This window comes from Tachyglossus aculeatus, chromosome 25 (genome assembly GCF_015852505.1).
Source record: "Tachyglossus aculeatus isolate mTacAcu1 chromosome 25, mTacAcu1.pri, whole genome shotgun sequence".
In the NCBI taxonomy this organism is placed as follows: Eukaryota; Metazoa; Chordata; class Mammalia; order Monotremata; family Tachyglossidae; genus Tachyglossus; species Tachyglossus aculeatus.
The window spans coordinates 24,458,887-24,603,065 of NC_052090.1; the positions used below are offsets into that span (position 1 = coordinate 24,458,887).

At 47.7% G+C, this 144,179-nt stretch overlaps 1 protein-coding gene across 3 annotated transcripts; it reads right to left on the minus strand.

Annotated features, from left to right (window-relative positions):
• Positions 1–3,932: 3,932 nt before the first annotated feature.
• On the minus strand, positions 3,933–76,591 carry EYA1 (EYA transcriptional coactivator and phosphatase 1). 3 transcript variants are annotated; one of them, XM_038766639.1, is made up of 16 exons: positions 76,468–76,591; positions 56,556–56,633; positions 55,084–55,153; positions 54,610–54,752; positions 50,336–50,458; positions 41,876–41,958; positions 40,492–40,684; positions 30,799–30,941; positions 28,285–28,368; positions 24,999–25,088; positions 9,978–10,036; positions 9,684–9,844; positions 8,485–8,599; positions 7,126–7,247; positions 6,224–6,324; positions 3,933–4,013 (listed from the first exon to the last, which is right to left on the minus strand). In XM_038766639.1, the coding sequence occupies exons 1-16, from the start codon at positions 76,589–76,591 to the stop codon at positions 3,933–3,935; spliced, it is 1,770 nt and encodes a 589-aa protein (XP_038622567.1). The 3 variants fall into 3 exon arrangements, with proteins under 3 accessions (XP_038622567.1, XP_038622566.1, XP_038622565.1); XM_038766638.1 differs by having other exon boundaries at positions 54,610–54,755; XM_038766637.1 differs by having other exon boundaries at positions 50,336–50,473; positions 54,610–54,755.
• Positions 76,592–144,179: the final 67,588 nt, after the last annotated feature.

A 144,179-nucleotide genomic window follows, 5' to 3' on the forward strand; every position in this document is an offset into this window, starting at 1 on the left:
GACCTGGTGTCCATCGGAGTTGGGGTCTGGGGGTGGACAGGCCATAGGGCAGAACCAGCAGTGGCCTCCCTGATGGCCCGGTGGTGTTTCACGATCACCTTGTGTCTGGTTTTGGGCTACGGAGGGACGGCTCGTAGCCTATCCCTGCCGACCACCTGCAGTCACCGTTTCCAACTCATGTCGGGAACAGAACTGTGCAGCCCCCCCAGCCCCTGCCCCCCATCTCCCCTTAAAACCACCTTCAGTGGTTGGTGGACAAATTAAAAGCAGGTGCAGGGGAATGGGAACCTAACACGTGCCTTTGATCCCCAATTGCCATAAATTAAGGTGGCCCATTTTCCTGGGTCTGACTTCAATTTTTTCATCATTTAATCGCTCCGCAATTCAGGTTAATAAAGCAAGTCTCGAAAAACCACAAGTTTTAGGGTTGTGGTGAGCATGGAAATTATTCACTCTGGGCATCCACTGTGCCCTGCTGATCAAGGCCACATGGTCTTAAAAGACTCACAGAGCAACTTGCATTCCCGCCCCAAATTCTCACCTTCCGGAGTCCTGTTCTTCCCACCTCCATCTTCACCTCCAGGCCGCTCTACCGGACACTCTCCTCTGTACTCTCCACTCGTGGTGGTTAGTGGAAAGAGTCCGGGCCTGAGAGACAGAGGACCTGGGTTCTAATCCCGGCTCTGCCATGTGTCAACTGTGTGACCTTGGGAAAGTCACTTCACTTCCTCTGGGCTTCAGTTCTCTCAGGGACTGAGTCCAACCCAATTTGCTTGTGTCCACCCTGGCGCTTAGTACAGTGCCTGGCACAAAGTGCTTAACAAGTACCACAATTATTATTATTATTCTCTGTGCCTCAGTTACCTCATCTGAAGCAGTGTGGCTTAGTGGAAAGAGCTAATGGGCTGTAATCTCAGTTCCACCATTTGCCTGCTGGGTGACCTTCAGGAGGTCACTTCACTTCTCTGGGCCTGTTTCCCTGACTAAGAATCCTTCTTCCTCCCACATAGACATACAGGAGCCTTCCCAGATTGAGCCCCCTCCTTCCTCTCCCCCTCCTTACCTCCTTCCCCTCCCCACAGCACCTGTATATATGTATATATGTTTGTACATATTTATTACTCTATTTTATTTGCACATATTTATTCTATTTATTTTATTTTGTTAATATGTTTTGTTTTGTTGTCTGTCTCTCCCTTCTAGACTGTGAGCCCACTGTTGGGTAGAGACCATCTCTATATGTTGCCAACTTGTACTTCCCAAGCACTTAGTACAATGCTCTGCACACAGTAAGCGCTCAATAAATACGATTGAGTGAATGAATGAATGGTATCCGCCCTGATTATCTTATCTATCCCAGTGGTTAGTACAGAGCTTGGCACATAGTAAACACTTAAGAAGGACCATTATCACTACCACTACTGCTCCTGCCACTATTACTGCAGAACGCCGTGTGGCTCAGTGGAAAGAGCCCGGGCTTTGGAGTCAGAGGTCACGGGTTCAAATCCCGGCTCCGCCAATTGTCACCTGTGTGACTTTGGGCAAGCCACTTAACTTCTCTGGGCCTCAGTTACCTCATCTGGAAAATGGGGATGAAGACTGTGAGCCCCTCCGTGGGACAACCTGATCACCTTGTAACCTCCCCAGCACTTAGAACAGTGTTTTGCACATAGTAAGTGATTAATAAATGCCATCATTATTATTATTATTATCATTACTTCTCTGGGCCTCAGTTACCTCATCTCTAAAATGGGGATTAAGACTGTGAGCTCCATGTGGGACAGGGACTATGTCCAACCCCATTTGAGTGAATCTACCCCAGCATTTAGTACAGTGCTGACGATTGGTGGAGCCGGGATTTGAACCCATGACCTCTGACTCCAAAGCCCGTGTTCTTTCCACTGAGCCACGCTGCTTCTCCAAGTCACTTGGGCAAAGTGACTTGCCCAAGGTCACACAGCAGACAGGTGGCAGAGTGGGGATGAGAATCCAGGTCCTTCTGACTCCTGGTCTATGCTCTATCCGCTAGGTCTCCCTCCCTCCCTCCCTGTTTTCAGCCACTTTAGAGATCTAAAGAGACCCCCCTCCTTCTCGGTCATCTCTCGCTGTTGTGGTCTGTGCACTACAATGACAAGGCAGGCCGAGAACCGTTCACAAATTTAATTTTATTAATTTAAACACAAACTGAAGAAAAAAAATCTGTACACAACCAAGGACACAACACGCTGTTTGGTTTTTGTTTTTTTTTTTCCTTTTTACACAATAAGGCCCAGATCGATTATTTTCTTTTATTTCAGTCTGCATACTGCGTATCGAAACGTGAAAAGAAAAAAGCAAAGAAGTCTGCCCGCCCGTCGCGGCTGCCGGCCAAAAAGCCGTCTGGTCTGACCCCCCTTGGGTATGTACGTGATTTGGCGATCTCCCCCTGTGCTGATTCCAGCAGCAGTCTATTCCCCAGGGAGAGGATGGAGGAGCCTTGTTTCCTGGGGTCCTGGGGGTATCGGCGGGGGTAGGAGGAGGCTAAGGATGGAGGTTTGAGGAGAACCGATCCTTGGAAGGGAGACAGATAGGCCTCTAGCAAGCAGAGATTGTCGCCCTCGTCTCCCACCGCGTAGGGCCCCCCTGAAGCGGCGAGTGTGGGCGGGTTGCCAGTGAGACTGCGGGCAACACTCGGTCCTGGACTCGTGGGCAAGAACCAGAGGCCCTGACTGGGCCTGTTTTTACCTCAAATTTTGGCCCAGTTTCTCAGGAAGCCCAATCCTCTCCCCCGACCCCCAACTTGACCGCATAGGGCAGGTTAGCCGAACTCTGTCGGCCTTCCCGGCTCTGTGGAAGGCGCGATGTCCAGACCTGAACTGTTTTTTCTGTCAGGTCTGTCTGTCCTCACGTCCTCCTCCTTAGGGGAAGGGGCCATGGGTTAACCAACACCCTGTTTCTTCAACTGGCTCTAAAGGACCCAACCAGGTAAGTCTGTGGGAGCGAGGCGGGTGGGCTCCTCCTTTTCCAAGCTGATTTGGGAGATCGATAGCCCCCCTGCCCACTTGCCCGGTCTTTCCTTAGACTCAAGGGGCACAGGAAGAGAGGAACAGTTGGAAAAACCAAATCGTCACTGATATTAGACATCCATGCTTTTAGATCTTGGTGTATTTATCTAAAAAAAAAAGTCCATTATTATCTACATATTTATAGCCCACACCTGGATTAAGACCCTGTCCGGCACAAGAGACTGTGCCTCTGTGGCCTCTTATTTCATACTTCACGATCAATGGGCATTTCTACCTTTCCAGGGCCTTTCCCTAAACAATATGGAAAAGAATCATCTGTTATTACAAATTTACAGACACACGCGCGCGCACACTCACACTCTCTCTCTCACACACACACACACACACACACACACACACAATCTTCCTGTACACGATTGTCTGTCTCGGGGATGTACACGTTTCTTTAAATTAGACATAGTTTTAAACTACTCTGCAATGTGCTCAAATACAAAAGTCCTTGCGGCGGCGGAGGGCCGGAGGGCCGAGACGGAGCCTTCTCTCCTTCTCCCTCCCGATCCCGGGTCTCCTGGCTGAGGCCGAGTCCGGAACTCAACCTGTTTATAAATAAGGCGGAAGTCTGCAGTCAGAGCGTTGGGGGTGAGACACCCGAAAGGGTCCGGACGTCGACTCGGCGGCAACCGTTGTGGAGGATGGTAATGTCCTCAGGGCCGGCGGTGGTCCTGTCAAGGTCGCTTCGGGTGGAGGGGCTGGCGTGGGCCGCTGCCGCCCGGGACGAGGCCTAGCTGCAGGAACTGCCCCCTGAAGGGCCTCGAAGATGGAGAGCGAGGGCGGGCTTCGGTCTGTTCATCCGTCCGTCCCCTGCACGGTGTCCGGGGATGGGGATAGGTGCAGGAGGGTGGGTGGTCCCGGGGTCTCTCGGCACTGCTACAAGTAGTCGAGCTCCAGGGCGTGGTAGAGGGCCATCAGGTCCGAGTGGCTAGAGATCCTCCAGAACGGCATCGCGTGCTGTGGGCGGTCAGACACGGGTTTGAGGAAAAGGGTCGGGCACTGCCAGCCGGGCAACTCTGGGATCTCCCACTCTGCTCTCTCGACCGCAGGGGCGAGGCCCTGAAGGAGGCTTTTTCTGGGGCCGGGGCATCCTCAGGGTCCAGAGAGACAGAGCCCACCCCATCCTGGGACAAGGCGACCACCCCCTCCAACACACATAGGAACATACACACATTCTCCCTTTCTTCTCTCTCTGTCTCTCTCTCTTGTGACAGGGAACGAGCTGGGAACAAAACTGCAGAAAAGGACAGCCTACCCCTCCCTCTTCATATCTGACAGACAATGACTCTCCCCATTCTCCAAACCTTACTGAAGGCCCAACTCCTTCAAGAGGGCTTCCCCGACTAAGCCCTCCTTTCCTCTCCTCCCACTCCCTTCTGCGTTACCCTGACTTGTTCCCTTTATTCCCTTTATTCATCCCCACTCCCAGCCCCACACCACTTCTGTACATACCTGTCATTTACTTATTTCTAGTCATATCTGTCTCCCCATATAGACTGTAAGCTTGCCGTGGGCAGGGAATGTGTTTATTGTTCTATTGTCCTATTGTTCTATTGTCCTCTCCCAAGTACTCAAGTACCCAAGTACCCAAGTACCCAACTACAGTGCTCGGCACACAGTAAGCATTTAATAAATAGTCATGAATAAATGAGTGACAGGCAGTTTGCTTTGCAGATTAAACTACAACTTGGATGGAAGTTTAAAGACCGGACTCTGTGCTGACTTCAAGATATCACGGCAGGTTTGGGTTGGGCCCAAGGCAGAGGACAGGGTGGTTTCTGTCCGGGAGGGTTCCCCTGATGGGACAATTCTCTTCACGCACTGTTAGAAAATCGGAAGTCGGAAACCACGGCCGCGAGATTCCCTCTATGGAACCGGGGACACGGAAGAGAGGAAAAAGAAGTGTGGCCGAAATGGGAGGATGAAGGATGACGGACGTCCCAGCAACCTCTGCGGCTTCTGGCAAACAAATGGGGGCTCAACGGATGGGATCACGTGATGGTACAGGTAGAACCCCAAATAATAATAGTAATATGAATAATGGTGGTATTTAAGCGCCTACTATGTACAATGCTCTGCACTTGGTAAGCATTCAGTAAATACGATGGAATGAAAAATACAGTTGCATACGATGTGGCATGCACTGTACTAAGAGTTGGGGTCCATACAAGATGTTGCCAACACCCATCTGAGCAGTGGATTCTAAACTTCCCGCACCCCCGCGGAGATGGCTGAGGGGAGGAGAACTGGGAAGGGGTCCTGGGAGGGGGGATGGGTCCTGCCAACTGCCCAACTCCACATTCCTATGGCCAGAGGAGGAGGAAGGAGAGGGCACACTGGGGGGCAAACCCATTGGCAGTGGGTAGCTGGTTTGGAAGGGAGAGCAGGATTAGCAGCAGACAAGTGATGGAGCCAGAATTAGAACCCATGACCTTCTGCTCCCAGCTTATGCTCTATCCACTACACCATGCTGCTTCTCTCACAGAGGAAAGAAGGGCCAGGGCACACTGGGGGCAAACCCATTGGCAGTGGGTATCTGGTTTGGAAGGGAGAGCAGGATTAGCAGCAGACAAGTGATGGAGCCAGAATTAGAACCCATGACCTTCTGCTCCCAGCCTATGCTCTATCCACTACACCATGCTGCTTCTCTCACAGAGGAAAGAAGGGCCAGGGGAAGGTTGGGGTGAGGAGAAGTTTTCAGATGCTGAATGCCTCTGTTTTTGGCCTTTTCCTCCATTTCCTCTCTGTGAGAGGAGATCCCCCCCCGCCGCTGCCAGCCCCCCATTTTCTTTCAGGCCTGAAATCCAAGGGAGTTGAAGAAGAGAGAAAGGACGGCCAGACCAGGCTGGGAGGATGACGGGCCTCAAGGGAAACAAAGAAACTGAACGAGACCCAGGCGCACCTGGTTCCCCTGGTCCAGGGACACCCAGCATCCCTGTCCACCAGCATGGCCCCCGGGGAGCACCGGAGCGCAGCGTGGCCACCCCATCAACCAGAACCACACTTCTGCTGCCACGCTGACCGTGGCCCAGGCCCACTGGCCCTTGCCAATCCTCCCATCCAGTCCCTTGCCTGAGGAAGCTGGAAACCAGAGGGCAGCCCCCCGCTCCGGGACCCTGAACCAAGGACAAAACCCCGGCCCTGTCACCCCGTCGGGACAGCGTTACCTTTTTGGCCCCCTGCTCCTCTTCCACGCCGTCGCCGACCACCACGTACACCACCTTCCTTCCAAACCTCTGGATTATCCGCTCGAAACAGCTCTCCTTCCCTACAGGGCCGTGAGCAGCGGTTTTCCTGTGAGCACGATGCCACCTGCCCGGGTCGGCCCGCGGTCTCGGAGACGAACAGGCCGGAGCCGAGCAGGCTGCCATGGACCCAGACCCCGGCAGCGCTGACAAATGGGACACCATCCCTTCTGGATCATCCCCTGGATCTCGGGGCCTTTGGACATTTTATTTTTGTCCCAGCCTCCCAGCACTCAATCCTGCCTCTGCCACTTGTCTGCTGTGCGGCCTTGGAAAAGTCACTCCCTTTCTCTTTGCCTCAGTTACCTCATTTGTAAAATGGGAATGAAGACTGTGAGCCCCAAGTGGGACAGGGACTGTGTCCAACCTGATTACCTTGCATCCACCTCATTGCTTAGTATAGTGCCTGGCACCTAGTAAGCACTTAACAAATACCGAGATTTTTATTATTACTTATATATATCTTTAAAAAAATGGTATTAAGTGCTTACGATGCGCAAGGCACTGTACTAAGTGCTGGGGTGAATACAGGCAAATTGAGTTGGACACAGTCCCCATCCCACATGGGGCTCGGTCTTAATCCCCATTTTACAGACAGGGTCACCGAGGGCCAGTGAAGGGACTCGCCCAAGGTCACACAGCAGACAAGCGGCAATGAAGGCATTAGAACCGAGGGCCTTCTAACTCCAAGGCCCAGGTTCTTCCCACTAGACCATGCTGCTTCTCACTTCCCTGGTCTCCAAATTCCCGGTCTGAGGGAGAGGAAGAGGGGTTGGCTGAATCTCGGAGGCCGGGTTGGGGCTGGGGGCACACCGACGACCCACCTATTTTGGTTGCGCTGTAAATGTTTTCGATCGGGAAGGCGACACCTAGGCCGTACAGCAAGACCTTGGCCAGCGCCGGGATCAGCTGAGTCGTCGTGACCAGGATATTGACGCAGTTGGTCCTTGGGAGGCCGGAAGGAAGGATTAGGGTCTCAGTGAGCCCCCCACCCTGCAACCTGACTGAGCCTGGAGGGGGGAATACAGCCTTGGACATTCATTCATTCAACCGTATTTATTGAGCGCTTACTGTGAGCAGAGCACTGGACTAAGCGCTTGGGAGAGGACAATACAACAATAAACAGACACATTCCCAGCCCACAACGAGCTGACAGTCTCACGGGCGGGAAACAGGACTCTTGTCTGCGCCCTTCTCTGCTGCCCGCAACGTAGGCCTGGCCCTCTAGACTGTAACCAATCAATCAATCGTCTTTATTGAGCGCTTACTGTGTGCAGAGCACTGTACTAAGCGCTTGGGAAGTCCAAGTTGGCAACATATAGAGACAGTCCCTACCCAACAGTGGGCTCACAGTCTAAAAGGGGGAGACAGAGAACGAAACCAAACGTACTAACAAAATAAAATAAATAGAATAGATATGTACAAGTAAAATAAATAGAGTAATAAATATGTACAAACATATATCATCATCAATCATATTTATTGAGCGCTTACTGTGTGCAGAGCACTGTACTAAGCGCTTGGGAAGTACAAATTAGTGCTTGGGAAGTATAAATATACAGGTGCTGTGTGGAAGGGAAGGAGGTAAGATGGGGGGAATGGAGAGGGGGACAATGACTGTAAGCTCGTTGTGGGCAAGGAAAGTGTCTGTTCCTCTCCCCAGCGCTTAGTCCGGCGCTCTGCACACAGTAAGAGCTCAATAAATACCATTGATGGTTGATGGGCAGCCTGGAGTCCCTGCTCTCCCCGTGGAATGGCCACCACGTGGCTCCTCACCCCTAGCTACTACATTCCCGCCAGCCCCTCTGCCCCACATAATAATAATGATAGCACTTATTAAGCGCTTACTATGTGCAAAGCAGTGTTCTAAGCGCTGGGGAGGTTACAAGGTGATCAGGTTGTCCCAAGGGGGGCTCACAGTCTTCATCCCCATTTGACAGATGAGGTAACTGAGGCCCAGAGAAGTGAAGCGACTTGCCCAAAGTCACACAGCTGGCGCTTGGCAGAGCCGGGATTTGAACTCATGACCTCTGACTCCAAAGCCCGGGCTCTTTCCACTGAGCCACGCTGCTTCTACTACATGTGGTCACCAGGCCCCGTGGGACCCCCGCCGGCCTCTCCCCGGCCCCCCCCGCAGCAGGCTCGCTCCCTGGACGGACTGGGCGGGCGTCCCCTCACCTCACCTGGAGTGGATGAGCGTCAAGGCCTTCAGGGCGAGAGTCAACCAAGAGTCCGTCAACGCCTCGATCTCGGCCCTCAGCTGCAGCCAAGCTTCTCTCTTGGCCGGACCGAGGAGACCTGTGGGATTGTTTTTAGACTGTCAGCCCACTGCTGGGTAGGGACTGTCTCTATATGTTGCCAATTTGTACTTCCCAAGCACTTAGTACAGTGCTCTGCACATAGTAAGCGCTCAATAAATACAATTGATGATGATGATGATGATGTTGGGGGTTCAGCCCTACGGGGGCGGGATGGGTGGGGTGAGCGGCTCCGTCCACTTCCCGGACCCGATCTCTGTCAGCTAGGCTTCTCGCTTCCCTGGTTTCTGAATAACAATAATAATAATGTTGATGGCATTTATTAAGCGCTTACTATGTGCAAAGCCCTGTTCTAAGCGCTCGGGAGCTTAGAAGGTGATCAGGTTGTCCCACGGGGGCTCACAGTCTTAATCCTCGTTTTACAGATGAGGTAACTGAGGCACAGAGAAGCAGCGTGGCTCAGTGGATAGAGCCCGGGCTTTGGAGTCAGAGGTCATGGGTTCAAATCCTTGCTCCGCCAATTGTCAGCTGTGTGACTTTGGGCAAATCACTTCACTTCTCTGGGCCTCAGTTACCTCATCTGGAAAATGGGGATGAAGACTGTGAGCCCCCCGTGGGACAACATGATCACCTTGTAACCTCTCCAGCGCTTAGAACAGTGCTTTGCACATAGTAAGTGTTTAATAAATGCCATTATTATTATTATTATTATTAAGTGACTTGCCACACAGCTGACAATTGCCGGAGCTGGGATATGAACCCATGATCTCCGACTCCGAAACCCGTGCTCTTTCCACCGAGCCACGCTGCCGCTTCCGAACACCCGGTCTCAACCCCCATTTTCCAGATGAGGGAACTGAGGCACAGGGAAGTTAAGTGACTTGCCCAAGGTCACACCGCAGACAAGCGGCAGAGTCGGATTTCAAACCCATGACTTTCCGACGCCCAGGCCCATGCTGTATCCACCACACTCCGCTGCTTCTCTAAGATACTAAGCCATCACGTAGGACAAAGTCCCTTGTCCCACACGGGGTTTGCCATCTTAATCCCCATTTTCCTGCCGAGAAAACCGAGGCCCGGGAAAGGGAAACGACCGGCCCAGGGCCGCGGGGGCAGACACTCGCCTCCGACGTTGTTCTTGTAGGTGTTGTAGATCTCCTTCACGCGGCGGTAGCGGAAGGCCAGTTTCCTCATCCAGTCCACGCCTCCTCGCACGCCCGTCGCCAGGCAAAGGTTGGCGCTTGTAGCTGCCGCCGGGAAGCCATCACTGCCAAAGTTGTAGGTGCTGGCGGGAGGCGGGGGGATCGGGAATCAGTCCCCATCCCTGCCCCGGAATATCGGCTGGGGGGATGGAGGGTCCCGGATTGCCCGCCCCCCCTCCACGCCCGCCCGCCCGCCCACCTCAAGACAGAAATTACCTCAGGTCTTGGCCGTTGTCGTCGGAGGAGACGTCGTCTATGTGAACCTGGTCGCACTCCTGCAGGAAGAGAAACAAACTGGGGTGGTGTCTAAACACTCTGCTGTCCTCTCCCAAGCGCTCAGTACAGTGCTCTGCGCATAGTGGACTGGAAGCTCTTTAAGGGCAGGGGTCGCATCTACTAACTTCATTATCCTCTTTTTTAAATGGTATTTTTAAGCGCTCACTATGTGCCAAGCACCGCTCTAAGTGCTGGGGGAGATACAAGGTAATCAGGTTGTCCCACGCGGGGCTCACAGTCTTAATCCCCATTTTACAGATGAGGCAACTGAGGCACAGAGAAGTGAAGTGACTTGCCCAAGCGGCAGAGCCGAGATTAGAACCCACGATCTCTCACAAGCCTGTGCTCTTTCCACTGAGCCACGCTTTCCAAGCGCTCAGTACAATACTCTGCAGACAGCAGGTTGAAAATTCCTTGAGGGCGGGGATTGCCGCGTCTCCTAACTGCATTATACCCCCCAAACGCTCAGTACAGTGCTCTGCATGGACTAAGCGTTCATTCAATACCGCTGATTGGTTGGGGTGAGACTCATCTTTCAATGGGGGCTCGGCACTTCCCACTTAAGTGTCCCGTGGTCTTTCCCTAGGTTGTGGACGACAACGCAACACAACAACACAAGTCCGAAGTGGCGGCTCAGACCTCCTTCCTGCACACTGGGCCCCAGCTCATGTCTTCCCCATCTTGCTGGGGATCAAATCTTTGAAACTTTGGGTTCAACCCTCGGTCAAGGGTTCAAATCCCAGCTCTGCCAATTGTCAGTTGTGTGACTTTGGGTAAGTCACTTAACTTCTCTGGGCCTCAGTTCCCTCATCTGTAAAACGGGGATGAAGACTGTGAGCCCCCCGTGGTACAACCTGATCACCCTGTAAACTCCCTAGCGCATAGAACGGTGCTTTGCCCATAGTAAGCGCTTAATAAATACCATTATTATTATTATTATTGCTGGCCTGACTCTCCAAGCAGCCAGTCAGTCGCATTTATTGAGCTCTTGCCGAGTGCAGAGCACTGTACTAAGCACTTGGGAGACTCCAATAGAACATGTTCCCTGCCCAAAATGAGTTTATAGTCTAGAGCGGGAGACGGACATTAATAGAAATAAATAAATTACAGATATGGACGCAAGTGCTGTGGGGCTGAGGGGGACAGTCAATCAATCAATCAATCGTATTTATTGAGCGCTTACTGTGTGCAGAGAACACTCGGCTAGTGCTTGGAAGAGGACACTGGAGATAGTAGACATTATCCTTGCCCTCAAGGAGCTTCCAGTCTACAGTATGAAGAGCACTGTACTGAGCGCTTGGGAGAGGACAGTGGAGTTAACAGAAAAGATTCCCGCCCTCCAGGAGCTTTGAACTTACTGCTCAAAGGGAGCAAGTCAGGGTGATGCTGAAGGGAGTGGGAGAAGAAGAAAGGAGGTCAAGGAAGGCTTCTTGGTGGAGACGTCCCTTCAATAAGGCACATTTCCAAGGCCACCTCAGGATAATAATAATACAAATACAGTATTTAAGTGCTTACTATGTGCCAGGCACTGTACTAAGCGCTGGGATAGATCAGGCTGGACACAGTCCCTGTCCCAGGTGGGTCTTGATCCCCATTTTACAGATGAGGTAACTGAGGCCCAGTGAAGTGACTAGCCCAAGGTAACCCCGCAGACAAGAGGCAAAGCAGGATTAGAACCCAGGTCCTTCTGACTCTCAGGCCCAAACTCTATCCGCTAGGCCAGGCTGGTCAGGTGAGCTGCATGTAAATATTACTCTATTTATTTATTTTACTTGTACATATCTATCCTATTTATTTTATTTTGTTGGTATGTTTGGTTTTGTTCTCTGTCTCCCCCTTTTAGACTGTGAGCCCACTGTTGGGTAGGGACCGTCTCTATGTGTTGCCAATTTGTACTTCCCAAGCGCTTAGTACAGTGCTCTGCACATAGTAAGCGCTCAATAAATACGATTGATGATGATGATGATGATGTGAAGCACTGAAGCGGGGGGCCCCTCCTGAGGAGCCCTGAGTTCCCCTCCACTCATCTTCCCTACTCCCACCTCGGCCTCTCAGGTCCCAGGAGCCCCCCGATCCCTCGAACTGGAGGCATAACTGGAACCAGACCAGACCGGCAGGGAGATGCCAACCACCACCTCCTTTTCTTTCTCTCCCTAAGGTCTTCAAGGCCAGAAAAGAGAATATCTGAGGTGAAAAAGGAGTAACTTGCTTCATGCAAATAACCTCCAGCTTTTATTTCTCTCCCTCTGGTCTTCAAGGCCATCGAAGATAGATTATATGAGGTAAATTTCCCCCTTCTAGACTGTGAGCCCGTTGTTGGGTAGGGAACGTCTCTACATGTTCCCGACTTGTACTTACCAAGCGCTTAGTACAGTGCTCTGCACACAGTAAGCGCTCGATAAATACGATCGAATGAATGAATGAATGAACAGACAATTCAAATCCAACAGTGATTCTCCCCCTCCTTCAAAGCCTTATTGAAGGCCCATCTCCTCCAAGATGCCTTCCGTAAGTCCCACTTTTCCTCATCTCCCACTCCCTTCTGCATCGCCCTGACTCACTCCCTTGGCTCTTCCTCCTCTTCCAGCCCCACATCGCTTACGTATATATATCTATCATTTTATTTATTTGTATTGATGTCTTTCTGCCCGCCTCTGGACCGTAAGCTCGCTGTGGGTGGGGAATGTCACTATTTATTTCTATATTATACTTTCCCAAACGCTTAGTCCAGTGCCCTGCACACAGTAAGGGCTCAATAAATACGACTGAATGAATGACAGGCTCAGTGAATTCCCATCGCCAACGTACGCTCGGTGCCAACGAAACGACGGCCCCTGGTCGGTGTCGGAGCCACAAACCCACAGGGCCCCGTATCCACGTCGGGTCTATGTTTGTTGTCCAGCACAGCGTAATTGTGTGATTTCACTGCTGGGGCTCTGTGATACTGTGTACATGTGTGTGTGTGTTTGTGTGTGCGTGTTCATTCACTCATCCATATTCATTGAGTGCTTACTGTGTGCAGAGCACTGTACTAAGCACTTCAGAGAGTCCGACAGAACATTAAACAGACACATTCCCTGCCCACAACAAGCCGACAGTCTAGAGAAGCCGCGTGGCTCAGTGGAAAAGAGCCCGGGCTTTGGAGTCAGAGGTCATGGGTTCAAATTCCGGCTCCGCCAATTTTCAGCTGGGTGACTTTGGGCAAGTCACTTCACTTCTCTGTGCCTCAGTTACCTCATCTGGAAAATGGGGATGAAGACTGTGAGCCCCCCGTGGGACAACCGGATCACCTTGTAACCTCCCCAGTGCTTAGAACAGTGCTTTGCACAGAGTAAGTGCTTAATAAATGCCATTATTATTATTATTATTAGAGGACAGGTTAAGGTCTGTGTGTGCGTGTGTGTGTGTGTACATGTGACTGACTGTGAAAGGATGTTGTGTAAAAGTGTCTGTTCGTGGGAAAAATATAAAGCAAAAGGCTCTGAAAAACCTGATGAACCCCGTGGTCTCCCCTCGCCCCTCCTCCCTCCACCTCCCTCTTCTTTCTCTGCCTTGAGCCCCCGCTGGGACGCCACAGCTCGGGACCGATAAGAATAATAATAGTTAATAATAATGATGGCATTTATTAAGCGCTTACTATGTGCAAAGCACTGTTCTAAGCACTGGGGAGGTTCCAAGGTGATCAGGTTGTCCCACGGGGGGCTCCCAGTCTTAATCTCCATTTTACAGATGAGGTCCCTGAGGCCCAGAGAAGTGAAGTGGCTTGCCCAAGCTCACCCAGCAGACAAGTGGCAGAGCCAGGATTAGAACCCACGTCCTCTGACTCCCAAGCCCGGGCTCTTTCCACTGAGCCACGCTGCTTCTCTAGTTCCCACCGCCCTCCCAAGGATGCGTTGCAGGGCAGCGGGACTGGCAGGATGTCGGGGGATAGGGCAGACCTTCCCCATATATACACACACACACAACACACACACACGCTGAGGAGACCGACACACCCACAGGCCTCCATCATCATCATCAATCGTATTTATTGAGCGCTATGTGCAGAGCACTGTACTAAGCACTTGGGAAGTACAAATTGGCAACATATAGAGACAGTCCCTACCCAACGGTGGGCTCCAACCAAGACATGGGGTCTGGTTAGGGGGGCGATTCCCCCGACTGGCCAACTGTCGCCTCCCGTCCCACTCCAGGGTCTGGTTCTCCCAGGCCGGGGGTCTAGAACAACAACCACCACCACCACAACAACAACGAGGAGGGGGGGATAAGGGAGGTGAGGAGGAAGAAGAGGAGCCTGAACCTAGCAGAGCCCGGCTTCTCGGACATGGCGGTTTTGACGCCCTCCCCCGTCATGGGCCAGGGGTTTCAAGACCTCCGGCGCTGGGATCGGGTGCTTCTAAGGTGCTGCTTCCCTCCTGACCGATGTTTTCTCTGTCTGGATTTCTGAGGGAGGAGGCGGCGGGATAGAGACGGAAAGAAACTCAAACCAGCTGTTCCCTAACAGAATTAAACCCCTGACCTCCGACCTCTGCTCTCAAGGGCCTCTTGTGCAGCCAACCCCCCTCTCAGGGAGCCCTGGGTTCCAGCGAGGAAAAGACTCAGACCTCGTAACCTCGTTCTCCTCTCCCGGGGCCTCCGGCCTCCGAGAGGGACAGAGTCCGGGCCACAGGCCTCCCGGGGAGGCAGCGAGCCGGGCGTCTTAAAGACGCCGCAGTTCTGGGCCACTGTGGGAGTTGGTCCTTCCCTTCCCTCCCAACATTTTCCTGTGCCGGACTGGAAGGGCCGCTCCAACAGACGTTGAGATCGGAGGAAATGCATGGCTGCCCAGCTTCAATCTCCTCTAAATTGTCAAAGCGTGTCGCACAGTATTGAACTGAACTCTGAAGGGGCAGGCGGGGGACAGAGGAGGAGGAGAAAATGGAGAGAGAGAGAGAGAGAAAGGAACTGATAGTTTGAGAAAGAGATGGTGGGAGAAGAAGAGAGGATGTGAGAGAGGGGGAAGAGGGTGGGATGGAGCAACCAATCAATCAATCAATCAATCAATCAATCGTATTTATTGAGCGCTTACTGTGTGCGGAGCACTGTACTAAGCGCTTGGGAAGTACAAGTTGGTAACATATAGAGACAGTCCCTACCCAGCAGTGGGCTCACAGTCTAAAAGGGGGAGACAGAGAACAAAACCAAACATACTAACAAAATAAAATAAATAGAATAGATATGTACTAGTAAAATAAATAGGTAAATAAATAGAGTAATAAATATGTACAAACATATATATATATATATATATATATATATACAGGTGCTGTGGGGAAGGGAAGGAGGTAAGATGGGGGGGATGGAGAGGGGGACGAGGGGGAGAGGAAGGAAGGGGCTCAGTCTGGGAAGGCCTCCTGGGGGAGGTGAGCTCTCAGTAGGGCCTTGAAGGGAGGAAGAGAGCTAACTTGGCGGATGGGCAGAGCGAGAGCAAAGGAGAGGATGGTAAAAGAAGAGAAGGAGTGAGGGAGAAAGGGTGGGAGAAGGTTGGGGAGAGAGGGTGGGGAGGGAGAGCGTTAGGGAAGAGAGGGTGGGAGGGGAGAGAGTGGAGGAAGAGAGGGTGAGGAGTGAGGGAGAATGAGGGGAAGAGAAAAAAATCCACATCAGGCAGGGCTCTACCTGCTCACTTAGAAGAAACTGTTGTTAAGCCCCGAGCCAGGGCCTGAAACTTGGCAGTGAGGGGTTGGGGGTGTGTGTGTATGTCATGGTGACAGGTCTTGGGGAGGGGCCGAAGGGGCTCTCTTCCCCAACTAATTTCACCCTAGACCTCTCAGAGGGTCAGGACCCAATTATCTCTGAACCCACTGTTAATGAAGCCATTGTGCCCCTTCTCCGGAAACATCCTGTGTGTGTTTGTTTTCCCCTGGGCTTGCTCCATCTGGGCGAGGGCCGCCCCTCGCCTCGAGCCCCCTTCCCATTCCCCGGCCCTCCGGCAGAGCAGGCCGGCTCTCTGAGGCCTTCTGGCGTTGTCAGAGGGCGAGCACTTGCTCACTAAAAAGTATAATAATAATAATAATTGTGGTATTTATTAAGCGCTTAACTATGTGCCAGGCACTGTACTATGCACTGGGGTAGATGCAAGATAATTAGGTTGGACTCAGTCCCTGTCCCATGTGGGTCCCACCACCTTAATCCCCATTTTACAGATGAGGGAACTGAGGCCCAGAGCAGCGAAGCGACTCACCCAAGGGCCCACAGCAGGCAAGTGGAGGAGCCGGGATTCGAACCCATAACCTGCTGACTCCCTCATCTGGAAAATGTGGATTGAGACTGTGAGCCCCATGTGGGACAGGGATTGTGTCTTACCCGATTTGCTTGAATTCATTCATTCATTCATTCATTCAATCGTATTTATTGAGCGCTTACTGTGTGCAGAGAACTGTACTAAGCGCTTGGGAAGTACAAGTTGGCAACATATAGAGACAACAGTAGGCTCACAGTCTAGAAGGGGGGGTCCACCCCAGTGTTTAGTACAGTAAATGACACTTAGGAAGCGCTTAACAAATACCATTATTACTATGATTACGGGTGAAATGACCAGAACCCAGGCCCCCCATTCTCGGCAGGGACCCCCATGTTGGTCAGAGAGCATGTTCAGTCCTTGTCCGTGTGTACTCTTCCCCGGCGTTTAGTACAGCACTGTACACCCAGCAGGCGCTCAGCAAATACCATCGCTCCTGCTAGAGATCGCGGAGCAAGGTGAGGGCGGCGTAGAGAGCGCTCAGTACAGTGCTCTGCCCATAGTAAGAGCTCAATAAGTATGACTGACTGACTGATACGTTCCCGGCTCACAGTGAAGTCACAGTCTAGTGTGGAGGGGGATCGGTTGAGCGTAATTAAGATTGGCTCAGATTAATCGGAGCATGTGGCTAGACTTCTAGACTGTGAGCCCACTGTTGGGTAGGGACCGTCTCTATATGTTGCCAACTTGGACTTCCCAAGCGCTTAGTACAGTGCTCTGCACACAGTAAGCGCTCAATAAATACGATTGATTGATGTGGCTCCGTGTGACAAGCGACGTACTTCGGATCGCCCACTTCCGCCCAACCACCAGATTGTTCATCATCCTGGAATTCCGCGGGCCTCAGACCTTAAAACACGTCCTTTAGATAAACGGAACATTTCTGCCTCTTCCACCGCGACGCGTCGCTAATCGGGCCGCGAAACGAAGCCACCGGCCCCGACCGCGGCCAAGAAAACGGCCAGGCCGTCCTTAAAGAGATCGAGGTCCCCGCTACGTGACGGATTCTCCCTGGAGCGAGAGACACCGGGATGCAATCCAAGACGGAAATGAGAACGAGGACCCACGTGCCCCCGAGGATTTTGAGGGAAACGGACATAAATCCCGGTTTTCCGTCGAGAGCACTCGTTGGCCACGATTCGAACCGAACGCACGCCGTTCTCCGAGGACTTCTGTGGAAATGGGGGTCTGGCCTCCTTCTCGCAACTCCACATCTATCGATGGTATTTACTGAGCACTTGCTGCTGATGCTAGGGGTATTTGTTAGGCACTTACTATGTGCCCGGCACTGTTCTAAGCACTGGGGTAGATCCAAGATAATCGGGTTGGACAGAGTCCCTTGTCCCACATGGGGCTCACAGCCTAAGTAGGAGGGAGGAGGATAAAATCCCCATCGTACAGACGAGGAAACTGAGGGACGGAGAAGTGAGGTGACTTGCCCAAGGTCGCAGGGCAGACAAGCCAAAGAGCAGGATTCAGATCATTTCTTCACGAAGGGAGAGGAGAGTCATTGGGTGCTAAACCTTCCTCTCAAGAATAGGAACTAAATGCCAAATCAATCAATCAATCAATCGTATTAATGGAGCGCTTACTGTGTGCAGGGCACTGTACTAAGCGCTTGGGAAGTACAAATCGGCAACATAATCCCACAATCCCACGTCCTGTTTTCATGCTGCTTCTCTGCTGTGTGCAGAGCACTGTTCTGAGCACTTACTGGAGCTCAGAACAGCGTGGCTCAGTGGAAAGAGCCCGGGCTTTGGAGTCAGAGGTCATGGGTTCAAATCCCAGCTCTGCCAATTACCAGCTATGTGACTTTGGGCAAGTCACTTCACTTCTCTGGGCCTCAGTTACCTCATCTGTAAAATGGGGATTAAGACTGTGAGCCCCCCGTGGGACAACCTGATCACCTTGTAACCTTTCCAGCGCTTAGAACAGTGCTTTGCACATAGTAAGCGCTTAATAAATGCCATCACTATTATTACCAAGTACATCAGAGTTGGAGGATACTATCTCTGCTCGCTCCTTACCTACCTCCCCCATTTTTAATTCTGGTTTATGAGCCCCGAGAGGGACAGGCATCACTTCTAATTCCCATCTGTCTAGTCTATTCTTTCCCAGTGCTTAGAACAGTGCTCTGCACGCAGTAAGCACTTAATAAATACTGTTACAACTGTTTTTAGTTTTTTTAATGGTATCTGTTAAGTGACTACTATATGCCAGGCACATACTAAGCTCTTAATAGATACTATTACTACAAATATTAATACTATTGTTATTTTGTTAATGGTATTTGTTAAGTGTCTACTATGTGTCGGGCACTGTACTAAGCCCTGGGGTAATAATAATAATAATAATGATGGCATTTATTAAGCGCTTACTATTTGCACAGCACTGTTCTAAGTGCTGGGGAGGTTACAAGGTGATCAGGTTGTCCCACGGGGGGCTCACAGTTTTCATCCCCATTTTACAGATGAGGAAACTGAGGCCTAAAGAAGTGAAGTGACTTGCCCAAAGTCACACAGCTGACTATTGGCGGAGCTGGGATTTGAACCCGTGACCCCTGACTCCAAAGCCCGGGCTCTTTCCACTGAGCCACTCTGCTTCTCTAAATCACCGTTCTAAGCGCTGGGGAGGTCACAAGGTGATCAGGTTGTCCCACGGGGGGCTCCCAGTCTTAATCCCCATTTTACAGATAAGGGGACTGAGGCCCAGAGAAGTGAAGTGACTTGCCCAAGGTCACACAGCTGGCAATTGGCAGAGCCGGGATTTGAACCCCTGACCTCGGACTCCAAAGCCCGGGCTCTTTCCACTGAGCCACGCTGCGTAGATATGAGCTAATTCATTCAATCGTATTTATTGAGTGCTTACTGTGTGCAGAGCACTGTACTAAGCGCTTGGACTTGTACTAAGCTAATCAGGTGGGATACAGTCCATGTCCCACACTGGGCTCACTGTCTTACTCCCCATTTTACGGATGAGGTAACTGAGGCACGGAGAACTCCTCACCCTGGGCTTCAAGGCTGTCCATCCCCTGGCCCCCTCCTACCTCACCTCCCTTTTCTCCTTCTACTGCCCAGCCCGCACCCTCTGCTCCTCCGCCGCTAATCTCCTCACCGTACCTCGTTCTCGCCTGTCCGGCCATCGACCCCCGGCCCACATCCTCCCCCGGGCCTGGAATGCCCCCAATCCCTCTGCCCATCCGCCAAGCTCGCTCTCTTCCTCCCTTCAAGGCCCTATTGAGAGCTCACCTCCTCCAGGAGGCCTTCCCAGACTGAGCCCCTTCCTTCCTCTCCCCCTCGTCCCCCTCTTCATCCCCCCCTTCTTACCTCCTTCCCTTCCCCACAGCACCTGTATATATGTATTATATGTTTGTACATATTTATTACTCTATTTATTTATTTATTTTACTTGTACATATCTATTCTATTTATTTTATTTTGTTAGTATGTTCGGTTTTGTTCTCCGTCTTCCCCTTTTAGACTGTGAGCCCACTGTTGGGTAGGGACTGTCTCTATATGTTGCCAATTTGTACTTCCCAAGCGCTTAGTACAGTGCTCTGCACATAGTAAGCGCTCAATAAATACGATTGATGATGATGATGATGATGATGATGATGATGATGATGAGAAGGTAAGTGACTTACCCAAGGTCACACAGCAGACAAGTGGCGGAGCGAGGGTTAGAAACCAGGTCCTTCTGACTCTCAGGCCTGGGCTCTATCCACTAGGCCAAGCTGCTTCGATTGCAACTATTTCAGGAGTTTCCAGTCTACAGCGTACAGAGTGCTGTAGTGAGCACTTGGGAGAGTATTCATTCATTCAATCGTATTTATTGAGCGCTTACTGTGTGCAGAGCACTGTACTAAGCGCGTATGGTAGAGTTGGTAGATATAAACCCTGCCCTCAGAGAATTTATGATGTCCACACGTACCCGTATCCCCAGAGTCAAAATGAGAGCCAAAGCCACCAGGTATAGAAACAGCGTGGCTTAGTGGAAAGAGCCCGGGCTTTGGAGTCAGAGGTCATGGGTTCAAATCCCGGCTCAGCCAATTATCAATCAATCAATCAATCGATCGTATTTATTGAGCGCTTACTGTGTGCAGAGCACTGTACTAAGCGCTTGGGAAGTCCAAGTTGGCAACACACAGAGACGGTCCCTACCCAACAGTGGGCTCACAGTCTATCAGCTGTGTGACTTTGGGCAAGTCACTTAACTTCTCTGTGTCTCAGTTCCCTCATCTGTAAAATGGGGCTTAAGACTGTGAACCCCTCGTGGGGCAACCTGATCACCTTGTAACCTCCCCAGCGCTTAGAACAGTGCTTTGCACATAGTAAGCGCTTAATAAATGCCATCATTATTATTATTAGTGGATTGAGCCCTGGCCTAGAAGTCAGAAGGATGTGGGTTCTAATCCCAGCTCCGCCATTTGTCTGCTGTGTGACCTTGGGCAAGTCACTTCCTTTCTCTGGGCCTCAGCTCCCTTACCTGTAAAATGGGGATGAAGTCGGTGAGCCCCAAGTGGGTCAGAGACTGTGTCCAACCTGACTTGCTTATATTTTCCCCAGGGCTTAGTACAGTCCCTGACATATAATAATAATGATGACATTTGCTAAGCGCTTACTATGTGTGAAGCACTGTTCTAAGCGCTTGGGGGGGATACAAGGTAATCAGGTTGTCCCATGTGGGGCTCACAGTCTTCATCCCCATTTTGCAGATGAGGTCACTGAGGCCCAGAGAAGTGAAGCGACCTGCCCCAAGTCACACAGCTCATGTGGCGGAGCCGGGATTAGAACCCATGACCTCTGGCTCTCAAGCCCGGGCTCTTTCCACTGAGCCACGCTGCTTCTCCTAGTAAGTGCTCAGTGGAAAGTAAGTGCTTCTCCTAGAGAAGCAGCTTGGCTCAATGGAAAGAGCTCGGGCTTTGGAGTCAGAGGTCATGGGTTCAAATCCCAGCTCCGCCACTTGTCAGCTGTGTGACTTTGGGCGAGTCACTTCACTTCTCTGGGCCTCAGTTCCCTCATCTGGAAAATGGGGATTAAGTCTGTGAGCCCCACGTGGGACAACTTGATTACCTTGTATCTACCCCAGTGCTTAGAACAGTGCTTTGCACATAGTAAGTGCTTAATAAACGCCATAAAAAAAGTGCTTAACAAATACGATGATAATTATTATTATTACATCGTTCTGGGGCTCTTTGAATCTGGACCAAAATCAAAGTGTTTCCCATGTGCTTTTCCATAAAGATTGTGTCACAGATTTGGGATCCGGGCCTGGAGCGAAAACTGGGGCAGCAGTGATGAGGGTACCGTCCCCCTCCGACCGGGAAGCGCAGGTCCCCGTTCCCCTCGGGGAGCAGGACACCAATCAATCAATCAATCGTATTTATTGAGCGCTTACTGTGTGCAGAGCACTGTACTAAGCGCTTGGGACGTACAAGTTGGCAACATATAGAGACAGTCCCTACCCAACAGTGGGCATGACATTTCTATCACTCAATTCGCTCCCCTCCTCACGCTTTCCTCGCAGACCTATTCCAACCCAGCCAGCACGCTTCTCTCCCCTAATGCAGTGGAAAGAGCCCGGGCTTTGGAGTCAGAGGTCACGGGTTCAAATCCCGGCTCCGCCACTTGTCAGCTGTGTGACTTTGGGCAAGTCACTTCACTTCTCTGGGCCTCAGTTACCTCATCTGTAACTTCTAGACTGTGAGCCCACTGTTGGGTAGGGACTGTCTCTATATGTTGCCAACTTGTACTTCCCAAGCACTTAGTACAGTGCTCTGCACACAGTAAGTGCTCTATAAATACGACTGATTGATTGACTGATCTGTAAAATGGGGATTAAGACTGTGAGCCCCACGTGGGACAACCTGATCACCTTGTATCGCCCCAGCACTTAGAACAGTGCTTTGCACGTAGTAAGCGCTTAGTAAATGCCATTATTATTATTATTATTATTATTATTAGTGCTAACCTTTTCATTCAATCATATTTATTTATTTATTAATCATCATGCCTCCATCTCATCTATCTCGTCGCCGACCTCTCACCCACATCCTGCTTCAGACCACCGCTCTCCCCACCTTCAAACTCTTCCTAAAATCCCATCTCCTCCAAGAGGACTTCCCGGAAAAGCCCTTATTTCCCCTACTCCCTCCCCTTTCTGCATCGCCTATGCACTTGGGAGCAGCGTGGCGTGGTGGATAGAGCCTGCTCCTGGGAGTCAGAAAGTCATGGGTTCTAATCCCCTTGTCTGCTGTGTGACTTTGGGCAAGTCACTTCACTTCTCTGGGCCTCAGTTACCTCATCTGTAAAATGGGGATTAGGACTGGGAGCTCGTCGTGGGCAGGGAATGTGTCTGATGCTATATTGCACTCTCCCAAGTGCTTAATACAGTGCTTTGCACACTGTAAATGTTCAATAAATACGACTGAATGAATGAATGTGGGACAGGGACTCTGTCCAACCCGATGATCTTGTATAAACCCCAGCGCTTAGTACAGTGCCTGGCCCATAGGAAGTGCTTAACAAATACCACAATTATCATTACTATCATTACTATTACCACTTTGATCTGTTTCCCTTGATATTCACCCCACCTCCAGCCCCTCAGCACTTATGCACACATCCATTTTTTTAATCATCATCAATCGTATTTATTGAGCGCTTACTGTGCGCAGAGCACTGTACTAAGCGCTTGGGAAGTACAAGTTGGTAACATATAGAGACAGTCCCTGCCCAGCAGTGGGCTCACAGTCTAAAATGGTATTTGTTAAGCACTGACTTTGTGCCAGACACTGTACTAAGCGCTGGGGTTGATACAAGATCATCGGGTTGGACAGAGTCCCTGCCCCTCATGGGGCTCACAGTCTCAATCCCCATTTTACAGATGAGGTAACCGAGGCCCAGAGAAGTGACCCGGTACTTTATTTTAACGTCTGTCTCCTTTCTAAACCATAAGCTCCTGTGGGCAGGGATCGTGCCTACCTATTCTGTTCACTCATTCATTCAATCGTATTTACTGAGCGCTTACTGTGTGCAGAGCACTGTACTAAGCGCTGGGGAAACACAAGTTGGTAACATATAGAGACGGTCCCTACCCAACAGCGGGTTCACAGTCTAGAAGATTCTGTTGTATTGTACCCTCCCAAGTGCTCCGTACAGTGCTCTGCACACAGTAAGCGCTCAATAAATACCACCGGCTGAAAGGCCGCTTGATTTCAACCCCGCCCGGGGAACAAATTGAAACCCGTGAGAGGAATCAGCTCATCCCATCCCCGAAGGCCTTCCCAGACTGAGCCCCTTCCTTCCTCTCCCCGTCCCCCCCGCCTTACCTCCTTCCCCTCCCCACAGCACCTGTATATATGTATATATGTTTGTATGGATTTATTACTCTATTTATTTATTTATTTTATTTGTACATATTTATTCTATTTATTTTATTTTGTTAATATGTTTGAAGCGCTGTGGTGGATACAGGCAAATTGGGTTGGACACAATTCCTGTCCCCCATGGGGCTCACAGTCTTTATCAATGGCGTAGTGGATAAAGCACAGACTCAGGAGTCAGAAGGTCATGGGTTCTAATCCCGGCTCCGCTACTTGTCTGCTGTGTGGCCTTGGGCAGATCACTTCATCATCAATCGTATTTATTGAGCGCTTACTATGTGCAGAGCACTGTACTAAGCACTTGGGAAGTACAAATTGGCAACATATAGAGACAGTCCCTACCCAACAGTGGGCTCACAGTCTAACTTCACTTCTCTATGTCTCAGTTACCTTATCTGTAAAATGGGGACTGAGACTGTGAGCCCCAGGTGGGACAGGGACTATTTCCAACCCTATTTGCTTGTATCCATCCCAGCGCTTAGTACAGTGCCTGGCTCATAGTAAGCGTTTAACAAATACCAAAATTAGTCATTATTATTATCAATCCCCATTTTACAGAGGAGGGAACGAAGGCCTAAAGAAGGGAAGTGACTTGCCCAAGGTCACCCAGCAGACATGTGGCAGGCAACTGAGGCAATTCGCTGTGCCTCAGTTGCCTCACCTCTCTAACGGGGATTAAGACTGTGAGCCCCATGTTGGATATGGACTGTGTTCAACCTGATTAGTTGGCATTCATTCATTCATTCATTCAATTGTACTTATTGAGCGCCTACTGTGTGCAGAGCACTGTACTAAGCGCTTGGGAAGTACAAGTGGGCAACATATAGAAGCGGTCCCTACCCGGAATCTTCCCCAGAGCTTAAGTACAGTGCCGGGGACATAGTAAGACTTAATAAATAGCATTTTTTCTTTTAAAAAAGTACCACTGATGATGCTGAGGAGGGTACGTGCTTCACAGACACATACAAACACCACACACAATTATGTTTGTCAACATTAAAAGCTGATCATTCTGATTGTGAAGACAGGCCTTACTGCCAACCCATCAGACCATAGGCATGCCATAGGCAACCGCGCCATTACAGGCGGCCCTGTCATCACAGGCGATCGAGACAGGTCGCCCCGTCGCAATACGTAACCACCGTCGCGACGGGTGCCCACCGTCTGTGGGAGACGGAGGGCTTCGAGGGTCTGCCAGTCCCACCCTGGTCCGGGCTGGCTACCCCCGGCACCCCCAACATCGAGTACGTGTGTGGCAGGTGGGGCGCAGGATGTGGGGTTCAGGGTGAGGGGAGCTTACTTCCAGGTCATTGAAGAACAGGTGTGTGTCTGCCAAGTTGAAAATCATCTCCTCCATTCGCAGCCCGAGTGAGACCGACGTGGGTGGGTCCTGGAGGGAGAGGAATTCATTCATTCCATCGTATTCATGGAGCGCTTACTGTGTGCAGAGCACTGGACTAAGCGCTTGGGAAGGACAAATCGGCGACGGATAGAGACGGTCCCTACCCGACAACGGGCTCTAGAAGGGGAATCACATCACGCACAGTGAGAAGTGGTGGTGGGATGGGGGCTGGGGGGTAACCCAGACCCCCTGCAGGACGGCCCCCCCAGCCTCCCAGCCCCAACTCGGGGCTACGGACCGCAGGTGGTTTTGCCGGAAGGATTTTTCAATCTTGGGGTCTGGACCTGCCTGATGAACCGGAGAAACACTGGCCACGGAGTTTGGGAGCAGGGAACGTGTCCGTTGGAGGGTTATACTGGACTCCCCCAAGGGTTTAGTACAGGGCTCTGCACACAGTAAGCGCTCAATAAATGCGACTGACTGACTGAATACCAGCTCCTTACAACCACGACCCAAGCTGTCTGACGCCAGCCAATTCCCGCCCACCATCATTCCCTTCCCCACAGCACCTGTATATATGTATATATGTTTGTACATATTTATTACTCTATTTATTTATTTATTTTACTTGTACATATCTATTCTATTTATTTTATTTTGTTAGTATGTTTGGTTTTGTCTCCCCCTTTTAGACTGTGAGCCCACTGTTGGGTAGGGACTGTCTCTATATGTTGCCAATTTGTACTTCCCAAGCGCTTAGTACAGTGCTCTGCACACAGTAAGCGCTCAATGAATACGATTGATGATGATGACGGTGATGATCATTCCAGCTTTCCGAGGCCCGTTGGCTCCCATTCATTCATTCAATCGTATTTATTGAGCGCTTACTGTGTGCAGAGCACTGTACTAAGCCATTGGGAAGTACAAGTCCACCAACCCCCAACCACCAAGATACCCTCAGCCCCTCTGTCCTGCGGGACCCAAAGAGAGAGGCCACTTCGGACCTCTCGAGCTGAGGTCTAAAGAGCCATCCTCTTCGGCCTGGACACGGGCCCAGTTCCGACGGGACCGTGTTTTCCTAAATTGTCTAGCTGGACCCTTCCTCTCCAGCTGCCAAAATAAATTTGGCCTCCGCAATATTCATCTCGCAGCACTGTTGTTTAGGCCGTGAGTCTGCCTAACCTAGGATCGCGGACCAGGTCTATAAAAATAACTGGGTTGGTCAGTCAGTTGGACTGAGCATTCATTAATTCATTCATTCAATCATTTTTATTGAGCACTTACTGTGTGCAGAGCACCGTACTAAGCGCTTGGGAAGTACAAGAGCACTGTGTTAAGTGCTCGGAAGAGTATCAACAGACACATTCCCTGCCCACAAAAGCTTACCATCTAGAGGGAGAGACAGATGATAGAAATAAACAAATTACAGATACGGACTAAGTGATGTGGGGTTGGGAGGGGGGAATGAATAAAGGGAGCAAGTCAGGGACGAGGCAGAAGGGAGAGGGAGAAGACGAAAGGGGGGATTAGTTAGGGAAGGCCTCTTGGAGGAGGTGGGTCTTCAATAAGGCTTTGAACGGGGAGAGAATAATTATCTATCAGAGAAGCAGCATGGCCTGGGAATCGCAAGGTCACGGGTCCTAATTCCGGCTCCGCCACATGTCTGCTGTGTGACCTTGGGCACTTCATTTCTCTATACCTCTGTGATCTCATTAATCAAATGGGGATTGAGACTGTGAGCCCCGTGTGGGACAGTGACTGTGTCCAGCTCGATTTGCCTGTATCCACCCCGGCGTTTAGTACAGTGCTTGGCACGTAGTAAGTGTTGAACAAATACTACAATTATTAGTATTGATTCCATCAGGATTGGCGGCTGGGCCTCAGGCCTGAAAAATCATCCATTCATTCACTCAGTCATATTTATTGTGCGCTTTAATGTAGGCAATTAAACCAAAGTGGTCTTTGGAAGGCCAAATAACTCGACTTGGATTAGCATATTTTAGACACCTAATCAGGAGGACTAATTCACTGGAGAAGACACTAATGCTAAGGAAAAATCCAGGGAAAACCAGAAGACGAAGAGGCACACCGGCAGCTAGATGGATAGAGACCATACCAACGATTAACGGTTGTTATCGTTGCTTTCTAATAGAAAGGTTGAGGATTATGGCAGAGGACAGGACGTTCTGGAGAAAGTAAATTCAATTGTATTTATTGAGTGCTTACTGTGTGCAGAGCGCAGTACTAAGCGCTTGGAAGTACAATTCGGCAACAAATAGAGACAATCCCTACGGAACATTGGGCCATGGAGTTGCTATGAATCGGAAACAACTTGACGGCACATAATAATAATAGTAACAATAACAACAATAATAATAATGATAATAATAATGAGAGCAGGGCACTGCTGAGACCCACCACGCAGAGGAATTAATGATACAGCCAGGGTCTTGGGTGACAAATGCTCACATTCATTCATTCATTCAATCAATTGTATTATTGAGTGCTTATTGCGTGCAGAGCATTGTACTAAGCGCTTGGCCGAGGACATTATAACAAGATAACAGACACATTCCTGCCCACCACGAGCTTACAATCTAGACAGGAGAAATACACTAAGAGAAATAAGTAAATCAGAGATATGTCAGTCACTTATATTTATTGAGTGCTTACTATGTGCAAAACACTGTTCTAAGTGATTTGGAGAGGACAACAGAACAATACAATAGAAGCAGCGTGGCTCAGTGGAAAGAGCAGGGCTTTGGAGTCACAGTTCATAGGTTCAAATCCCTGCTCCGCCAATTATGAGCTGTGTGACTTTGGGCAAGTCACTTAACTTCTCTGTGCCTCAGTTCCTTCATCTGTAAAATGGGGATTAAGACTGTGAGCCCCCCGTGGCCAACCTGATCACCTTGTAATCTCCCCAGCGCTTAGAACAATGCTTTGCACACAGTAAATGCTTAATAAATGCCATTATTATTATTATTATAATAGCCACATCCCCTGCCCACGACAAGCTGACAGTCTAGAGGGGAGGCAGACATTAACAGAAATAAGTAAATTACAGATATCTGTCAGTCATTCAGTCACTTGTATTTATCGGGTGCTGTGTACCGAGCACTGCACTAAGCGCTTCGGAGAGGACAACAGAACGATATAACGGACACATTCCCTGACCACAATGAGCTTCCAGTCTAGAGGGGGAGACCGGCGTGAATAGGAATAAATAAATGAGAGGACTCACCCGGCCATATCTGTTGGCGTAGGAGCCGGTCAGGAGGGAGTGAAAAACGATGATGGTCTCGTCCAGGTCCCAGATGAACACCCTCTGATGATGATGGTATTTGTTAAGCGCTTACTATGTGCCGGGCAATGTACTAAGCGCTGGGCAGGGACAGAACCGGTCAGCGAGGCTCGGCGACCCCCGGCTCCCCCACGGACCCGGGAACCACCGCCGTTGGCTCCAGGCGGCCCTTCCCAGGATGGTGGCGTTCCCCCGTCTAGCTCCCCCAGGGTCCCGCTCTTCCCGACCCTCGTCTGCTCTGGTCTGCAAGCGAGCACCCCTCATCATCATCATCATCATCAATCGTATTTATTGAGCGCTTACTATGTGCAGAGCACTGTACTAAGCGCTTGGGAAGTACAAATTGGCAACATATAGAGACAATCCCTACCCAACAGTGGGAGGACGTTCGGACCTCGCTGCTCTCCTACTCCGGCCCGGCTCAAATACTTCGCTCCTCTAATGCCAGCCTTCTCACCGGGCCTCCATCTCATCTATCTCACCGTCGACCTCTCGCCCACGTCCCGCTTCTGGCCCGGAACGCCCTCCCTCCTCAAATCCCACAGACAATGCCTCTCCGCCGCTTCAAAGCCTTATAGAAGGCACATCTCTTCCAAGAGGCCTTCCCTAAGCCGCACTTTCCTCTTCTCCCAATCCCTTTTGCGTCACCTTGTTTTACTCCCTTTCTTCATCCCCCCTCCCAGCCCCACAGCACTGATGTCCAGATCTGTCATTTATTTATTTCTATTCATGTCTGTCTCCTCCTCTAGACCGTCAGCTCGTTGTGGGCAGGGAACGTGTTTACTGACTATGTTCTGTTGTCCTCTCCCAAACGCTTAGTACAGTGCTCTCCACACAGTAAGCTCTCAATGAATACGATCGACTGACTGACTTTGAACCCCACTGCTGAAACAAGACGGCAGCTCAATGCGGGAGAGAGATCTGTTGATCGGTAGGCTGTCTCTCTCCCTCCCTCCTCATCCTCCTCTTCCTCCTCACCCACCTGCTCTGTCCTCTCCTCCCTCCCGATCCCACTTCCAGTTGATTATGGTCTGAGAGGGAGGTGTCTCCCATGGCCTCTCCATTTCCAGGAGAGGTTCCCACCTTGGAAACCAAGCTACTCCTCATAATAATAATAATAATAATAATGATGGCATTTATTAAGCGCTTACTATGTGCAAAGCACTGTTCTAAGTGCTGGGGACGTTATAAGGTGATCATGTTGCCCCACAGGGGGCTCACAGTCTCCCCATTTTCCAGATGAGGTAACTGAGGCACAGAGAAGTTAAGGGACTTGCCCAAAGTCACACAGCTGACAATTGGCAGAGCCGGGATTTGAACCCGTGACCTCTGACTCCAAAGCCCGGGCTCTTTCCACTGAGCCACGCTGCTTCTCATCTGACATGACCCATTTTGGAGCAAGAGAGGTGGATGCGCTGGGTGATTTTGGTAAATTAAACCAAACGGGGATTCAATACCTGTTCTACTTAATAATTAATAACAATTACGGTACTTCTTAAAGCGCTTAGTATGGGCCAAGCACTGATCTAAGCGCCGGGACAGATACAAGTTAATAAGGTTGGACACAGTCCTTGTCTCCTCACACAGTAAGTGCTTAATAAATATGATTGAACACATAAATGGAGGAATTAAGAAAAACGATTGGGGTGGCCAGCTACCAAATCCTGCAGATTTTCCCAGCTCCCCACTAGCTCAGAGCTTTGCTAAAACATTAGATCCGCTTGTTGCCGAGACTGCTGTGACCTCATTTACACGGCCGATCTGTGACAGGAGGAGGCCACAAATAACGATCAGTCCACCTGGCGTCAAAGGTCCTAGGTTCTAATCCCACCTACCTGTTGTGTGACCTTGGACAAGTCACTTCACTTCTCTGTACCTAGTTATCTCACCTGTAAAATAGGGACTGAGCTGTGAGCCCCCCTGGGACAGGGACTATGTCCAACCTGATTACCTTCTATCTACCCCAGCACTTAGATCAGTGCTTGGAACATAATAAGCACCTAACAAGTACCCTTATTATGATTATTGATAATAACAATCAATAATCCCCATTTTACAGATGAGGGAACTGAGGCCTAGAGACTGAGGTGACTGGCCCAAGGTCACACAGCAGGCACGTGGTGGAGCTGGGATTAGAATCCAGCTCTTTCTGATTCCCCGGCCCATGGTTTTTCCACTAAACCATGCTGTTTTTTAAGACTGTGAGCCCCACGTGGGACAGGGACTGTGTCCGACCTGTCAACCTTGTATCTATCCCAGCGCTTAGTACAGTGCCTGGCATATAGTAAGCACTTAACAAATACCATAAAAAAAAAAAAAGAGTCACTTCCTCTCCTCGTCCCTGTTCCCTTCCTCCACATCCAGCCGCCGGAGCGTCCGGTCCACGGCCCAGCGCTGTCCGTGGAGACGTGAATCCGTTTAGGCCCGCTTCCCGCCGCCCGGCCGACGACCTACCTCCAGGTCGGAGTCCGGCGGCGGTGAAGGGTTGTTGTTCCTTCGGCCCCGGCCCCGGGACTTCCCATCCGGAGCGCGGCGCAGCCGATCCGAGTCGGATTCCTTGATGGTCGTCGACGGGCTGTGGATCGTTCCATATTCGGCTGCAACACAGGGGAGGCGGCTATCACCCTCGAGGCCGGCCGGCCCCCTGCCCTGGGGCAGTACGGGGGTGGGGGGCCTGTGTCCAGCCAAGGCAACAAGGCAGCGGAAGAGATGGCCCCGTCCATCTGTGTCGGATATAGCCCCGTAAGAGAGCCAGAAAAGAACCCCGGGAGAATACAGGCCACTAGAGATTGGAAGCTCCTTGAGGGCAGGGATCCCGTCTTCTTACTCTATCACAATTTCCTGCGCATGCAGTACAGCGCTCAACCCATAGTAATAATGACAATAATAACGGTACTTGTTAAGCGCTTACTATGTGCCAAGCACCGTTCTACGCACTGGGGTAGATCATCATCAATCATATTTATTGAGCACTTACTGTGTGCAGAGCACTCTACTAAGCGCTTGGGAAGTACAAGTTGGCAACATATAGAGACAGTCCCTACCCAATAGTGGGCTCACAGTCTAAAAGGGGGAGGTAGATAATAACGGGTAATGGGTAGATAATGGGTAGATAATAATGGGGTAGATAATAATGATAATAATGGTGGTATTTGTTAAGCGCTTACTATGTGCCAGGCACTGTACTGAGCGCTAAGATGGATACAAGCGAATCAGGGGGGAAACGGTCACTGTCCTGCATGGGGCTCTGGATAGAAGTTAATCAGGTTTGACACAGTCCCTGTCCCACACTCTTCATCCCGTTTTTACAGATGAGGTAACTGAGGCCCAGAGAAGTGAAGTGACTTGCCCGAGGTCACACAGCAAACAAGTGGCAGGATTTGAACCCACGACCTTCCACCTCCCAGGCCCAGGCTCTAGCCACAACATCACGCTGCTCCTCACCCCCGGCTTCTGCCCTGCGCCTACCCACGACCCAGGCTGAGCTCTTCATCGTCTTCCTCCTAAATCATTTCCCCCGGCCCAGGCCTCTCTTCCTTCCACACCTTCCAGTCTGTCTCTCCACTTGGGTCACGGTCAATAAATAGTCTCGGACTCAAATCCTGAGGACTCAAGTCGGGGAGGAGGGGGAGGGGGAGATCCCCAGAGTCCCCCCCGCCGTCAAAGACCCCATGTGGTTTTTATAAGTGACCCATCATCTGTAACAAATGTCTCCCTTTCGTCCCCGGATGATAAATGATGACGCGCCGAAGAGCCAAGCGCAGAGGCCCGGAGAGCTAACCATAAAGGCTGCCGGGGATTGAGAGGCCCGGGCCTTTTCTTGTCCCTTCAGAGGAATCCACGTCGACCCAAATGCCAGAAATGACAGACTCATCGTTCATTTTTACATTCTCTCTCTTTCTCTCTCTCCTCCGCAGCCTGATCTCATTCAGAAAGCAGACAGCTTGACCACGGGGATCGCGGGCGCCTGCCTCTCATCCTCTGGTACCAGAATGAAACCTCACCTCCTCCAAGAAGCCTTCCCCCGTTCGACAACGTTAGGCCCTCCTCACCCTTATTACTAAATTCCACTCCCAAAAGCCTCTTCCATTTTGCTGAGGGCTCCCTAATAATAATAATAATGATGGTATTTGTTAATCGCTTACTACGTGCAAAGCACCGTTCTAAGCGCAGGGGAGGTTACAAGATGATCACGTTGTCACAGTTTTCATCCCCATTTTACAGATGAGGTAACTGAGGCCCAGAGGAGTGACGTGACTTGCCCAGAGTCACACAGCTGACAGTTGGCGGAGTCGGGATTTGAACCCGTGACCTCTGACTCCAAAACCCGGGCTCTTTCCCCTGAGCCACGCTGCTTCTCTACATGCACGCTTAAATATTCAAGGCCTACCCAGGTATCTTCCTCTGGCCCAGAATTTTTCTTTTTATGGCATTTGATAATAATAGTAATAATAATGATGGTACTGTTAGAACAGTGCTTTGCACATAGTAAGCGCTTAATAAATGCCATTATTATTATTATTACTTGTTAATAATAATAATAATAATAATGGCATTTATTAAGCGCTTACTATGTGCAAAGAATTGTTCTAAGCACTGGGGAGGTTACAAGGTGATCAGGTTGTCCCACGGGGGGCTCACAGTCTTAATCCCCATTTTACAGATGAGGGAACTGAGGCCCAGAGAAGTGAAGTGACTTGCCCAAAGTCACACAGCTGACAATTGACGGAGCCGGGGTTTGAACCCATGACCTCTGACTCCAAAGCCTGTGCTCTTTCCACTGAGCCAAGCTGCTTCTCAAGCAGCTTGTTAAGCGCTTACTATGTGCCAGGCACTGTAATAAGTGCTGGAGTAGATAGAAGCTAATCAGGTTGGACACAGTCCCTGCCCTAATTAGGGCTCAAGGTCTTAATCTCCATTTTCCAGATGAGGGAACTGAGGCCCAGAGAAGTGAAGTGACTTGCCCAAGGTCACACAGCAGACAAGTGGCAGAGCCAGGACCAGAACCCAGGTAACAGTCAGTCAGTCAGTTGATTTACTGAGTGCTTACTGTGTACAGAGAAGCAGCGTGGCTCAGCGGAAAGAGCCCGGGCTTTGGAGTCAGAGGTCACGGGTTCAAATCCCGGCTCCGCCGACTGTCAACTGTGTGACTCTGGGCAAGTCACTTCACTTCTCTGTGCCTCAATGACCTCATCTGTAAAATGGGGATTAAGATTGTGAGCCCCACGTGGGACAACCTCATCACCTTGTATCTCCCAGCGCTTAGATCAGTGCTTTGCACATAGTAAGCGCTTAACAAATACCATTATTATTATTATTATTATTTTACAGAGCACTTGGGAGAGTACAATGGAACAATATAACAGACACATTCCCCGCCCACAATGGACTTACAGTTTAGGTCCTTCTGTCTCCCAGGCCTCTAGGCCACACTGCCTGACACAATAATAATAATTAAAGTATTTGTTAAGCACTTACTATGCGCTAGGCACTGTTCTGGCGGCACAAACACAAAGCCAGCAGTAAGAAAATGGTGAAAACTTGTCTTCATCACTGATACACGAGCGAATGGCCTTCATCAGAATGGCGGCACTTGGGAGAAGTGGAGGTCACATGACCTACCAGCACTGCCACCTAAAAGCTGCCTGGCCGTGGGCCCAGCACTGTGGTTATAATAATAATAATAATAATAATAATGGCATTTGTTAAGCTCTTACTATGTGCAAAGCACTGTTCTAAGCGCTGGAGCATCGTCTGCTAGGCGACACAACATATGGCTCTGTGGGGACTTCTTAAGCACGCATTACGTGTCAAGCATTGTGCTAAGCACTGGGGTAGACACCAGGTCTACCTGAGAAGCAGCGTGGCTCAGTGGAAAGAGCCCGGGCTTTGGAGTCAGAGGTCATGGGTTCCAGTCCCAGCTCCGCCACTTGTCAGCTGGGTGACTTTGGGCAAGTCACTTCACTTCTCTGGGCCTCAGTTCCCTCATCTGGAAAATGGGGTTGAAGACTGTGAGCCCCCCATGGGACAACCCGATCACCTTGTATCCTCCCCAGCGCTTAGAACAGTGCCTTGCACATAGTAAGCGCTTACCAAATGCCATTATTATGATTATTATTATTATTATTATTATTACCAGGTGATCATACTGAAGGACACAGTCACTCATTCATTCATTCATTCAATCGTATTTATTGAGCGCTTACTGTGTGCAGAGCACTGTACTAAGCGCTTGGGAAGTGCAAGTCGGCAACATATAGAGACGGTCCCTACCCAACAATGGGCTCACAGTCTAGAAGGGGGAGACAGACAACAAAACCACAGTCCCTGTCTAAGATGACTCACAACCTAAGAGAGAGGAAGGAAGGATGTCTTATTATCCCCATTTTACAAAGGAGGAAGCCGAGGCCCAGAGAAGTTAAGTGACTTGCCCGAGGTCACACAGCAGGGCTGGGATTGGAACCCGATTTCCTGTCATCCCATGCTCCTTCCATCACACACCCCGACCCCACTCACCGAAGCAGCGTGGCCTACTGGATAGAGCCCTGGCCTGTGTGTCAGGAGGTCCTGGGTTCTAGTGTCAGCTCCACCATCTGTCTGCTATGTGACCCGAGGCAAGCCACTTCACTTCTCTGTGCCTCAGTTCCCTCATCTGTAAAATGGGGATTAAGACTGGGAGCCCCACTGTGGGACAGGGACTGTGTCCAACACAATTTGCATGTATCCACCCCAGCACTTTCAAGTACGATTATTATTATTATTATTATTGTTATCCAGTGGCCTTCCTGGATCTCAGGCAAGGATCAAAGGCTCTGCAACAGTCCAGGGTTTCCCATGCAGGTTGAGTTCCTCAGCCCACGGAGTTTTCTTCCCCGGTGTTTGAAATTCAATATCGATGGATGCCACCAGACACCACTAGGCCCGTGACTTTTCTACCGGCCCTACAGTCCATTGCAACGTGCTTTCCTTGCCAAAGCGGGAACTTGGGAAATGTCCATCGTTCACACCTGGCCTTCCTCGTCCACGTCGCTGATCCTCAATCCCAGATCGCCTTCGCTCTCTGCTGCTTTCATTCCTTTATCCATTCGATCGTACTTACCGAGCAGTTATTGTGCGCAGAGCACTGTACTAAGTGCTTGGGAGCTGATGGCAGAACAATAAATGGACACATTCCCGGCCCACACTTCCAGTTTTCTACCACACCGGGGGTGAAGCAGATTGATCTGTTTCGGTGATGTGGTCTAACCTGGGGTTCACTGACGCTGTCCTCTCCTGGTTCTCCTCTTCTCTGGCTTCTCCTTTTTCGTCTCTATCATAGACTCCTCCTCTGTCTCCCATCCCCTAACTGTGGGTGGGTCCCTCAAGATTCAGTTCTTGCTCCCCTTCTATTCTCCATCTACACTCACTCCCTTGGAGAGAACTCATTCTCTCCCGTAGCTTCAGTTATGATCTCTATCAAGAAGATTCCCAAATCTCTCTCTCCAGCCCCAATCTCTCTCCTTCTTGGAAGTCTCACATTTCCTCCTGCCTTGAAGACATCTCTTACTTGCATATAGTGCCGACCCCTCAAACTAAACATGGCCAAACCAGAACTCCTCATCTTCCCACCCAAACCCTGCCTTGCCTTTGTCTTTTCCGTCACTGTAAACACCACCACGACCCTCCTTGTCTCATAAACCTTGGCGTTATCTTCCATTCATCTCTCTCATTCATGCCACACAGTCAATCTGTCCCTAAATCCTGTCGGTTCTACCGCTACGACATCATGGTAGAAAATTCACCTTATACCCAGCCCGCACACTTGGCTCCTCGAGCCCCAACCTACTCACTGGACTTCAATCTCGTCTATCTCACCATCGACCCCCTGCCCACATCCTCCCTCCATTCTGGAACTCCATCCTCATTTATATCCAACAGACCTTCACTTTCTCTGCGTTTAAAGCCTTGTTAAAATTACATCTCCTCCAAGAAGCCTTTCCCAATTAAATCCTTCCTTCCCTTATTCCCCATCCCTTCGGCGTCACCTATGCATTTAGATATGTACCCTTTAAACACCTGATAGCCACTACGCCCTTCAGCCCCACAGCATTTATCTCTAGACTGTGAGCTCACTGTGGCGGGAATGTGTCTGTTTTTTGCTAGAGTGTACTCTCCCAAATGTCCAGTACAATGCTTTGTACACGGTAAGAGCTCAATAAATACGACTGACTGACTGAATGAATGAATCCAGGCCCTCTGGCTCCCAAAGCTGGGATCTTCCCACTAGGCCATGCTGCTTCCCAATTTTCCCGCTTCTTATTCTCTTACTAATCCATGAATCAAACAGTAATACTAACTGAGCACCTACTGGGTGTAGGGCACTGTACTAAGAGCTGCCGTTTCCTCATGTGGCCAAACCGGCCTGGATTATTACGTGATCCATCGTCGGGTTTCTTTGGTTATGTTAGGCCTAAAGGATTCTGGGATTGGCGTGCATCCTCTCTGAGTTGCTTACATCTCTAACAGCATCCATCGAACCAAAACGTCTTCAAATCCATCGTTCTGATTAACTTATCAGCACGTCCTTCTTGGTGATAAAAAGAAATCCTCGTTCTTCTAAAGACGAGTGGGATTTTTATCAGAGAGGAGAATGGAATTAAGTTTAAAAACCCTCAAAGAGTACTGGTTGAACGATGGTCAACGCTCAACTTCTCTTGGTTGGTGGAGGAGAGAAGAGATGGTTTTTCCAGTTGGGTTATGTTCCCTGGGGCTCCCAAAAGAGGGAATGTTTCCAAATATATCCCCGGTAGGTGACTCTCACTCCTGTCTTGTAGCTTTCCCAGCGTAACTTGGCAACCATGGCAATCGATTCTGCTCTCCCGGCCCCACGCATCCCGGGTGTTGGGATCTTTGTCTGGCATTCCCCCAGTCTGAAGCGCTTGCTGTTTTCTGCAGGAATGTCCCGAGGAAGACACGGGGAGTCTGGAATTCTTCCGACCCCCTTTACCCGTGAAGTTTAGTGAGCTGCGACCGATCGCTTTGCGGGTGGAAACGGTTGTCAAGCGTGGCGGGAAGGAGAGGCTGGAAGATCTCATTTGGCTGGAAAAAAGGGCCTTTCTGGTTTTGTTCAGTCAGTCAATTATATTTATTGAGTGCTTTCTGTGTGCAGAGCACCGTACTAAGCGCTGGGGAGGATAAAATACAATAGACAGATACATTCCCTGCCCATGATGAGCTTACAGTCTACCGGGGAGACAGATATGAATATAAATAAATAAATGACGGATCCGGACCTAAGTGCTGTGGGGCTGGGAAGGGGGAAATGAATAAAGAGAGCAAGTTAGGGTGATGCAGAAGGGAATGGGAGAAGGGGAAAGGAGGGCTTAGTCTGGGAAGGCCTCTTGGAGGAGACGAGCCTTCAGTGAGGCTTTGAAACGGGGCAGAGTCATAGGAGGATGGAAGACATTCCAGGCTAGAGGCCAGACACGGGCAAGAAGTTGGCGGCGAGACAGACGAGATAGAGGTCCAATGAGAAGGTTGGCATTAGAGAAGCGAAATATTTGAGCCGGTCTGTAGTAGAAGAGCAACGAGGTGAGGTATGAGGGGGCGAGGGGATCGAGGGGTTTAAAGCCGATGGTGAGGACTTTCTGTTGGATGCGGAGGTGGACGGGCAACCACTGGAGGGTCTTGAGGAGCAGGGGAACGTGGCTTGGAAGTTTTTCTTGAAGCCCAGCTACAGCCTCAGGCTCTCTGGCTACTCCGATGAACGGAAGAAGGGACAAGGCCCTGCTCCCCGGGACCCTGTTGGCGGGGAGAATGCGACGAGGTGACAGAGATGAGGCTTCCGTTCACTCAACAAGGATGCTCCCGCTTGGCTTCCTCCCGGACCGAGTCCCGAGACGGGTGGCTTCAAGCGCCCACCCTATTCCAGTGAGATGAGCGGTTGCTAAGGAGACATTCTGGGTCCAAGCTGCGTTGTCCGCTTTAGTCCCTGACTACCGGGAATCCCTCTGCCTCGGGGCTAATCGCTATTGGGCTAAACGTGCTGCCCTGGATTCTTTCTGAGGGCAGGGGTTTTTACCCTCTAGATCTGTTACCTATCTTGTCCTCACCCAAGTTCGCTTTCCACTAGGCCACACTGCTTCTCTATTTTATAATATATACCGTTGCTAAGCGCAATGCCTGGCACAAAACAAGGAACAAAATCACTATTATTATTATTACCAGGGCTTTAGGACAGAGTGGACACTTAACAAAAACATTAAACGGTTTCCCGTGTGACCTAGTGGAAAGAGTCTGGGCCAGGGAGCCCGAGGACCTGGGCTCTGAGAAGCAGCGTGGCTCAGTGGAAAGAGCACGGGCTTTGGAGTCAGAGGTCACGGGTTCAAATCCTGGCTCCGCCACTTGTCAGCTGTGTGACTTCGGACAAGTCACTTCACTTCTCTGCGCCTGTTTCCTCATCTGTAAAATGGGGATTAAGACTGTGAGCCCCACGTGGGACAACCTGATCACCTTGTAACCTCCCCAGTGCTTAGAAAAGTGCTTTGCACATAGTAAGAGCTTAATAAAGGCCATTAAAAAAAGGTCATGGATTCTAATCCTAGCTCCGCCACTTGTCTGCTGTGTGACCTTGGGCAAGTCACTTCACTTCTCTGGGCCTCAATTCCTTCGTCTATAAAATGGGGAGTAAGACTGCGATCTGCACGTGGGACGTGGACTGTGCCCAACTTGATTAGCTTGTATCTACCCCAGTGCATAGTATAGCATCTGGCGTAAAATAATTGCTTAGCAAATACCACAATTATTAATTATTATTAAACTGCGCAGTGGATAGAGCACAGTTCTAATCCTGACTCTGCTACTCGCCTGTTCTGTGACCTTGGGCACATCACTTCACTTTAGTACGCCTCAGTTACCTCATCCATAAAATGGAGATTGGGACTGTGAGCCCCACATGGGACAGGGACTGTGTCCAACCCAATTTACTTGTATCCACCCCAGAGCTTAGTACAGTGCCTGGCACATAGTAAGTACTTATCAAATGCCATAATAATAATAATTATTATTATTAATAATCCCACCTCCACCACTTTATTGCTGTGTGACCGTAGGCAAGTCACTTTGTATCTCTAGAGAAGCAGCGTGGCTCAGTGGAAAGAGCCCGGGCTTTGGAGTCAGAGGTCATGTGTTCAAATCCCGGCTCCGCCAATTGTCAGCTGTGTGACTTTGGGCAACTTCTCTGTGCCTCAGTTACCTCATCTGTAAAATGGGGGTTAAGACTGTGAGCCTCCTGTGGGACAACCTGATCTCCTTGTATCCTCCCCAGCGCTTAGAACTCTGCTTTGCACATAGTAAGCGCTTAATAAATGCCATCATTATTATTATTATCTCTGGCGCTCGGTTTCCCCATCTGTCAAATGCGGATCCAATCTCCTTTCTCCCACCCCATCAGACAGTGAGCCCCGCGTGGGACAGGGACTGTGTCCCACCTGATGACCTTGAATCCCCTCAGCCCACATCATCATCATCATCATCATCAATCGTATTTATTGAGCGCTTACTGTGTGCAGAGCACTGTACTAAACACTTGGGAAGTACAAATTGGCAACATATAGAGGCAGTCCCTACCCAACAGTGGGCTCACAGTCTAAAAGGGGGAGACAGAGCACAAAACCAAACATACTAACAAAATAAAATAAAAAGAATAGATATGTACAAGTAAAATAAATAAATAAATAAATAGAGTAACACATATGTACTAACGTATATAGATATAAACAGGTGCTGTGGGGAAGGGAAGGAGGTAAGATGGGGGGGGAGAGGAAGGAAGGGGCTCAGTCTGGGAAGGCCTCCTGGAGTAGGTGAGCTCTCAGTAGGGCCTTGAAGGGAGGAAGAGAGCTAGCTTGGCGGATGGGCAGAGGGAGGGCATTCCAGGCCTGGGGGATGACGTGGGCCGGGGGTCGATGGCGGGACAGGCGAGAACGAGGATGCGCTTAACAGAGATCCCAAAGAATAAAACAACTGCAAAGAGAGCGGCCCAAAAATTTCAGCCGCCCCTCGGGGCTGTTTTCCCTGTCTTCCCCCAACCCGAGCTCGGGGGGCTAGCGGCGGGTGACGTTCCAAGGAGCCAAACGCGTCCCCTCCCCGGCATCCGGCCCGCGGGGCTACCTGCGGAGGGGTCGATGGCGGCTTGGTTGGCGACGGCGGAGGGGGGCTCCTGCAGCTGGTAGGTTGCGTTGGAGGAAGGGGCCGTGGGGCTGGAGTTGCTCCCGGCCGCCATGTAGTGAGTCGTCGGGTAGGGCGAGCTGTTGTAATACTGCGCGTACTGGCCCTGGATGAAGCCGGGATAGGGCGAGTAGTCCTGCCCCAAGGCCACAGCAGAGCGCTCGGTCACCGCCCGGCTCCGGGACCCAACGTGGCCGGCCTTTCGGGGCCCTTTCATTCATTTCACTCATTCGGTCGTACTTACTGAGCGCTTGCTGCATGCAGAGCACTGTACTGAGCACTTGGGAGAGGACAAGACTTCTAGACTGTGAGCCCGTTGTTGGGTAGGGACCGTCTATGTTGCCAACTTGTACTTCCCAAGCCCTTAGTACAGTGCTCTGCACACAGTAAGCGCTCAAAAAATTCATGCCTTCATTCAATAGTGAGCCCTTACTGTGTGCAGAGCACTGTACTAAGCACTTGGGAGAGAGCAATATAACAATAAACGGACACATTCCCTGCCCAGAACGAGCTTACAGTACAGAGGGGGAGACAGCCGTGAATAGAAATAAAGAAATGATGGATAAGGATGTAAGTGCTGTGGGGCTGGGAAGGGGGTGAATTAAGGGAGCGAGTCAGGGTGACGCAGGAGGAAGTGGGAGAAGAGGAAAGGAGGGCTGAGTCAGGGAAGGCCTCCCGGAGGAGATGGGCCTTCAATAAAGCTCTGAAGAGGGGGGAGAGTCATTGTCTGTAGGATATGAAGAGGGAGGCCGTTCTAAGCCAGGGGCAGGATGTGGGCCGGGGTCGGCGGCGAAATGGTGAGAAGGTTGGCATAAGTGGAGCGAATGAGCAAACTGGGTTGCAATAGCAGAGGTGAGGTAGAGGGGTAAGGGGATTGAGTGTTTTAAAGCCGATGGTGAGGAGTTTTTGTTTGATGCGGAGGTGGATGGACAACACTGGAGGTTCTTGAGGAGTGGGGAAGCATATCCTGAACGTTTTGTAGAAAAGTGATCCTCCCTAGCCCTGGGGGATTGGTGCCCATTAAGGCCCAGTGCCCAGCCAAATGTGGCAAAGCTGCCAAATGCTTAGGACAGTGCTCTGTACGTAGTAAGCGCTCACTAACTACCACTGATTGATTGACAGCATGGTCCCTTCTGAAATCATCCCCCACCCTGACCATTTTGGTTTTCAACCCGGAGAAACCCATGGGGCCGGTCTGTTGCCTTCTCTGTGGGAACCCCCTACCCAAATGCCAGGAGGCCGTGCCCCCACCCCCTTTCGGAAGGGCCCCCGTCGCTTCCGTTCCACAGAAGTTTAGGAGTCGGCCCCGGGCCTTGGCCCAACTTACCTGCTGGGAGTTGTTAAACCCCGAAGAGTTGGTGAGCGAATTATTTCCCGCGTACAGTCCGGAAGATGTCGTGAAGCTGCTACCTGAAACGAGAGGAATGAGCTTTGGGGGTCGCTAACCCCATTTCGGAGAGGCGCCCCCTCCGCGCCCGGCCCCCCGCTCCTGTCGGCCGCATCGCGTAGCCTCATTCATTTGATCAATTGTATTTACTGAGCGCTTACTGTGTGCAGAGCACTGTACTAAACACTGGGAAAGTACAATATAACAATAAACGGACACATTCCCTGCTCTAGAGGGGGGAGACGGACATTAACATAAATCAATTACGGATATATACAGAAGTGCTTTGGGGCTAAGAGGAAGGAAGTAAGTCAGGAAGACCAGAAGGAAGTGGGAGAAGATTAAAGGGGGCTTTAGTCAGGGAAGGCCTCTTGGAGGAGATGGGCCTTCAATAAGGCTTTGAAGGGGCAGGGGGAGTCATTGTCTGTCGTTTTGGAGGAGAGCGTTCCAGGCTAGGGGCAGGATGTGGGCTAGAGGTTGGTGACAAGATAGATGAGAGGGAGGTTGAGTGAGAAGATTGGCAATAGAGGAGTGAAGACTGCGGGCTGGGTTGTAGAAAGAGAGCAGCGAGGTGAGATAGGAGGGGGCGAGGGGTTGGCGGGCTTTAATGCCAAAGGTGAGGAGCTTTTGTTTGATATGGAGGTGGAGAGGCAACCCCAGGAGGATAGGGGTGGAAGAGAAGGCCCGAAAGAGTCTTGCCGAGCTCCGTCATTCGCTCTGTGGACCGTCAGTTCCACAACGCAATTACTGGGGAGAGAGAGCGACCCGTCGGTGGGTCCTGATCCGGGTGGATTAGGGCGAAGCCCCGGGATGTGGGGAACGGTGAGGTGGCTATCTCAGTATCTCGTCTAGCTGGCCGCCCACCTCTCGCCCAAGTCCTGCCTCTGGCCTGGAATACCCTGCCACTTCATATCCTACAAACAATGACTTTCCCCGCCTTCAAAGCCATATCGAAGGCCCATCTCCTCCAAGAGGCCTCCCCTGACTAAGCCCTCCTTTCCTCTTCTCCCACCCCCTTCTGCACTGCCTTCACTTGCTCTCTTTATTCATCCCCCTCCCAGCCCCAAAGCACTTATGTCTATATCTGTCATTTTATTTATTTCTATCAATGTCGGTCATCCTCTAGACTGTAAGCTCGTTGAGGACAAGGAATGTGTCTGTTCTGTTGTTAAACTGTCCTCTCCCAAATGCTTATTACAGTGCTCCGCACCCAGTAAGCACTCAATAAATATGACCGACTGACTGACCAGATCTGGATAGTGTGGCAAAGCCTCGCGGAAAAAGCGCAGGCCTGGGATGATGATGATGATGATCAATCGTATTTTTTTTATCAATCAATCGTATTTACTGAGCGCTTACTGTGTGCAGAGCACTGTACTAAGCGCTCATGATGATGATGATGATGGCTTATGATGATGGCATTCGTTAAGCGCTAACTATGTGCAAAGCACTGTTCTAAGCACTGGGGAGGATACCAGGTGATCAGGTTGTCCCACGTGGGGTTCACAGTATTAATCCCCATTTTCCAGATGAGGTAACTGAGGCACCGAGAAGTTAAGTGACTTGCCCAAAGTCACACAGCTGACAATTGGCGGAGCCGGGAGTCAGAAGGCCCAGGTTCTACCCCTGGTTCTGCCACTTGCCTGCTGTGTGACCTTAGGCAAGTCATTTCCCTTCCTTGGGCCTCGGTTTCCTCATCTGTCAAATGGGGATAAGATATTCTTTCTCCCTCCCCACCAACCAGGAACCTGGTGCGGAAGAGGGACAATGACTAATCCAACTGTCCTGTATCTTGCCCAGCGCTGAACAAATAGCACAGTGGCTATTATTGTTAAAACTGGCTGACTGAATCAGGGGAAAAGGTTTAAGCCAGGGAAGCAGCATGGCCTAACGGATAGAACCTGAACCCAGGAGTCAGAAGGATCTGGGTTCTAATCCTGACTCCGTCGCTTGAATGCTACGTGAGTTTGGGCAAGTCGCTTCACTTCTTTGTGCCTCAGTTACCTCATCTGTACAATGGCGATTAAGAGTGTGAGCCCCATGTGGGAGAAGGATTGGCTCCAACCTGATTAGCTTGTATCTAATTAGCTTGTATATGATTAGCTTGCATCGATCTGATTAGCTTGTATCAGCGCTTAGAACAGTGCTTTGCACATAGTAAGTGCTTAATAAATGCCATCATTAGTATTATCATTATTATTAGCTTGTATCAATCTGATTAGGCTTGTATCAGCGCTTAGAACAGTGCTTTGCACATAGTAAGCACTTAATGAATGCCATCATTAGTATTATCATTATTATTAGCTTGTATCAATCTGATTAGGCTTGCATCAGCGCTTAGAACAGTTCTTTGCACATAGTAGGCACTTAATAAATGCCATTATTATTATTATTACCTTGTATCAATCTGATTAGCTTGTATCAGCGCTTAGAACAGTGCTTTGCACATAGTAAGCACTTAAATGCCATCATTATCTACCCCAGCACGTACAGTAGTGCTTGACGGATTGTAAGTGCATAACGAAAATGATTATTATTATTATTGTTATTATTATTGTTATTGTTATTTTGCTACAAGGGTAGCAGAGGCATAGCCTGAACCCCGGGCATATTTTCGATCGCCACTCCATCTCCCCGGAGTCAGGTCCTTGTCAATCAATCAGTTTATCATATTTATTGAGCGCTTACTGTGTGCAGATTACTGTCTGTACTAAGTGCCTGGGAGAGAACACTAGAACAATATAATTGATACATTTCCTGCCTCTGCAGGCGCTTCTGGGCCTATCCAAAGCCCAGAGGGTCCCGCAAGGAGGGGGGTGGTCCCGGGGACCGGAACAAACGCAAAACAGGCTGGCAGCCACTGCTCCGGGGGTCATCCAGAACTTGGGACTGCTGGGGAAAATACGGGAATCAATCAATCAATCAATCATATTTATTGAGCGCTTACTATGTGCAGAGCACTGTACTAAGCGCTTGGGAAGTGCAAATTGGCAACATATAGAGACAGTCCCTACCCAACATTGGGCTCACAGTCTAAAAGGGGGAGACAGAGAAAAAAAAAACAAAACCAAACATACTAACAGAATAAAATAAATAGAATAGATATGTACAAGTAAAATAAATGAATAAATAGAGTAATAAATATGTACAAACATATATACATATATACAGGCGCTGTGGGGAAGGGAAGGAGGTAGCAAGCCTCAGATTTCCCCACACTTTCAATCAGATGGGGCTCGACCCCGCCGAGGGCGTGGTGGAGCGGCGTGGGGGGAACGGAAGAAGAATAAAAACCCAATGAAGTCGGATTAATTAGTTATTGGGGAGGCGTGTGGGTCATTTAATCTTCCCGCAACTCCCTGGCCGCCGAGCGCTTTCAACGGGATGAAAGTGGCAAGTTGGGGGGGGTCAGAGGTCGACTTGGCAAAGAACAAGGGGCCACATTAAAGTCTGGAATGTCAGGGAGCATTTGAGGAATGCCGGCCCCGCTGGGGTGAGCAGGCCACCCCAACTGTAGGACTTGCCCCCTCCCTACCCCCCTCCCCTCCCCGCTGGCTTCCTTCCCCTCCGGCCCGCCCCGTCCCCTGGGAAGTTTGGACAGAAGTCCGTTTGCTGCCCTTCGCAGGCCTCCTTGCCACAGGCCCTGTCCGTCGGTGGGGCCCGGAATACGTGGCAGGGGTCTGTGTGTGGGTCTGGGGGAGGCGGGGGGCTCCCGAGCAGGGAGAGGGGGCTTCTGAAGGAGGGCGAGAGGCCACCGAAGGCCATATGGGCTTGGCAAGCCTGACGCCTTTACCCTTTAGTCAATCCCATCCCTCATCCTAGCCCACACTCCTTAGGTCACTCAATCCTTCGTATTTATCGAGTGCTTACTAAACTCGGTGTGGGAGGAGAACGTGCCTGTTTACTGTTCTCCTTCCCCTCCCCACGCCACCTGTATATATGTTTGTACGGATTTATTACTCTATTTGAGCACACAGTAAGTGCTCAATAAATACGATTGAATGAATGAATGAATGAATGAATGACTCTATTTACTTATTTATTTATTTTATGTGTACATGTTTATTCTATTTATTTTATTTTGTTACTATGTTTTGTTTTGTTGTCTGTCTCCCCCTTCTAGACTGTGAGCCCACTGTTGGGTAGGGACCGTCTCTATATGTTGCCAGCTTGTACTTCCCAAGCGCTTAGTACAGTGCTCTGCACACAGTAAGTGCTCAAGAAATACGATTGAATGAATGAATGAATGGATGAATGAGTTACTCTATTTATTTATTTTATTTGTACATATTTATTCTATTTATTTTATTTTGTTACTATGTATTGTTTTGTTGTCTGTCTCCCCCTTCTAGACTGTGAGCCCACTGTTGGGTAGGGACCGTATCTATATGTTGCCACCTTGGACTTCCCAAGCACTTAGTACAGTGCTCTGCACACAGTAAGTGCTCAATAAATACGATTGAATGAATGAATGAATGACTCTATTTATTTATTTATTTTATTTGTACATATTTATTCTATTTATTTTATTTTGTTACTATGTTTTGTTTTGTTGTCTGTCTCCCCCTTCTAGACTGTGAGCCCACTGCTGGGTAGGGACCGTCTCTATATGTGGCCAACTTGGACTTCCCAAGCAGTTAGTACAGTGCTTTGCACATAGTAAGCGCTCAATAAATACGATTGAATGAATGAATGAATGACTCCATTTATTTTATTTGTACATATTTATTCTATTTATTTTATTTTGTTACTATGTATTGTTTTGTTGTCTGTCTCCCCCTTCTAGACTGTGAGCCCACTGTTGGGTAGGGACCGTCTCTATATGTTGCCAACTTGGACTTCCCAAACACTTAGTACAGTGCTCTGCACACAGTAAGTGCTCAATAAATACGATTGAATGAATGAATGAATGAATGACTCTATTTATTTATTTATTTATTTTATTTGTACATATTTATTCTATTTATTTTATTTTGTTACTATGTTTTGTTTTGTTGTCTGTCTCCCCCTTCTAGACAGTGAGCCCACTGTTGGGTAGGGACCGTCTCTATATGTTGCCAACTTGGACTTCCCAAGCGCTTAGTACAGTGCTCCGCATACAGTAAGAGCTCAATAAATACAATTGATTGATTGATCAATTGTTCTCTTATACTCTCCCGAGTGCTTAGTCCAGAGCTTTGCACACAGTAAGCGCGCACTAAGTGCGACTGAATGAATAAACACTGTGTGCAGAGCACTGTACTAAGTGCTTGGGAGAGGACGAGAGAACAATTAATGGACACATTCCCTACCCATAATGAGCTTACAGTCCAGAGGGGGAGACAGATTTTAATTACAAATAAATTTGTCCTGCTCAGAATGAAACTCTCTCAGAGTCCTGACTGTCTTTTTAGAGAAGCAGCATGGCTCAGTGGAAAGAGCCCGGGCTTTGGAGTCAGAGATCATAGGTTCGAATCCCGGCTCCGCCACGTGTCTGCTGTGTGACCTTGGGTAAGTCACTTAACTTCTCTGAGCCTCAGTTACCTCATCTGCAAAATGGGGATTAAGACTGTGAGCCTCACATGGGACAACCTCATTACCTTGTTTCCCCTCCCCAGCACTTAGAACAGTGCTTTGCACATAGTAAGCGCTTAATGAATGCCATCATCATTATTATTATTATTATCATTATTATTATGAGTCAGAGGTCATGGGTTCTAATCCCGGCTCCGCCACATGTCTGCTGTGTGACCTTGGGCAAGTCACTTAACTTCTCTGAGCCTCAGTGACCTCATCTGTAAAATGGGGATTAAGACTGTGAGCCCCACATGGGACAACCTGATCACCTTGTATCCCCCCAGCGCTTAGAACAGTGCTTCGCACATAGTAAGTGCTTAACAAATGCCATCATTCTTTCATTCAATCGTATTTATTGAGTGCTTACTGTGTGCAGAGCACTGTACTAAACGTTTGGGAAGTACAAATCGGCAGCATATAGAGACAGTCCCTACCCAACAACGGGCTCACATTGTTATTATTATTTTTAAGGGGGCTCCCCAGACCCCTTTATTGAACGCTTTTACTATGTGCAGAGTATTTATTGAGTGCTTTACTGTGTGCAGAGCACTGTACTAAGCGCTTGGAAAGGTACAATACAACAATAAACACTGAGATTCCCTGCCCACAATGAGCTCGGAGTCTAATAACTGTTTCCTTAGGTTGTCACCCCTATTCTTCTGCTCAGAAGTCTTGGGGGCTTTTTTAGGGGTTTTTTATGGTATTAAGCACATACTCTGTGCCAGGCACTGTACTAAGCGCTGGGGTAGATGCAAGTTAACCAGGTTGAACGCAGCCCTGGTTCCACATGGAGCTCACGTTCTTAATCCCCATTTTGCAGGTGAGGTAACTGAGGCACAGAGAAGTGAAGTGAGTTGCCTAAGGTCACACAGCAGATAAGTGGCGGAGCCGGGATTAGAATCGATGACCTTCGGCTCCCAGACTCGTGCTCTATTCACTACACCAGTAGTAGTAGTAGTAGTAGTAGTAGTAGTAGTAGTAGTAGTAGTAGTAGTAGTAGTAGTAGTAGTGATAATGATAACAATGATGGAATTTGTTAAGCACTATGTGTCAAGCACTGTTCTAAGCATTGGGGCAGAGAAGCAGCATGGCTCAGTGGAAAGAACCCGGGCTTTGGAGTCAGAGGTCGTGGGTTCGAATCCCGGCTCCGCCACATGTCCGCTATGTGACCTTGGGCAAGTCACTTAATAATAATTATAATGATAGCATTTATTAAGCGCTTACTATGTGCAAAGCCCTGTTCTAAGCTCTGGGGCGGTTACAAGTGATCAGGTTGTCCCACAGGGGGCTCACAGTCTTCATCCCCATTTTACAGATGAGGTCACTGAGGCGCGGGGAAGTTAAGTGACTTGCCCCAAGTCACACAGCTGACAATTGGCGGAGTTGGGATTTCATTCATTCATTCATTCATGCAATCATATTCATTGAGCGCTTACTGTGTGCAGAGCACTGTACTAAGCGCTTGGGAAGTACAAGTTGGCAACATATAGAGACGGTCCCTACCCACCAGTGGGCTCACAGTCTAGAAGGGGGAGATAGACAACAAAACAAAACATATTAACAAAATAATAAAATTAGAATATGTACAAGTAAAATAAATAAATACAGCAATAAATCCGTACAAACATATATCCATATATACAGGTGCTGTGGGGAAGGGAAGGAGGTAAGGCGGGAGGGATGGAGGGGGGAGGAGGGGGAGAGGAGGGAGGGGGCTCAGTCTGGTTTTATTACTATGTGCACATAGTAAGCGCTTAACAAATATAATCATCGTTATTATTATTATTATACAAGCTAATCGGGTTTGACGCATTCCCAAGCCCTCCTGGGGCCGACAGTGGCCACCCCTCACCCAAACTGGCCCCTCTGGCCCCTCTCTCTCTGGCCCCTCAGTCTAGAAGGGGGAGACAGACAACAAAACAAAATATATTAACAAAAGAATTTATTAAGCGCTTACTATGTGCACATAGTAAGCGCTTAACAAATATCATCATCATTATTATTATTATTATACAAGCTAATCGGGTTTGACGCATTCCCAAGCCCTCCTGGGGCTGCCGGTGGCCACCCCTCACCCAAACTGGCCCCGCTGGCCCCTCTCTCTCTGGCCCCTCTCTCTGTCTAGAAGGGGGAGATGGACAACAAAGCAAAACATATTAACAAAATAATTTATTAAGTGCTTACTATGTGCACATATTAAGCACTTAACAAATATCATCATCATCATCAATCGTATTTATTGAGTGCTTACTGTGTGCAGAGCACTGTACTAAGCGCTTGGGAAGTACAAATTGGCAACATATAGAGACAGTCCCTACCCAACAGTGGGCTCACAGTCTAAAAGGGGGAGACAAAACCAAACATACTAACAAAATAAAATAAATAGAATAGATATGTACAAGTAAAATAAGTAGAGTAATAAATATGTACAAACATATATACATATATACAGGTGCTGTGGGGAAGGGAAGGAGGTAAGATGGGGGGGATGGAGAGGGGGACGAGGGGGAGAGGAAGGAAGGGGTTCAGTCTGGGAAGGCCTCCTGGAGGAGGTGAGCTCTCAGTAGGGCCTTGAAGGGAGGAAGGGAGCTAGCTTGGCGGATGGGAAGAGGGAGGGCATTCCAGGCCCGGGGGATGACGTGGGCCGGGGTTCGATGGCGGGACAGGCGAGAACGAGGTACGGTGAGGAGATTAGCGGCAGAGGAGCGGAGGGTGCGGTTATCATCATTTATTATTATTATTATACAAGCTAATCGGGTTTGACGCATTCCCAAGCCCTCCTGGGGCCGCCGGTGGCCACCCCTCACCCAAACTGGCCCCGCTGGCCCCTCTGTCTTCACCGACCTTGCATCTGGTAGCTGTAGGGTGTCTGTCCCGGCTGGGGTGTGCTGAATCCAGACCCGTAGTTGAGGAAGCCCGCTTGGCCGGGTCCTTGCGGCTGGGACAGTCCACCTTCTGTCTTGATGCCTGCCCACAATGCACCTAAATCAGTTAGTGACAGCTTACGGCTCTGGCCGGGAACCCGAGGCTGGCAACAAATCAACCCCCTCGGTGGTCCCCCACATCACTCCCCACCCACCACCCCCCAATTGAACGCCCCAGCAAGTGGCTCCATCCCGGCCCGTGGCAATCCCAGTTGGGGTCCCGGAGGCGGTGAGGCCTAGTGGGAGTGAGAGGATGAGAGGTCACCGCTCACCCTGGGCCTCGGTTTCCTCCCCTGGATAATGGTGCCGGGAATCCCCGCCTGGTCCGACTTTGGGAGGACCAGGCAGGGGCGAGGGGGACGTCACGGAAAGCCCTCTCCACATTCCCGCCGGAACCGGTCCGGGAAGACCCCGTGACGGAAGTGAAGGAATACCCTGAGATTCGGGGGCTGCGGGTCCCTCAGAAGCAAGATCTGTCCCCCCCAAACCACATCCCGGTTCTCTCGGAAGGGACGAGATTGGGCCCCATATGGGACAACAGCTGTGTGACCTAATTATCTTTTTTGTGACGGAGAACAGCGTGGCTTAGTGGCAAGGGCCCGGGCTTGGGAGTTAGAGGTCGTGGGTTCTAATCCCGACTTCCCCACTTATCAGCTGTGTGACTTTGAGCCAGTCACTTAACTTCTCTGTGCCTCAGTTCCCTCACCTGCAAAATGGGAATTAAGACTGTGAGCCCCATGTGGGACATCCTGATTACCTGGTATCTACCCCAGCGCTTAGAACAGTGCTTGGAACATAGTAAGTGCTTAATAAATACCATCATTAATCAATCAATCAATCAATCGTATTTATTGAGCGCTTACTGTGTGCAGAGCACTGTACTAAGCGCTTGGGAAGTACAAGTTGGCAACATATAGAGACAGTCCCTACCCAACAGTGGGCTCACAGTCTAGAAGACAGTGGGCTCAGCATTATTATTATTATTATTAGAGAAGCAGCGTGGCTCAGTGGAAAGAGCACGGGCTTGGGGGTCAGAGGTCATGGGGTCTAGTCCCGGCTCCCCCACGTGTCTGCTGTGTGACCTTGGGCAAGTCACTTAACTTCTCTGTGCCTCAGTTCCCTCATCTGTAAAATGGGGATTAAGACTGTGAGCCCCACGTGGGACAACGTAATCACCTCGTATCCCCCCAGAGCTTAGAACAGTGCTTTGCACATAGTAAGCGCTTAATAAATGCCATTATTATTATTATTATTATTGTTACAGTACCTGGAACACAGTAAGTACTTAACGAACACCATAATAATAACTTCTATTATTATAAATAATAACCACCTGGGTACTGGACAAGCACTTTCTATGTGCCAAGCTCTGTGCTGAGCACTAGGATAATAATAATGGGGGTATTTGATAAATGCTTACTATGTGCCAGGCACTGTGCTGAACACTAGAGTAATGGTAATAATAATAACAGTGGTATTTGTTAAGTGCTTTCAATCGTATTTATCGTATTTATTGAGCACTTACTGTGTGCAGAGCACGGTACTAAGCGCTTGGGAAGTACAAGTTGGCAACGTATAGAGACGGTCCCTACCCAACAGTGGGCTCACAGTCTAGAAGTGCTTAATATGTGCCAGGCACAGTACTAAGCGCTGGGGTAGTTACAATTTAATCAGGTTGGACACAGTCCCTGTCCCACATGGGCCTCACAGTCTTAATCTCCATTTTACAGCTGAGGGAACTGAGGCCCAGAGAAGTGAAGTGACTCACCCAAGGTCACAGAGCAGAAAAGTGGCAGAGTCAGGATTTGAACCCAGGTCCACTAGGCCAAGCTCCTTCCAGGAGAGTAGATTCCAAACCGTCTGACCGGACACAATCCCTGCCCCGCTGGGGCTCACAGCCTAAGATAGAGGGAGGGCAGGAAGCGTTCAACGGATGAGGAAACCAATGCCCAGGGAAGTGACGCGAATTGCCCAAGTCAAATGTCGGGTAATAATAATAATGGCATTTATTAAGCGCTTACTATGTGCAAAGCACTGTTCTAAGCGTTGGGGAAGTTACAAGGCGATCAGGTTGTCCCACGTGGGGCTCACAGTCTTAATCCCCATTTTACAGATGAGGTAACTGAGGCCCAGAGAAGTGAAGTGACTTGCCCAAAGTCACCCAGCTGACAAGTGGCAGAGCCGGGATTTGAACCCATGACCTCTGACTCCCAAGCTCATGCTCTTTCCACTGAGCCACGCTGCTTCTGGGTAAGTGGTGAGGCCGGGATTCGAACCTGGGCTTCGTGACTCTCAGCCCCGTGCCCCACTAGTTCCCTCTGCCCTCTGGGTTAGGTTCTGAGCCTGCCCAGCAATGGGACCACCGCCTTCTCCCTACCCATCCCCGGCAATGTCGGCGGGCACTTGGCACAAGGAGTGCCCGCTGACGTGGAAATAATAATAATAATAATGGCATTTATTAAGTGCTTACTATGTGCAAAGCACTGTTCTAAGCACTGGAGAGGTTACAAGATGATGAGGTCGTCCCACAGGGGGCTCACAGTCTTAATCCCCACTTCACAGATGAGGGAACTGAGGCCCAGAGAAGTGAAGTGACTTGCCCAAAGTCACCCAGCTGACAACTGGTGGAGCCGGGATTTGAACCCCTGACCTCTGACTCCAAAGCCCGGGCTCTTTCCACTGAGCCACACTGCTTCTCCAATGACCCAGGGAGTCCAATCTTCAGGGAAAAGTTCGGCTGGCTCCCGCCCCTCCAGCTCCAATCAATCAATCAATCAATTGTATTTATTGAGTGCTTACTGTGTGCAGAGCACTGTACTAAGCGCTTGGGAAGTACAAGTTTGCAACATATAGAGACAGTCCCTACCCAACAGCTCCAGGAAGTCTCAGGAAGTCCAGGGGGTTTGGAAGGGGACTAGTTAGCTGTGGTATCTGTTAAAAGCTTACTATATCATCATCATCAATCGTATTTATTGAGCGCTTACTGTGTGCAGAGCACTGTACTAAGCGCTTGGGAAGTACAAATTGGCAACATATAGAGATATGACAGGCACTCTCCTGAGCACTGGGGTAGACACAGTCCCTGTCCCACCTGGGGCTCACGGTCTCCATCCCCATTTTACAGATAAGGTCACTGAGGCCCAGAAGGTCAAGCAGCACGCAAGTGGCGGTGACGGAATTCGAACCCATGACCTTCTAACTCCGAGGCCCGGGCTCTAGCCACTGCGCCAAGGACCTCTCTGTGGGTGGGTACTGGGCTCTGGTAATAATGACAGCATTTATTAAGCGCTTACTATGTGCAAAGCACCATTCTAAGCGCTGGGGAGGTTACAAGGTGATCAGGTTGTCCCACGGGGGGCTCACAGTCTTAATCCCCATTTTACAGGTGAGGTAACTGAGGCCCAGAGATTAATAATAATAATAATGATGCCATTTATTAAGTGCTTACTATGTGCAAAGCACTGTTCTAAGCGCTGGGGGGATACAAGGTGATCAGGTTGTCCCACTGGGGGCTCACAGTCAATCCCCATTTTACAGATGAGGTAACTGAGGCACAGAGAAGTTAAGTGACTTGCCCAAAGTCACACAGCTGACAACTGGCGGAGCCGGGATTTGAACCCATGACCACTGACTCCAAAGCCCGGGCTCTTTCCACTGAGCCACGCTGAAAGTGACTTGCCCTTGCCCTTAAGCGCTTAGTACAGTGCTCTGCACACAGTAAGCGCTCAATAAATACGATTGGTTGATTGATTGCCCAAAGTCACACAGCTGGCAATTGGCGGAGCCGGGATTTGAACCCATGATCACTGACTCCAAAGCCCGGGCTCTTTCCACTGAGCCACACTGCTCCCCCTCCTCTCTGGTAGTTCCAGAGAGGCAGACGTGGAAGAGCCCGGAGGGAGGAATTGGCAAATTTGGACCTTGGGATGCCCCGAGATTATCTGGGAATGTGCAGGAGACTATGGGAACTGGTTGTATTGCCCTCTCCGAAGCGCTTAGTCCAGTGCTCTGCACGCAGTAAGTGCTCAAGAAATACGAATGAATGAATGAATCTACTCAGCAATGCCTTATAGGTAACGGAGATGTACCGGTGGGCCGCGAAGCCCGCGAAAGGAGTGGAGACACCACCACCGTGGCCCCAAATCCCGGCCCCTCACTCCCGCCCGCAACCCCCCGAATGCGACCCCTACTCACCATAGGGGGGGATCCCGTAGGACTGTCCCGGCTGTGGGTAGGGGGTGTATGCTGTGGCTTGTTGCACCCCTGGGGTAAACTGCGTTTGCCCATATGCAGCCATAGTTTGTGAGGAAGGGTTAGGGAGAATATGTGGGTATGATCTGCTATTTGTCAGAAATGACAGAAAATAGAAAGCCCGTGCATTAGATGGAAACATGCAGAAGGTATCTGGGCCGCGGTTACCCGAATTACAATCCGAACACGGGGCCGATACTTCTAAAATGATTAATAAGGGCATTTTCCAAGAGCCGCTCTGAGTGGCTTGCCCTCCCCCTCCCGACGCACACCCTCCCCCGGACTTTTCCCTTTCCTCCAACGCCCAGGCTTTGGATTATACTGGGAGCTGGCACCTGGGCCCGATTAGGATTTGAAACTCGGCGAGAAGTCGGCCGAGTACGATTACGTAAGTCTCGAAGAGAAATGACATCTTACTTGGACGGGTAGATGTGTGGGGGGGAGAAATGGTGGGATTGTCTTGGGGTGAACCCGCTGCTCCCAATGGCTGGAGAGAAAGAGAGAGAAAGAGTGAAACACACACACACACACAAGCACAAACACACAAGCTTGTGTAAAACCAACACACACATAATAACCCTGTCCCCAGAACCACCGAACGCAAGAAGGGCCACTGAAATTTCACCGGAGCCAGAGGAAGAGATGCTTCAGAAACGACCCTCCTTCCTCTCCCCCAGCACCTGTATATATGTTTGTACATATTTATTACTCTATTTATTTATTTATTTTACTTGTACATATCTATTCTATTTATTTTATTTTGTTAATATGTTTGGTTTTGTTCTCTGTCTCCCCCTTCTAGACTGTGAGCCCACTGTTGGGTAGGGACTGTCTCTATATGTTGCCAACTTGTACTTCCCAAGCGCTTAGAACAGTGCTCTGCACATAGTAAGTGTTCAATAAATACGATTGATTGATTGATTGATTGACCAGGAGACACAGGAAATGACTGGGGGGGAAAATGTGCCCTTCTAAGCCCCCATTCTTCCTTAGTCCACTCCGGGAAGCCTTCCCTGATTAGTTTTTCCTCCTCCTTAGGACATACTCACACCCAACTACCACCTCAGCCTTCTGTGTCAAATTGCACACATGCACTCAAACCTCCCTGCAACTCTTCCTCTAGACTGTAGGCAGGCTGTGGGCAGGGAATGTGTTTACTGTTACGTTGTACTCTCCCAAGTGCTTAGTACAGTGCTCTGCACACAGCTGGCGCTCAATAAATATGACTGACTGGCTGACTTCCACTTGCAATGACTTACCAACCGACTTTTAAAAACACTTACTTGACTTACATTTTTCCCTTCTCTTCTTCTGGCTATAAATTCTTTGTGGCTTGGCCTGGGGGAAAGAGCCCAGGCAGGAGACCTGGATTCCAGTCCTGGTTCTGCCACTTGCCCGCTGGGTGACCCTGGGCCAGACACTTAGCCTCTCTGTGCCTCGGTTTCCTCATCGGTAAAATGGGGATTACATACTTGTTCTCACTTCCCCTCAAACTGGGAGTCCCCCACGGAGCCGGGACTGTGTCCAATCTGATTGAATGGCACCTGTCCTGGTTCCTTTCTCGGCTTATCCAACCTGCATCTCCTACCCTTCCATGGGTATCATGGGATACGGAGGTCTTGAGGGCCCCCCAAGAGGATCATGTACTTGTACTTGTACTTAACTTGTACTTCCCAAGCACTTAGTACAGTGCTCTGCACACAGTAAGCGCTCAATAAATACGATTGATTGATTGATCATGGGCCATGGCTACCCTCCGCCCCCTCACCCATTCCCCCTGTTTCCAGGGGCCAGATGAAGGCCAGCACAGAGAAAGGAAGGACAGGATGGAAGGAATTCGTGACAGACAGAAATCGGAAAAAAATCAGAAAAAAATGCCGACTTCTTACCTGGTCCTGAGAAATTGTCTAAAGACCCGTCTGCCCCTGGTGTAGTTACCTCGCTGTTGCTCATCGGTTCTGTTTTAACTGGAAGGAGAAGAACTCTGTGTAACAGATTCTCTCTCTCTCCCTCACACACAGACAGACACACATACACACAAACGCTTCAACAAGCAGGGATCCGACATGCACAACTTCTTACACACACACACACACAAAAAAAAAAATGGCAACAAAGCCTTTGAAACCACCACACTCACACTTTCCTCGAGTGCTATTTTGAGGGCATTTCTCTTATTTATTGTGTGTGTGTATTTGTGTAGGCAAAATAATAATAATAATAATGATGGTATTTGTTAAGCGCTTACTATGTGCAAAGCACTGTTTTAAGCGCTGGGGAGATACAAGGTGATCAGGTTGTCCCACGTGGGGCTCACAGTCTTAATCCCCATTTTCCAGATGAGGGAACTGAGGCACAGAGAAATGAAGTGACTTGCCCAAAGTCACCCAGCCGACAATTGGCGGAGCCAGGATTTGAACCCATGACCTCTGACTCCAAAGCCCATGCTCTTTTCACTGAGCCACGCTGCTTCTCTAAAATAGAGCCTGCCCCTGAGGAAAAAAGCCTATGTGACAGCCCTTGAAAAATAATAACTGCGGTATTTGCTAAGCGCTTACTTTGTGTCCAGCACTGTACTAAGCATGGGGTTAGATACGAGATAATTAGGTCCCTCATGGAACTCATAGTCAAGGTAAGAGGAAGAACAGGTATTGAATCCCCATTCTGCAGGCGAGGGAACTGAAGCACAGAGATTCATTCATTCATTCATTCAATCGTATTTATTGAGCGCTTACTGTGTGCAGAGCACTGTACTAAGCGCTTGGGAAGTACAAGTTGGGAATATAGAGAGATGTGAAGTCAATTGCCCAAGGCCACACAGCAGACAAGTGGTGGGGCCGGGATTAGAACCCGCAACCTTCTGACTCTCAGGACTGTGGTCTATCCACTTTGCCATGTTGCTTCTCTGTAAGCAACCGCCCAGTTCAATGTCAGCCCCACAATCCCCTACTCCCACATCCCCTTTCCTGTTCAAATCACCGTTTATTGTTTCCTATGCCCGGGGTCCGATCCCACCAGAGACCCCTGGCCTGGGCACTCAATCCTGCTGGGAAATCCTTCTCAAACCTTCACTGAAGGCCCATCTCCTCCAAGAGGCCTTCCTTGACTAAACCCCCCTTTCCTCTTCTCCTACTCCCTTTGCCCTGACTTGCTCCCTTCATTCTTCTCCGCTCCCAGCCCCACAGCACTGATGCCCATATCTGATATTTATTTATTTCATCATCATCATCATCATCAACCGTATTTATTGAGTGCTTACTGTGTGCAGAGCACTGTACTAAGCGCTTGGGAAGTACAAGTGGGCAACATATAGAGACAGTCCCTACCCAACAGTGGGCTCACAGTCTAAAAGGGGGAGACAGAGAACGAAACCAAACATACTAACAAAATAAAATAAATAGAATAGATATGTACAAGTAAAATAAATAAATAAATAGAGTAATAAATATGTACAAACATATATACATCTATACAGGTGCTGTGGGGAAGGGAAGGAGGTAAGATGGGGGGGATGGAGAGGGGGACGTGGGGAAGAGGAAGGAAGGGGCTCAGTCTGGGAAGGCCTCCTGGAGGAGGGGAGCTCTCAGTAGGGCCTTGAAGGAAAGATATGGAACGCTCCACGAATTTATTTCTATTCATGCCCATCTTTTAGACTGTGAGCCCACTGTTGGGTAGGGACTGTCTCTATATGTTGCCAATTTGTACTTCCCAAGCGCTTAGTACAGTGCTCTGTACATAGTAAGCGCTCAGTAAATACGATTGATGATGATGATGATGATCTTCCCCTCTAAACCGTTCATTGTGGGCAGGAAATGTGTCTGTTATACTGTTCTATTGGGGTCTCCCAAGCACTTAATCAGATGCTCTGCACACGGTAAATTCTCAATAAATATGACTGATTGATTGCCCAGATCAGAAGCTGATCAGAGACTTCGGACTCACATTTTGATTCCAGGACCCTTGAGGGACTGGGGGAAAGGAGAGGGGAGACCACGGAGAATGTCCTTTACAGAGAGGGTCAGCCTGTATAGTGTTTGTGCAAATCCTTTGCCAACACTCAGTGTCTTTATCTTCCCCAATGAAACCCTCTTTTCCCCAGCTCCCTCTCCCTTCTGTGTCACCTACGCGCTTGGACCTGTGACTTTTAGACATTTGACACTCACCCTACTCCCAACCCCACAGCACTTATGTACATATCTTTGAATTCTTTATTATATATTTTTCATTCATATTAATGTCTGCCTTCCCCCTCTAAACTGTAAGCTTGTTGTGGGCGGGGAATCAATCAATCAATCAATCAATCGTATTTATTGAGCGCTTACTGTGTGCAGAGCACTGTACTAAGCGCTTGGGAAGTACAAGTTGGCAACATATAGAGACAGTCCCTACCCAACAGTGGGCTCACAGTCTAAAAGAATGTGTCCGACGACTCTGTTAGAGTGTATTCTCCCAAGCTCTGCACACAGTATGCCGCTCAATAAATACCACTGATGATGATGATGATGTGAGTAGTAAAGATGGCATTTGTTAAGCGCTTACTATGTGCCAAGCCCTGTTCAAAGCACTGGGGGGATACAAGGTAATCAGGTTGTCCCACATGGGGCTCACAGTCTTAATCCCCATTTTCCAGATGAGGGAACTGAGGCACAGAGAAGCTTAGTGACTTGCCCAAAGTCACAAGTGGCGGAGCTGGGATTAGAACTCATGACCTCTGATTCCCAAGCCCGTGCTCTTTCCTCTGAGCCATGAAATGCACTGCTACCCAACTCAGGGCCTCAGACTTGTCTGAGGTCACACAAGTCAATAGTAATAATGATAATAATAATTATGGTATTTATTAAGTGCTTACGATGTTCAAGGCATTACTATTTTTATTCAATCATTCAATCGCATTAATTAAGCACTTACTGTGCGCAGAGCACTGTACTAAGTGCTTGGGAAGTACAAGTTGGCAACATATAGAGACGGTCCCTACCCAACAATGGGCTCACAGTCTAGAAGGGGAGACGGACAACAAGACAAAACATGTGGACAGTTGTCAAGTCATCAGAATAAATAGAAGTAAAGCTTCATTAAAAAAATAAATAGAATAGTAAATATGTACAGATGAGGTAACTGAGGCACAGAGAAGTTAAGTGACTTGCCCAAGGTCACACAGCAGACAAGTGGCGGAGCCAGGATTAGAACCTATGTCCTTAAAGACCGTGCTCTTTCCACTAAGCAACTCTGCTTCTCCAGGGTAGATACAAGGTAACTGGGTTGGAAACAGTTCCTGTCCCACATAAGGCTCGCAGTCTTAATCTCCATTTTCCAGAGGAGGAAACTGAGGCCCAGAAAAGTGAAGTGACTTCCCCAGGCCCACACAGCAGACAAGTGGCGGAGCCGGGATGATTTGACACCTATCCACATGCTTTTTTTGTCGTCTGTCTCCCCCTTCTAGACTGTGAGCCCATTGTTGGGTAGGGACCGTCTCTATATGTTGCCGACTTGTACTTCCCAAGTGCTTAGTCTAGTGTTCTGCACAGACTAAGTGCTCAATAAATACGACTGAATGAATAAATGAACGAACAAATGCCATCATTTTCCTTCCCCTCCCCTCCGCTTTACCTCCTTCCCCTCCCCACAGCACCTGTATATATGTATGTATGTTTGTACGTATTTATTACTCTATTTATTTATTTTATTTGTACATATTCTATTTATTTTATTTTGTTAATATGTTTTGTCTCTGTCTCCCCCTTCTAGACTGTGAGCCCGCTGTTGGGTAGGGACCGTCTCTATATGTTGCCAACTTGTACTTCCCAAGCGCTTAGTCCAGTGCTCTGCACACAGTAAGCGCTCAATACTTTCGATTGAATGAATGAATGAATAAATGAATGAACTTAGGTCCTTCTGACTCCAAGCCCCTATTCTATCCACTAGGCAACACTGCTTCTCACCTTACTGCTCTATCTGCCGCCAGACCAACGCTTGACCCCCTCTTCTCCGTACCCCCAAATCCTATTTCGCTGCCCTAAAGGCTGTAGACTCACAGAAACGCAGAGAGACCTACAGTCATGTCGGCAAAGGCCGAGACCTGGAGATGAAGAGACCATCCTGCCGCGCACGGCCATTTCCCCCTCCAAAATGGCAACCCTCCGGCCCACTAGCTCTTCAACCCGTCTTTTCCTCCTCAAAGGCCTCATCGCCCCTGAAATCCCTGCTCCCTCACTGAAGCGAGAGGTCGTCACCCTTGACCTAAAAATAACAGCCATCACACACAATTCACCCACCACCTGCTTTCAGTGACCCGGGAGTATGGCCTAATTTAGGTTTCTCTGCCGCCTCCTTTAATGGAGGTTTTGGCTCGGGAACCATGGTCTCTGACACGGGCGGAGAGGCGAGTCTGTTGCAAATTCGGTCATTCATTCATTCAATCATATTTATTGAGTGCTTACTGTGTGCAGAGCACTGTACTAAGCGCTTGGAAAGTACAAGTGGGCAACATATAGAGACGGTCCCTACTCAACAGCGGTCTAGACAGGAGAGACAGACAACAAAACAAAACATATTAATGAAATAAAATAGATAGAATAAATATGTACAAGTAAAATAAATAGAGTAATAAATCTGTACAAACATATATACATATATACAGGTGCTGTGGAGAGGGGAAGGAGGTAAGGCGGGGAGATGGGGAGGGGGAAGAAGGGGAGAGGAAGTAGGGGGCTCGGTCTGGGTCGAAGCTGATCTGCGCACCTAGTTTCTGCTTTGTTAGGATGAAGAAAACTAACATTTGGACAGCACAAGGAGGTTTGGGTTGATTTGTATTTTTGTTTGGTTTATTTTATTTTATTTTTTGGATCCGCTGGTTTGCCTTGGAATTCTGAGGCACTTTGGTGGAAAGGTAAACAGGAAATGTAAAATGCGGCATTTGGAGGTAACAGCAAATTTTCAAAACTGCCCCTTCTGCACCGATACACCAGATCTTAACAACAGGAACCTTATGAGAAGCAGCACGGCGTAGTGGATTGAGCCCTGTCTGCTTTGTGACCTTGTGTGAGTCACTTTACTTCGCTGGGCCTCAGTTAGCTCATCTGTAGGATGGGAATCAAGGCTGTGACCCCCATGTGGGAGATCAATAAATACCACCATGGCTCTCTATTGCTTCATTGTACCAGAAACTCCTGATTAATGTCAATAAGGATCCAGACCAATCAGTCTTATTGTGCATCTTGAATTTATCATTTCCCATAATTAAGAAAAATATGTAACCGAAATTAGATTAACCTCTCATCTTTTATATACGCAGTGTTCACATCTAAAGTTCATTTCAAAATGCAGAAAATTCAGCCACTCCATTCAAGATCCTATCTGGGCTCTAATCTTGGAAATCTGAGATTCTGACTCAGAATTACCATCCAAATTACCATTAGACCTAGATTCCAGGCCTAATCCAGATCAACCCCAGAGAAGAAGATGAAGGAAGACTCCAGGGGCACATCTGGTTTGACTTCCCGCTAATAAAAAAAAAAAAAACCCAATTGATCTCGGTTAAGAAAGATGTAAGTGTTCTCTTGAAGTTTCGCTCAATGTTTGTGGGGAAACAAGGGAGAAAATTCAGGTTTATGCTTTCCATTCATTCTCTCTCTCCCCCTTTCCCCCTTTTTCTATTCTCACCTTCTCTCCCTATTTCCCCCTTTCTCTCAGAAAAACAACCAACTCAAATAGCAACAGATGGCCTGGTAGTTTCTGGCCCCTTGGGCCTTCGCTCAGAAAACACAAAGTCTGATTCATTGCATGGGCAAGAAGACTTTAAAGGTAAAGGACAAATAAATCAGAAGAAGTTCTGGCATCTCCCTGTCAGCGTAATTCCCTCCTCTCCACATCCAAGGGAGAAAGAGTGAGAGAGGAGAGACACGGGAAGAGAGAGGAGGAGAAAGAGAGAAAGTGTGGATGAAGGAGGAGGAGGAGAGACAGAGAGGAAGACATGGGAAGGGAAGCAGCAGCATCTACCAGAAATAGCCAGGGTCTGGAAATCGAAAGGACCTGGGTTCTAATCTTGGCTCCACCACACGTTTGCTGTGTGATCCTGGGCAAATCCCTTTACTTCTCTGGACCTCAGTTCCCTCATCTGTAATACAGGAATGAAGACTGTGAGCCCAAAGTGGGACATGGACTGTGTCTGACCTGATTACCTTGTATCTACCCCAGAGCAGAGAACCATGCTTGGCACACAGTAAGAGCTTAACAAATACCACAGTTATTCTTAATTATTAGGGAGAGAGGAGGAGAAAGAGGGGCGAAAGGGAGAGATGAGAAAGAGAGATGGAGAGGAGAAGCAGAGAGAAGGAAAAGAGGTAGAGAGGAGAGAGAGAGGAAGCGGAAAGAAGGAAAGATTGAGCACTTCTGTTTGCAAAGCACTGTTCTAAGCAATTGGGAGAATAAAATAGAACAATTTAACAGACACATTCCCTGTCCACAACAAGCTTACGGTTTAGAGGAGAGAGGGAGAGAAAGGAGGAGAGAGACAGAGAAGCGAAAGGAAGAAAGAGGGGGAGGGAGGAGAGGCAGAGAAGGGGAAAGACATATAAATACTCTAGATTTGCAATTCCACTTAACTGAATTCCTGCTGGCCACTAGATTTTACAGAGAAGATAAAACTACGTCCCTGAAGCCTATATCTTGAGATGTTGGTTTCTCCAAGGCTAAGAGGGCTTCCTTTCTCAAAGTCTAGAGGGGGGTGACAGACATTAATATAAATAAGTTGATAAATAAATAAATTACTGATATATACACATGTGCTGTGGAGATGGGAGGGAGAAGGAATGAAGAAGCAAGTGCGGCACACAAGGGAGTGGGAGAAGAGGAGCGGAGGGTTTAGTCAGGGAAGGCTTCTTGGAGGAGATGTGTCTTTAATAAGACTTTGAAGGAGGAGAGAGCAATTATCTGTCTGATATGAAGAGGCAATAAACCGACACACTCCCTGCCCACAATGAGTTTAAGTAATTAGCTGGAACTGTTGTTTGTTTATTGGAAAGGCCTTTCTCAGGAGAGCCCAAGCCTCTTTCTCAGGAGCAGCAGCAGAAACAGTAACAGTGATACTACTTATTGAGCACATTTTAGAGTGTGGCCCTGGGAGTCAGAGGACCTGAGTTCTAGTTCCGGCTCTGCCACTTGCCTGCTGTGTGACTTCGGGCAAGTCGCTTCACTTCTCTGTGCCTCAGTCACCTCATCTGTGAAACGAGGATTAAGACTGTGAGCCCCATGTGGAACAGGGACTGTGTCCAACTTGATTGGCTTGTATTCATCCCAGCGCTTAATACAGTGCTTGGCACATAGTAAGCGTTAACAAATTAACAAATTAACAAAGTTAAAAAATACCACAATCATTATTTCTGGATGCAGTGCATTATATTAGGGGCTTGAGATGTACAAAAAGATTTTAGAATACTGCGGGCCACACAGTAAACGTTTTTGTACGGTATTTTTTAAGCGTTAACTATGTGACAAGCCTTGAGAAGCAGTATTGCCTGGTGGAAAGAGCACAGGCCTGGGATTCAGAGGTCTGCTGTGCGACCTTGGGCAAGTTGCTTCACTTCTCTGATGCTTAATTGCCTCATCTGTAAAATGGGGATTAAATTCCTGTTCTTCCTCCCCCTAAATCTGTAAATCCCAAATGAGACAGGGGCTGGGTCTGATCAGATCTTCTTTTATCTGAGCAAGTCACTTCACTTCTCTGTGCCTCAGTTACTTCCTCTGAAAAATGGGGATTTTTAAATGATATTTTTTATGCTCTTCTATGTGCCAGGCGCTGTTTTAAAGGCTGGGGTAGATACAAAGTAATCAGGTTGGACACAGTCCATGTCCCGTGTCGTTATCCCTATTTTAAAGGTAAGGTAACTGAGGCACAGAGAAATGAAGTGCCCAAGGTCACACAGCAGACAAGTGATGGAGGCGGAACTAGAACTCAGGTCCTTGGAACTCCCAGGCCCGAGTTCTATTCACTAGACCATGCTGCTCAGGCTGTGAGTCATTCATTCATTCATTCAATCGTATTTATTGAGCGCTTACTGTGTGCAGAGCAGTGTACTAAGCGCTTGGAAAGTGCAAGTTGACAACATATAGAGACGGTCGCTACCCAACAACAGGCTTGGGACAGGGACTGTGTCCAACCTGATAAGATCGTATTCTATTCCAGTGCTTAGTTCAGTGTCTGGCACGTAGTAAGGGTTTAACAAGTACCATTAAAAAAAATCTACCCCAGCGCTTAGTAGAGTGCTTGTTACATAGTAAAAGCATAACAAATACCATGATTGTTGCTATTACTATTATTATTACTATGATTATAATCATCATCCTTATAAGAGGGACAGTCTGAGGTCCACAGAAGCCTTCAAGTAACAGGACTTGACCCCGGCTATCGCAGAATCGAGCCATCATCAATTCAATTGATTGAGTGCTCCTGAATGCAGAACACTGCGCTAAGCACTTGGGTAAATATCCTAGCAGACAGGATAGCTGCCCTTGGGAAGTTTCTGGTCCAACAGAAACTCACAGAGCACATCTGTCCGCTCCATCTTTTCTTCTTTTTCTTTTCTCCCACTCCCTTCTGCGTCACCCCGACTTGCTTCCTTTATTCACCCAACCCTCATCCCACAGCACTTGTGCCCATATCCGTAATTTATTTATTTCTATTCATGTCTGCCTTCCCCACTAGACTGTACGCTCATTGTGAGCAGGGAACATGTCTGGTATATTGTTCTCTCCCAAATGCCTGTCAACCTATGCATCAAGGAAAAACTCCTCACTTTCGGCTTCAAGGCTGTCCATCACCTCGCTCCCTCCTACCTCACCTCCCTTCTCTCCTTCTCCAGCCCAGCCTGGAGGAACCCTCCGTTCCTCCACAGCCGCTAACCCCCTCATTCTCGCCTGTCCCGCCGTCGACCCCCGGACCACGTCCTCCCCCTGGCCTGGAATTCCCTCCCTCCACACAGTCGCCAAGCTAGCTCTCTTCCTCCCTTCAAAGCCCTACTGAGAGCTCACCTCCTCCAGGAGGCCTTCCCAAACTGAGTCCCCTTTTTCCTCTCCTCCTCCCCATACCCCCTGCCCTACCTCCTTCCCCTCCCCACAGCACCTGTATAGATATTTATACAGATTTATTACTCTATTTTACTAGTACACATCTACTACTCTATTTTGTTAATGATGTGCATCTAGCTTTAATTCTATTTGTTCTGACGACTTTGACTCCTGTCTACATGTTTTGTTTTGTTGTCTGTCTCCCCCTTCTAGACTGTGAGCCCATTGTTGGGTAGGGACTGTCTCTATAGGTTGCTGACTTGTACTTCCCGAGCGCTTAGTACAGTGCTCTGCACACAGTAAGCACTCAATAAATACAATGAATTGATTGATACATTTTTTAATGGCATTTATTCAGCGCTTACTATGTGCAAAGCACTGTTCTAAGCGCTGGAGAGGTTACAAGTTGATCAGGTTGTCCCATGGGGGGCTCACAGTCTTCATCCCTATTTAACAGATGAGGTAACTGAGGCACAGAGAAGTTAAGTGACTTGCCCAAAGTCACACAGCTAATTGGCGGAGCCGGGATTTAAACCCATGACCTCTGACTCCAAAGCCCGTGCTCTTTCCCACTGAGCAACACTGCTTCTCTACATTGAGGGAATGCACTTCCCCAGCAACGACCATTGATCTGGGACCCTGAGAGCCGGTTCTAATAATAACCTTGTATCTATCCTAGCGCTTAGTACAGTGCCTGACACATAGTATGCACTTAAGAAATACCATTAAAATAGCAATAATAGCATTTGTTAAGTGCTTACTATGTGCCCAGTACTCTATTAAGCAGTGGGGTAGAGAGGAGATAATCAGGTCTCACGTAGGCTTTCCAATCTAAGTAGGAGGGAGAACAGGGATTGAATCCTCAATTTGGAGCTGAGGAAACTGAGGCACAGAGAAGTGAAATGACTTGCCTAAGGTCACCCAGCAGACAATACCATCAATTGACTGATTGAGAACATGTCCCAGTCCAATGCCCAAGTTGGCTTCCCTGGGAGCTCGCCGGCAATGAGGAGAGGAGCCGGCAGCCATGGAGGTTCACCAGGAGGTTCTACGGAAGTGGCAAAACTTTATTTTATTTTGTTAACATGTTTTGTTTTGTTGTCTGTCTCCCCCTTCTAGACTGTGAGCCCACTGGTGGGTAGGGACCGTCTCTATATGCTGCTGAATTGTACTTCCCAAGCGCTTAGTACAGTGCTCTGCACACAGTGAGCGCTCAATAAATATGAGTGAATGAATGAAACAAGTCACCTGACCCCTTGTTCTCCAAGGACACCCTACATCCTCATTTGCGTGTGAGGGGATACTATAATAATAATAATAATAATTATAATACTTGTGAATAATAATAACAATTGTGGTATTTGTTAAGCGCTTACTTTGTGCCAGGCACTGTACTAAGCACTGGGGTGGATACAAGCAAATGGGGTTGGACACAGTCCCTGTCCCACATGGGGCTCACAGTCTCAATCCCCATTTTCCAAGATGAGGTAACTGAGGCACAGAGAAGTGAAGTGACTTGTCCAAGGTCACCCAGCAGACCAGTGGCGGAGACAACATTCGAACCCATGACCTTCCGACTCCCGGGCCCGTGCTCTTGCCACTATGCTATGCTGCTTCTAAGCTATGGATTCGAGTTAATCACAATGGAGGCAGTCTACAAAGGACTCCCCAGTCCGCAAACACGCCTCCGGTTTGTGGTGTAGCTACAGTGGTTTTCAGCTACATTGACAGAACACAATGAAAGCCAGTCAGAGAGACCCTTCATTCATTCAGTCAATCGTATTTATTGAGCGCTTACTGTGTGCAGAGCACTGTACTAAGCGCTTGGGAAGTCCAAGTTGGCAACATATAGAGATGGTCCCTACCCAACAGCGGGCTCACAGTCTAGAAGCAGGGGACAAACAAAACAGACAACAGACATGGCTTCAACTATCATCTCTACGCTAATGACACCCAAATCTATATCTCTGCCCCTGCTCTCTCTCCCTCCCTCCAGGCTCGCATCTCCTCCTGCCTTCAGGACATCTCCATCTGGATGTCTGCCCACCACCTAAAACTCAACATGTCCAAGACTGAACTCCTTGTCTTCCCACCCAAATCCTGCCCTCTCCCTGACTTTCCCATCACCGTTGATGGCACTACCACCCTTCCCATCTCACGAACCCGCAACCTTGGTGTCATCCTCAACTCCGCTCTCTCGTTCACCCCTCACATCCGAGCCGTCACCAAAACCTGACGGTCTCACCTCCGCAACATCGCCAAGATCGCTTCAGGGATTGGGAAACTCAAATCACTTCATCACAGGGCCAAGACCTCAACCACTTAATGAACTTGGGGAGGAGACCAGCTCAGAGTCCAACTTTCTATCCACCGAAGCGAATCACCTCCAGAAGGACCAATCCAGGCCTACTATCCTCCCGTCGGCATTCTTTGGCAATGGTATCCTCCCCTTTTGGGAAGCTCCATCATCATCATCATCATCAATCGCATTTATTGAGCACTTACTATGTGCAGAGCACTGTACTAAGCGCTTGGGAAGTACACATTGGCAACATATAGAGACAGTCCCTACACAACAGTGGGCTCACGAATTCGCTCTTGAGATCTGACATCACTTGGGGAAGCAGCATGGCTCAGTGGAAAAAAGCCTGGGCTTTGGAGACGGAGGTCATGGGTTCAAATCCCGGCTCCGCCACTTGTCAGCTGTGTGACTTTGGGCAAGTCACTTCACTTCTCTATGCCTCAGTTACCTCATCTGTAAAATGGGGATTAAGACTGTGAGCCCCACGGGGGACAACCTGATCACCTTGTAACCTCCCCAGCACTTAGAACAGTGCTTTGCACATAGTAAGCGCTTAATAAATGCCATTATTATTAGTGGCAAGACCATGGGCTTGGGAGTCAGAGGTCATGGGTTCTAATTCCGGCTCCGCCACTTGTCTGCTGGTGGAAAGAACCCAGGACCAGAGTCAGGACACCGGGCTCCGCCACCAGCCTGTTGTGTGACCTTGGACAATCAATCAATCAATCAATCAATTGTATTTATTGAGCGCTTACTGTGTGCAGAGCACTGTACTAAGCGCTTGGGAAGTACAAGCTGGCAACATATAGAGACAGTCCAGTCACTTAACCTTTCAGGGCCTCTGTTTCCTCCTCTGTGAAATGGAAATTAAATACCTGTTCTCTCTCTTTAGACTGTGAGTCCAGGGAGGGAGAGGGATTGGGTCTAGACTGTAAGCTCCCTGTGGACAGGGAACATTTCTACCAAAACTGTTATATTGTACTCTCCCAAGCACTTAGTAACACAGTAAGCACTCAATAAATATGATTATGTCCTATCCGATTATCTTGTATCTATCCCAAAGTTTGGTACGGTACTTGGCTCATAGTAAGCACTTCTTAATAACCTTTACTAATGTTATTAGAATCAATCCTTAGCACTTAGTGAGACCTTAATAGATGCAGAGCGCTATACTGAGCGCTTGGAAGAGTCTGATAGAATTTGGAGAAGAGGCCTTCCCTCATGAAACTTACAGTCTCGTGCGGGAGACAGATGCTAAAAAAGATGACAGATGGAGAAAGAAGGAAAAGAAGGCCTCTGTGTGAGACAGTGCTTTGGGATACAAGGGTGAAATAGCCTGGCCTAGTGGAGAAAACAGGGGCCTGGGGTCAGAAGGACTTGAGTTCTAATGCCGGCTCTGCCAGTTGCTGGCTGTGCTGTGTGACCTTAGGCAGGTCGCCTAACTTCTCTGTGCTGCAGCTTCCTCAACTGTAAAACGGGGATTAAATACCCGTCACACCATGAGAGTGTGGTTCCAAACTGGGTTGGTAGTGCTTTGTCCAAAGACTGCATTTCGGCAGAGGTGGGGAAAGAGTTTAATAATAATAATGATGGCATTTGTTAAGAGCGTACTATGGGCAAAGCACTGTTCTAAGCGCTGGGGAGGATACAAGGTGATCAGGTTGTCCCACGGGGGGTTCACAGTCTTCATCCCCATTTTCCAGATGAGGTACCGAGGCACAGAGAAGTTAAGTGACTTGCCCAAAATCGCACAGCTGACAATTGGCGGAGCTGGGATTTGAACCCATGACCTCTGACTCCCAAGCCTGGGCTCTTTCCATTGAGCCACACTGCTTCTCTTTTAGCAGGCTTCACCCCTTCCCTTTCACCCATTAATGTCACCAAGGGCTGTTAGGAAGCAAAGCTGGTTTTTCAATTCAGCTTCCCCTAAGATTGGGTGAATGGATCGATCCGAAGGCCGAACTTGCTATACTGTACTTTCCCCCAAGCGCTTAGTACAATGTTCTGCACATAGTAAGCACTCAATAAATACCATTGATTGCCTGTGCTGCTTTTTTCCCCCCTATCTGTGGGTACAAGGATTTGAACGATGTTACCCGGCTCCCTCAAACCAAACCCACAGCGGTTGGCCCTATCAGACCTGAGCAACCAGTCTGCAGAGGTGAAAAGAGTCATTCAATCAATCTATCAATGATATTTATGGAGCACTTATTAAAATTATAATAATTGTGGCATTGGTTAAGCGCTTAGTGTGTGTCAGGCACTGTAGTAAGTGCTGAGGTGCATACAAGCAAATCGTATGGACACAATCCCTGTGGGGCTCCCAGTCTCAATCCCCATTTTACAGACGAGGTAACTGAGGCATAGAGAAGTGAAGTGATTTCCCAAGGTCACCCAGCAGACAATAATAATAATAATAATAATGATGGCATTTATTAAGCGCTTACTATGTGCAAAGCACTGTTCTAAGCGCTGGGGAGGTTACAAGGCGATCAGGTTGTCCCAAAGGGGGCTCACAGTCTTCATCCCCATTTTACAGATGAGGTAACTGAGGCCCAGAGAAGTGAAGCGACTTGCCCAGTCACCCAGCTGACAATCGGCGGAGCTGGGATTTGAACCCATGACCTCTGACTCCAAAGCCCGTGCTCTTTCCACTGAGCCACGCTGCTTCTCTAGTGGCGGTGCGGGGATTAGAACCCATGACCTTCCGACTCCCGGGCCCGTGTTGGATCCAGTCGCAGAGTACCGTCCTTAGCGCTTGGCAATATACCACAGAATTAGCAGACACGTTCCCTCCCAAAATGAACTTACAGTCTAGAGGCATAGGTTCAACTGAGGTAACATGGCAAAAAAGAAAAAGTCAGAAAAAGAGACAAAGGGAGAAAGAGTGGGGTCGTTCAAACAGTGGCATTTCTTGAGTGCTCACCATGTGTACTGAGCGCTTGGGAGAGCACAGTATAATAGAACAGGTAGACACATTTCCTGCCCATATTGAACTCGTGGTCTTTTAGTTACAAAACAGAAACTCCTTTCCGTTGGCTTTACGGCACTGTGTCATCCACAATCCAGCCACGAGAAGCAGCGTGGCTCAGTGGAAAAGAGCCCGGGCTTTGGAGTCAGAGGTCATGGGTTCAAATCCCGGCTCTGCCACTTGTCAGCTATGTGACTTTGGGCAAGTCACTTAACTTCTCTGTGCCTCAGTGCCCTCATCTGTAAAATGGGGATGAAGAATGTGAGCCCCCCCCCGTGGGACAACCTGATCACCTTGTAATAATAATAATGATGGCATTTATTAAGCGCTTACTATGTACAAAGCCCTGTTCTAAGTGCTGGGGAGGTTACAAAGTGAGCAGTTGCCCCAAGGGGGGCTCACAGTCTTAATCCCCATTTTACAGATGAGGGAACTGAGGCCCAGAGAAATGAAGTGACTTGCCCAAAGTCACCCAGCTGACAAGTGGAGGAGCCGGTATTTGAACCCATGACCTCTGACTCCAAAGCCCGGGCTCTTTTCAACTGAGCCATGTAACCTCCCCAGTGCTTATAACAGTGCTTGGCACATAGTAAGCGCTTAATTAATGCCATTATTATTATTATTATTATTATCTCGCCCCCTCCTACCTACCTAGTGGCAAGAGCCCAGTCTTAGGAGTCAGAGGTCGTGAGTTCTAATCCCGGCTCCACCACTTGTCTGCTGTGACCTTGGGCAAATCACTGCACTTCTCTATGCCTAAATTACCTCATCTGTAAAATGGGGATTGAGACTGTGAGCCCCACTTGGGACAACCTGATTACCTTGTATTTACTCCAGTGCTTAGAACAGTGCTTGGCACATAGTAAGCACTTAACAAATACTGTAATTATGACTATTATTATTACCTTGCTGATTTCCTACTACAGTCCAGCCGGCTCACTTCGCTTCTCTTACATCAACCTTCTCATTGTACCTCATTTTTGTCTCTCTCAACTCCAACCCCTCTCCCATGTTCAGCTTCGTGCCTCCCCCTTCAAATTCAGCAGACTGCCACTCTCTCCACCTTCACAGCATTCCTAAAAATCCCATCTCCTCCAAAGGGCCTTTCCCAACTCAGTCCTCATTTCCCCTACTCCCTCTCTCTTCTGTGTCACTCTAATTTAGATTTGTACCCTTTATTCACCTCAACTCACAGCCTCACACCTCCTTTGTATATCTTCTTCTTTTCTTTTATGTTGCCAACTTGTACTTACCAAGCACTTAGTACAGTGCTCTGCACACAGTAAGCACTCAATAAATACGATTGATTGATTGATTGATTCTTTTAGTGTCTCGCCTCCCCCTCTAGATTGTAAGCTCCTTAAGGGCACTGAATAATAATAATAATAATAATAATAATAATAATAATGATAGTATTTGTTAAGCACTTACTACGTGCCAAGCACTGGGGTAGATACACGGTAATCAGGTTGTCGCATGTGGGGCTCACAGTCTTCATCCCCATTTTACAGATGAGGTAACTGAGGCACAGAGAAGTTAAGTGACTTGTCCAAAGTGATACAGCTGATAAATGGAGGAGCCAGGATTAGAACCCACAACTTCTGACTGAATATGTCTACCACTGGCTTAGTACATCTCTCTCAAGCACTTCGTAAAGGGCTCTGCACAAGGTAAGAGCTCAATAAACACCACTGACTGATTTAAGGAGAGAGAGAGGTGGAGAAAAGAGAGAGGAGGGAGGAAGAAAGGGAGAGGTGGAGAGGCAAGGAGAGGGAGAGAGGAGGGAAGGGAGGATGGAAAATTGTGAGGAGGGAAAAGTAGGGAAGAGAGGGAGAGGAAAGGAAGAATGGGATAATGTGGACAGAAGAGGGAAGACTTGGAATGAGAAGGAAAATGGAGCAAGGAAGAAATTTTGAGGTATCATCTGACACTGCACCAAATGCATTTTAATTCTACGTTTTCTTCCCTCTTAATTTATTTAGATTCAATTGCTTAAACGTGTGTACTCATTCTGGGCCAAAACAATTCTAACAGAGAGGGAGTTTCACCTATTTGTCACGAGTCTAGACTGTAAGCTCATTACGGACAAGGAACGTGATTGCTAATTTGTTTTAATGGTATTAGGAGCCTACTATGTGCCAGGCTCTGTGCTAAGTGCTGGGGTAGATACAAGCTAATCAGATTGGACACAGTCCCTGTCCCACGGAGGGCTTGCAGTCTTAATCCCCATTTTACAAATGAGGTCACTGAAGCACAGAGAAGTGACTTGTTCAAGGTCACACAGCAGACAAGTGGCTAATTCCACCATGTTGTACTCTCCCACGTGCTTAGTACAGTGCTCTGCACTCAGTAAGTGCTCAACAAATACCACTGATGGTGTAAATTAAGTTTCACTCCAGATCTCCCAGATAAAATTCCTTTGTACGCAAATCTCCCACTTTGAATAGACAGCAGACTATATATGAATGGAATGGGGGCATTTCAGAGACCAGATGATTTTATTGAACGCCGGGTGTGAGATTCAAAGTGGGAGGGAGGGGTCTGGAAGTGGGTAAGTGTGATGCCAGACTTTTTGTGCACCGAATTGTGAAACGCTCTCGTTTTCATAAGGCCAGAGACATGAGTTCCTTTCACTCTCTCAGCTAATGGTAGTTATCGAGCATTTACCGTGTGCAGAGCACTGAACTAATCACTTGGGAGAGTCCTCTAACTCCTCAGACTTAGAGAAGCAGAATGGCTTAGTGGCTAGAGCCCGGGCTTGGAGTCAGAAGGACCCGGGTTCTAATCCCGGCTCCGCCACTTGTTTGCTGTGTGACCTAGGACAAGTTGGTTCACTTCTCTGTGCCTCAGTGACCTCACCTATAAGATGGGGATTAAGACTATGAGCGCCACATGGGAAAAGGACTGTCTCCAATCTGATTAGCATGCATTTACCCCAGCGCTTAGTTCAGTGCCTGTCACATAGTAAATGCTTAACAAGTACCACAATTATTAATATCATTAACAGAGTTGGTAGACGCGCTCCCGGCCCACAGGTAACTTCCAGTCTACATGGGGCCTTTTTTATTCATTAGAGAAGCAGCATGGCTCAGTGGAAAGAGCCCGGGCTTTGGAGTCAGAGGTCATGGGTTCAAATCCTGCCTCTGCCAATTGTCAGCCGTGTGACTTTGGGCAAGTCACTTCACTTCTCTGTGCCTCAGTTACCACATCGGTAAAATGGGGATTAAGACTGTGAGCCCTCTGTGGGACAACGTGATCACTGTGTAACCTCCCCAGCGCTAAGGGCAGTGCTTTGCACATAGTAAGCGTTTCATAAATGCCATCCTTATTATTATTATTATTCATTCATTCAGTTGTATTTACTGAGCACTTACTGTGTGCAAAGCACTGTACTAAGCACTTGAGAGAGTAAAATATGAGAACAAAGAGACACATTCCCTGCCCACAAAGAGCTCATCGTCTGGAGGAGCTCTACTCATTTCCCGCACCTCTTCCTCCTCAGACATGCCTGTCGGCTGATGCTTAGCATTTCGGGTTGTGGTGCCTGTGATAGTTCATGGTTGATACTGGGCCCAGAGAGGAGGCCAAGAGGAGAAAGTGACTTCCAGGAACAAATGAATTGGCGTTCCATGAAGGAAAACCGGGTAGGGCAGAGGCCTGGAATGCCCTCCCTCTTCAAATCCAACTCTCCCCCACTTCAGAGCCTTTCTGAAGGCATACCTTCTCCAAGAGGCCTTCCCTGACTAAGCCCTCCTTTCCTCTCCTCCCACTCCCTTCTGCGTCTCCCTGACTTGCTCCCTTTCTTCACCCCCCATCCCAACTGCACAGCACTAATGATCATATCTGTCATTTATTCATTTCTAGTAATGTCTATCTCCCCCTCTAATAGTAATAATGATGATGATGGTATTTGTTAAGTGCTTACTATGTGCAAAGCACTGTTCTAAGCGCTGGGGGGATACAAGGTGATCAGGTTGTCCCACGTGGGGCTCACAGTCTTAATCCCCATTTGACAGATGAGGTAACTGAGGCCCAGAGAAGTTAAGTGACTTGTCCAAAGTCACACAGCCAATAAGTGGCGGAGCCGGGATTAGAACTCATGACCTCTAACTCCCAAGCCCGTGATCCTTCCACTAAGCCACGCTGCTTTGAGCTCGCTGTGGACAGGGAATGTGTCTATTATGTTGTTCTATTGTACTTTCCCAAGTGCTTATGCCAGCGCTCTGCACACAGTGTGCGCTCAATAAATACAGACTGACTGACTCAGTGGACGGTGCCAAGGTGCCGCCTTAAATGCAGAAGGCCTGAAGGTGGGTACGGGGGTGAGGGGAGATCAGACACCCCCCATGAAGCCCCCCCTTCCCTGAGGACAGGCTGGGGGGTCTCACCTGCCCCTCCGCTCTCTCTCCCCATCCACGGCCGGCCCGATCTGCCCAGGGCGGCCCTCCTTCCCTCAAGGCATTCTCTCAGGCGGAACAGAAGCTGCATTCACCTAAGCTCCACTAATCCGTCAGGCAGACCGGAACTCATTCCCTCATATCCCGGTGACTGGACGTTTGAGAGTTCTGAGCCATTCTCAGACCGTTTTATTGTGTTTTCATCTGGGCTCCCGGGACTTCCAACGGCAGTTCACTTGCCACCTTGCGATCGATAGGGATGATGGAAATGCTTGCCATCCATAACAGCAATGTGGCCTAGCGGAAAGCCCGTCGAGAGACCTGGGCTTCAATCCCGGCTCCTCCAGTTGCCCGCTGGGTGGCCTTGGGCAAGTCACTTCACTCCTCCGTTTCCCCATCTGGACAATGGGGATTCAATACCTGTTCTCCCTTCCTCTCAGACTGGGCACTCCATGTGGACAGGGACTGTGTCTGGCCAGATTATCTGTATCTACCCCAGTAGTGCATGGCAATAGAAAGAGCCTAACAAATACCACAATTATTATCATTAAAATAAAAGTTGTTTCGGTCTACTTGCATACAAGGAAAAACCGGGGGGATGGGGAGAAAACCCGGACAAAATGAGCATACAAAACCTGTCTGTGTATGTAGTTGACTTTTGGCTAACAAACTAAAACCAGTGGTGAGTTGTCCTTTGTATCCAAAGAAAATACCACTGGCTACAAGGTCATGAGGGAGCAGGAGCATGTAGTCGAATAGTCCCGGCCACATTAGACGGACAAAAAGGCCAGCCCTTGTTACGTTGTCGTGCTGGATTTATGTTTGCAGAATCCAGCACTGCCCACAAAACCTATCTGATGGTCACTGCGATCTTTCAAAAAAAGCAAACCGGCACACATCTCGTCCACACGATCCGACCGTCAATTCTAGTCTCGCTCGGTTCTCCTGGATGGAACCGACGAGAGGGCCATGCTATTATCCCGGGAAGGACCCCAGGAGCGATCCCAATCGCCCCAAAGGACCGGACGCCCACAGAGAGAAGGGCCGGAGGTTCGGGACGGCCCACTCACCTTCAGTGCCATTGGGTGTCATGGAACGTCCGGCGGCAGGAGCGTTACCAAGCTCGGGGCCCCCCGGAGACTCGCTGGTATCACTGAGTCGGCTATGCGGGCCGGTTAGATCCTGCATTTCCATAGACCTGCGGACAGAGGCCATTCCGCTTTACCGGCAAACTCGACGACTACGAAGCATCGTGTCTCACTGGCCGCCTGCGGACCCCGGTCTGTCCCGCCGCACCTGGGATTCTGCTTCCTTGCATCCGTTTTTCCAAAACGACGGGATGTCCGGGGTCCAGGGGTGGCCGCGATCCCACGGGTGTTGGAAGACCGTCGTGGATCTCCCCCCTTCCCGACTCTCCCAAGGGCCCCCTTTCTAATCAAGAAGGGAGTTGGGCGAAAACCAGACCAACGGACACATTTTCCGCACGGAAACGAGGAAGGTGGTGAACGCTTCAAAACACCAAGGCCATATTGCCATTTTCAAAGCAAGATGCACATACCTTAATGGGGGGTGGGGGGGCTGGGCAGACTCGCCCCTTTATGGGGGGTGGGAGGGGCCCTGTCCCAGCTAAGCAATCAATCAGCCCTGAGAGTTGCTCCCAACCCGATCTGATGGGTCTCCAAAGCAAATAAAGCCCATGTAGCAGGGAAGAACAGTGACAGGGAATGAGATATTCCTGATGCGTCTGTTTACTCTGGCAAACTACTTAATTGTTCCTGTTTCCGCTGATCCAACTGCAGCATTAAAACATCATCCTGTCTGTTCATTTGTTTGCTTAGTGGATTACCGAGAGTGTGCCCAATTGGAAAGGGATAAAGCTCCCCCGCTTCATTTTCCACCCCAGAACATCCAGGCGGGCACCTGAAGGTACCTTCGGGAGTGACTCAGTGGACAAAGGACAGCCCGTCCCGGCTAAAAACGGGGCTCGGACTTGGGACAGTTCCTCGTTTCAGTCAACGGGACGGAAGCCACCGTCCGCGTTCCCAATTACGGAACCGTCGGCTTGGATTTCACGCAACCCTCTGGAGAAGGGGGGGCAGAATTCATTTTACGGGACTAGACGAACGCTCCCCTCGATGGCTTTCATCATCCCGGCCTCCTGAAATTCGCGTGCCTAATCTTCCGCTCCTGGTCTTAATGCTCCATCTGTGAGCGTGGCGGGGAGGGCAGATTGTCTGTTTCCCCTTCAACGCATTCGAAGCCCGGCTGCTTTTGCTGTGGAGGCCGCAACTTGGTAAAGGTCAAACTTTAACTCCCTACACTACAGTCATTTTCCTTGCGTGATCGCTCGGGAGCTTTCCTGACGCCTTCACCCGGCTTTGGCTCCTGGACTCAAGCTCAAAAAAATTCCCCAAAGCTCCCCCCACCCTTCCCAGGAAGGGGAGGATGGGATGGAGGGGGGGAAGGGGAGGAGGGAAACTACTTGCTTTAGCTGTCATTAAGCACTCATCTAGCTCTCCATTAGCGTCTCACTTCAGCGAATAATTCTCAAATTACGGCTTTTGTCTCCTCCGGATGGTGAAGTGAAAAAAAAAATCTTAAGAGACTCAAATGTTCGGCTAAAACTACGGCTAAGGAGAAGAAGTGGCGGTTAAGCAGCCTGAGAAAAAGACAATTTGGCGGGGTGGAGGGAGAGAGAAGGACGAAGGAACTGTATAAATATCAACAACATCCTTACCTGCGACTTGAGGAAACGGCAGCATCTGAGTGGGTTTGAGATTTTGGCACCTGCAGTCGGGCAGGGGGAAAGAAAAATTAGAAGCCTCAGTGATTCCGCTTCAGGGACGGGACTTAATTACAGAAAGCCCATCATCCGGAGGGACAATACGGTCCTTTAACCAAAGGTAAAGGGCGACTCGGCCTCCCTAAAAGGCATATTGTCTACCAGTTGAAGTCCTCCCTCCTGCTTCCTCCTACAGGCCCCTCCTCCTCTTCCTCCTCCTCCTCTCAGAAAGGAGGCAGCCAAAAGACGGGTTGGCGATCCATCATTATTCGCCTAGGACAGCAGCAAACTGGATTACCCCTCCCACAAGCGACAGGCAGAGAGGACTGAGGAAAGGTAGCGCATCCCAGAATGAACACATCCAACCCAAGAAGCTGAAGTACCGGCCCCCCTGGTTTCCTCGGGCGGCCTTTTCATCCCGTCCGCTCTCAGAGGCTTAGACGCACTCTCCCCCTCCCCAACGACGGTTCCTTCTCTCGACTCGGTTGACCCTCTCCCACCTCTTCCATTTGTCATTTAACTTCCTCGTGCGAGGAGGGGTTTTCTGGACCAGAATCGAGGTCTCAGAGTCGAGGGTGGCCAGGCCCGTGGTGGAGCGGACTACCGACCGGCGGAGGAGGCTGAGACGTCATCCTTCCAGAGAGGGAAAGGGAAGGTGCTTATCTTGTTGTGGAAATACCAGGGAGGAAATGCCACCGTGAATCCCTGACGGATCTCAATAGCGGAGCAAGTCTTTGAAGCCGCCGCGATGTTTCCCTAGGCTACAGCGGTGTTCAGAGGCTGCTTTCCACTCATCGTCAATACTACTGATTGGGTGCTTACTCTGTGCAGAGCACTCATTCATTCATTCATTCAATCGTATTTATTGAGCACTGTACTCAAAGCACTGAGCCAAGAACTTGAGAGGATACAACACAAAAATAAACAGACACATTCCCTGCCCACAGCGTGCTAAGCTCTTAGGAGAGTACGATACAACAGAGTTGGCAGAAAGGTTCCCTGCCTACAACAAGCTTTCTTTTTTAAGACATCTGTTAAGTGCTTACAATGGGCCAGGCACTGCACTTAGCGCTGGCGTAGACAAGCAAATCAGTTCATGTACCACATGGGGCTCATAGTCGTAATTCCCATTTTCCAGATGAGGTCGCTGAGGCCCAGAGAAGTGAAGTGTCTTGCCTGAGGTCACCCAGCAGAAATATGGGGGAGGCGGAATTAGAACCCAGGTTCTTTTGACTCCCAGGCACATTGATCTAACCACTAGGCACTCTGATTCTACACCTGGGCTGGCTTTTGGTGAATCAGTGACCTTCAAAGTTGCGAATGCATTGGGTAGGGGCCCCTGATCAAACAATGGCATCTACTGAGCACTTACTATGTGCAGAACTCTATACTGAGCGCTTGGGAGAGGACAATACTTATAAATGGGGCTTCTCCTTGGATTGGGGGAGGTCATTCCCAGAAGGCGTCTCTTCGCTTATAACGTTCATTCATTTATGGTTGGTTTTGTTCTCTGTCTCCCCCTTTTAGACTGTGAGCTCACTGTTGGGTAGGGACTGTCTCTATATGTTGCCAACTTGTACTTCCCAAGCGCTTAGTACAGTGCTCTGCACACAGTAAGCGCTCAATAAATACGATTGATTGATTGATTGATTGATTGATTGACTGATTTTGACGACTCCTGGAGGAATCTTTCCGCATGTCTACCCAATCTAACCCTGGGCTGGGGACGGGTAACTTCTTTACAGGATACCTTTTCCAGCCCCTACTGGGCACGCTGAACCAAGTGGGCGCTCAGTACACACTACTACTCTGTCGATACGTACCAAGGCCAGCCTGTATTACAGTTCCTAGGATCTGGTCTGTCATTCCTGCTTCCAGAAGCAGTTCGAATAGCCAGCAGGAGAAAAAGACCAGGTGGTGAAAGAAGGAAGTTCCTCCTCAGGAAAGAGAGCATTGTGCACGTGTCTCCGAAACCCTGATGTCTTTTTTCGCTCGACCTGGGCTGATGTTTCCTCTGGTGACGGGACAGAGGCAAGAGCTAAGAAGCGGCTGGAAGACTTCGGAATAAAAAGCCCGCACGAATCTCGCTGGTTTCTCTGTAATACTCTTGCTTTCGGTCCCAAATTGTGAAATTAAGGAACACTACTTCTTTGGCAAGAGGGAAGCCCTGGTTAAAAGCAGACAGACTGGGTATAGTGTTACATGTGATTTCAAAAACCCGGCAGAAGGAGGAAAATATGTGTGGGGGGGGCGGGGGGGGGGGGGGGAGCCAGTTAGCTTTTAGAGAATGGTTGCTCGAAGAATTAAGTGAAATGGTAGTTTAATTCTTCCAAACACGGCTGGGAGAGCGCCACCTCGTTCCTCAAAATTAATTTTTTCCTTTTCAATCGCTCAACAAAATGGACAAAAGTTTCCATTTTTCCTTCAGAAACATGCAACAAAATGCCTCAAGGATATATTTATCTTCTGCTACTTTGCTACACCTGGAATAAGTTATAGGTGAGATCTTTGTTTTAAGACTACCTTTTCTTCGTTTGTGGAACATTATGTGGCATGAGTTTTCTGTGAATGCCGGAAAAAGGGCTCTTTTATTCACCTTTCTACTTCTATAATTGCTCAACACCATGACTTTTAAAATGCAATTTGGGTCACTGCCTATTTTTGAGGGTTGATTTTTTAAAAAAAAAAATTTTTCCACATACTTCATGTGTGCTTTTCGTTTCTTAACTTCAATATGCCTAACTATTTGATTTGGGAATTTAAAGTGATCCCAATAAATCACAAACCAAAGGTTCATTTAAACCTAGGCGTTTTATGATCTCCAAAAAGTTGGGGGGCTGGGGGGTGAACAGCGAAGGATGGTTTCTTTGGGGATAGATTTAAACTTTGCCTGGACTGTACTTTTACACTCTTTGATTTGTGACAGCTCACATCTACAATCTTCATTTCATTAAGGGGACTTCGGATAGATCCCTTTGTCTCTCAGGGATTATCTAAACCATGTGTTGTGCGTTTACCCTATTTAAAAATGACTCTTTAATCAAAATAACTTTAAAACAACTAATCCTCACTTAGGCTGGTCAGCTGAATCCACAAGAGTGGTCCAGGAAAAATAAATCTACTCTCAAGAATGCGAATGCAGACAACAATTAGACACAGATGTGCGCAAAATTAGTTACAGTTTACAAAATGCTACACTTCGCATGCTTTGGGTTTTTTATGAGGAGCACAAGATTACAATGCAGTAAGGCAACATGCTCTAGGGTTGATTTGCTTAAGAAAACACCTATTTTTCACTGGAGCTGATTTTCTCTTATGGAGCTCTTCTCCCCCACTTTGCTCTCCCTGACACACACACACACACACACACAAACACACACAGGCTTCTAGGACTTCAACGACCTGAAATGAAGCTGAGGTCTGAGTCTATGAAGCATTTTCGTTCAAAAAAAAAAAAGGGAGTAAAGTCGGCAAGGGCCTGCAGAATGGAGAGCCTCCGATCTCAGAAATTCAGAAACATCGCTTTTCACTCAGACCGAAAGACAAATTTCCTCCAGAGTCTCTTTGTAACGGGTTAAAAATGAAAATACCCCTGCTGGTTTGACGCGGGCAACGGAAAGTCCGGATTTCTCATCCGACGACTGGGCTAGAAATTCGCAGTTTGAACGAATTCTTCTTTTCTAAATGTTTGTCTCTTTGCCTAGGTGGTAAATACTTGGTCCCGACTCCCAATTGGGAACACAACAAGAGGAAAACCGATGGCCCAAGTTCCTTGGAATTCCCAATTTCAGAATGTTACACTGGTAACATCAAATTCTGATTAGTTAATGAGATCTTTTCAGGCTGCCTTTTTTCTAATTAAATCTATAATTCTTCACAGATGTAGGCTTTGTTGATGTTCAATTTGTCTCTCTCATTTTGTTAAACCTCACATAGTGCTTCACCAATCCATTGAATAGCCACATTAAATCTGTTAATACCATGCTCTTCAACCCCAAAAATTACTTCCAGAAGGGAAACTTGCTTTGAGTGATCATCAAACAAGACTCAAGGTACACATTTTATCACATTTTCCCTACCACAGTGCACGGGAATCGGAGCAAAATTCATGACTTTTGCACTGTTTATTATACTTTGCTAAATTACAAATCAAAAGCATCTGACAGAAGATCATGTACGAAGCCAAAAAGGTAATAATGTTCGGTGAAAAGTAAACTGTAAATGGGTTGGGATTCTAAATCGCAGCGGCACGGGGCAAATAAAATTTAGGTACTTGTCTAAATTATAGGTCTTTTCTGCTTGCTAGGAGCAATTTTTATAAAATGCCTCTAATTGAAAACATTTTTTTTTTTGGTCCAAATGAAAAGAAATTTTCAAAGTGAAAGTTCTGAGCTTATCCAAATAAATAGAGCAGGAAGTCAAGCTAGTTTAGCTTAGACCACAGAGCAGCTCCAATCTGAAAGACAATGGCTATTTTCAAATCAGGATCCATCTCTGCTCCCAGAAAAAAACCCGGCCTGGGCCCTCTGGCTCCCCAGAAGGCTTGAACTGTGACTGGGATTCCCTGGGCTCAAAACTGGATTGCCCACATGGCCCAAAATAAGCCACGAAAGGATGAAAACCCAAATCCATCCCATCCCGGCTCTTCCCAAGTTACCTTCCAATCAGCGCCTGATATGGCTTTTAATGGCATTACTGATTTCCTTCCATGGGAGAAAACTTTATCTTTTTTTTCAACCCCAGTATATAGTTCAAAGAAAATAAGGCCACTCTTGGCCAGACGGGAATAAATAACTAATTCAACCACACTGATGTTATCTTTAGCTTTCGAAGTCTTGTTGACTTTTTTTCCCCCCTCTTTCAAATTGTCTTTTACTTGAACGCTGAATGACATACTTATGACAAATAACTAAATGGAAACTGATTTATCCTCATGGCCAAATTGATTTCCAGGAGGTGTGGAATTTTTAAATACACACTGTTAATTCTGGGGGGGCGGTGGGGTTTTGGGTCTTTTTTGTTGTTTGTTTGGTTGGTTTGGTTTTTTGGTTTCCAGGGACAATTTTCTTGGAACAAATCATTTTTTTCTCCCTCTCCCCCTCCGGAATTGTGCACTCTGAGCCCGGTCGGAATACGGAACAGTGTCTTATTTAGGCAAATCTTATTTAGGCATCTTATGCCTGTCAAAGGGAAGAATTTGCAATTAGAAACCCACCGTTGCTCACTTGTCGATTCCTCGGAGTCTGGGGGAAAAAAATTAAACCGTCAGGAGGCCAATAAGTACATGAATAAATAAATATCTGATGATGGGGAGAAGGTAGGAGGGGGTAAGGACGATTTGCTTGGAGAAGACAAAAAAAAGTCCAAACTCTGAAGGAATATCAGAAAGCTTTTATCAATTAAATAAGATCCACTGTGCAAAACGTGAGTTATGGAGCCTGATTAAACAGAACCAAGTTCAAAATACCGATTCCAAATGGCAATATTGAATTACCTGAAACTGGAACATGATGTTGTCTGATTTATCACATACTTGCCCCTCCTCTACTACTGCTTTGCCTCTGCAAAGACCCCCAACCCCAAACTATTATCAGGCCCTTAAAGGCTTGGATTTTTATTTTATTTTTAACTAGGAAGAAGGCCCTTTTTAATTGCGGTCGTTATTGAGGCATTTTATGGAAATGTGCTGAACGATTTCAAAGAAATGTAAACTTGTGAACGGTCGGTGACTGCTGACTTGACTTTGAAGAAGGAAGAATTTAAAGGAGGCTTCAAAAAACACAGGTTGCCCCCCCCCCCCGACTTCGAAGGTCTGGGTTCGAAACAGGCCCTATAAAATGTCAATAAATGTCAAACGTGTTGTGGGTCTGAAAAAGCGGCCCTTTTTTGGGTGGGGTGGGAAAGGGGGGAGGGGGTCCACACCTTTGTCTGGAGTTTGGGAAAAACTGAACCGTGTTGGAGCAAGATTTTCCGGGCTCTGGAAAGGACTAGCCCTGGCCTGCTCCATGCACTGCTGCACCGCCCCCCGATCTCGTTATAACGCTCCTCTCGCTTCTCTGCAATGCATCGTTGTGTTGCAGTGCAACGTTGCCTGCAAAGCAACGTTGTCCAGCAATGCAACATTATCCTACAATGCAATCTTGTCCTGCAATGCAAGGTTGTCCTACAGCTGCAACTTGTCCTACAGTGAAACTTTGTCCTACAAGTGCAACCTTGTCCTGCAATGCAACATTTATCCTACAATATAACCTTGTCCTGCAATGCAAAATTGTCCTTCAATGCAACGTTATCCTATAATAACTTGTCCTGCAATGCAAGGTTGCCCTACAAGTGCAACCTTGTCCTGAAATGCAACGTTTATCCTACAATGTAACCTTGTCCCGCATGCAGAGTTGTCCTGCAATGTAACGTTATCCTATAATGCAAACTTGTCCTGCAATGCAAGGTTGTCCTTCAAATGCAACCTCGTCCTGCATTGCAACGTTTATCCTATACTGTAACCTCGTCCGGCAATGCAACCTCGTCCTGAAAAGCGACCTCGTCCTGCAAAGCAACGTTGTCCTGCAATGCAACCTTGATCCTACCATGCAACCTTGTCCCGCAAAGCAACCTGTCCTGCGATGTCCAGGGGACCAAAGGAAATCCCTGCCCCGAGGTTTTGCAGTGGAGTAGACGTCCCCCGGCGCTTTGTCCGGGCACGGGGCATCGGAGGGACCCAGGCTGGGGTTGCTCGGAGGTCGGGAGAAGATGCACGGAGCTCGGGAGAGGATGCACGGAGCTGGGAGAGGTTGCACGGAGCTCGGGAGAGGATGCACGGATGTGGGAGAGGTTGCACGGAGCTCGGGAGAGGTGGCAGGAGCTCAGGAAAGGTTTCACGGTGTCCGAGAGCCCGGGAGAGGTTGCATGGAGCCCGGGAAGGGCTGCATGAGCCCGGAGAGGTTGCACGGAGCTCGGGAAAGGCTGCAAGAAGTCCGGGAGGGGTTGCAGGAGCCCGGGAGATGTTGCACAGAGCCCGGGAGGAGTTGACGGAGCCCGGGAGGGGTTGCACGGAGCTCGGGAGAGGTTGCATGATCTGAGAGAGGTTGCAGGAGCCCGGGAGAGGTTGCAGGAGCCTGGGAGAGGTTGCAGGAGCCCGGGAGAAGTTGCATGGAGCCCGGGAGGGGTTGCAGGAGCCCGGGAGAGGCTGCATGGAGCCCGGGGCCCCGCACCCTCCCTGCCCTTCTTGCAAACCAAACCAACCTCTCGGTGGTTCCGATGCCACCGTGGTTAGGAGCTTCTCTGCTAAACCCGGCTCAACCCGGGGGCTCAGGAGACGCCCCTCGACCCCCCTGTCCAGCGCTGGGGTCCTGGACCTCCAACCCCCCTGGACCCTCAGACCCCCAATAGGTCAGCCCCTACGGGTCACCTCGGTGCCGGTCCTTAAAACCCGTGCAAACCCGGGTGCCTGTCCCCTTTCCTCAAAACTCTGTGAAAATCCTAAGTATTCCCCCTCTCCCAGGGACCCTCCGGCTCTGCCCTCTGCCCCTCCCCAAGCCGGGACCCTTCCCTAAATTCTGCAACTGCAACGATCCCCCTGGCAAAGCCAAATCGCTCTCTCTCTGCTCTCCACCCCAAGACACTGAGCTAAAAAAAATTCAGAATCTGCAACGTGCAAACCACCGCTTAGACAACAACGTATGCGACCGAGGATTCCTTTGCATGCTTTGCATTTAAACTTTCTTTTTTTGTTTTTGTTTTTCCCTAATCCTGGGCCTGTTGGAATGAACCGCGAATCCGGCTATGAAGGAGAAGGACGATGGATCACCCGAAAACACCGCGTGGAAGGTCAGTGACTGTAATAAGATGTTCATTCCAAATAGTTCAGGAAGGTTTTCCTGACCAAATGAAAAGCAGGCCGATTAAAAGCACATTTCTTCTTCTTCTCCCCCCTCTTCCAGGGCTAGATCAAAGTTCAAGTAAACATTTTGGCGTTTGGGGTTTATCATTCCAAACGGCCACTTTTTAGGAGAAAAGCAAACGGAAAGTCATAAAGATGGCATTGTCTGCTGTCTCTTCCAACTGTCCCCACACTGACACGCAACTTTTTCCCCCCTTCCTAGGTCCCTTTCCGCGAAAAGGCCAAGTGAGATCTCAACAGCCCGTTGACCGTTTGGGGAGCAAAAAACCTTTCGGCAGATTGTCAGTCCAGTACACTCGCCAAGATTCATCATTTTTCATTCGCTTTCAAGGCGACCCACCAACCTGACCTTTCCACCACCCACCAGTTGCTACGGATGATTAAGGTATCCTTCTTACCTTTTCTCGACAACAGGGCCAGTCTGTCCTTCCAGACGAGAGAATGGGCTGCGAGTTACCAAATCCAAGGACCGCAAGGCATGGTTTTTGCTGAGAGGCGGAAGTCTTCGGAGAGCAGAAAGCTTTTGTCAAAGCTCCAGGCCGGTGTCAGGCCGAAAACTCACCTAGGAGTTCATTTTGTTTTGTGCTGAGGGAGGAATTGGAGGACAGTAAGCTACCATATATGGCAGTCCAGGTCACCACAAGCACATTTACATTGCTTCTCCACAACCCCCAAATCCACAGGCCCCCATCGCTCACCTGGATTTGAGCCCCAAAAGCTCCCCTCCCCGCCCCTGCAAGCAGCAGCTAGTACACAGGCTAGACAGTGTCATGGGGGAGGAGATGTCAGCATTCCATAATTGGGAATGCCAGGTTCCCTGGGTAAAAATGGGATGGTCCAGCTTGCAGGCTAACCACCACCAATAAGAAGCAGCAATGAGGAGCCCTTCCTATGTGCTTGGGCAATTTAGTTTTTAAACAAGAAAAGGCTGGGATTTTTTTCCCCACCAAGGGGTCACCTCTTCCCAAACCCCGGATCTCCAAGCGGGAGCGGTACGGGTTCCGAAACGGGCCTGGGGTTCGGACTCTGGTTCCCACGATCCTTTACCGGAGCAGACGGACGGAAACGTTTCACTTTGGATTCCGGTAGGAATTCGTATCCACCGACACCAGAATTGGCCAGTGAGGACGAAAACTGGCACTTGGGTCCCCGATGTGTCTTGAAAGAGAATTTTGCTCCAGTTAGTGTTCAAAGTCTTTTCATTGCTTGAAAGATGCGTTCTAAAATCAAAATGAACCTCTCTTTGTGTTTTTAAGGACCCTCTGTGTATATAAGAAGAATTATCCCGTTCCCCCTCAATTTGGCGATGTGACAGCAATGGGAAAAGAAACACGAGCTAATTACATAACAAGAAAGTAGAAAGAGACTTTCCAATTGCCAGGCACCTTTTCTGAGACAGCCGTGATTTTTTTCTTCCTACTAATTACCCTCAGCACACAAAGGGTTACCCAATTACCATATTTGCGGTAGAGTGTATTCTTTCTGAACTTTCTCTAAGTCACATGCTCTTTCTCCGTTTTCTAGGCGACCCAAGCAGGCTTGAGGGACGGTTACTCTACCCCTGCCGTAGCTATTTATTCTGGAATGGATAAATTGCCAAAAATCGTCTGTGTAGGAAAGGTAAGGGAGAAGAACGTGGGACACAGTTGCCGAAGTCAGTTCAAATAAAAGCTGAGAGAGGACTACTAGTACAGGGCCATTGGAAAAAGCAATCATTCCGTTTTCTAAGGTTTAACCTGGTAAAAGAAAGAATCCGACACTCGCACAAATTCCCAGTCTCCCAGGGCTCCCCCTGAATGTTCTCCAGGAGACGGAATTGTTCGTCCAGCTCGGATCCAATTTTAGGTTACCCAGCCTCCCCCCATGGCTGTTCCCAAGTTGGAAACTTTGCCGGAGTTGGAGTTTGCAAAATCTGACGAGCATCCTTATTGCTCCCAATTGACGAGGGAAATTGAAAATCGGAAGCGGTCACATAGGAGAACAGTGTCAGAAGACGTTCTGACCTGGCTTCTTCCCCTTTGACAGAGGATGTGACTGCAGAATCGCCAGGCCATCCAAGGGTTAAAATGCAGTGCCATTTTCAGTCAAATTATAATGAACTTTACAAGGCCAGTACCAGCAGTTGCCCTATTCAAGAAGGTCTTTACTTAAGTGAACCTGCATCTCTTCCATGTTCACTTTTCATCATCAATCGTATTTATTGAGCGCTTACTATGTGCAGAGCACTGTACTAAGCGCTTGGGAAGTACAAATTGGCAACATATAGAGACAGTCCCTACCCAACAGTGGGCTCACAGTCTAAAAGGGGGAGACAGAGAACAAAACCAAACATACTAACAAAATAAAATAAATAGAATAGATATGTACAAGTAAAATAAATAAATAGAGTAATAAATATGTACAAGCATATATACATATATACAGGTGCTGTGGGGAAGGGAAGGTTCCTACTCACATTCTGACTTACACTGCCTCTCTGACCTGGCATTAAAAATGTATTTTGATCATTTGCCGGCAACAGTTTTTGGAAAGTGCAGGTTGATTATTAGATTTTTCTTAACAGGAGACAACTATTACTCCAGAGAATAAAGTCACCCAGTTGAAATGATGGGATTCCACTTTATTGTAAGTGTATTCAAGGCACAGTAAGTGAAAACCAAAATTGGAATCGCTGAGGGCTTGGATTTCTATAAACTATAAAATCTACGTAAACAGAACTGTCCTCAAAGAGATTAAATTAGTAGCACTCCTTAAGATAGGGGGAGGAGTAAAAGAGGAAGGGTATGGGTGAACACATGGGGCCATCTCCCTAACCCCATCTGGCTCCTTGTCCCAAACAGAAAAGTGGCATAAAGACCTGTCCAAACCCTCGATCTGCTGTTGTCTTTTGAAATCATTAGTTGATTCAGTCCTGGAAAACACATGCTTAGGTCTATGGATAAGCCCATATCATGAGAAGCAGTGTGGCTCAGTGGAAAGAGCACCGGCTTTGGAGTCAGAGGTCATGGGTTCAAATCCTGACTCCGCCAATTGTCAGCTGTGTGACTTTGGGCAAGTCACTTAACTTCTCTGTGCCTTAGTTACCTCATCTGTAAAATGGGGATTAAAACTGTGAGCGACCCCGTGGGACAGCCTGATCACCTTGTCCCCAGCGCTTAGAACAGTGCTTTGCACATAGTAAGCACTTAACAAATACCATATTTTTTTTCTAGACTGTGAGCCCATTGTTGGATAGGGACCATCTCTATATGTTGCCAACGTGTACTTCCCAAGCGCTTACTACAGTGCTCTGCATGCAGTAAGCGCTCAATAAATACGAATTAATGAATGAATGTTGTGGCGCCTACTTGGTATCTGTTATCTGGAGGCAGATTTTGGTCCTGCTTTCCCTCCCAGAGAGCCACAGACCAAGTGAAACACAGTTGCAAAAAGAAGCTTCGTATTTTTTTCATTTTTCTCCTAGCAGTGTGGGTCAGTGGAAAGAGCCTGGACTTGGGAGTCAGAGGACATGGGTTCTAATTCTGGCTCTGCCACCTGTCTGCCGTGTGAGCTTAACTTCTCTTTGCCTCAGTTGCCTCATCTGTAAAATGGGGATTAAACTGTAAGGCCCCCTTGGAACAACCTGATTACCTCGTATCTACCCAAATGTTTAGAACAGTGCTCGGCACATAGTAAGCACTTAACAAATACCATAATTATTAACATAAAAAGTCAGCCATGAATCATTCATACTTCCTTCCATCACACTAGGCCCTCTCATCAATCAATGGCTTGATATGTCCAATTTATATTATTATTATTATTATTAATAATAATAATAAAAAGAAGAACATTTCTGAAATGCTTACTGTGTGCCAGGCACTGTACTAAGCAATGGGGTGGTCACAAGCAAATCGAGTTGGACACAGTCCCTGTCTCACATGGGGCTCACAGTCTCAATTCCCATTTTCCAGATGAGGTAACTGAGGCCCAAAGAAGTGCAGTGACTTGCCCAAGTTCACACAGCAGGCAGGTGGCAGAGCCGGGATTAGAACCCATGATCTTCTAACTCCGAGGCCCTGGCTCTAGCCACTACGTCATGCTGCTTCTTTTAGTGTCTGTCTTCCCCACTAGATTGTAAGAACCTTCATTCATTCAGTCAGCCGTATTTATTGAGCGCTTACTGTGTGCAGAGCACTGTACTAAGCGCTTGGGAAGTGATTGTGTCTATTTATGCTCCCGAGCGTTTAGTAAGGTGCTCTGCTTATGATCAGTCGATCAATCAATGGTATTTTTTTATGGCATTTGTTAAGTGCTTACTATGTGCCGGACACTGGGGTAGATACAATCAATCAATCAATCAATCAATCATATTTATTGAGCGCTTACTGTGTGCAGAGCACTGTACTAAGTGCTTGGGAAGTACAAGTTGGCAACATATACAATCCCTACCCAACAGTGGGCTCACAGTCTAGAAGGGGGAGACAGAACAAAACCAAACATACTAACAAAATAAAATACAAGCTAATACAAGCTAAGCAGGTTGGACACAACCCATCTCCCAAATGGCGCTCATAATCTTAATCCCAATTTTACAGATGGCCCAGTGAGGCAAAGTGACTCGCCCCAGGTTACACAGCAGACAAGTGGAGGCGCTAAGTACAGTCACTCAATTTATTGAATGCTTATTATGTGCAGAGCATTCATTTAATCGTATTTACGGAGTACTCACCGTGTGCCAAGCACTATCCTGAGCGCTCGAAAGAGTACAATATAATAATATAGACACATTCCTTGCCCACAATGAGTTTACAGCCTAGTGAGCCCCTTCCTTCCTCTCCCCCTCATCCCCCTCTCCATCCCCCCAATCTTACCTCCTTCCCTTCCCCACAGCACCTGTATATATGTATATATGTTTGTACATATTTATTACTCTATTTATTTATTTATTTATTTATTTATTTATTTTACTTGTGCATATCTATTCTATTCATTTTATTTTGTTAGTATGTTTGGTTTTGTTCTCTGTCTCCCCCTTTTAGACTGTGAGCCCACTGTTGGGTAGGGACTGTCTCTGTATGTTGCCAATTTGTACTTCCCAAGCCCTTAGTACAGTGCTCTGCACATAGTAAGCGCTCAATAAATACGATTGATGATGATGATGATGGAGAGTACAACGCAACAGAATTAGCAGCCACGTTCCCTCTCCCGTAGATCCAAACTGCAGTGTCGGCCCCAGCATGAGCGCATTTGGAAGGAGTGGAAGGGTTGTGAGCGGCGTCGAGGAAGCCACTGGTACTGTTATCAACTCCTCTGCTCAATTTCCTCTCTGTCCCGAAGCCTCAGCCCTGGGGATCATCTGTTATCCATGATGGAAGATTCCAGCTTGACCCGCTGCTAGACTGTGAGCTCACTGTGGGCATTGTGTCTGTTGCTATACTGTACTCTTCCAAGCGCTTAGTACAGTACTCTGCACAAAGTAAGTGCTCAATCAATACAACTGAATGAATGAATGAATGAATAATGTCTCCCCCTCCCAGGGCTCGGCCTTGATTTCCTCTAACTGGAAACCCCCCACCACCCCAACCACCCCTTATATTCTTTTCAATGTCTGTCTCCCCCTTTAGACTGGAGGCTCCTTGTGGGCAGGGGCTGTGTCTGCTAATTGTTGTGAATTATAATAATTATAATAATGATGGCATTTGTTAAGTGCTTACTATGTGCCAAGCACTGTTCTAAGCACTGGGGCGGGGGAATACAAGGTAATGAGGTTGTCCCACGTGGGGCTCACAGTCTTAATCCCCATTTTACAGATGAGGTAACTGAGGCCCAGAGAAGTTGTTACTTTTTTTTTTTTTGATGACATTCATGAAGGGCTTACTACGTGCAAAGCACTGCTCTAAGCGCTGTGGGGGTTACAAGGTGATCAGGTTGTCCCACATGGGGCTCACAGTCTTAATCCTCATTTTACAGATGAGGGAACTGAGGCCCAGAGAAGTTGAGTGACTTGCCGAAAGTCACACAGCTGACAATTGGCAGAGCTGGGCTTTGAACCCATGACCTGTTACTTGCCCAAAGTCACACAGCTGACGGTTGGCGGAGCCGGGATTTGTTCTGTATTATAAATACCTTATTTATTGATAGTGTCCTCTTCCAAGTGCTTATCCAACCTGGGGCTTACAGTCTTCATTCCCATTTTGCAGATGAGGAAATGGAGGCCCAGAGAAGCGAAACGACTTACCCGGGGTGACGCCAGAGACAAACAGGGGAGCCGGGATTAGAACACAGGTCCTTCTGACTCCCAGTCCGAGGCTCTATCTGCTAGACTGTGCTGCTTCTCAGGATCACGGTCTAAGACGGAGGGAGAGAGAGAACTGGTCTCCATCACATCAATGAGGAAACAGGAGGCGAGAGGCCAAGTGACTTGCCCAAGGTCACTCAGCGGGCCACGGTGCAGAGCTGAGACAGGAGACCACCTCCAGATCCTGGAAAGTGGATAATTTGGGAAAGGGGAAGCCTTTCTCATTCATTCAATCGTTTCCACCAAGTGCTTACTTTCATTCTCATTCATTCAATCGTATTTATTGAGCGCTTTCTGTGTGCAGAGCACTATACTAAGCGCTTGGGAAGTACAAATGGGCAACATATAGAGGCGGTCCCTACCCAACAGCGGGCTTCGATAAACCTTCATTCATTCAATCGTATTTATTGAGCGCTTACTGTGTGCAGAGCACTGTACTAAGCGCTTGGGAAGTACAAATGGGCAACATATAGAGGCGGTCCCTACCCAACAATGGGCTTCGATAAACCTTCAGTCATTCAATCGTATTTATTGAGGGCTTTCTGTGTGCAGAGCACTGTACTAAGCGCTTGGGAAGTACAAATGGGCAACATATAGAGGCGGTCCCTACCCAACAACGGGCTTCGATAAACCTTCATTCATTCAATCGTATTTACTGAGCGCTTACTGTGTGCAGAGCACTGTACTAAGCGCTTGGGAAGTACAAATGGGCAGCATATAGAGGCGGTCCCTACCCAACAACGGACTTTGATAAACCTTCATTCATTCAATCGTATTTATTGAGCGCTTACTGTGTGCAGAGCACTGTACTAAGCGCTTGGGAAATACAAGTTGGCAACATATAGAGACGGTCCCTACTCAACGACGGGCTCACAGTCTAGCCTCCCTCTTAAAAGTGCCCAGTAGCTGAGCCCAATGTTGGGTAGGGACTGTCTCTATATGTTGCCAAATTGTACTTCCCAAGCGCTTAGTACAGTGCTCTGCACACAGTAAGCGCTCAATAAATACGATTGATGATGATGATACTAGAGTTACAAGTAAATATGAAATGCATTCGCAGGAAAATGGGAATGTTTTAAGTTGGAGCTGTTGAATAAGCATGCTCCCAGATCCCCTGGATATTAATTCTAATTTATCTATCAATCAATCAGTCAATCGTATTTATTGAGCACTTACTGTGTGCAGAGCACTGTACTAAGCGCTTGGGAAGTACAAGTTGGCAACATATAGAGACAGTCCCTACCCAACAGCGGGCTCACAGTCTAAAAGGGGGAGACAGAGAACAAAACCAAACATGCTAACAAAATAAAACAAATAGAATAGATATGTACAAGTAAAATGAATAAATAAATAAAGAGTAATAAATATGTGCAAACATATATACATATATCTAGACTGTGAGCCCACTGTTGGGTAGGGACCATCTCTAGATGTTGCTGACTTGTACTTCCCAAGTGCTTAGTACAGTGCTCTGCACACAGTAAGCGCTCAATAAGTACGATTGAATGAATATATGGTAAATCACCTATATAGTCTCCATTTATTTCTGAGGCAGTGTCTGGACTTCATATTGGGAACTCTCTGCTAGATGAAATTTCGTAGCATTGAATTTGATTTGTCCACGAAAGTGGTACTTCTGCAAAGAACATCTCCAAGAATCAACTGCCTGAAAATTGTTTTTTTTCTGCTGTGTGCCGAGCACTGTACTAAGTGCTTGGGAAAGTACAATCCATGGATTGCTAGGGAATGCTAGACCGGAGCACACATGCCAGCTCCAGGGGAATGGAGGGAAGCAGCGTGGCTCAGTGGAAAGAGCCCGGGCTGGGGAGCCAGAGGTCATGGGTTCTAATCCTGGCTCTGCCACCTGTCAGCTGTGTGACTTTGGGCAAGTCACTTAACTTCTCTGAGCCTCAGTTCTCTCCTCTGTAAAATGGGGATTAAGACTGTTAGCCCCACGTGGGACAACCTGATCACCTTGTATCCCCCCAGCGCTTAGAACAGTGCTTTGCACATAGTAAGCGCTTAACAAATGTCGCGTGGCTCAGTGGCAAGAGCCCGGGCTTTGGACTCAGAGGTCATGGGTTCAAATCCCAGCTCCGCCAATTGTCAGCTGTGTGACTTTGGGCAAGTCACTTCACTTCTCTGAGCCTCAGTTACCTCGTCTGTCAAATGGGGATTAAGACTGGGAGCCCCACGTGGGACAACCTGATCATCTTGTATCCCCCCCGTGCTCAGAGGAGTGCTTTGCGCATACTAAGCGCTTAACAAATGCCACCATCATTATTATTATTATTATCTGGGTTCGAATCCCAGCTCTGTTATTGAGAAGCAGCATGGCTTAGTAGATGGATCACATCCAGCGCTTAGAACAGTGCTTTGCACATAGTAAGCGCTTAACAAATACCAACATTATTATGACCTGGGTTCTGATCCCAGTTCTGTCCCTGGTCTGCTATGTGACGTAGAGCAGCGTGGCTTAGTGATAAGGGCCCGGGGTCGGGAGTCAGAGGTCGTGGGTTCTAATCCTGGCTCCTCCGCTTATCAGCTGTGTGACTTCGGGCCAGTCACTTAACTTCTCTGTGCCTCAGTTCCCTCATCTGTAAAATGGGGATTAAGACCGTGAGCCCCACAACCTGATTACCTTGTATCTACCCCAGCGCTTAGAACAGTGCTTGGAACATAGTAAGTGCTCAACAAATGCCATTATTATTATCATTGTAGAGCAAGCCACTTCACGTTTCTGGGCCTCAGTTCCTCATCTGGAAAATGGGGATTAAGACTGTGAGTCCTGTGTAGGACAGGGACTGTGTCCAACTCAATTACCTTGTGTCTCCCCGGCGCTTAGTACAGTGCCTGGAACATAGTAAGCGCTTAACAAGTATCACAATTATTAATATCCTATGTGAACCTCAGACAAGTCTAGACTGTGAGCCCACTGTTGGGTAGGGACCGTCTCTATATGTTGCCAACTTGTACTTCCCAAGCGCTTAGTACAGTGCTCTGCACACAGTAAGCGCTCAATAAATGCGATTGATTGATTGATTGATTGACTGTAAGCTCATTGTAAGCAGGGAATGTGTCTACCAACTTGTAATATATTCTCCCTAGTGCTTAGTACGTTGTTCTGCGCACAGTATTCAACAAATACCACTGACTGCATGTATGCTCCCAAGCATCTAGCATAGTGCTCTGCACACAGTAAGTGCTCAATAAATGCCATTGATTGTATTTTCCCAAACGCTTAGTGTAGTGCTCTGCACAAAGTAAGCACTCATTTCTTACTGACTGATTGTATGACTGTAACTCCATTTTCTTGAATCCACCCCTGCGCTTAGTATAGTGTCTGCCACATAGTAAGCGCTTAACAGCACTGCAATTACTATTATTATCATTATTGATAATAATTACTTGTACTTATCTCCTTTATTCGCCCTCCCTCAGCCCCACAGCACTTATGTCCATAGCTGCAATTCATTTATTTGTACTAATGCCTGTCTCCCCTTTTAGACTGTGAGCTCGTTGTGTTATACAACTCTGTTGTATAATACGCTCCCAAGGGCTTAGTACGGTGCGCTGCACACAGTAAGTGCTCAATAAATACGACTGATCGATTGATTCATTGATTGTACTCTCCCAAGCACGTGGTATGGTGCTCTGCACACAGCAAGCACTCGATAAATACCACTGATTGACTGAAGCCATTAAACCTCCCTGAGCCTCAGTTTCCTCCTTTGCAGAATGGGGGATTCGCCCCACCCAGAGATCCGGTGAGCATAAAATGAGATGAGCGACATCCAAGCTTCGGACGGATTCAAGGTATCAAGCAGCCGCGTTTGTAATAACGTCAGGTGGACGAAGAGTTCGTCGCGTCATATTTGGGCACGTGCTTTCCAGGAACTCTCGAACTCCAACGTCTTTTGACAGTAAATGTTAAGAGACAGTGACTCCTCTGCCAGGGAAAATGACTTTGAATGAATTCTATTATGGTTTTATGTCTCTGCCACAGCCGGTTTCCTGTAGCCCTTGGGGGTACATTAATCATTTTACTAAAGTGATAACCATTTGTGTGCGCGGGTTAAGAAATGGGTCACCAGAATAGAAACTTCTGCTCTGAGGGGATTTTCTTATTATTGTTCTGAGTTGCAGCCAACATTTCCCAAGGCTATTTTTGATTTTTTTTTTTTTTTGTTACGGAAGGGGAAAAAAAAATGTCTTGGCGTTTCAGTGACAATCATTCCTTCCCCAAAGCACTGGTGTTTTACCATTTCTTTGGTCACTGGTCGTGGTAAACAGTAAATATCCACACGCTCGCTAAAGTCCGCACTTAGTAAGGTGCTCAGTAAATGCCACCGGTGGATTAACCGGTATTCCTTCCCTCTCCCCTCACTCCAGCAGGGCGGGATTACTCGGACCCAGGAGATTTCCTGGAATGCCAATCCACCAGAGAGCCACACCATGACAAGAACGATCCCTAAGGATTAGTGATTCATTCGTTCATTCGTATTTATTGAGCGCTTCCTGTGTGCAGAGCACTGTACTAAGCGCTTGGGAAGTACAAGTTGGCAACATATAGAGACGGTCCCTACCCAACAGCAGGCTCACAGTCTAGAAGTGATGTACTTTTTGACATTCATTCATTTAGTCAGTCGTATTTATTGAGCACTTTCTGTGTGTAGAGCACTGTACTAAGTGCTTGGGAGAGGACAATACAACAATAAACGGACACGTTCCCTGCCCACAGTGAGCTTGCAGTCTAGAAGGGGAGGCAGATATTAATAGAAATGAGTCACTTCACTTCTCCACGCCTCAGTTCTCCTGCTCCCTCGTACTGAGACTGGGAACCTCTTGTGGGACAGTGACTGTGTCCAAACCTAATTCACTTGTATCTACCCCAGCGCTTAAAACAGTGTGTGACACATAGTAAGCGCTTAACAAATACCATTTAAAAAAAAAAGGCGTAATTAGGCCGGGAAATTCTGTTGGTTCTTCGAGGTTGAGTTACTGTCCAACTCACGGTCTGGGAAAATTCTCTTGCAATGGTGCCTGTCTCAACTGATCCCCTGAAACTACCACTTTGGAAGTGAATGATTTTTAATGTTCATTGGAGTTCTGTGGGCAAAATACATTAAGGAAAATCACCCATTTCCCTGGTTCAGGACAACAGGGTTACCCCGGCATTCTGGCTTAGTGAGAAGCAGCATGGCTTAGTGGATAGAGCAGCGGTCTGGGAGTTGGAAGGGCCTGGGTTCTCATCCAAGTCTGTTGTGTGACCTTGGGCAAGTTACTTCACTTCTCTGGGCCTCAGTTACCTTATCTGTAAAATGGGGATTAAGAGTGTGCGCTCCTTGTGGGACAGGGACTGTGTCTAACTGAATTTACCTGTATCTACCCCAGTGCTTGGAACAGTGCTTGGCACATAGTAAGTGCTTCACAAGTACCAAAATTATTTTTGTTATTAAGTGACCCATAAAGCCAGACACCGGCATCTGGAAGTTCAAATCAAAACAAAGAAGGGAGGGCAGGAAATGCAGAAAAAAACAAAAAGACAAAAATACCCCCATCCCAAACAGCCGATCTAATTGCGAATAGACTCCGATGACAGTTTCTCTTCATGCCCCAAACTTCCCAACATAATAATAATAATGATAATAGTGATAATACTATTATATGTATTTTATTTTGTTAATATGTTCTGTTTTGTTGTCTGTCTCCCCTTTCTAGACTGTGAGCCCGTTGTTGGGTAGGGACCGTCTCTATATGTTGCCGACTTGTACTTCCCAAGCGCTTGTGAGCCCAATTTTAGAATCTGAGCCCACTTTTAGACTGTGAGCCCACTGTTGGGTAGGGACTGTCTCTATATGTTGCCAACTTGTACTTCCCAAGTGCTTAGTACAGTGCTCTGCACACAGTAAGCGCTCAATAAATATGATTGATTGCTCTGCACAAAGTAAGCGCTCAATAAATACTATTGAATGAATGAATGAATGAATAGTGGAATTTGTTAAGTGCTTACTCCGTGCCAGGTACTGGGATCAATACAAGCAAATCAGGTTGGACATAGTCCCTGTCCCACATGGGGCTCACAGTTTTCATCCCCATTTTCCAGATGAGGGAACTGAGGCCCAGAGAAGTGAGGTGACTCACCCAAGGACATACAGAAGACAAGTGGCGGAGCCGGGATTAGAATCCGGGTCCTTCTGATTCCCAGGCCTCTGTCCACCAGGCCACACTGAGAGTCACCATGAGCATGAATCAATTCCGATCCCCAATGGCCTTTGATCTTCCATGAGGATTCCGTCTTGGAGGGTGGCTCCTTCCCCTCACTGAGGAAGTCGGAGTCGTACTGGCCCTAAAGCCCCCCAGACTCCACAGCGGATTCCTTAGGGGCTTGCCCGGTTGGGACGTTACCAATCCGGAAACGCCGGTTGCTCTTTCAAAGAAAACGAGGTGGGGGATGAGCAAAATCCTCTCAAACAGCAGCATTAACATTTCTGGCCTCCAATCTCCCAAATCGGAACCGGGATAACCTCTAAAGCCGTCTAAGACAGAAGGTCAGAATTCAAAGGGCCGGTAACTTAATCCGTGAGTGTCCGGCAATCACTTGGCTAGGGAAAACACGACTGGAGAGCACCATTATTCGAGATGTTTTTATTAAGCCATGTCAATAAGGTACGCAATCTGGAGGGATTTTTTTTTGCGGGGGGCGGGGGGTAATGTAAAAAATTATCCAGAATCAAACGTGCCGGAGATAGAATTGCTTAAGGATCCTGAGTTTGACTTTAGTGGTCTGAAAAGAGAGGAAGCCGGATTGTGGATCTCACCCTAATGAAAACAACTGCTCCGGTTTGTTTATCCAAATGTTTAGGTGGGGGCGCTTCTTTGTGGCTTTAAGCGTAAATAAAGCTTAAATTCTTTTTCAGTCCTTGGGGCTAATAATTAGGGGTGGGTGGAGAGTCGTTGGTGATTTAAGCATTTCTGGGATGAACCTCAATTGATAGAAAACCCTGCAGGGGAAGACTGGGATTTAACTTGCTGAAAGTTGTATTCCAGCTCTGCCATTTGTCTGCCCGGTAACCTTGGGCAAGTCATATATCTGTCCTTCAGTTACCCCAGATGTAAAATGGGGATTAAGATTGTGAGCCCCATGTGGGACAGAGACTATGACCAATCTGATTTGTTTGTATCCATCCCAGCACTTACTACAGTGCCTGCCACGTAGTAAGTGCTTAACAAATACCACAATTAATTATCATTCACTGGGGTTATGAGATAATTGGGTTGGACACAGTCTCTGTCCCACATGGAGTTCACAGCCTAAGTACAAAGGAGAATAGCTATTGACACCCCTCTCCACACGGGGCTCACAGCCTTAGTTCCCATTTTACAGATGAGATCACTGAGGTACTGAGAAGTTAAGTGACTTGACCAAGGTCACACAGCGGGCATGTGACCTCCCAGCGCTTAGAACAGTGCTTTGCACATAGTAAGTGCTTAATAAATGCCATTATTATTATTATTATTATTATGTGGCGCACCTAAGATTAGAACCCAGGACCTCTGATTTCCAGAAGTAACCAGTCTGCTTTTCCATGTCCCTGGACTCCAGGGCTTGACTGAGCCCCCTTTTTCCTCTCCTTCTCCCCATCCCCCCTGCCCTACCTCCTTCCCCTCCCCACAGCGCACCTGTATATATGTTTGTACAGATTTATTACTCTATTTTACTTGTACATATTTACTATTCTATTTATTTTGTTAATGATGTGCATCTAGCTTTATTTCTATTTATTCTGATAACCTGACACCTGTCCACATATTTTGTTTTGTTGTCTGTCTCCCCCTTCTAGACTGTGAGCCCATTGTTGGGTAGGGACCGTCTCTATATGTTGCCGACTTGTACTTCCCAAGCACTTAGTACAGTGCTCTGCACACAGTAAGTGCTCAATAAATATGATTGAATAAATACGATTGAATGAATGAATGAATGAATGAATGAATACCTATTTCTATTAATATTAATTTATTGAGTGTGTGCAGAGCACTGCACTAAGCACTTGGGAAGTACAAGTTGGCAACATATAGAGACGGTCCCTACCCAACAGCGGGCTCACGGTCTTGAAGGGGGAGACAGACAACAAAACAAAACATGTTAACAAAATAAAATAAATAGAATAGTAAATATGTACAAGTAAAGTAAATAGAGTAATAAATCTGTACAAACATATATGCAGGTGCTGTGGGGAGGGGAAGGAGATAGGGCGGGGGGATGGGGAGGGGGAGAGGAAGGAGGGGGCTCAGTGTGGGAAGGCCTCTTGGAGGAGGTGAGCTCTCAGTAGGGCTTTGAAGGGAGGAAGAGAACTAGCTTGGCGGATGTGCGGAGGGAGGGCATTCCAGGCCAGGGGGAGGACATGGGCTGGGGGTCGACGGCGGGACAGGCGAAAACTAGGTACAATGAGGAGGTTAGCGGCAGAGGAGCGGAGGGTGCGGGCTGGGCTGTAGAAGGAGAGAAGGGAGGTGAGGTTGGAGGGGGCGAGGTGATGGACAGCCTTGAAGCTGAGAGAGGAGTTTTTGCCTGATGCGTAGGCTGATTGGTAGCCACTGGAGATTTTTGAGGAGGGGAGTAACATGCCCAGAGCGTTTCTGCACAAAGATGATCCGGGCAGCAGCGTGAAGTATAGACTGAAGTGGGGAGAGAGAGGAGGATGGGAGATCAGAGAGCAGGCTGATGCAGTAATCCAGTTGGGATAGGAGAGCGGCAATTTTTGGTGACGGATTGGATGTGAGGGGTGAATGAGAGAGCAGAGTCGAGGAGGACACCAAGGCTGTGCGGGCTTGTGAGATGGGGAGGATGGTAGTGCCATCAACAGTGATGGGAAAGTCAGGGAGAGGGCAGGGTTTGGGAGGGAAGATAAGGAGTTCAATCTTGGGCATATTGAGTTTTGGATGGCGGGCAGATATCCAGATGGAGATGTCCTGAAGGCAGGAGGAGACACGAGCCTGAAGGGAGGGGGAGAGAGCAGGGGCAGAGATGTAGATTTGGGTGTCATCAGTGTAGAGATGATAGTTGAAGCCGTGGGAGCGAATGAGTTCACCAAGGGAGTGAGTGCAGATAGAGAACAGAAGGGGACCAAGAACTGACCCTTGAGGAGCCCCTACAGTATGAGGATGGGAGGGGGAGGAGGAGCCCACGAAAGAGACTGAGAATGAATGGCCGGAGAGATAAGAGGAGAACCAGGAGAGGACAGAGTCTGTGAAGCCAAGGTTGGATAGTGTGTTGAGGAGAAGGAGGTGGTCCACAGTGTCGAAGGCAGCTGAGAGGTCGAGGAGGATTAGGATATAGTATGAGCCATTGGATTTAGCAAGCAGGAGGTCATTGGTGACCTTTGAGAGGGCAGTTTCGGTGGAATGTAGGGGACAGAAGCCAGATTGGAGGGGGTCGAGAAGAGAGTTGGCGCTGAGAAATTTGAGGCAGCGGGTGTAGACAACTCGTTCAAGGAGTTTGGAAAGGAATGGTAGGAGGGAGACAGGGTGATAACTAGAAGGGGAGGTGGGGTCATGAGAGTTTTTTTTTAGGATGGGGGAGACATGGGCATGTTTGAAGACAGAGGGGAAAGAACCAGTGGAGAGTGAGTGGTTGAAGATGGAAGTTAAGGAGGGGAGGAAGGACGGGGCGAGAGATTTCATAAGATGAGAGGGAATGGGGTCAGAAGCGCAGGTGGCCGGAGTAGCACTTGAGAGGAGGGAGGAGATCTCATCTGAGGATACTGCTGGGAAGGATGGGAGAGTAGTGGAGTGAGTTGAGAGCCCTGGGGTTGGAGAAGGGGGAGGAGTGACTTTGGGGAGCTCAGACCTGATGGAGTTAATTTTACTAATGAAATAGGAGGCCAGATCACTGGGGGTGAGGGAAGGAGGAGGGGGAGGAACCGGGGCCTGAGAAGGGAGTTAAATGTACGGAAGCGCTGACGGGGATGATGAGCATGGGTGTCAATAAGGGAGGAGGAATAGTTTTGTCTGGCAGAGGAGAGGGCAGAGTTAAGGCAGGAAAGGATAAACTTGAAGTGAACAAGGTTGGCTTCGTGTTTAGACATTCGCCAGCAGCGTTCAGCAGCTCGAGCATAAGAGCAAAGGAGGCAGACAGTGGCAGTGATCCAGGGCTGTGGTTTAGTGGGACGAGAGCGGTGAAGGGAAAGGGGAGCGAGGGAGTCTAGCTGAGTAGAGAGGGTAGAGTTGAAAGCAGTAATCTGATCATCAGGATTGGGTAGAGAGGAAAGGGAGGCGAGTTGGGGTGTGAGGCGCTCAGAAAGATGGATGGGGTCGAGAGAGTGGAGGTCTCTGTGAGGTAGTAATATAGATTTACAGGGGAGAGGAGTGTGAGTGAGGAGGCTGGTGAGAAGGTTATGATCAGAGAGAAGGATTTCAGAGTTGGTGAGGGTGGAGATAGTGCAGCAGTAGGAGATGATGAGGTCGAGGGTGTGACCAAGTTGGTGAGTGGGCGAGGTGGGGTGGAGCATTAAGGTTGGCAGCATTAAGGAGAAATAGAAGGCGGGTGGGAGAGGAGTCACCAGGGATATCCATGTGGATATTGAATGAATGAATGGGAGTCAGATGGTCATGGGTTCTAATCCTTGCTCTGCTGTTTGACCTTGGGCAAGTCGCTTCACTTCTCTGGGCATCAGTTCCCTCATCTGTAAAATGGGGATTAAGAGTGTGAACCCCATGTGGGACAGGGACTTTGTTCAACATGATTAACTCGTATTACCCCAGTCCTTAGAACAGTCCTTGGCACATAGTAAGTTCATTCATTCATTCATTCATTCATTCAATCGTATTTATTGAGCGCTTACTGTGTGCAGAGCACTGTACTAAGCACTTGGGAAGTACAAGTTGGCAACATATAGGGACGGTCCCTACCCAATAGTGGGCTCACAGTCTAGAAGGAGGAGACAGAGAACAAAACAAAACATATTAACAAAATAAAATAAATAGAATAAATATGTACAAATAAAATAAATAAATAGTGCTTGACAAGTACCACAGTTATTATTCACTAACTGACGTGGGGGCCGGGGAACTACCAGAGAGAATGTATTGAGCCATTTTGGCTACCGGGGCGGACAGATCTCCTTGTTGCTTATGTAAAACTAGACTCAAATATTTACGAAGGGGAATATTACCACATGGAAATCAAAGCCAGATGCTAGCAGATGAAGACATCATTTTTATGATCAAAAATTACCTTGCCCCGAATTGAAAGAAAGAATTCCTCAACGGTCGTAACGTTTTCCGTTCCTAACCAGCATCCGCCCCTCCTAACTGGGCTGTCGTGTCACTTTGCGTGAAATATCGGTGATGTTCCCCCAGGAGCAGAGGCAGGGAGTGTGAGGAGTCTGTCAGTCAATCCTATTTATTGAACACTTACTGTGTGCAGAGCACTGTAGTACGGACCGCACCTTTCTCCTGGAAACACGATCAGCTTCACTGACACTCCTCCTACCTCACTGGCTGCTCCTTTTAAATCGATCAATCGACCAACTGTATTTATTGAGTGCTTACTATGTGCACAGCACTGTACTAAGCGTACTATGTGAACTAAGGGAGTGCACATCAGCAGAATTAGCAGACACGTTTCCTGCCAGTAACGAGCTTACAGTCTAGAAGGGGAGACAGACATTAATAGAAATAGGTTATTTATAGTAGGTAGCTTAAATATATATATTAAATATATATATAAGTGCTGTTGGGTTTGAGGGTGGGAGGGGAGGATAGCCAAAATCCAGAGATCACAGAGCAAGTTTATAGATGATGCAGAAGGGAGAGCGAACCGGGATCTTTAAAGCCGTCAATCCCCTGGCCCCCTCCTACCTCACCTTGCTGCACTCCTACTCCAACAGCCCACACACTTCGCTCCTCTAATAATAAATAAATATAATAAATAATGTTGGTATTTGTTAAGTGCTTGCTCTGTGCCAAGCACTGTTCTAAGCACTGGGGCAGATACAAGGTAATCAGGTTGTCCCACATGAGGCTCCCAGTCTTCATCCCCATTTTACCGATGAGGGAACTGAGGCCCAGAGAAGTGAAGTGACTTGCCCAAGGTCACACAGCTGACAAGTGGCGGAGCCGGGAATACCAACCTACTCACTGTACCCCCATCTCCCCTATCTCGCCCCCAATCTCACGCCTACATCCTGCCTCTGGCTTGGAAAGCCTTACCTCCTCCTATCCCCCAGAGAGTGACTCTCCCCCCTTTAATAATAATAATGAGGGCATTTATTAAGCGCTTACTATGTGCAAAGAGCTGTTCTAAGCGCTGGGGAGGTTACAAGGTGATTACGTTGCCCCACAGGGGGCTCACAGTCTTAATCCCCATTTTACAGATGAGAGAACTGAGAGGCACAGAGACGTTAAGTGACTTGCCCAAAGTCACACAGCTGACAATCGGCAGAGCCGGGATTTGAACCTGTGACCCTTGACTCCATAGCCCGTGCTCTTTCCGCTGAGCCAAGCTGCTTCTTTAAAGCCTTATTGAAGGCCTATCTCCTCCACGAGGCCTTCCGTGACTAAGACCTCCTTTCCTCTTCTCCCACTCCCTTTTGCATCCCCCGACTCGCTCCTTCTATTTATCCCCTTTCCCAGCCCCACAGCACTTAATATCCATTTCTGATTAATATTAATGTCTATTTCCCCCTCTAGACTTTAAGCTCATTGTGGGCAAGGAGTGTATCTATTGTTGTATTGTCCTCTCCCAAGCCCTTAGGACAGTGTGCTGCACGCTGTAAGCGCTCAATAAATCCTATTGACTGACTCTCATCTTCTGCGTGACCTTGGACAACTCCCTTAACTTCTCTGGGCCTCAGTTCCCTCAACTATGAAATGGGGATTAAGACTATGAGCCCCGTGTGGGACAGGGACTGTATCCTGCCTGATTAGCTCCGTCTCAGTGCTTAGTACAGTGCCCGGCACACAGTAAGCGCTTAACAAATACCGCAATTATTATTATCATTGTTCCAGAGTCCCATCGGGAACTAGGAAGGCCGTCGGACTTGGTGACTGGCCCTTTCCTTGAAAAGGAAAAGGTGATGGATTGAAAAATGCTTATGCCGCCATGCATAATTGATAAGCTCCCTAGTGCAAATAAGCGTCTGATAAATAATTCAATTTCATCTCATTATAAGAGTTTTCATAATGGGGTAATTTAATTAAATGGAAGCCAAGGGGGCGTCTGGGGGTTGAAAGAGGCTATATTTGGCTAATAGTCTGGGGTACTCTGGTGAGCAAGGGGAATTCACGTGAGGGGCATGCATTATTTAATCACTCCCTCTGTGATGGAGGAAAGGGCAAATCGATGATAACTTATCACTGTACCACTGCTTACGCAGCACAATGAAACAATCTGAGGTCGGTTAAAAACGGAGGCTGAGAAACACCTCCCCAAATCTCCGTACAGAACTCCTAAAAGACAAATCCACCGCTTCCCGTGGGACGTGCCCCTTCCCCTCTTCCTCCTGCCTGCTCTTTATTTTGGGGTTGGTTTCCCCCCGCTAGACTGTAAGCTCCTCAAAGGCAGGCATCGTGGTGGAGAGGCAGGTTGGCTTGGGAGTCAGGAGCCCTGGCTTCGGTAACCAGCTCTGCCCCTGGCCTGCTTAGTCTTGCTGTGCCTCAGTTTCCCCCCTCATCAGCTCTGGGTGGATCAGGGGCCATATCCGACCTCATAACCTTCTATCTTACCTCAGCGCTCCGTATTTAGCAAATGCTTAATGCATGTAGTCATCATTAATACTAACTCTATTACACCTTCCCAAGGCTTAGTATTTGTAATAATAGTAATAATTAGTAATAATAATGGTATTTGTTAAGTGCTTACTATGTGTCAGGCACTGTACTAAGCGCTAGGGTGGATACAAGGAAATCGGGTTGGACACAGTCCCTGTCCCACATAATAATACAAATAATTATGGAATTCGTTAAGCACTTACTACGTGCCAAGCACTGTACTAAGCGCTGGGATGGATACAAGCAAATCGGGTTGGACACAGCCCCTGTCCCACATAACAATAATAATAATGATGGTATTCGTTAAGCACTTACTACGTGCCAGGCACTGTACTAAGCGCTGGGATGGATACAAGCAAATCGGGTTGGACACAGTCCCTGTCCCACATAACAATAATAATAATAATAATTATGGAATTCTTTAAGCACTTATTGTGTGCTAGGCACTGTACTAAGCGCTGGGATGGGTACAAGCAAATTGGGTTGAACACAGTCCCTGTCCCACATAACAATAATAATAGTAATAATTATGGAATTCGTTAATCACTTACTATGTGCCAGGAACTGTACTAAGCGCTGGAATGGCTAGAGAAGCAGCGTGACTCAATGCAAAGAGCACGGGCTTTGGAGTCAGGGGTCATGGGTTCAAATCCCAGCTCCGCCACTTGTCAGCTGTGTGACTTTGGGCAAGGCACTTAACTTCTCTGGGACTCAGTTCCCTCATCTGTACAATAGGGATGAAGACTGTGAGCCCCTGTGGGACAACCTGATCACCTTGAAACCGCCCCAGCACTTAGAACAGTGCTTTGCGCATAGTAAGCACTTAATAAATGCCCTTATTATTATTATTAAAGGGGGGAGAGTCACTGTCTGGGGGATAGGAGGAGGTATAATAATAATAATTATTATTATTATAATTATAATATAATATAATATAATATAATAATTATTGTTATATAAATAACAATAATAATTGTTATTATTATTATTATTATTATTATTACAAGCAAATCCCTGTCCCACATAACAATAATTATAATAATGATGATGGTATTCGTTAAGCACTTACTACGTGCCAGGCACTGTACCAAGTGCTGGGATGGATACAAGCAAATCGGGTTGGACACAGTCCCTGTCCCAGCATGGGGCTCACAGTCTCCATCCCCATTTTCCAGATGAGGCAATTGAGGCCCAGAGGAGTGAAGTGAGTTGCCCAAGGTCACCCAGCAGGCAAGTGGCGGAGCCGGGGTGAGAACCCATGACCTTCTGACTCCCAGATTGGGGCTCTATCCGCCACACCATGAAGAGTGCTCTGCAAGGTGTCAGCTGACTCTGATGGCCGCCAAACTGGCTGCGACCTGATACTAGACAATTGATGGCTGAGTCACAGAGGATAATAATAGTAATAATAATAATAATAATAATTAAAATAATAATAATAATGGCATTTATTAAGTGCTTACTATGTGCAAAGCACTGTTCTAAGCACAGCGGAGGTTACAAGGTGATCAGGTTGTTCCATGGGGGGCTCACAGTCTTCATCCCCATTTTACAGATGAGGAAACTGAGGCCCAGAGGAGTGACATGACTTGCCCAAAGTCACACAGCTGACAGTTGGCGGAGCCGGGATTTGAATCCATGACCTCTGACTCCAAAGCCCGGGTTCTTTCCCCTGAGCCACGCTGCTTCTCTACGTGCACGGTTAAATATTCAAGGCTTACCCAGGTATCTTCCTCTGGCCCAGGCTTTTTCTTTTTATGACATTTGATAATAATAGTAATAATAAGGACGGTACTTGTTAATAATAATAATAATGGCATTTATTAAGCGCTTACTATGTGCAAAGCACTGTTCTAAGCACTGGGGAGGTTTCAAGGTGATCAGGTTGTCCCACGGGGGGCTCACAGTCTTCATCCCCATTTTCCAGATGAGGGAACTGAGGCCCAGAGAAGTGAAATGACTTGCCCAAAGTCACACAGCTGACAGTTGGCGGAGCCGGGATTTGAACCCATGACCTCTGACTCCAAAGCCCGGGCTCTTTCCCCTGAGCCACGCTGCTTCTCTACATACACGCTTAAATATTCAAGGCCTACCCAGGTATCTTCCTCTGGCCCAGGCTTTTTCTTTTAATGACATTTGATAATAATAGTAATAATAATGACGGTACTTAATAATAATAATGGCATTTATTAAGCACTTACTATTTGCAAAGCACTGTTCTAAGCGCTGGGGAGGTTACAAGGTGATCAGTTTGTCCCACAGGGGGCTCACAGTCTTCATCCCCATTTTCCAGATGAGGGAACTGAGGCCCAGAGAAGTGAAGTGACTTGCCCGAAGTTACACAGCTGAAGCCGGGACTTGAACCCATGACCTCTGACTCCAAAGCCCCGGCTCTTTCCATTCCTGGTGGCCTAATCTCACTGCCTCAGGACTCCTGGGGTCTGGCTACTGGTCTCAGTTACAGGTGACCCGCTCAGAACACTCCTGGCATCGGGGGAGACCGGAGAAAGGATTCATTTCACCTCCCTGCGATGGGAAGGTATCACCTTCTGTGAAGAAGAAGCAGTGTGGCCCAGTGGCTAGAGCCCGGGCCTCGGAGGCAGAAGGATCATCATCATCATCATCAATCGTATTTATTTAAGGATCTGGGTTCTAATCCCGGATCCGCCACTTGTCCGCTGTGTGACCTTGGGCAAGTCACTAGGCTTCTCTGAGAAGCAGAGTAGCTCAGTGGAAAGAGCACGGGCTTTAGAGTCAGAGGTCATGGGTTCAAATACCGGCTCTGCCAGTTGTCAGCTGTGTGACTTTGGGCAAGTCACTTCACTTCTCTTAGCACTTAGAACAGTGCTTTGCACATAGTAAGCGCTTAATAAATACCATTATTATTATTATTATTATTATTATCTGTGCCTCAGTTACCTCATCTGTAAAATGGGGATGAAGACTGTGAGCTCCCGTGGGACAATCTGATCACCTTGTAGCCTCCCTAGCGCTTAGAACAGTGCTTGGCAAATAGTAAGCGCATAATAAATGCCATCATTATTATTATTCTCTGGATCTCAGTGACCTCATCTGTGAAATGGGGATTAAGGTCGTGAGCCATATGTGGGATGTAGACTATGCATGCATTCATTCAGTCGTATTTATTGAGCACTTACTGTGTGCAGAGCACTGTACTAAGCGCTTGGGAAGTACAAGTTGGCAACATATAGAGAGAAGGACTAAGTACAGCTGATTAGCTTGCGTCTACCTCAGCGCTTAGTACAGTGTCTGGCATATAGTAAGCGCTTAATAAATACCACAGAAAAAAGGACCAGGCCCAGTAGCCACTGAATACCAGAGAAGCAGCATGGTCTAGAGGAGAGAGCAGAGGACCTGGGTTCTAATCTTGTCTCTTCCCATTGCTTGTTGAGGAAACCTGCGTGTGTCACTTCACTTCTGTGTGCCTCAGTTTCCTCAACTGTAAGATGGAGCTTAAATAACCATTCTCCCTCCTACTTATCATCATCATCATCATCATCGTCAATCGTATTTATTGAGTGCTTACTATGTGCAGAGCACTGTACTAAGCACTTGGGAAGTACAAATTGGCAACATATAGAGACAGTCCCTCCCCAACAGTGGGCTCACAGTCTAAAAGGGGGAGACAGAGAACAAAAACAAACATACTAACAAAATAAAATAAATAGAATAGATATGTACAAATAAAATAAATTAATAAATAAATAAATAGAGTAATAAATAAGTACAAACATATATACATATATACAGGAGCTGTGGGGAAGGGAAGGAGGTAAGATGGGGGGGATGGAGAGGGGCACGAGGGGGAGAGGAAGGAAGGGCCTCAGTCTGGGAAGGCCTCCTGGAGGAGGTGAGCTCTCAGCAGGGCCTTGGAGGGAGGAAGAGAGCGAGCTTGGCGGATGGGCATACTTAGACTGCGAGCCTCATGTAGAGCAGGGACTGTGTCCAGCCTAATTAATTCACACCTACTCCAGCCCTCAGAACCGGATTTGACACATAGTAAGCGCTGAACAAATACCAGTAAAAAAAAAAAAAATACAAAGGAGCCAGCCCAGGGGCTACCGGCCAAGGAAGCCCATCGCCCTCAGAGGTTGGCATGGGGAGGACTGACTCACTTCTGGGGTCGCTGGAATCAAGAGTCCTCAGGAGCAGGCATTCATTCATTCATTGTCAGTCATATTTATTGAGTGCTTACTGTGTACAAAGCACTGTACTAAGCACTTGGGAGAGTACACTATAATGATAACCATCTGTACATATCTGTAATTTCATTATTCATATTAATGTCTGTCTCCCCCTCCATTCATTCATTCAGTCGTATTTATTGAGCACTTACTGTGTGCAGAGGACTGTACTAAGCGCTTGGAAAGTACAAGTTGGCAGCGTATAGGGACAGTCCCTACCCAACAACGGGCTCACAGCCTAGAAGGGGGAGAGGAGCTCTAGACTGGAAGCTCCTTATGGGCAGGGAATGTGTCTGTTTATTGTTGTGTTGTACTCTCCTGAGAATTTAATAATGATAATAATAATAATTGGCATTTGTTAAGCGCTTACTATGTGCAAAGCACTGTTCTAAGCGCTGGGGAGGATACAGGGTGATCAGGTTGTCCCACGTGGGGCTCACAGTCTTAATCCCCATTTTACAGATGAGGTAACTGTGGCCCAAGCGTGGCTCAGTGGAAAGAGCATGGGCTTTGGAGTCAGAGGTCAGGGGTTCAAATCCTGGCTCCTCCACGTCTGCTGTATAACTTCTCGGAGCCTCAGTTACCGCATCTGTAAAATAGGGATTAAGACTGTGAGCCCCACGTGGGACAACCTGATCACCTTGTATCCCCCCAGTGCTTAGAACAGTGCTTTGCACATAGTAAGCACTTAACAAATACCATTATTATTATTATTATTATTGAGTTGCCCAAGATCACACAGCAGACATGTGGCGGAGCCGGGATTCGAACCCATGACCTCTGACTCCAAAGCCCATGCTCTTTCCACTGAGCCACGCTGCTTCTCTGCTTCACTGTTTAATGCAGTGCTCTGCACACAGTAAGCGCTCAATAAATACCATTGAATGGCTGGATGGATGGAACGATGAATGAATGAATGAATGACAGAGCCTCTCAGCCTGGTGAAGGCCTCAGTTTCATCTGTAAAATGGGGATCAAACCTGTTCTCCCCCTTACTTGGATCCAGAGCCCACCGTGGGATAGGAACTGTGTGTGACCTGATTATCCTGTGAGCCTGCTGTTGGCTGTGAGCCCGCTGTTGGGTAGGGACCGTCTCTGTTGCCAGCTTGTACTTCCCAAGCGCTTAGTACAGTGCTCTGCACACAGTAAGCACTCAATAAATACGATTGAATGAATGAATGAATGAATCTTGCGTGTTCCCTAGGGCTTGGCACAGAGTTAGCGCTTAGTAACACCAATTGTTAGGGATGGTTTCAGCTGGAAACGGGGGCTGACCATACTCAGGCTTGCCTTGAAGGGCATGAATTTCCCCCAGAAGTGGGCAGGATGGTGGTGGTGTTCAGTTGGATAATAATAATAATAATAATAATGGCATTTGTTTAGCGCTTACTATGTGCAAAGCACTATTCTAAGCGCTGGGGGGGATACAAGGTGATCAGGTTGTCCCACGTGGGGCTCACAGTCATCATCCCCATTTTACAGATGAGGGAACGGAGGCTCAGAGAAGTGAAGTGACTTGCCCAAGGTCACACAGCAGACATGTGGCAGAGCCGAGATTCGAACCCATGACCTCAGACTCCAAAGCCCGTGCTCTTTCCACTGAGCCATGCTGCTTCTCCTGGGGGCATTTCTCCCCTCCTGCAGGACCCGGACGTGAGCCCAAGCAGGGCCGATGGGTCCCGGCTTCCGGGCCTCTTGGACCGCTTGCCTGTTTTCGTTTTTCCCTGGCTCTTTCTGGGATTTTCCAGTGGCCCTTGATCTCACTCCAGTGGCGGGGCTTAAAAGAGGGGGAACTGGGAATGCCGGGGCCCGAGTTTTCCCCTCTCCGCTATTTTCGTTAGCTGCTTTCAGCGTCTCCCCTACTGCTTGGTGACCCCGCTGGAGTTTGGCTTTGTTTGGGTTTTGAAATGATAACGATGAATTTTTTTTAAATTTTTTTTATAAAAAGGAATTTTCCAGGCAGTGAACCAAAATATACGCAGGAACGAAGGGACGATTTAAACATCTCTGAAAGGTTGCGTGATCTTTTCTGATGGAGCCGGTGGGCTGGCCTACTCATTCAATCTTCTAGACTGTGAACCCACTGTTGGGTAGGGACTGTCTCTATATGTTGCCAACTTGTACTTCCCAAGCGCTTAGTACAGTGCTCTGCACACAGTAAGCGCTCAATAAATACAATTGATTGACTGATTGATTGATATATTGAGCGTTCTTGTTGTGCAGAGCACTGTACTAAGCACTTGGGAGAGTACAGAGTAGCAGCATGGCATAGGGGAGTCAGAAAGTCATGGGTTCTAATTTTGGCTCCGTCACTTATCATCATCATCATCATCAATTGTATTTATTGAGCGCTTACTATGTGCAGAGCACTATACTAAGCGCTTGGGAAGTACAAATTGGCAACATATAGAGACAGTCCCTACCCAACAGTGGGCTTACAGTCTAAAAGGGGGAGACAGAGAACAAAACCAAACATACTAACAAAATAAAATAAATAGAATAGATATGTACAAGTAAAATAAATAAATAGACTTAATAAATAAATGAATAAATAAATAAATAAACAAACAAACAAACAAACAAACAAACACTTATCTGCTCTGTGACCCGGGACAAGTCACTTTACTTCTCTGAGCCTCAGTTACCTCATCTGTAAAATGGGGATTGAGACAGTGAGCCCCACATGGGACAGGGACTGTGTCCAACTTGATCGGCTTCTATCCACCCCAGAGCTTAGTACAGAGCCCGGCACATAGTAAGCGTTTAACCAATACCATAATTATTATTATCATTACGATACAACAATAAACAGACACATTCCCTGCCCACAACAAGCTTACAATCTAGCTAGGGGCTCACAATCTAGAGGTGGAGAGTCTTCTCAGAAAGCAGACTCAGGCCTGAGAGGCAGTGTGGCCTAGTGGACAGAAGGCATGTGTGGGAGTCAGAAGGACCCGGGTTCTAATTCTGGCACCATCACTTGTCTGCTGGGTGACCTTGGGCAAGTCACTTCACTTCTCTGGGCTTCAGTTACCTCAACTGTAAAATGGAGGTTGAGACTGTGAGCCCCACTTGGGACAACCCGATTACCTTATATTTACCCCAGTGCTTAGAACAATGCTCGGCACTTAACAAATACCATCATTATTACTATTATTATTACCTTGGGCAGGGACTGTGTCCAATAGCTTTAATTCTGTTTGTTCTGACAACTTGACACCTGTCCACATGTTTTGTTTGGTTGCCTGTCTCCCCCCTTCTAGACTGTGAGCCTGTTTGAGTAGGGACCGTCTCTGTATGTTGCCAACTTGTACTTCCCTAGCGCTTAGTACAGTGCTCTGCACACAGTAAGCGCTCAATAAATACGATTGAATGAATGAATGAATCTGTTTGTAGCCACCGCAGTGCTCAGTACTGTGACTGGCCCTTACCATGTTAATACAGTCACTCATCCCATCCTGCCTGGATTAGTACATCAGTCTCCTTGCTGACCTCCTAGCCTCCTGTCTCTCTCCACACCACACCAGTCCATACTTCACTGAGCACCCCCCTTCTTCCCACCCCAGCTCTTAGTAGAGTTCTGGGGAAATGATAAGAGCTCAACAAATACCATCATTATTTAATTATTATTATTCATTCAATTGTATTTACTGAGGCCTTACTATGCACAGAGCACTGTACTAAGTAGTTGGGAGAGTCAAGTATAACAATTATAATAATAATGATGGCATTTGTTAAGCACTTACTATGTGCAAAGCACTGGTCTAAGCAATGGGGAGGTTACAAGGCGATCAGGTTGTCCCACGGGGGGCTCGCAGTCCTAAACCCCATTTTAAAGATGAGGGAACTGAGGCACAGGGAAGTTAAGTGACTTGTCCAAAGTCACACAGCTGACAATTGGCAGAGCCGGGGTTTGAACCCACGACCTCCGACTCCAAAGCCCGGGTTTTTTCCATTGAGCCACTCTGCTTCTCTATAAACAGACAAATTCCCCTATACCTCCCTCTTTTTCTCCTAGAAGACAGAGGGACTAGGGGCTTTATGTGAGAGTTAGCACGAGACACCCGCTTTCCATTTGAGGGGCGTTCAGCAAAGTGCCTGGCTGCTCTCCTTTCCGTCTCTTCCTTCGATTAGTAATTTGTAATAATCGATTTTTTTATCTAAAATTTATCCATCTATTCATTTATATTAATGTCTACCTACCCCTCTAGACTGTGAGCTTGTTGTGGACAGGAATGTGTCTGTTGTTATATTGTACTCTCCCACGCGCTTAGTACAGTGCTCTGCACAGTAAGCCCTCAATAAATGGGTTCAAATCCCGGCTGCGCCAATTGTCAGCTGGGTGACTTTGGGCTAGTCACTTAATCAATTGTATTTATTGAGCGCTTACTGTGTGCAGAGCACTGTACTAAGTGCTTGGGAAGTACAAGTTGGCAACATATAGAGACAGACCCTACCCAACAGTGGGCTCACAGTCTAAAGTGGGCTCACTTAACTTCTCTGTGCCTTAGTTACCTCATCTGTAAAATGGGGATTAAGACTGTGAGCCCCACTTGGGACAACCCGATCACCTTGTATCTCCCCAGCGCTTAGAACAGTGCTTTGTACATAGTAAGCGCTTAACAAATACCATCATTATTATAAGTGCAATTGAAGGAAGGAAAGATTTCACGACGGAATACGAATTGCAAGTTCAGCGCGCGATTTACATGACCTCGGAATCCCCGTGACTTTCCTCGGAAAAAGTCGGAGGAAGCAGGTGGTTGCCAACTGGTAGCCACTGTTCCTGGTGGCCACATTAAGGCTCCTAAGGTGTTTATTCCCCGCAATTATTCACCCCGGCTGCACTCTGCTTGAATACTAATAAATTGCAGGATGGGAAATCAGGGGCTCCTTGGCCCTTCTCCGTGGGCTCTGCTGAGCTGCGAGTTATGAACCACCTGAATTTGGGGGGACAGGCTCAAAAGATAATGATAATAATGATGATATTTGCTATTATTAGTAGTAACAATAATAATAATTGTGGTGTTTTTTCAGAGCTTCCTATTTGCCAGGCACTGTACTAAGCTCCGGGGTGGATGCAAGCAGATCGGGGTGGACACAGTCCCTGTCCCATGTGGGGCTCACACTCTTCATCCCTATTGTACAGATGAGGTAACTGAGGCCCAGAGAAGTAGCGTGACTTGCCCAAGGTCACACGGCAGACAAGTGGCGGAGTTCGGATTAGAAACCAGGTCCTTTTGACTTCTAGGCCTGTGATGTATCCACTAGGCCACGCTGCTATGTGTCAAGCACTGGGGTAGATACAACATAATCAGGTTGGATACAATCCCTGCCCCACATGCGGCTCACGGTCTTAAACCCCATTTTCCGGATGAGGTATATAAATGCTGTAGGGCTGAGAGCGGGGTAAATAAAGGGAGCAAATCCAGTGTAAAGGCGACGCAGAAGGGAGTGGGAGAAGAGGAAATGAGGGCTTAGTCAGGGAAGGTTTCCGCACTTTACAGATGAGGGAACTGAGGCACAGAGAAGGGAAGTGACTGGCCCAAGGTCACAAAGCTGACAAGTGGCAGAGTCAGAAATAGAACCCAAGTCCTCTGACTTTTTTTTTACAATCGGCTATGTTGCCAACTTGTACTTCCCAAGCGCTTAGTCCAGTGCTCTGCACACAGTAAGCGCTCAATAAATACGATTGATTGATTGATTGACTCCCAGGCCCGGCTTTTCCACTAGAAAGTTTTTCTAGATGTTCCCAGAGACATCTTCCAACACAGAAGAAGCCTGATCCTCAAACACCTGTGTGTGAGTTTCCTCAAATACGGAACCCTGAGGGGGAGTCCAAACAGTCACCCTCTCCAGAAAGAAAGGGAAGAATGAGAACAGACTGTGCAAACAGTAGGGGATTCTCCCCGCTTGCCGTCACAGACAAGGTTCAGTCGCCCAGTGGAAAGAGCAAGGGCTTTGGAGTCAGAGATCATGGGTTCAAATCCCGGCTCCGCCAACTGTTAGCTGTGTGACTTTGGGCAAGTCACTTAACTTCTCTGTGCCTCAGTTACCTCATCTGTGAAATGGGGATGAAGACTATGAGCCCCACGTGGGACAACCTGATCACCTTGTAACCTCCCCAGCGCTTAGAACAGTGCTTTGCACACAGTAAGTGCTTAATACATGCCATTAAAAAAAAATTCAATCCATCGTATTTGAGCGAAGTGAAGTGACTTGCCCAAAGTCACACAGCAGACAGGTGGCGGAACCGGGATTAGAACCCAGTTCCTTCTGACACCCAGGCCTGAGTTCTATCCATTAGACAATGTTGCTTCTCTACTGTAGAGTGGGCTAAGCGCTGAGGTAAATGCAAGGTTGGACACAGTCCCTGTCCCACATGGGTCTCACCATTTTAATCCCCATTTTACGGATGAGGTAACTGAGGCCCGGCAAAGTGAAGCTACTTGCCCAACGTCATGCACAGAGGACAAGTGGCAAAGCCAGGATTAGAACTCGGGTCCTTCTGATTCCTAGGCCCGGACTCTATCCCCTAGGCCATACTGCTTCTCATTTCAGCTCAGGACAGCGTGGACTGAATCACTCTCAGAGCAGGACAACCAGCTTGGGTCAGGAACTGTAGACACCCCACGAGAAAACCTGGGCCGAAAGCGACCCGCCGCAGATTTAAAAATAGCATCCGCTTCCCATCCCCGGCCCAGCTGAATAATTCAAAGGCACACCGTCCTATTAAGGCGGGCTCCGTTCATAAATAAAATGGAAAGAACGTTATTTTTACAGTCGGCTTCTGCGAGGAGCCTCCCCCAGCGCTGAAATATTTAATCCGTGATTTATGTGGATCCCATTTGCGCTGAGACCCGGCCACTTAGAACAAACAAAGCGGCTAATTGACTTAGCCCTGTGTCATCGGCAGAGGAGGGGCACGCAATCAAAGAAAGCGTTCGGGGTTTTAAAATGGATAAAAATTGATTGCGTCCCTATAAAAACGCAATCGGCAGGGTGTTAATTGCATTTCACATAAACATCTGGAGCGGGCCAGAGGCACGGCAGGCTGGGGAGTAATGCGATAGAGGCTATTTAGGAAACCGACGCATTCTCCAGATGAGTTCGAGATTCTCTAAGAGCGCCTTGATGAGATTGGGAAAATCTGATTAGTCAGAATGGCTAATGACCCTTAAAGCAGAGGGAGTTCTTGAAACAAAATTATTCTGCCTTCTTCTCTTGACAGATTATATGTAAATGAGCGGAGGGCTGAAAAACAGGGAAGGCTTCGAAGGGTAAGTTCACGCTAACGATGGAACAGTTCTTGATAATAACAGTAATAATTATTATTATGGTACTTAAGTGTTTACTATGTTCATTCAGTCTTATTTCAGTCTTTTGGACTGTGAGCCCACTGTTGGGTAGGGACTGTCTCTATTTGTTGCCAACTTGTACTTCCCAAGCGCTTAGTACAGTGCTCTGCACACAGTAAGCGCTCAATAAATACGATTGATGATGATGATGATTTAGTGAGCATTTACCGAGTGCAGAGCACTGTGCTAAACTCTTGGGAAAGTACAATAATAATAATAATAATAATAATAGATATTATTATTATTATTAATAATAATAATGGCATTTGTTAAGAGTTTACTATGTGTCAGGCACTGTTCTAAGCGCTGGGGTGGATACAAATCCCTATCCACAATGAGCTTACAGTCCAGAGATAGACATCAATTCAAATAAATAAAATTAGAGATATGTACATAAGTGATGTGCGGCTGGGAGGTGTCAAGCACTGTTCTAAGCACTGGGGTTGATACAAGTTATTCAGATTGGACACAGTCCCTGTCATTCATTCAATCGTATTTATTGAGCGCTTACTGTGCGCAGAGCACTGTACTAAGCGCTTGGGAAGTACAAGCTGGCAACATATAGAGACGGTCCCTACCCAACAGTGGGCTGATGCCTTGGATGAACTCCTGTCCTGGTGAGCTCTGGGGGAACCACGCTTCCAGCGGAAAATGGAAACAGGTAGTCTAAGATTAACCTTGTGTTATTTGAACCCAATCTGACCCTTCCTCGACTACATTTGGAGCTCCACCATTGATCTGATCGACTCTGGAAACAACCAGTGTCGTTTAAAGCATAGCCCCCTCCTAGCTCACCTCGATTCTCTCCTACAACCCAGCCCGCACTCTTTGTTGCCAACCTTCTCGCTGTGCCTCCACCTCACCTCTTCCACCACCAACCCCTGGCCCATGTCCCGTCTCTGGCCTGGAATGCCCTCCCTCCTCAAATCCACCAGACAATGACCCTTCCCCACTTCAAAGCCTTATTTCATTCATTCAACCGTATTTATTGAGCGCTTACTGTGTGCAGAGCACTGTACTAGGCGCTTGGGAAGTACAAGCCGGCAACATATAGAGACGGTCCCTACCCAACAATGGGCTCACAGTCTAGAAGGGGGAGACAGACAAAAAAACAAAACATGTAGACAGGTGTCAAGTCATCAGAACAAATAGAAATAAAGCTAGATGCACTACAGACTGAGCCCCCTCCTTCCTCTCCCCCTCCTCCCCTTCTCCATCCCCCCCGGTCTTACCTCCTTCCCTTCCCCACAGCACCTGTATATATGTATATATGTTTGTACGTATTTATTACTCTATTTATTTATTTTACTTGTACATATTTATTCTACTTATTTTATCTTGTTAATATGTTTTGTTTTGTTCTCTGTCTCCCCTTTCTAGACTGTGAGCCCACTGTTGGGTAGGGACTGTCTCTATATGTTGCCAACTTGTACTTCCCAAGCGCTTAGTACAGTGCTCTGCACACAGTAAGCTCTCAATAAATACGATTGAATGAATGAATCATTAGCAAAATAAATAGAATAGTAAATATTGAAGGCCCATCTCCTCCAAGAGGCCTTCCCAGACTAATCCCTGCTTTTCCTCATCTCCCACTTCCTTCCCAGCCCCACAGCACTTATGTCCATATCTTTCATTTTATTTATTTGTATCAATGTCTGCCTCCCCCGCTCTAGACTGTAAACTTCGTTGTGGGCCGGGAATGTGTTTATTATTGTACTGTCCTCTCCCAAGCGCTTAGTACAGTGCTCTGCACACAGTAAGCACTCAATAAATACGATTGAATGAATGAATGAATGACCACTTCTGCCCAGCCTCCAGAGAGGCAGCAAACGTCCTCAGACTCAGTTAAGTAGCCGGCTTTCAGAGGTCTCACACACCCCAACCTCATCCTTGGTTTTTCCTGCTTCCCTGAGATTATTCTCATTCAGCACACCCTGGTGAGGTATATAATCATAATGATGGCATTTGTTAATCAATCAATCAATCAATCGTATTTATTAAGTGCTTACTATGTGCAAAGCACTGTTCTAAGCGCTGTGGGGGGGATACAAGGTGATCAGGTTGTCCCACGTGGGGCTCACAGTCTTCTTCCCCATTACAGATGAGGTAACTGAGGCCCAGAGAAGTGAAGTGACTCGCCCAAAGTCACACAGCTAAGTGGTGGAGCGGGATTGGAACCCATGACCTCTGGCTCCCAAGCCCGGGTTCTTTCCACTGAGCCACGCTGCTTCTCTAACCTCCGCAAACAGCTTTGGGTTTTTTCTTAATGGTATTTTGGTTAGCGCATAAGGCGTAGTGGCTAGAGTCAGAAGGTCTTGGGCAGGGTGGCTCAGTGGAAAGAGCCCGGGCTTGGGAATCAGAAGATGTGGGTTCTAATCCCGGCTCCACCACTTATCTACTGTGTGACCATGGGCAAGCACTTAACCTCTCTGTGCCTCAGTTACCTCATCTGTAAAATGGGGGTTAAGACCGTGAGCCTCACGTGGGACAACCTGATTACCTTGTGTCTACTCCAGTTCTTAGAACAGTGCTCGGCACATATTAAGCGCATAGCAAATACCATCATCATTATTATTATTATTACCTCACCTATAAAATGGGGATTGAGACTGTGAGCCCCACATGGGATAGGGACTGTGTCCAACACGATTTGCTTGTATATACCCCAGTGTTTAGTACAGTGCCTGGCACGTAGTAAGTGCTTAACAAACACCACAATAATAGTAATTATTATTATCTATAATGATTAATAATAATTACTAATTAACAATAATTAGTTATATTATAAATTAATAATCGACATTAATAATTATTAATAATTAATTATTATTGTTGATAATAATCACTGTTCTAAGCTCCGGGGTAGATTAAAGTGAACTAAGTTGGACAGTCCCTGTCCCGCGTGGGGCTCCTAATCTGAGTAGGAGGGAGAACAGGAGAACTGAGGCACAGAGAAGGGAAGTGATTTACCCCAGGTCACACAGCGGACAAATGGCAGAGCCGGGATTAGAGCCCAGGTCCTCCGACTCCCAGGGCCGGGATCTTTCCATTAGGCCACGCTGCTTCTCATTTCTTTATTAAACCCGCAGAAACTGCTGGAAGGTGAGAAGAGCCCCCGATGATGTCTTCTCGCGTTTTGTGGGACCGTGTCTCAAGTGACTGAAATAATATAACTGCAGAGGCTGAATCCTTTGGTCTTTTTCAGAGCAAGCACTCAACTCGGTGGCTCGGGGATGGAGATTGGCTGATTGGAAGAAGGAGAGAGGACTCTTTTCCCGACATCTGAGTTGCCCACGGCACACACAGACAAGTTTCCTCCCATTTAGAATTGAGAACGGCTCAGAACCTACTGGCCGGAGACCAGCCGAGTCCAGAGTCCTTGAAGATGCCTAGGATGCCGTCCATAAAAATTTCTCCCAGCCTTAAAAATCACCAGCTCGAGGCTATTTTGGACTGACCCATGGCTCCTTGACCAAGAGCCTGGAAGCCCCACGGTTGGCAATTTGCCAGGTACTGGTGGCCAACTATCAGATAGATACAGAGCCAGAGGACTTTGGAGACAAGCCAAAAGAAAAAAAAATAACACAAAACTACACAGACTTTCCCTTAAGACAAATTCCTTTCCTTTTTTTAAAATTAAAAAAAAAAATGACTCCAGTTACCTAACACGAATACCTTCACATTTGCAAGGCTTTGTGGGATGAAGAATTAGGAGTCATCCCCAAACCACCGCATCACAGAAGTCATTTAAATGGTCAGATTGCTTGCCTTGAATTCATTCATTCATTCATTCAATCGTAGTTATTGAGTGCTTACTGTGTGCAGAGCACTGTACTAAGCACTTGGGAAGTACAAGTTGGCAACATATAGAGATGGTTCCTACCCAACGGTGGTCTCATTCATTCATTCATTCAATCGTATTTATTGAGCGCTTACTGTGTGCAGAGCACTGTACTGAGCGCTTGGGAAGTACAAGTTGGCAACATATAGAGATGGTCCCTACCCAACAGTGGGCTCACAGTCTAGAAGGGGGAGACAGACAACAAAATAAAACATATTAACAAAATAAAATAAATAGAATAAATATGTACAAATAAAATAAATAAATAAATAGGGTAATAGATACATACAAACATATAAATATATACAGGTGCTGTGGGGAGGGGAAGGAGGTAAGGCGGGGGGGATGGGGAGGGTGAGGGAGGGGAGAGGAAGGAGGGGGCTCAGTCTGGGAAGGCCTCCTGGTGGAGGTGAGCTCTCAGTAGGGCTTTGAAGGGAGGAAGAGAGCTAGCTTGGCGGATGTTGGGAGGGAGGGTATTCCAGGCCAGGGGGATGACGTGGGCCATGGGTCGACGGCGGGACAGGCGAGAACGAGGCCCAGTGAGGAGATTAGTGGCAGAGGAGTGGAGGGTGCAGGCTGGGCTGTAGAAGGAGAGAAGAGAGGTGAGGTTGGAGGGGGCGAGGTGATGGACAGCCTTGAAGCGGAGGGTGAGGAGTTTTTGCCTGATTTTGAATTTTTTGAGAGTTTTGAATCTCAGCCCTTAGCACAGTGCTTGGCATCACAGAAAGCATTTAAATGCCACCATTATAATCACTCAATCAATCCATGGTATTTATTGAGTGCTTACTATGTGTAGAGCACTGTACTAAGCCCTAGGGAGAGTACAATACAACAGAGTGGGGAGTCCCGTTCCCAGCTCATATCTATAATTCTATTTATCTATTTTGATGCTATTGATGCCTGTCTACTTGTTTTGTTGTCTGTGTTCCCCTTCTAGACTGTGAGCCCATTGTTGGTTAGGGATTGTCTCTCTGTTGCCAAATTGTACTTTCCAAGCACTTAGTACAGTGCTCTGCACACAGTAAGTGCTCAGTAAATACGATTGAACAAATGAATGAAGAGCTTACGATACGTACCGATATGGGCTTCAAGCATTTAATACAGCTCTCTGCACACTTTAGGTGCTCCATCAATATTATAGATAGATTGATTGGTTCTGCCTTGGACTGCCATGATTCTAAGTCTTCTAAGCCCCCTCATAAGGTCCTTGGTGGCTTGACAGAGGCCTGCCTTGTTTACATCTGGAGAATCCCTGGGGAAAAAGGTCAACTGAAGCTGAATATTTATCGGCTTTTCATCCGTACAGATATTTACAGCCAACTGCAACTGGGTATTCATTTTTCCGGCTAATCCAAGGTCCGAAAGCATGCGCTGCTCTAACCTCTCCTGCTGTTTTTTTTTCCTCCGTGGCCACGAGTTCCGGGGAAGGGAAGGCTCACGGGATAATAATAATAATAATAATAATATTGGCATTTATTAAGCACTTACTATGTACAAAACACTGTTCTAAGCGCTGGGGAGGTTACAAGGTGATCAGGTTGTCCCGCGGGGGGCTCACAGTCTTAATTCCCATTTTACAGATGAGGGAACTGAGGCCCAGAGAAGTGAAGTGACTTGCCCAAAGTCACGCAGCTGACAATTGGCGGAGCCAGGATTTGCACCCATGACCTCTGACTCCAAAACCCGAGCTCTTTCCACTGAGCCATGCTACGTTTGAAACAAATCAGAAGGCCATCAACTGGGGAGGGGTGGGCAGTTGGGAGGAAGAAAAATCTCCCCTACCATCTCTCATTCATTCACTCAATTGTATTTATTGAATGCTTACTGTGTGCAGAGCACTGTACTAAGCACTTAGAACCCCCCGTGATCGGGCCAGAGTTTCTGACAACCAGCCAATTGTCACTGGACACAAAATAATAATAAGTGTGGTATTTGTTAAGTGTTCATTATGTTCCAGGCACTGCACTAAGCACTGGGGTGGATACGTGCAAACAGGGTTGGACACAGTCCCTTCCCCTCCTGGGGCTCACTGTCTTAATCCCCATTTTACAGATGAGGTAACCGAGGCACAGAGAAGTGAAGTGACTTGTCCAAGGACACACAGCAGGCATGTGGTGGAGCTGGGATTAGAAACAAGGTCTTTCTGAGCCCCAGGCCTGTGTGCTAGTGAGAAGTAGGGCTGCCTGATGGATAGCGCATTGTCCTAAGCGCTGGGGTAGATACAAGGTAATCAGGCTGGACACAGCCTTATTCAAAATCACATCCCCTCCCTCTCCCTCTTCATCTCCTTTGCCTTTGGATTTGCACTCTTTATTCGCCCCGCCTTCAGCCCCACAGCACTTATGTCTATATCCGTAATTTATTTATTTCTATTAACCTCTGTCTCCCCCTCTAAACTGTAAGCTCCTTGTGGACAGAGAATGTGTTCACCAACTCTCTTGTACCGTACTTGCCCAAGCGCTTAATACAGTGCTCTGCACATGTTGTGAGCACTCACTAAATATCATTGATTGACTGCCAAGTCCACTGATTTTCCAGAAAAAAAACAAAAGGGGAAGAGGAGCGTTTCTAAAACTGGATCACCTCACTGCCTTCAGCAAGAGTAAGGACATCTCTGAGTCAATAAATCAATCGATGGTATTTGTTAATAATAATAATGATGGCATTTATTAAGCACTTACTATGTGCAAAGCGCTGTTCTGCACTGTGTGAAGTGACTGGCCCGAGGTCACACAGCAGTCAAGTGGCAGAGGCAGGATTAAAACCCAGGTCCTTCCGAGTCCCAGGCCTGTGCTCCATCCACTAAGCCACGCTGCCTTTCAGAAAATAGTATTGATCGAATGGTTACCACCTCCCTCTCCCGCTCAGCAACGGGCAATTCTCTAAGGGTTTTGGTCACTCAAGCATCCTCGTCCAGTAGGCTCCCAAAGATAAAAACCGGCGGCGACCTTGTCTTCCCAATGATCCCCGTGGAGCCTGAGGAGCTGTTGCGTCTTCCCAGCCAAGGACCGCAGGAGACCCCAAAGACCGAGATTTCGGTTATGTAACCGTGGCAGGCAGTTGAGAGCGATTTTAGAGTCCGAGGAGGATCGCTTTAGTAATGGCCGTTCTCTCCGGTCCCTGAAAGCTTGTAAAAATCAACGACCTTCCAGGAAGGAACTCTTGCAGCCAACTGATTTCCTAAGAGCAAAGACAACCAGAAATGGCTGGTTTCTGAACCAAGGCCTAGTCTATTTTTTTTTTAATGGTATTTGTTAAGCCCTTACTATGTGCTAGACATCGTTCTAAGAGCTGGAGTATATACAGGGCATTCAGGTTGGACACAATCCGTGTCCCCCATGGGGCTCACAGTCATAATCACCATTTTACAGAATGAGGGAACTGAGGCCCGGAGAAGTAAAGTGACTTGCCTAAGGTCACACAGCAGGCAAGTGGTGGAGCCGGAATTAGAACCCAAGGCCTCTGATTCTCAGGCCTGTGCTCTATCCACTAGGTCATGCTGCTCTCATAGAAGTAATAGTAATAATCCACTGGTATTTATTGATCATAATGTCCTCTATTAAATGCCTTAGAAGAGCTTCTTGAGGCCAGGATCAGAGGTACTAATTCAGTTGTATATTTATATACTATACATTAATTCTAATACACATGATTATACTACATACTACTATATATATATATATATACTATATATATACTATAGTATATATATACTATAGTTCAACTATATATTATACTACATAGCTCGGTGGAAAGAGCCCGGGCTTTGGAGTCAGAGGTCATGGGTTCAAATCCCAGCTCCGCCAATTGTCAGCTGTGTGCTGTGTGACTTTGGGCAAGTCACTTAAATTCTCTGTGCCTTAGTTACCTCATCTGTAAAATGGGGATTAATACTGTGAGCCCCCTGTGGGACAACCTGATCACCTTGTAACCTCCCCAGCACTTAGAACAGTGCTTTGCACATAGTAAGCACTTAATAAATGCCATCATTATTATTATTATTACTATATATATGTATATATATATATATATAGTATGTAGTATAATATATTGTAGTATATATAGTATAGTATACATATATTGTATATCACTTGTACATATCTATTACTTGAACATATCTATTCTATACTTGTACATATCTATTCTATTTATTTTATTTTGTTAGTATGTTTGGTTTTTTGTTTTTTTTTCTCTGTCTCCCCCTTTTAGACTGTGAGCCCAATGTTGGGTAGGGACTGTCTCTATATGTTGCCAATTTGTACTTCCCAAGCGCTTAGTACAGTGCTCTGCACATAGTAAGTGCTCAATAAATACGATTGATTGATTGATTGATAGTATGTAGTATAGTATATAGAATATGTATCTATATATCTATAATATTAGACCGTAAACTTGTTGTGGGTGGGGAATGTGTCTACCCACTCCGCTATTTTGTACTATAAAGGCATCGTGGCTCAATGGAAAGAGCCCAGGCTTGGGAGCCAGAGGTCATGGGTTGTAATTCTGGGTATGCCACTTGTCAGTTGTGTGACTTTGGGTAGGTCGCTTCACTTCTCTGGGCCTCAGTTACTTCATCTGTAAAATGGGGATTAAGATTGTAAACCCCATATGGGACAACCTGATTACCTTGAATCTACATGCTGCTTCTCAAATTTTATTAATAAATATGGTATTTGTTAAGTAGATAAGAGGTAATCAGGTTGTCCCACGTGGGACTCACAGTCTTAATCTCCATTTTACAGATGAGGGAACTGAGGCCCAGAGAAGTGAAGTGACTTGCCCAAGGTCACATAGCAGACAAGTGGAGGAGCCAGGATTAGGACCCATGTCCTCTGACTCCCAAGCCCGGGGTCTTCTCTGTTAAGCATCATCAATCATCATCATCATCATCAATCGTATTTATTGAGCACTTACTGTGTGCAGAGCACTGTACTAAGCGCTTGGGAAGTACAAGTTGGCAACAAATAGAGACAGTCCCTACCCAACAGTGGGCTCACAGTCTAAAAGAGTGGGCTCACAGTCTAAAAGCAGACACGTTCCCTGCCCATAGCGAACTTACAGTCTAGTGGGGGATAGTAAGAGAACTGTAATAGTCATAGCATTTGCTGAGAATCCATCCAGTGAATTGTGCTACCAGTTTTGGAAAGTACAACCCTAAAAAGCAGTACATTCCTAGACCATAAGTAGCTTCCGCTCTGTGACAGAAGACAGTCAGAAAAACACTTTCAAGTAGAGTATTCAGAAATATATATTTGAATATCTATTGGACTGTATCCACCCCAGTGCTTAATACAGTGACTGGCACATAGTAAGCGCTTAACAAACACCATATTTATTAATTAAATTTGAGAAGCAGCAAGCGCTTAACAAACACCATAGTTATTAATTAAATTTGAGAAGCAGCATGGCTTAGTGGATTGAGCCCAGGCTGGGGACCCAAAAGAATCTGGGTTCTAATCCCAGTTCTACTACTGGTCTGCTGCGTGATCTTGGGCTAGTCACTTCACTTCTCTGTGCCTCAGTTCTTTCATCTGTGTAATGGGGATTAAGGCTGTATGCCCCATGTGGGCTATGGACTTTGTTTGTCCAAGCCGATTAGCTCATATCTACTCCAGCGCTTAGTAGAGTTCCTGGCACCTAGTCAGTGCTTAACAAATACCATTAAATTAAAAAAAGAATACTATCCACACAGTAAGCATTTAATAAATCCTATGATGATGATGATAATGATGATGGCATTTGTTAAGTGTTTACTATGTGCCAAGCACTGTTCTAAGCGCTGGGGAGGGATACAAGGTAATCAGGTTGTCCCACATGGGGCTCATGGTCTTAATCCCAATTTTACAGATGAGGTCACTGAGGCACAGAGAAGTTAAGTGACTTGTCCAAAGTCCCACGGCTGACAAGTGGCGGAGGCAGGATTAGAACCCATGACCTCAGACTCCCAAGCCCGTGCTCTTTCCACTGAGCCACGCTGCTTCTGTACACCCACAACTCACTTCTGCGTTGCTAAGACCCCACCCCTCTAGGATTCCTAAAGCTTACCACCCTGTCCACAAACCACAATTTACCTTTCAAACAGAATCTCCTGCCTCCCTTCCCTCCACACCGACCAAAATACGTTTGACTAAGCAAAAGTTAACACTATAAAGTAGGAAACAGCACGATCCAGTAAACACACCTCCGCTCCTGGAGGGTCAAATCCTTTGTCTGGTATCCTGCCTCCACGACGGTTTCTCCATCTAAATTAGGCCAGGCAATTTCTCTTTGTTTGACCCAATATCTGAAAACGTTCCCCCGAAATCCCTAGGGCCACTGAAAATTACCCTTTCATTCAAACGGCCTGTTTCAAGTGAGTCAAAACATTCCAGACTTCAAAAGGGGGCTTTGCCTGCTTAGACCATTTTCCTGCTTCTCCACGGCCGGCCAGCGAGGGATTGGTTATTTGGATAAATTAATTTGTGGAGCCTGCTAGCCTCCTGGAAGACCCTAGCGTCTGCCTGCAAATTAGTTCTACCGAACATGTCGAAATCCCCGGGCAGACAAGGAGAAATAAATGGCGATAAAATCTAATACTGCAATGTTCGTAATGTGATTTCGCTCTGCTGTGGACCTGTAAGCGGAGTTAATGTCGAATTACTCTTTTCTTTTTTTCTTTTTTGGTCAAAGGGGAAAAGAAAAAAAAAAAACCAGGCCTTTGAAAGCAGAAAATCACATCAGCATCTAAGTCACAGCGGAAGAGGCCACGGGCTCATTTAAATAAGTCAAATCCTCCGACGGGAGTCGTTTCTGAGAAGGCCCCGAAAACGTCCCGGTTTTCCACGAAGACGACACAGAAATGCATGGGGTGCGATTTACATTAAGTTTGGGGCTGTCTCTCCCCACTCCGCCCCTCCAAGTTGATTTCTTCCTGGCCCGAAGTTGTGAATAAATGGCCTGCTGTCCTGAGGAGAGCCGATTCTCAAGGAAGAGGAGGTCGTAAGCCAAAACTAACAAACACTGTTCCTGAAGAGGAACAATGGATTCAGAAAACCCAGTGAAAAGGAAAATAAACTTCATTGGCAGTTTGTTTTGGGACTGTTAAGAGCTCCGCTACAACTCTATCGAGATTTTTTTTCTTTTTTTTTTTTCCGAGAGGGAAGAGGTTTCACACGTTCTCCATCCGCACAGCTGCCCGAGGGTTTATGTGAGGGTGGGGGGAAATAAAAACGAAAACAAGAAAGGAAAAGGAAAAAAATTGATCGTCTTGTGTCTTGCCAGGCTCAATCCGCTTTAGGGGATTGTTGGAGCATTCCTTGGTAAAGATAACACATCTTTGAAAATAACAATAATGGTGGTATTTGTTGAGCACTTATTATGTGTTAGGGTAATCGGGTTGGACCCAGTCCCTGTTCCACATTGGGTTCATGGTCTTCATCCCCACTTTACAGATGAGGGTACTGAGGTACAGAGAAGTGAAGTGACTTGCTCAAGATCTCACAGCAGACAAATGGCAGAGGCAGGATTAGAACCCAGGTCCTTCTGGACGCCCAGGCCCGGGTTCTATCCACTAGGCCACTCTGCTTCCTAGCGTGACTCACCGGACAGACACGAGTTAAGAAATCCATAAAGTACACGACGGGCAAAGTGATTTTGGAATCACCTGTGTCCATCCATTACTAAAATCCTTCTCCATCAGCACATCCTACATTCCACAACATGCTGGGAACACAGCACCATCACCAGAAGTTCGGCTCTCTGGATTGCTTTAGTACGGACAAATGCCGATCGGTGAGACGGCCCATCTCAGAAGGGGTCGTGAGCAGTGACCGTGATCCATTTAGCAGAGTTGGAGGAGTCCCGGACCCTGGCGGGAGGAGTTGATTATAGTGCCAGGGACTTTGCCACACTCGCTCTCTCATCCCCGCCTCAGTGCTCATCCAGTCTTGGCCCACTTTCCAGAGTCGGGTTCTCCCTTCTGTCCTACCAGCGGGGCTCTCAGCCTGCCATTACGGAAATCCGATCCCAATCGATTGATCGTGGGTATTTATTGGGGGTGGAATTAATTCGGAATTAATTACTAAGACCGTGAGCCCCATGTGGGACAGGGACTGCATCCAACCCCATTTGCTTGCATTCGGCCCAGCGCACAGTACAGTGCCTGGCACATACCAAGTGCTTAACAAATACCATCGTTATTGTTATTATTATTACTATTTTATTATCCCGGTCAGATAATCCAACGAGATGCAGGATTATAAAGGTCTGGCCACAGTGGAAGACAGCAAACACATTTTATGACTCTTGTATCCCAACCCAGTACGATGCTGGGATTGCATTGCTAATTCATTCAGATTGTGGGCAGCCATGACCCTCCAATCTTTTAACTGTTTTCTCTCATTCTCTACTGGCACTTACTTTTCTCCTGGATATTTTTTTTCGTGATGAGAAAACACCCCAGCTCCCTTGATCCACCCTGGCTGAACCTAAAACACAACTAGCTATCAATCAATTGCATTTATTGAGCGCTTACTGTGTGCAGAGCACTGTACTAAGCTATTGGTCCTGGCAAGAGATGACTGGCAAAGTGTCCTACCCTGGACATAAACCACTCTGCTCCACGATGACCAGGATCGTAACCATCCTTTTCCAGCGCTCAGTATAGTGCCTGGCACGTAGTAAGCGCTTAACAAATACCTTAATTGTTATTGTCATCATTATTTTCCTGAAAAGGTTTCGTTTGCACAATGGAGATCAACTCACACGGGATCCGGCTACCACAGTCTCCAAACAAGGCTCACGGCCATTGACCCAACACCACTGGGGTATCGGAAAACTCAACACAGGCAATTTATAACATCACCTTAGGAAAGGAAAAGAAAGGAGAATGTGCCTAAGGTGTTTCCAGGTGATCGGTAGGACAACGAGACAAGAACGGCATTACACGGCATTACAATTTATAGGGCCGAAAGTCTTCCATAATCCCGACGGCCCTATAAATTTACTGGATGGCCACGTCTCTCCCAGAGTTCTTCAGTCAACGGGGTCTTCAGCCTTGTTCTGGAAGAGTCTGGCATGAAATTACAGGAGGATGGGCACGCCTGCTGCTCTGAGAAGCTGGCATGCCCAAGCACGTTAGGCTCCCTCATCTCTGGGTGGTTAAATTTGGTTCACTTTAAAAGATGGAGGCGCAGACACCTCCCTTCCATCCCACCCCCCCCCAAGTCCACAGGTGTCCCGAGTGGGAAACTAGAGGTGGCTTAGGCAGTAGGTGGCCACTCTGAGGGTCTGCTGGGTGATTGGCTAGTCATTTAAGTTTTCTGTGCCTCAGTTTCCTCATCCGTATAATGGAGATCAAGACTGAGCCCCCCTTGCGGTACACGGTTGGTGTCCAACCTGATTCTCTTGTATCTACCCAGCGCTTAGTACAGTGCCCGGCCCATAATAACAGCTTAACAAATACCATTTAAAAAATTGGGGTGGGGACAGGGGCCAGAACTGGGAGAATGCCTTGAACTTGCAGGGAAGCTCAGTCTAATTCAGGGAGCACCGAAACCAAGCGCTCAGTACACCCCCTCAACCCGCCCAAAGCCCACTTTTAGACTGTGAGCCCACTGTTGGGTAGGGACTGTCTCTATATGTTGCCACCTTGTACTTCCCAAGTGCTTAGTACAGTGCTCTGCACACAGTAAGCGCTCAATAAATATGATTGATTGATTGAGAGGATTCATTCATTCATTCAATTGTATTTATTGAGCGCTTAATGTGTGCAGAGCACTGTACTAAGCACTTAGGAAGTACAAGCATCAAACTGGATGAAAAACCAAGGGTCAAACTCATAGAGGAGCAGTGTGGCTCAGTGGAAAGAGCCCGGGCTTGGGAGTCAGTGGTCATGAGTTCAAATCGCAGCTCGGCCACTTAGCTGTGTGACTTTGGACAAGTCACTTAACTTCTCTGGGCCTCAGTTCCCTTATCTGTAAAATGGGGATTAAGACTGTGAGCCCCCCGTGGGGCAACCTGATCACCTTGTAACCTCCCCAGCACTTAGAACAGTGCTTTGCACATAGTAAGTGCTTAATAAATGCTATTATTATTATTATTATTATAAAATGGAAAACTAAAAAATCACCCCCATTTTCATTCATGAATATTACATCAGCACATACTCCAAAAGGACATGCCATTTGCCATCTTTATGACAGAAAATATGGAGTTTGCTTTTTTCAGGAACTCCGACTGGCTCCCTTGAAAATAATTCTATAAAATGGAGCCTTTTTTGCCCTGCTGAGGCTGACATCTCAATGGAGTTCACTCATTCATTCATTTAATTCATTCAGTCATATTTACTGAATGCTTACTGTGTGTGGAGTACTGTACTAAGCGCTTCGGAGAGTCAACAATAAACAGACATATTCCCTGCCTGCAACGAGCTTAAAGTCTGGGAGGGTGGGGAAGACAGACATTGATAGAAATAAATATTTATTTATCTTTGGTCTGTCAGGAAACACACCTCCTGAGAAGCCCAGTGTTCCAATGGATGAATCCTACATTTCCCTCTCCAGCCCCGATCTCTCCCCATTTCTTCCTGCTTTCAGGACATCTCCACCTGGATGTCCCACTGACAGTTCTAACTTTACATGTCATTCATTCATTCATTCAATCGTATTTATTGAGCGCTTACTGTGTGCAGACCACTGTACTAAGCACTTGGGAAGTACAAGTCGGCAACACGTCCAAACGGGAACTCCCCATTTTGCCACTCAAACCCTGCCCTTCCCCTGGCTTTCCTCTAGATTATTGTGGTAGTTGTTAAGTGATTACTATGTGTTAATCACTGTTCTAAAAGGAGGGATAGTTACAAGATCAATCAATCAATCAATCGTATTTATTGAGCGCTTACTGTATGCAGAGCACTGTACTAAGCACTTGGGAAGTACAAGTTGGCAACATATAGAGACAGTCCCTACCCAACAGTGGGCTCACAGTCTAGAAGAGGGAGACAGAGAACAAAACCAAACATATCAACAAAATAAAATAAATAGAATAGATATGTACAAGTAAAAAAAATAAATAAAGAGTAATAAATATGTACAAACATATATATATATATATATATATATATATATATACAGATATATTTGGGTAGGACACAGTCCCTGTCCCATAAGGGGCTCACAATCTTAATCCCCGTTTTACAGATAAGGGAACTGAGGCAGAGAGAAGTGAAGTGACTTGCCCCAGGTCACACAGCAGACGAGTGATGGAGCCAGAATTAGAACTCATGACCTTCTGACTCCCAGCTCTATCCACTAGGCTGTTTCAGAGCTAGATTGTAAACTCGCTGTGGGCGTGGGATGTGTCTACCAATTCGTTTACACCACACTCTCACATATGCTTAGAACAGTGCTTTGTGCTCCGTAAGACCTCAAATACCACTGATAGATTGATTTCCCATCACTGTAGACAACAGTACCTTCCTCCCTGTCTCCCAAGCTCATAATCTGATGTTATCCTCCACTCATCTTGCTCATTCAACCCACAGATTCCAACTGCCAACAAATTCTGTCAGCTCTACCTTCAGGACATTATGGCCTAGTGGAGAGAGCCCGGATCTGAGAGTCAGAATGACCTGAGTTCTAATTCTGACTCCGCCACTTGTCTTCTGGGTGACCTTGAGCAAGTCACTTCACTTCTCTGGGCCTCAGTTACCTCATCTGGAAAATGGGGATTGAGACTGTGACGTAATACAGTGCTGGTATAGACTATGCGCTTAACGAATACCATTAAATATCATTCCTGCCTCCTGTCTCTCCACACTCCAGTCCATACTTCACGCTGCTACCTGTATCATTTTTCTAAAAAAAAAAAAAATGTGTGTGCAGAGCATTGTACTATGCACTTGGGAAAGTACAGTACAACAATAAACTGTGACATTCCCTGACCGCAAGGAACTTACAGTCTAGAGATGAGGAGACGGAGATCAACACAAATAATAAAATGACACATATGGACACAAGTTGTGTGGTGTTGGGAGCAAGTCGGAGTCATGCAGAAGGGAGTAGGAGATGAAAAGTGGGGCTTAGTCTGGGAAGGCCTCTTGGAGGAGATGGGCCTTCAATAAGGCTTTGAGGCTGGTGGGGGGGAGTAATTATTAGTAATAATTGGGATAATAAAAAGCTTCTCTGACCTTAGATGACTGGGGCAAATCCCTCAGGATTTGCTGCCTTTGGAAGGCTCAGAGGAGCAGTCTCTCAGGTTGTGGGTCATTAAAAAGCACACACTTTTTGTGTGTTCTTTAAAAGACAAACACGGTTCTTTTTTGGATACACAACACCATCCGGTATTATGGACTTGTGCAATTTTGGGGGGCTCGGTGCAGTCAACATCCCAGAGAAGAATTAGGGGAAAGTTGGCGGACAGTGAACCAGATCTCTGACTTCCAGAGTTAACTCCATGGCCCCGGTAGAAGAGATTGATGGAGAGTTTAAGTTGACCATGATCATTATCAATGGCCTTTACTGAGCGCTTACGGTGTGCAGAGCACTATACTAAATGCTTGGAGACGTGCATTACAGCAGAGTTGGCAAATATGTTCCCTAATTACAACAAGCTTATAGCCCAGAGGGATATTCAGGGTATGTTTTAAACTACTGCCCTTAATGATTAACTTTTAAAGAACTGTAATACAAGGATGAATATGTATTCCCCTGGCATTTTTCTTGCTCTGAAGGTTCTACTCTCTCACATGCCCCTGCTATGTGCCTACATATTATTTCTGATTAAAGGACAATTCCAGGTTTTGTTTTTGTTTTTTGGGTCCGGGGAGACTTGGTGAGTGTTTACTATGTGCCAAACATTACACTAAGCGCTGGGGTAGATAAAAGATAATGAGTTTGGACACATGGGGCACTTAGCAGTGTGGCTCAGTAGAAAGAGCCCGGGCTTTGGAGTCAGAGGTCATAGGTTCAAATCCCAGCTCCGCCAATTGTCAGCTGTGTGACTTTGGGCAAGTCACTTCACTTCTCTGTACCTCAGTTCCCTCATCTGTAAAATGGGGATTAAGACTGTGAACCCCCCGTGGGACAACCTGATCATTGTGTATACCCCCAGCGCTTAGAACAGTGCTTTGCACATAGTAAGCGCTTAACAAATACCATTATTATTATTATTATTAGTCTAAACAGGAGACAGTAAGATTTAATCCCGACTTTACAGGTGAAGAAAATTGAGCAAAGAGACATTTAGTGACTTGCCTAAAGTCACACAGGAGACAAATGGCGGAGTCAGGATTGGAATCCAGCTCCTCCTGATTACCTTGTCTCTTTTCCAGTGCTTAGAACAGTGCACATAGTAAAAGCCTAATAATAATAATAATGGAATTTATTAAGTGCTTACTATGTGCAAGGCACTGTTCTAAGCGCTGGAGAGATTACAAGGTGATCAGGTTGTCCCACGGGTGGCTCACAGTCTTAATCCCCATTTTACAGATGAGGGAACTGAGGCCCAGAGAAGTGAAATGACTTGCCCAAAATGACACAGCTGACAATTGGCGGAGCCGGGATTTGCACCCATGACCTCTGACTCCAAAACCCGTGCTTTTTCCACTGAGCCACGCCGCTTCTCGCTGCTTAACAAATGCCATCATTAGTGTTATTATTATTACTGGAGAGGTCCAATTCTAAATGTTCAGAAAGTGTGACCTACTTACTGCCAACCTACTCACTGTACATCGACCTCTATCATTCATTCAATCATATTTATTGAGCGCTTACTGTGTGCAGAGCACTGTACTAAACGCTTGGGAAGTACAAGTCGGCAACATATAGAGACAGTCCCTACCCAACATCGGGCTCACAGTCTCCGTCGACCTCTCGCCCATGTCCTGCCCCTGGCCTGCAATGCCCTCCCTCGTCATACCCCAAAGACAGTGACTCTCCCCAACTTCAAAGCCTCCTTAAAAGCCCATCTCCTCCAAGAGGCCTTCCCAGACTAAGCCCCACTTTTCCTCTTCTCCCTCTCCCTTCTTTGTCACCCTGATTTGTTCCTTTGATTCCCCACCGCCTCTAGAGCCACAACACTGTGCGTGTCTCAGTGGAAAGAGCCCGGGCTTTAGAGTCAGAGGTCATGGGTTCAAATCCTGTCTCCGCCAATTGTCAGCTGTGTGACTTTGGGCAAGTCACTTCACTTCTCTGGGCCTCAGTTACCTCATCTGTAAAATGGGGATTAAGACTGTGAGCCCCATGTGGCACAACCTGATCACCTTGTAAGCTCCCCAGCGCTTAGAACAGTGCTTTGCACATATTAAGCATTTAATAAATACCATGATTATTATTATTAAGCACTTACTATGTGCCAAGCACTGTTCTAAGCACTGGAAAAGATACAAGGTAATCAGGAGGAGCTGGATTCCAATCCTGACTCCTCCATTTGTCTCCCGTGTGAGTTTAGACAATTATTATTATTATTACTATGAGCAAACTTCGCCAACATCATTGTCTTGTAAGCTGATTGTGATGAGTCTGCTAACTCCGCTGTATCGTACTCTCCCAAGTTCTTAGTTCAGTGCTCTGCACATAGTAAGCACTCAATAAACACCACTGATTTATTGAGAGACAAAGGCCAACTGTATAGCACTAGGATGAAATCCGAAGGGGTCCTAGCCGATAAGCACATGCTTTATATTCTCTCCTTGAAGCAGGAGAACTAAGGAATCGGTTTCTTGAGCATAATTTATTCCAGACAGTTGCTTGGATGAACAGTAATGTAGAGCCTTCTCAATCGATAGGGAACTGTCTGGCTACTTGAGAGATTTTTCCCATCTTTCAACTAGGTCAGAAATCCAAATCCACAATCGGACCACGGTTTAGGATCAATCGTCTCTCTTGATGGTAAATAAAATGCATTTCTCATCTCTGGCAGATGGAACCTGATTAATATTCATGATTAATATTCTTCATCGGATCTGGAGTCCAACCTGTCAGGTTTCCGATGGAGGTTCAGATGGTCTTTAACGGGTCGGATCGTTGTCGGGGCCATTTTCAAGAGAGGGCAGCTCAATGCAATACCCTCAGAAACATTTCATTAGTCGGGGCTGGGCATTTTATGACCATTCAGTCTGGTAAAGAGAAGAGCATGGCTTCGTGGTTAGAACACTGGGCTGGGAGTCAGAAGGTCATGGGTTCTAATCCTGGCTCTGCCACTTGTCTCCTATGTGACCTTGGACAAGTCACTTCACTTCTCTGTGCCTCAGTTACCTCATCTGTAAAACGGAGATTAAAGACTGTCCCTGTGGGACAACCTGATCACCTTTTAACCTCCCCAGTGCTTAGAACAGTGCTTTGCACATAGTAAGCACTTAATAAATTCTATTATTATTATTATTATTCTCTATGCCTCAGTTCTCTCTCATCTGTAAAATGGGGATTGAGACTGTGAGCTCCATGTAGGACAGGGACTAAATGTGAATCATTAAGAGTGTGAGCCCCATGTGGGATGGGGACTGTGTCCAACCCTGGGGTGGATACAAGTAGATCGGTTGGACACAGTCCCTATCCCATGTGGAGCTCACAGTATCAATCCCCATTTTACAGATGAGGGAACTGAGGTCCGGAAAAATTAAGAGACTTGCCCAAGGTCACACAGCAGACAAGTGGCAGAGCCGGGATCTAGACTGTGAGCTCACTGTGGGCAGGGATTGTCACTGTTTATTGTTGCACTGTATTTTCCCAAGCGCTTAGTACCGTGTTCTGCACACAGTAAACGCTTAATAAATATGATTGAGTGAATAAATCATCTTTTCAGATACCCCCTCTCTCCCTTATGGAGCTCACAGCCTAAGATGGAGGGAGCGCAGGTATTTCATTCCCATTTTACAGATGAGGAAACGGAGGCCCAGAACAGCTAAGTGACTTGCCCAAGTTCAAGCAGTGGGCAGTGGTAGAGCAGGATTAGAACCCAGCTCCCTCTGACTTCCAAGCCTGAGTTCTCTCCACTAAGCCCTGCTACAACTTTTACATTTACCCCCTCCTCAGCCTTGCCACATTGAATGTGAGCCTGTTGTTGGGTAGGGACCGTCTCTCTATGTTGCCGATGTGTACTTCCCAAGCACTTAGCACAGTGCTCTACACACAGTAAGTGCTCAGTAAATACAATTGAATGAATAAGTCTATGTCCTTATACTCTGCCGTTTAACCCTAGTGTACTCTCCCAAACACTTAGCACAGTGCTCTGTACACAGTAAGCGCTCAATAAATACCATTGATTGATTAACGGAGGGCTTCCCACTCCAGCATTGGCAAACAGTAATTACCCCTGGTGACCCGGGAGAGGAAGGGTCGTTTTCTGCCAAAAGCTGCCAGGCCTGAACTCATTTGGGGTTTGAATACATGTCAGGATAAACAAATTTGCAAGGCCCCAAATTGAGGATTTTACAGCAACTGCAATCATTAGGTTTCCTAGCGGTTCGGGGAATTTTATGCCTTTTAAGGTGAAAGCTACCTGGGGAGTTCGCTCTAAAGGTTTTTATCCTTTTTTTCTTCTTGGGTTTTTTTTTTTTTTTCATTTTCTTCCCTCTCTCCTGCTCTTTCCTAGACTTCCTCCTCCAGGAAGCATTTCTAGTTGATTCAACAAATGGGGGCTTGTCCGTCTGTGTCTGTGTCCGTCTGAGCCGCACTGTGAAGACACAGCGGGTTCTTTGGTAATGAAAACAATAATATGCCATTTGAAGGAGCAGATTTCTAAGCTCCCAACCTTGCTGCGTGGAAGTCCATGGTGATTTTAAGCGCTCTGTTAACAGGATGTGAGACTGACATTAAAAAAAAAAAAAACATATTAAAACCTGCTGGGAATAAATAAATCTTCCTTGTTTGCCTTTTCCAGGCCCCTCCCCGTCTTCCCACCCCTTTTCCTTTGGCGTCCATTCATTCAGTTGTATTTATTGAGCACTTACTGTGTGCAAAGCACTGTACTAAGTGCTTGGGAGAGTACAATATAACAATAGATTGAATGAATGAACAGACACATTCCCTTCGTACAAGTTCACAGTCCCTGTCCTACATGGAGCTCACAGTCTCAATCCCCATTTTACAGATGAGGGAATTGAGGCATAGAGAAGTGAAGTGACTTACCCAAGGTCACATAGGAGACAAATGGCGGAGTCAGGAGTAGAATCCATGACCTTCTGACTCCCGAGCTCAGTGCTCCATCCACTATAACATGCCCTTCGCTTTACTAGGCTGATTGATTCCTCTTTTCCCCTGTAGATTTGGAACTGGGTGACCACCATCTAGACCACTGACTGGTGGATAAATTAATTGCTAATATCATCATTCCTCCCTCCCCAATCAATCCACATGTGAGACAGAGACAGAGACAGGAGAGGGAGCAGAGAGAGAAGCAAATAGAGATTTTTCGGGCGTATTGAACACCAAGAGTCAGAGATAGAGATACAGTTGAGCAGAGATCGACAGAAACAGGTACAGAGACATGCCCTGAGACATAGTACCCTACCAAGCGGTTAGTACAGTGCCCTGAACAAAGTGAGCACTTAAGAAATACGAATGATTGCTTGATTGATTGATAGGTACAGAATAAAGGGGTGGGCAGAGACATGTAGAGAGACAGAGATGTGCAGCGAGACATGTCCTGGAGTGCAACAGGACCAGGAAGAAACTTGGGGTAGAAGTCCAGGTCCTGTCAATCAGTCAAAGGTATTTTTGAGTGCTTCCTGTGAGCAGAACACTGTACTAAGCACTTGGGAGAGGACAATAGTACAATAGAACAGACACATTCCCTGCCCACAATGAGCTTACCGTCCAGAGCGGGAGACGGAAGTTAATTCATTCAATCGTATGTATTTAGCGCTTACTGGGTGCAGAACACTGTAAGCACTAAATAGGAATAAATCAATGACAGGTATGGACATAAGTGGTGTGGGGCTGGGAGGGGGGGATGAATAAAGGGAGTGAGTCAGGATGACGCAGAAGGGAGTGGGAGAAGAGGAATTAATCAGGGAAGGCTTGTTAGAAGAGGTGGGCCTTCAATAAGGCTTTGAAGGTAGGGAGAGTGATGGTCTGTGGGATGTGAGGAGAGAGGGCATTTAGGCCAGAGGTGGGACGTGGGCGAGAGGTTGGCAGTGAGATAGACGAGATCAAGGTACAGTGAGCATGGTCACTCCTTCTCCTCCTCCTCTTCCTCCTTTTCCTCTTCCTCCTCCTCGTCCTTCTCGAAGGAAGAGGTCAGAGTCCCCTTCGGACAGCTGAAGGCAGGGTTCAGCTTGCAGGCCCTTAATCAGGGAACCGTCCTCTCCGGGGATGGACAATCCAATCTCCCCCGGGGGGTGATCCCCTGTTCTGGCCCTTCTCTTTTATTTATTTATTGATGACATTTATTAAGCACTTACTATGTGCCAAGCACTGTTCTAAGCACTGGGGAAGTTACAAGGTGATCAGATTGTCCCATGTGGGGCTCACAGTCTTCACCCCCATTTTCCAGATGAGGTAACTGAGGCACAGGGAAGTTAATTGACTTGCCCAAAGTCACACAGCTGACAAGTGGTAGAGCGGGGATTTGAACCCATGACCTCTGACTCTGAAGCCTGGGCTCTTTCCACTGAGCCACGCTGCTTCTCTTGCTTCTCTTCTTTTGCTCCTCATGGGGGTCTGCGTGTGGGTGTTCATACGTGGTCCAGTCACTGGTATTGGCATTGAATTTGGCAGGGACCACTACCACGGGTGCCCTATGTGGCACTGGCACAGACACTGGCATCAGCACAGACACCTGCATTAGAACAGACACTGACCTTGGCACAGTGGCTGGATCTCGCATCGACACCGGCCCAGGCACTGGCGTCAGAACATGTAGCGGCACCAATATTGGCTTTGCCCACTGGCACAGGCTCTGACTCTGGCCAAGACACAGGCGATGGCATTAGCACAGGCATTGGCACAGGCACTGACGTTGGCATTGACTGATGATGCTGACTGACCCTGGCACAGACATTGGCACCAGCAGAGATCCTGGCACTGGAGCAGACACTGGCGCTGACTCAGGGGCAGGAAAGTTTAGCAGGCTCTCCTGAGGAGATGTGGTGGATTAAGATTCATTTTTACTGGACTCCTCCTCCTCCTCCTCCACCACTTCTTCCTCCTCCTCCTCCTCCACCACTTCTTCCTCCTCCTCCTCCTCCACCACTTCTTCCTCTGCCTCCTCCTCCTCTACCTGTTCCTCCTCCTCCTCCTTCTCGTCCTTCTTTCCTCCTCCTCCTCCTTCTCCTTCTTTCCTCCTCCTCCTACTTCTCATCCTTTTTCTCCTCCTCCTCCTTCTCCTCTTCCTCCTCCTCTACCTCCTCCTCCTCCTCCTCCTCTACCTGTTCCTCCTCCTCTTCCTTCTTCTCCTTCCTCCTCCTTTTAACCTCTTCTTCCTCCTTTTTCTCCTCCTCTTTCTCCTCCTCCTCTTCCTCCTCCTTTTCTCCTCCTCTTTCTCCTCCTCTTCTTCCTCCTTCTCCTTCTTCTCCTCTTCACCCTCCTTTTAGTCTCTTCTTCCTCTTTTTTCTCCTCCTCTTTCTCCTCCTCCTCTTCCTCCTCCTTTTCTCCTCCTCCTCCTTCTTCTCCTCTTCCTCCTCCTTTTAACCTCCTCTTCCTCCTTTTTCTCCTCCTCCTCTTCCTCCTCCTTCTCCTCCTCCTCCTCCACCCTATGTGCCAGCACTGTTCTAAGTGCTGGGGTACATATAAGTCAATCAGATTGGACACAGCCCCTGCCCCACATGGGGCTCCCAGTCTCAATTCCCATTTTACAGATGAGGCAACTGAGGCCCAGAGAAGTGAAGTGACTTGCCCATGATCACACAGCAGAGACGTGGCAGAGCCGGGATTAGAACCCAGGTCCTTCTGACTCCCAGCCCCGGGTTCTGTCCACTAGGCCACAATGCTTCTAAAAAAAGTTCCCAGCTCCATCACCTGCTTGCTGTGTGACCTTAAACAAGTCCCTTAAATTTTCAGTACCTCAGCTCCTTCAACTGCAAAATGGAGATTCAATCCCTGTTCTCCCTCCTACTCAGGCAACGAGCCTTGTGTGGGACAGGGCCTATGTCTGACCTGGTTACTCCCGCATTTAGAGTAGCACATCTTAACAAATGCCATAAAATACCAAAAAAGAAAATAACGCCCAGGACCCCAACCCTGCAGTCAGTAACCCCCACCGGACCTTATCCATCGAACCGAGGCACATCTCAGAAGGATAATGGCTTGGAAAACGTGCCATTTCCTGCAATAATAAACAGCCAACTTGTGCAAATAACCCGAGTTTTATTGTTATGGGTGTGTGCTGCCTGGCTCAATCTTACATCCCATCCCAGAACGCTAAAGCCCAGGGGCCATAAATCACCCCAGAAACAAGAGAGCAGCGGAGGAGTGAATGCGGAACGCTCTCCTTACTTCCAGGGCCCACGATTTACTTTCCTTTTCCTCCCGACCCCCGCAAGCACTTCAAACCTGGAAGGTGCTTTAATGATAACAGCGAGCATTGTGTAGCACCTTCTATTCAACCAAAGCATCCATTTGGTCTCATTTATTGGAGGGAAAAGCAGGGATCATTTTCCCCAGATGCGGAAACTGAGGGCAAGAGAGATCATAGCTGTAATTAACTTATTTATATTAATGTCTGTCTCTCCCACTCTAGACTGTAAGCTTGTTGTAGTCAGGGAATGTGTCTATTCCCAAGTGTTTAGTACAGTGCTCTGCAAACAGTAAGCTTTCAATAAATACGTTTGGATGAATGAATAAATGAATGAAATTTCAATGAGGACCCCAAGGCCGGGGTACAGGCCAAACTAGGCATTCTTGGAATTTCAGGGCTCACAGGGACCCTGCTTTTTTATGGCATTTGTTAAGCACTTTTTAATTGAATGTTATTTACTGAGTGCTTACTATGTGCCAGGCTCTCTACTAACCGCTGGGGTAGGTTAGAGCTAATCAGTCCATGTCCCACTCGGGGCTCACAGTCTTCATCCCCATTTTACAGATGAAGGAACTTTGTCACAGAGGCATTAAATGACTTGCCAAAGGTCACATAGCAGACAAGCGGCAGAGCTGGGATTAGAACCCAGGACCTTCTGATTCCCAGGCCCAGGCTCTAGCCACTAGGCCATGCTGCTTCTCGCTGTTCTTTCCATTCTCTTGCCCGGAGCCAGGTAAAACTGGACGCTTTCCAGCCATGAGGCTTCCAGACTCATCATCTCCCTCCCTCCCAACCCCGCCAACCCTCCCGCCTCTCCATGTCCCTTCCCTCTCCCCCCCAAACATCCCCTAATTCTCCACTCCTGCTTTAGGAAGGGGACAAAGACTACTAATTCCTCTCCCCCCAGGTCTGTACAGACGCTAAAGTGCAGCCATTAGGAAAGTCTCTGCAGGTTAAATTAATTAGCGATCCCCTCTCCCTCCCCACCCCATTATCCCATGGGTTTCTGAAGAAGATTGCAATTTTCCCTTTAAATTCCATTATCATTCCCAGGCCGACTTAGTAACTGATGTGATTAGCGCACAGATAATGCGAAAGTAACAATACAAATACCACTTGCTTTCCTGGATGTCCAAACCCGGGCCTGGCTCATTTTGGCCGATAGCCAGCTGATGTAATCCCTGCATCCGTCTGTCTGTCTGTCTGTCTGTCGACCTGACCCCTTTGGAAGCCAGCCCTCCATCCTATGCCCCAGCCCCTGGACACTTGGGCGAAGGCTTGGATCAATGTTTTTGTTTCAAGTTTTCGTGTTTTTAGTACTGTTGAGTTACCAGCTTCTGCCAGGAAGGAAGAAAATATGGACCTCCTGGGGCTCCTCCTCAATATTTGGAAAGAAAAGGGCATCGCCAAGCTTGGGGCATAAGAGGTTGGGTAGGGCAGGGGCCAAGGAAGGGCTGGGGCTGGTCCCATCTCATCTCAGTAAGTGGTTCTGCCTTGCTTCGGTTGTATTCAGATTCAGGAAATTCATGGGCACAAATGAAAGTAGCTATTGGGGTTCAATGAAGTAAGCGATGGGCTGGGGAAATTGCACATTATAGGCCTCCAGATTTGCTAGGAGATTAGCTTTCTGTCAGTTGATCCCTTTGTACCTTTTTTTCCCCCCCAGTTTGGACTCAAAGAGTTACATGGAGCTTGAGGCCACCATCATTTATAACATGAGTAAAATTTGGGCAGTAATTGAGGTGGGGCCTTGGGACCACTGTTGTCTTGGTGTTCTAAAGATTCTAAACTGCGGTAATCTGGTGATATGACACTATTTGTACATATTTACTATTCTGTTTATTTTGTTAATGATGAGCATTTAGCTTTAATTCTATTTGTTCTGACGACTTGACACCTGTCCACATGTTTTGTTTTGTTGTCTGTCTCCCCCTTCTAGACTGTGAGCCTATTGTTGGGTAGGGACCATCTCTATATGTCACCGACTTGTACTTCCCAAGCGCTTAGTACAGTGCTCTGCACACAGTAAGCACTCAATAAATACTATTGAATGAATGAATGACCTCCCTTTTCATATCCAACAGACAATGACTCTCCCCTGCTTCAAAGTCTTACTGAAGGCCCAAGAGGCCTTCCCTGACTAAGTCCTCCTTTCCGCTTCTCCCATTCCCTTCTGGATCACCTAAACTCACCCACTTTATTCATCCCCCAACTCC

Excerpts from the sequence above, each read along its gene's own strand:
- EYA1 (XM_038766637.1), bottom strand. The coding sequence starts at position 76,591 with ATGGAAATGCAGGATCTAACCGGCCCGCATAGCCGACTCAGTGATACC. Across the intron at positions 9,845-9,977 it reads GACAACGGCCAAGACCTGAG|CACCTACAACTTTGGCAGTG; the intron begins GTAATTTCTGTC and ends GCCTCCCGCCAG. Across the intron at positions 6,325-7,125 it reads TTACAGCGCAACCAAAATAG|GGAAGGAGAGCTGTTTCGAG; the intron begins GTGGGTCGTCGG and ends ACGGCCCTGTAG.